The sequence below is a fragment of the Lynx rufus genome, unplaced genomic scaffold (assembly GCF_022079265.1).
Source record: "Lynx rufus isolate CCGP_SWC_20201006 ecotype Redwood Valley unplaced genomic scaffold, mLynRuf1.p SCAF_8, whole genome shotgun sequence".
Classification (NCBI taxonomy): Eukaryota; Metazoa; Chordata; class Mammalia; order Carnivora; family Felidae; genus Lynx; species Lynx rufus.
In genome coordinates this window covers 120768632-120910526 of record NW_025814896.1, presented here as the reverse complement: position 1 = coordinate 120910526, position 141895 = coordinate 120768632, and the positions used below count along the sequence as shown (strand labels likewise).

Here is a 141895-nt window from a genome sequence, read left to right as displayed (position 1 = left end):
GCTGGCAGTGGAGACGGACGGATCGAACCGTTTGGGATCCAGTTGGGAGGTAGCACTGAGAGGTCTTGTTGATGAACTGGGGTCAAGAACGTAGGCAGTGTTGCCCCCAAGTGTGTGGCTTGAACGGTTAGCTGTGTGCCTTATATCAAGACAAAGGAGAGAGAGAGTGTTCACATGATATATTGACTCACTGAGTCTCACAGTCCTCCGGGGCCTCTTGGGGGAACCTCTAAAGCCCCGTGGCTGAAACTCACACATTACCCACGGGAATGGAAAATGGTGCCTCTGCTTTGGGAAGTGATTTAGCAGTTCCTCAAAAAGTGAAACGTAATTCCATTCCTGGGTGTCTCTCCGGGAGAACTGAAAATGTATTCACCCAAAAACGTGTACACAAATATCCATAGCAACACTCTTCATAATCGCCCCCAAATGGAAATAACCCAAGTGTCCATCCATGAATGAATGGATCACCAAAATATGGCGGTATAAAGTGACATTTTATGTGAACACAAAAAGGAATGAAGCGCTGACTCACGCTACAACCCGGATGAGCCTCGGAAACAGGCTCAGTGGAAGACGTCAGACGCAGAAGGCCGTGTATTGTGTGATTCCATTTATAGGAAACGTCAGCACCGGCAAATTCACAGAGACAGAAAGTCAACTCATGGTGGCCTAGAGGCTGGGGAAAGAGGGGAATGGGTAGGGACTGCTTGTGGGCTGGGGTTTCTTTTGGGGGTGATAAAAATGTTCCAGAAGTATCCAGTGGTTATAGTTGCACACCCTTGTAAATATACTAAAACCCACTGAAATACGCACTTCAAAATGGCGAATTTTATGGTATGTGAATTATATATATATAAAAAAAAAAAGACAGTTGGCTGAACGGGACTGGGGCCATTGGGAGGTTGGGACTGAAGACCTAACAGAGGGAGAATCAGCACAGAGAGGACATTTGCAGCCACGGGAACTGAGAGGTGCACCAACAGAGCACATAGTGGGGAGAAGCGGTGGGAGCCTAGTGCCCCGAGAAAGAGCCCCATTTAGAGCGTGCGTGGCAGAGAAGGGGCCCATTAGAGACCCAGAAGGGGAGGCCAGAGAGGGGGCAGATCAGAAGCCCGTGGAGCCACAGGCTGCAGAAGTCATTTTAGACGGTGCTATTTCAAAACACGGTCCACCAAGCAGGGATGCCCAGGTAAGAGTCTCCACCTGTTTCTCTAGGATAAATCCTAGAGGCAGAACTTCTGGGTCAAATGACCTGGGCCCTTGTAATTCCGAGAGTTCTTGTAATTCTTCCTCTCATCAATGTTGAGTGAAACATTAGTAATGGACAAAACCTATTTCTGTTCTGGATCGGGGAGTGAGAGAACCAGGGTGCCCGCCAAGTAGAGAGAGGACCAGAGCCGGCTCAGGGGCCTGGGAGAACAAGGCGAGGTTTGGGTTGTTGGCCATGACCTGGCCCAGAGGGCAAGTACCAGAGTAACTCGCAGACCTTGGGAACCTTGGGGGCGAGGTGATTTGTACTGTGGGAACAGAGCCCATCTGAGAGCCCAGGAGAAGGAACAAAGCAGAAGGGGGCACACAGTACAGGGCAAGAATCCTCATCCCGAAATCCCGGGTGGTCACTAAGCCGCTGTGTGACCGTGGATCAGTCACTTGACCACCCTGGGCTTCAGATAACTGTCAAATCTGAGTTCTGGCCAGGCATTTCTGGCCACAATCCTATGCCCTTCAGAAATCTGTATTTCCTTTTTGAGAAGAAGGACAAATCTTCCTTTTCACCCCAATCACCAAAATCAAGGCCGTTTTTCCTTCGGAGATTTTACTCTTCCAGTGGTTTTTCCGTTCTCTGTAGGGGGTCAGGAGGTCACTGATTTTGAGCAAGCTCTATTCGGAGCAGCGCAGTCCAATTCAGCAAATTCAGTTTACTGCGTGTCCCAGATGCAAAGCCACCACCATCATTCACCGGGATGGCCAGTCTCCCTGCTGCCACCTGGTGCCTGTACAGACTATTCTCAATGCAGCAACTCACGCGGAGCAGAAGGCAGAGTCTACAAGAGCCAGCCCACGGGATCTGGGGGATCTTGCACCCCTACAGGACCCACACCTCACACACACACACTCCCGGCTGAGCAAACACATTCCCACCTGAACAAGCTGCCTCAGGGCCTTTGCTCTGCCTTCTCCCAGAGGGCCACTAGTCTAGCTCCCTCATTTTATTAAGGTCTCTGCTCAAAATCAACCTCCTGGGGTATTTCCCCGATCTCTTTGTACAAAACAGTACCCCAGCCTATCGCCGTCAATCCCCTTCTCTTGCTTGTTTTCCTTCAGAGCACTTAGCACCACCTTCACATGGAGTGCTTGTCTGTGCCCCCAGCCACCACCAGACTTGTGAGTTTCCCGAGCACCTGGTCTGTTGCTTCCCCAGTACCCGGAGCAGTGCCTGTGGAGACGAGGCAGTTGGTGCATGTTGGGGGAGAATGAATGAACCTGCCCACAAGCCCCAGCCACACACAAGTCAGTACCGCCTGCTTTTTTGAATGGACACCCAAATAAAAACACAGGTTTCTAAATAAGCTCTTGACTCTTTTTGCAAGGCTTAGAATCTCTCCAGGCCTGGGTTTTGCTGTGTAAATCTGAAGGTTAGCAAGCCGGGGACAAGCTCCAGGAAGGTAGAGCTTGAGTCCTATTAGCAGAGAAGACACTCGGAGGGGCTCAGCACTCAATAAATGACTGGTTCAGAGGAGGTGCTGGGCCAGTGGAACAGGTTGTGTTCTTCGCACAAAAGCAAAAACAAAAAGAGAAAAAGAGAGAGATACTTTTGCCCCCAATCTGGGGAACTGAGATCTAGGTGGGGGGAAATGGGATTGATTCCTCTCATCAGAAAGGTCCCTAGGCACGTAACTAAACCTGCACGTTAAAGTGTTAGAAGAAACTTGGTCTGATGGGTATTGAGGAGGGCACCTGTTGGGATGAGCACTGGGTGTTGTATGGAAACCAATTTGACAACAAATTTCATATTAAAAAAAAGAAGAAGAAACTTGGTCTGGCGGTTGCAATCCCCAACAGTAGGGCAGCCCTGCCCTCTGGTGGCCACTTAGTGCAGTGCCACCCCGGAAAAGCTTAGACAACCATTGGGGGAATTTTTTTCGTCGCAGAAGTTGCCGGACTCCCTCGTAGACAACCGAGAAGCCCGAAAGTAAGGGAATAAAAAGTAATCACGTACCCTTAACACCTCTGGTGCCACTGGAGTTTCCAGTCCTGCCTGTTTCATACCTAGTTCATTCCTTCAATCAAGTATTTCACGGCACTTAACCTCCCGGCTGTAATCACTCCATTTTTTATCTTGATATGCTCACTTCTATCGTAACCTGTGTTGCCGCACGGCCTTCGTAAAGATCACTGCAGATGGCTAGATGGAAGCCCACTGAGTTAATGTCCTCAACCATCGGTCCAGTGTGTGGGTGGCTTCTTCTTCAAAGCAGGGTGAGGCACATGAGAAGCTTTTAGTGTCTTCGTCACAAGAGTGAGGTCCCACTGGCTGAGTGGCCTCAAATGCCCCCCATTTGAGCACCCTGAATGGGTGCTCTATCTAGACCCAAAGTGAGGGCACACAACTGCTGTCCAAATACCTGCCTTCGCTCAACGACTGCCACCTGCTGGCATTATTCTAAAGGCTGGGGGTGCAGCTCTGGAAAAGGCAGGCAGAACCCTGTGCCTCCTGGAGAACGGTTGTGTGGGAAGGGGGTGGGGAACACATCACACAAGAATAACTCTAACTCCGCTGTCATACATGAAAGTATATAACAAGTGTCCCTACTTAATCTGACTTCATCAGAGGGGTCCACTTCCCTGGGGAGGTCTTCATTAAGCTCAGAACTCATGGATATACAGTAATCAGGCTGGGGCCAGGCAGAGGGAGGAAGTGGGGAGAGGGATGGCCAGGCCAGATCTCCCAGGAGTCTGTAAGCCGGTGAGCAAGTGTGGGGTTTCTCCCGGGGCTACAGGAAGTCACTGCCGAGTTTTGAGTGTTTTGAGCAAAAGACTGGCCTTTTAGAAAGATCCCCTGTAACAAACATAACCAGTTCGAAAGTATAACTGAAGACAAGAATCTATTCATAAGAATAGCACAAAGAAGAAACTATTTAGAAAGCCATTTATCAAGAAAGATGTAATACGGATCTACAGAAAAGCTGCGAACTTTCCTGAGAGACAGAAAAGACTCGAATGAATGGAAAGACACATTTTGTCTGGAATAAAGGACAGTATTGTGAAAACATGATGTTTTCTTAAATCTGCCTATATGGGCGCCACATGCATGTAATAGAACTTGGATCCCAGGGCCCCTGTTTTACACTTTTCCGACTTCCGGTACTTTCCCTCCACAACATGTATGACGGTGCGATTGGATTATTTTTGTAGATATGTGTTTCGGCTGCCTACCCGTTACATTGGTAAAAAGAACACTAAAGTTCATCTGGAAAATGCACGAGTGAAAATAGCCAGTAGATTTCTTTAAAAAAAAATCTTACCAGGTAATAAAATATGTTATAAGGCTGGAGTAAATAAAGCAGCTTGGCACACATAAATACAAAAATTGGCAGAATAGAACAATATTAAAACAACAATAGAACACAATAGAGAGACCAGAAATGGACCCTGACTCTATGTGGAAATTTAGAACATCATAAAGGTGATACTACATCAGTGGGGGAAAGGATTCTTCAGTAAGTAGCACTGGGAAAATGGCTTGCCATTTCGAGAACACTTAAATGTGGATCCATACCTTTCTCTGCACCCAAATAAACTGGGGCTGGATCAAAATTTTAAATGTAAACACTGAACCATGAAAGCATGAGAAGAAAGCATGCATATATTTCTATCGAACCCCGTAGAAAGGACAAGCAAGACGACACATAGCAGAGAAAAGAGATTCGTGTGGATAACATATTAAAAGCTCAGCCTAACTCAGAATTTAAAAAATAGAAATTAAAAAAGGAAGTTACTATTTTTTCTGCGGCGCTTGGGTGGCCCAGTCGGTTAAGCGTCCAACTTCAGCTCAGGTCATGATCTCGAGGTTCGTGAGTTCAAGCCCCGCGTCGGGCTCTGTGCTCACAGCTCAGGGTCCGGAACCTGCTTCGGAGTCTGTGTCTCCCTCTCTCTCTGCCCCTCCCCTGCTTGCGTTCTGTCTCTCTATGTCTCTCAAAAATAAAACGTTAGGGGCGCCTGGGTGGCGCAGTCGGTTAAGCGTCCGACTTCAGCCAGGTCACGATCTCGCGGTCCGGGAGTTCGAGCCCCGCGTCGGGCTCTGGGCTGATGGCTCAGAGCCTGGAGCCTGTTTCCGATTCTGTGTCTCCCTCTCTCTCTGCTCCTCGCCCGTTCATGCTCTGTCTCTCTCTGTCCCAAAAATAAATAAACGTTGAAAAAAAAAATTAAAAATAAAACGTTAAAAACATTTTTTTTTTCAAAAAAAAATGCAAGGTGCAAAAAAACAGCAAAGGTGCAGAAGTCTGAATTGTTTGTTTTTTGAGGTCACACACCCACACATCTAATTATCTATATCATTATGCATACACACGAAGATGAAAGCATGTATATGCTTTGGAAAAATTTGGGGAGATACACATGAAACTGATGGCCTCTGGGAAGTAGGCCTGGAGTTCGGGGGAGGGGAGAGGGGGGGCGTCTATCTTTCACTTTCTACCACCTTATAAACTCCTCCACCAACTGAATTTTCACACTGAGCACGTATTACCTCCGCAATTATACCAACATTGTGGCTGCTGTTGTTTTAAGATCCCCCAGGCTGCCATGCAATGAACTGGCCACGGGGGCCGCGGGGGCCTGTGGAGAGACGTTTGGCCATCCAGAGAGGGCACGCCGGTGGCAGGGGTGGCCGTGGTGCTGAGAGATCGGTGGATTGCAGACTTACCTAAAAGGCAATGCTGACAGGCCGGTGAGAGTGGGGTCGTTCTGAGCCCCCACAGACACTCTGCCACCCCTCAGTTCTGCCCTATGACAAATGTCATTCCCCCTCCCCCCCCCCCCCACAACACCGGACTAAAAGCTCTGTGAGGACAGAGACCATGACTGTTATGTTCTCCACTGCAGGACCCAGGAGGCCAGTGGCCACCAGCACTGGCTTTAAGAGCTCAGGGCCTAATTGGGAGACCCCCCGCACCCCCAGGGAAAGCAAGGAAAGCATTTGAACCGGTTCTGCCCACCAACCCCAATGACTCACACACACACACACACTTTAATGAGTACAAGCCTCACCACCCTGTAGGAGCCTGCTTGGCACCCGCTGGATAAGTATTTGAATGGATACCACCTATTCCCGATCCAGAAGGCTGTGCCAGCAAATATACCCCCTACCCCCTACCCCCCACCATTCGCTGCCCCCATGCCTGAACCCTGCTTCCTGCCCAGCACAGATTCTCCTGGCTGGGTGGACTTGGTCCAGGAGAAGGATGCCCAGACTCCCAGCTGCATTCCTGAGCCCTGGCCCCACACTCCTTGCCCCGCTCAGGCCCCCAATCCACTGAGCAGGGAGCCACAGATCTGTCCCAGAACCCCCAGGAAATTCGGGGTGGTGTCTCTGAGGAGACAACATCTGAGCTGGGCCTTGAAGCGCGAAGAGGAACGTGTTCCCACCAGATTCAAAGGAGAAAAGAGGATGTAGGTGTATATGGGAGCCAGCGAGCCGCTGCAGGGTGGGCTGAGGGCCTGGCCGGGCTGCAGTAGAGGCAGCCAGCTTGGGAAATACTCGAGGGGGTCACACTCATAATGGCCCCTGCACGTGCGGCTTCTCACATAGCTGTGTGTGGGGTGCGTCTTCTCTCCCAGACTCTGAGGTCCTCAAGAGAGGACCTTGGGTTTCATCTCTGTGCCCAGAGTGCCCGGCACAGCCTAGGGCACAACGCTCAACGAATGTTTGTTGACCTGAGAGAAAGGGGGGGATATTTGTAATTGTGGCAATCACCCAACTGTAGACATAGGTCAGAACTCCATGGGTTGTAGATGAGTTGGTGGACGTTATTGCTTGTGAATTACAGCCCAGCGTTGGGTACGAAGCGGAGCAGACGGGGCATCTGTCTTTTATTTATTTATTTCACCAGACACTTTCACTTCACTCATCCTGTGTCGCCCCAGCAGTAGCCCCATTTCACAGATGGAGAAACTGAAGTGTCAGTGGCTTGCCCATGTCCCACAGTGGCCAACCTGGGCCCCACCCTCAGAGCTTGGTGCTCACAGGATATGAGTCTGATGGACATTTTTAGAGGATGTGGTCCAGTAGAGGTTATAGAAATTCAACGTGCAGAGGTTATGGCTCCTTCTGCGGGTGCCAGTGGGCCCCCTTCTAAAATCCGGGGGGCGGGGAGGGGGCGCCTGGGTGGCTCAGTCGGTCAAGCATCTGACTCTTGATTTCGCCTCAGGTCGTGATCTCACAGTTTGTGAATTCGAGCCCTGCGACGGGCTCTGTGCTGACAGCTCAGAGCCTGGAGCCTGTTTCAGATTCTGTGTCTCCCTCTCTCTCTGCCCCTCCCCCGTTCATGCTCTGTCTCTCTCTGTCCTAAAAATAAATAAAAACGTTGAAAAAAAAAATTAAAAAAAAAAAAAAACGTTAAAAAAAATTTTTTTTTAGATAAAAAAAACAAGACAGAATACTTGGGACATATTTGTACAAAACAAGATGTATTAAACAAGAGACACACATGCTAAAAAATTCTCCATTGTTTACCTAAAATTCAAATGAAACCGGGCTTAATGCATCATGTCCTGCATTTTATCTGGCAATCTCGAATGCATAAAAAATTAAGCTAATAAAATGTAAAACTAAAATGAGAAAACAAGGCGATAAAATAAAATATAAAAAATAAAGTAAAATAAGATAAAATTTAAAGCTGATATGAAATAAAATATAAAATTTAGAGAACGAAAATAAAATAAACCAGTTATAATATAAACATTACAAAATAAAGGTAAACAAATAAAACGTAATATAAATTTGTTTAAAATTTTTTTTACGTTTATTTTTGAGAGCGAGAGAAAGAGCATGAGCAGGGGAGGGACAGAGAGAGAGAGGGAGACACAGAATCCCAAGCAGGCTCCAGGCTGTGAGCTGTCAGCACAGAGCTCGACATGGAACTTGAACTCACGGACTGAGAGATCATGACCTGAGCTGAAGTCAGATGCCTAACTGACTGAGCCACCCAGGCGCCCCTAAATCTGTTTGTTTAATAGGCGGGTGGAGGCCTGTGTGATCCCTGGTGCCTTAACTGTCCAGCAGGTTGATGGTGGCCCAATGCCACCCTGCCTGGCCCTTCAAGCCCCCACCTGTGTCTCCACACAGCTCACCCAGCTCTCCTGGGTGCCTCCCAGGAAAATAGGAACCTCTCACTCAGAGTCCTCCCTACCAGGTGGCTGAAGGATGCAGCATTTTCTCCACTGGTTTTTAATTTTTTTTAATGTTTATTTAATTTTGAGACAGAGAAGGAGAAAGACATAGCATCAGCAGGGGAGGGGCAGAGAGAAAGGGAGATACGGAATCCAAAGCAGGCTCCAGGCTCTGAGCCGTCAGCACAGAGCCCAATGCAGGGCTTGAACCCCTGAACCATAAAAGCATGGCCTGAGCCGAAGTCATACACTCAATCGACGGAACAACCCAGGCGCCCCTCTCCACCATTTTTTAACTGAACCCAGGGTGTTCTAGAAAAGGCTGTCTGCAGCTCTGGAAGGAGCCCCCAGAGAGTGAGCAAATACTGCTCTGTTTTCAGGAAGGTTGCTCCCCGCCTCCTCGCCTCTGCTGTTTTGTCTTGCTTGGGAGAAGGTCAGGTCGTGGAGGGCACCTGTGTCTGTAAGTTCCCAGGGCACCTGCCAAGGCCCCCATGGGAGGGTAACGCCAGTGACGGTTCCCCTAGCTGAACTTTGCCGCCCCCATTCTGCGACCCCGATGCCAGGTGCCATTGTGCAGCTGGAAACAGGCTGGGGGTTCCTGGTCTTTTTTTCCAACAAATCTGAACGCTGAAAGGCACAGCAGAGGATTTTTGTTCGCTTGGGAAAAAGCCAATCTGTACCTTAGAAAGGAAGAGCAATAATAAAGTTATCATAATATGAAATTAATCCTACCTAATACAGCCATAAAGCTCCAAAACCTTACACCCAGTGGCCCCACTCCTTGGGCGTTGATCCTATTGAAATAATTATGTGCATAATAATGTTCATTCTGGCATTGTTGACAGTGTTTGAAATTTGGAAACAGTTGAAAACCTAGGAAAGGAGAAGTATTCATTCGGTTAAGATTGACAGCCACGAGATGTAGTGCTGGGCCGTCTTTCCATGATTATTTCCAGTGCTGTAGAAACATGCAGAAACGTTCACAACATCATGTCCATGAAAAGCGGTTGACACGAAATGGTCCCTACTCACGGATCACAGATCCTTCAAAATTCCTTTTTTTTTTTTAATTGACCTTTTACGCAGATAATTGTGGATTCACATGCAGTTGTAAGAGATAATACAGAGGGGCACCTGGGTGGCTCAGTCGGTTAAGCGTCCAGCTTCGGCTCAGGTCACGTTCTCGGGAGTTCGTGAGCTTGAGCCCCGTGTCGGGCTCTGAGCTGTCAGATTAAAAAATTAATTAAAAATTAATTTTAAAAATTAAAAAAAAAAGAATACAGAGAGAGACAGTTTTACACAGTTTCCCTCATGGTAACATCTTGCAAAACGAGCGTGTTGACAGTGATAGAGAATCCACTGACCTCGTTCAGATTTCTCCAGTTTTACAGTCATGTGTGCGTGTGTGTTCAGTTCTATACAATTTTATCACACTGGGATGGTTTTTTATGTTATTTTTATTTTTTTTAATGTTTATTTTTGAGAGAGAGAGAGAGCACGAACGAGGGAGGGGCAGAGAGAGAGACAGACAGAATTCGTTTTTTTTTTAATTTTTCTTAACGTTTATTTATTTTTGAGACAGAGACAGAGCATGAATGGGGGAGGGTCAGAGAGAGAGGGAGACACAGAATCGGAAACAGGCTCCAGGCTCTGAGCTGTCAGCACAGAGCCCGATGCGGGGCTCGAACTCACGGACCGTGAGATCATGACCTGAGCCGAAGTCGGCCGCTTAACCGACTGAGCCACCCAGGCGCCCCAGACAGAATTTGAAGCAGGCTCCAGGCTCCAAGCCGTCAGCACGGAGCCTGATGCAGGGCCCAAACTCCCGAACCGCGGCATCATGACCTGAGTGCAAGTCGGACGCTTAACCAACTGATCCACTCAGGTGCCCCAGGGATGTTCTGTTTTTTTTTTTGTTTTTTTAAAGAACACTTGAATATGTAGAAATGTGTTAAGGTGGTGGGATTTGGAGAGGTTTTCCTTAACGTTTCTCTTTAATGTGACCACGTTATGTTATCCGTGAACAGAGAAGGAGAGGTTGGACAGGACAAGGCAGGTGACGAGCAGAGGGAGGCCTGGCCAGTACTCAGGAGGCTGAGTACTGTGAGGTCATCGGCCAGGCCCTGAACACAGTCAACTCACCATCCTTGCCGGACGAGCCCGGGGTGGGGGGGCCGGGTGTCTCCCACGGCCTCCTTACCACTCACAGCCCACCACTGCCAAAAAGGGAAATGTCCCCACCAAGCGGGAGATGTGACATGAGGCTTCCCAAACGTTTGCAGCCAAAGAGGCCTGGACTCTGGAATTGGACGGGCAGGCCCAAAACCGGCTCCCACGGGGCAGCCGGACGCAAACAGGATCTGATAGCAAAGGGCCAATAAAGCAATGCCCACGGGGCCTCCTCTGGTTGCTCCTGAGAAAGTCGTCTGACTGAGGCTTTCCCTCCAGCGGGATCCCCCAAGGTCAGGGGCAGGGGCAGGGAGGTGCCTCCCCAGACTTCGCAGAGCCTCCTTCCCAGGGGACCCCTTCCAGATGTGCCCCGCGCCGCTGTGCAAAAGGGCTCCGGTTCCCACACTGCCCTCTCCACGGGGAAGAGAAACTGTGAGCTGTTTCTGAAGGGGTTTTCACTTGAGACGCTTTGTAATTTTTTTTTTTAATGCGTATTTATTTTTCAGAGAGGGAGAAAGAGAGAGAGTGAGTGGGTGAGGGGCAGAGAGAGAGGGAGACGGAGGATCCAAAGCAGGGCTTGGACTCACGAACCACAAGATCATGAGCTGAGCTGAAGTCAGACATTTCACCCACGGAGCCACTCAGGTGCCCCGAGACGACGAGTTGTATTTTAACGCTGCCTCGTGAAATGCCTTGTGACAGCTCGGAGATCACAGTTGCCCAGAAGATCCTTGACTTGGTGGTTAGCCTTGCTGTCTGCTTAACCCAGGACGCCCCTTGCCTTCTCCTTGTGAACCCTACCCTGCTCCCTTAAGGCGGGGGATGGCAAATATTTCCTGCGAAGGGCCAGACAGTAAATTAAGGTTTGTGTAGCATCTCTGTCACAGCTAGCATGGCAGTGATCCCACTAAATTTTATTTATCGGGGCACCTGGGTGGCTCAGTTGGTTAAGCGTCCGACCAGATCAGGTCATGATCTCACTGTTCGTGGGTTCAAGCCCTACATGGGGCTCTCTGCTGTCAGCGCAGACCCTGCTTTGGATCTCCTGTCCCCCTCTCTCGCTGCCCCTCCCCTGTGTGCATGCACTCTCTCTCTCAAAAATAAACATTAAAAAAATAAATAGGTTTTAGTTATCAATATTTGTTGTGGATTAAATCTCGTCCCCCAGGAAGATTGTTTGAAGTGCTAACCCTCAGTACCTGTGAGTGTAAGCTGAGTTGGAAATGAGATCTTTGCAGGTGATCAAGGCAAGACGAGGTCCTCAGGGTGTCCCCTAATCCAATATGACTGGTGTCCTTCTGAGAAGTGGGAAGTGTGGACACAGACATACAGAGAGAGAACACCGTATGAAGACACGGACACGGAGGGAAGGCAGCCATGTGGGGACGAAGGCACAAGCCAAGGAAATCCTGGGGACACCAGAAGCAGGAAGAGGCAAGGGAGGATCCTCCCTTGAGGCATCAGGGGGAGCACAGCGCTGCCAGTGCCTTGGCCTTGGCCTTCCAAACGTCCAGAACTGTCAGGCAAGAAACTGTAGTTCTAAGCCACCCAGTTTGTGGCCTCTCTTACGGCAGCCCCAGGAAACTCATGCAACACTGGATTGGAATTTTGTATAGTGTTCACCCGAACCACATAGATCTTGGTATCGTTTGTCAACCACACCAAGCAGCTTCGGGATTCAGCACATACACGTAGGCTGCTGAGAGCCTCTCCTCCAGTGAGCGCACCTCCCCACCACCCGTTCCTCGGAGAGAGCTGGCCGCACCCTTCGCTGAGAAAAGATGGGCTTCAGCCCCCCATGAGCCATTCCCGTCAGAGCTCACTGGCCTGGGGTGACCCCGCCCCATCCAAGTGGGCAGCCAGAACCTACCCGAGAAAGCTGGTGTGGAGGGAGAGACCGGACTCAGCCAGGGCTGGTGCCTGGACTGGGAGGCTGGAAAAGCGGGGCCACGGGGCCTTTAAAAGGGCCTTGAGAGGCACGTATAAATGGGCATCCAGAGGCAAGGGGAGGGACAGACAAGCTAGAAGGCAGCAGGCAGAGTGCACACGGCCCCGGAGAAGAAGAAATGCCTGAGAAAGCTGCTGCCTGGCGTCCTTCCTCGCTGAGACACCGGCTCTGCTCCCTGCGGCTGGGTGCCTGAATGCTCTGACCATTTAGTCCAAGTCCCCCTGATGTAAATAGCTTAGGTGGGCTTCTGGGCCTTGTTGCTGCCCCGGGACAAGTTCGCAGGGAAGGCAGGATGGGCCCAGCCCAAGGCAACTCCTCAAGGCATCTTCCTCCATCCAAAGAGGTCCCTCGTACCTTCCGGGACTTACTTCTGCCCAGGGAAGGCATCTGGGATGCCTTCTGGAAAGCAAGGATCCCCCAGAACAGCGGGACGGAGCTGGGCTGGGATTCCAGCAATTTCACTGATAGCTGCAATGGGTCAAAGACTAACACCATACTGTGGATCTTATGTACTGGGTGCTGGTGTATATACTCTATCGAACACCCGATGTTCGCGTCTTAATCATCACAACAACCCGGGGAAGGAGACTTCCACTGTTCCCGTTTTACAGGCGAGGGAACTGAGTGTTTGAAGGCGTTAGACAGCTAGTAAAAAGCAAGTATTCCTTCTCTGGTCTGTCTGCTTTTCTGGCTTTGCCACACTGTACTGTTACCATAATTAAGACCCATATTTCTAGGTTTGATTCCTCCGGCTGCTGTAGCCTTGAAATGTGAGTCAAGCAATTGCAGAATAGGCGTATCAGTTCTGTATTCTGACTGTTCCAAGAGCTAAGCAGTCTCATCGAGGGCTGAGAGTCAGCCACTAGTAATTTCTAGTGCCCTCTGCTGTGTTCCCGTCATCTCGAACAGACTGTGCTCTTCCATACGGACCCTCTGCCTACTTCGTTGTGAACTTTATCCTGAAAATCACGTGCGACGGCATCTGGTTGCTATTGGTTTTGGTTGACCAGCCCCTGGCAACCCCATTTCCTTCTGGAAGGAGATTCTATTCCATCCCCTTCAACCATATCACTCTGGCGTGGCCACTCAGCGTACCCGGCTTCCTTGGACGCAGCGACCGTCCCTGTAATGAGATGGAAGGCCATCGGGAGAATTCCCCTGGCGCTGTGAGCTACGAGCACGTAAATTCGGAGTGGCCAGTGACCACCTTTACCCTATCTGGAATCAGTCTGTTTACAGAAGGGAGCCAGGCAGAGTCAAACAAAAGATAGAAGTGGAAAGAGTGCGAGAGACAGAAAATCGAGAAGGAGAGAGAAAGCAAATGAGAGAGACAAAAACAGAGAGACACCGGAGGCACCAACCCTGACGCCTGTTCAATTCTGTGACCAATCCCATATCCTTCCTAACTCCGAGCAGGTCTGTTTCCTTTTTGTTAAGTGTGTGGTTCTGTAACATGTCACCATGAAAACTCACTCCAAGGAGCTCAAGGGATGCAGGATGAACTGACCAGAAAGTTTCTCTCATGCTGAGAAGACAGAGGGTCCCGGACTCCTGAGGGAAAGCGAAGTCAGCCCCTGTAGTGCCACCCCAGTGCCTCGTCTGCCTACTCCGCCCTTTGGACGTAGATGATATGTTCTACACAGGCGGACTCTGAGGCTCAGGGCGTCCATCAGACCTTCCCATTATGGGCTGCGGCCATACAGAAATCCCAGCGGCAGTTCTTGGGACCCCCTCTCTCTGGTAAACCCCACATCAACCCAAGCATCATGCCTCAACCCTCCGCACTTATTCCAAGCTCTGCCGAGCCCCCTTCCATCAGCCAGACAGGACTCTGTGTTTCCCCTGACACCTCTGGAGACCTAGCCCATGCCACTGCCGTCCCTCCCCAGGCCCCACCCCAGGTGGGCTTTCCTCCCTACCTACGCCATCGCCAAGGATCTAGATATTCTCGCTTCTAAGTCACTCAATCAACATTGTGTCCTGCCTCAGGCTTGCCCACAGGCCTCGTGCCTCCTCTGCCCAGGGTTCTCAGGGCCTGAGAGAGGCCTTGCCGAGTGCAGGGCAGGCTGGCTTCCCACCCTGAGTGACTCTGGTTTGGACAGCACGTGGTGTGGATGGGGGCCCAGTGCGCACTGTCCGGTCCCATAATGAAGGCGGGGTAAGGCCTCCCGAAGGTGGAGAGTGCCAGCTGGTGGCCACGTCTTCGGAAAAGCCTCTGCTCACAAACAGCATGCACGTCATGGTCCATCTTTATTTAAAAAACAAATAAATATATACACACACACACATACATACATTTAGAGTTTGAGAGTTGCTTAGAGTTGTGTACATATATTTGTATACAGAAAAGCACACATTTACATATGTATATATAATAGAATATATATTACATATAAGTAAAAATCTAGAAGTAAATATACTAAAATGCCAATGACGGTGGGAATCTTAAAAATAAATGTTTTAAAAATAAAAACTTTATTGAGGTATAATTTACATACAATAAACCGTACCTATTTTAAGAGTACAGTTCGATCAGTTTTGACAAAAATATACACCCAGGTAACCGCTGTGATATTTTTATTTTTTCCTTTGTGCCTTTCTTTGATTTCTAATTTTTTTAATTCAGTGGGACAAGTGTGACTTAAGGAATTGGACAACGCATGTACTGAAGGGTGGGGGGGAACCTGTCTCTGACCTTGCACTCTAGCAGAGGCTGGCCCCTTAGACCAGGTTGACCAGGGGTTTCAGTAACCCTCACCTCATGTGGCTTCCTACAGTCACGCTCTGAGGACCTTGCTAAAGCAGAAAGTTAACCCATTTTGCAGGTGAATAAACTGCAGCTCAGAGAGGTCAAGTACCCTGCCCACTAAGTGTGCAGTTAGAACCAACAGGGAATAGCCTTGGACCCCGAGTCCAATGCCTTTTCCATATGCCGTACTCAGCAAAAGACCGCACCACCAGGTGGGGGGAGCCCGACCAAACTTTCCTAGGCCTTTGGGGGTCCCTGGCTCCTCAGAGCTGCAGGGAGAGAGGCCAGCAGCCCGTTCAGGCATAGCTGCCCCCTCCCGCTGGCCACAGGAGGTGAATGGTGAATCCGGCCCAGACCTCCTGGGTCCTGCTCCTTCCAGGATCCTATAAACACCTCACTCAAACTCAAAAGGGGTGAGCACCGGCCAGCAGGACCCACTTCTTGCCCTTGTCCCAAACTCCCCTCCGTGGCAAGCCAGGACAGAGAGAGCAGCACCCCTGGTCCCCCACAACACACACATTTCTTCTCCACTTCCAGAAGGAATCCCTTCATGGCTGAGTCCCTTGGGGCTACAAACCCAGAAGTCCTCAGGGCCCTCCCTCTGGCTCAGTTAACCTAGAAGCCCAGGTATGGAGGATTTACCTGGAGGAAAATGCACATAAACAGGGGGACCTCACAGCCTCAGTCTACCAAGGCAGGAGGCTGTGGGCCCTGGTGACCTTGTACACATCTCAAGCCTGTGTCCATTCCTGGACCTACCAAACACACACACACACACACACACACACACGCACGCACGTATACGCAGCATTTTTTTGTGCTTCTGTATAGCCCAGCCCGGCCCTTGGTGCTGACCATTTACACAACATCCTTGTAATTTCCACAATAATCTCATTATCACCCCCATTTCCCTAAGTGAGGAAACAGAGGCTCAGAGCAGTGAAATCACCTTCCTAGTTTGGGAGATTACAACCCAACCATCCGGGACCCCACCACTGCACCCTAGCATCCAACTGCACCCACCGCCTCACGCGGTGCCACCCAAGAACTCTTCCTCTGAAAACTGCACGGAGACACTCCCAAGCCCCCCCCCCCAGATAGGGGTGAACTCCTAATGCCCCTGCCCTTTCTCAACCTGCTGTTCCACCGGTCAAAGGGGCGGGGGGGGGGGGGTGGCGCTCGGGTGCCCTCACTTGCCACCAACAGAACACAATCCTTCCAGGGCCAATTTACTCATATGGGTCCCGAGCCCTTCCACCTGAAATCACATTTCAAACATTTATGCTAGAAAATGATCACGTACAGACACCAGGTTGAATAAACGATCCACTAGGCTGTGCTCCTTGCCGGGAGGGTGCGTCTCAGTCACAGGGTATCCTGTCATCACAGCAGATGAGGGCGCCAGGCCCTTGAGCAAGGCCCGCACAGGTGAGGGAAGGACCTGCCAGTGCCCCCGGAAATCCCAGGGGGCCCAGGGGAGGAGAAGACAGCTAGGCTGGTCAGGCCAGGGGGATGGGGGCATGTGTGTGGGGGTCAGAGGCCAACCCTTCCTCCAAGCTCCCAGGTGGTAGGGATAGGAGTCCCCTCCCACCACCCCCGCCCCCCCCGCCCCCCTCCCCCGCCCTCCCTACTGCTCAGAGGAAAAACTGAATTAAATAAAATTATGTTACATCTGTGAGACAGAATAATCCGCAGCCATTGAAAATGATGTTTTCAAAATAGTGATGGGGAAAATGCTCACAGTAAAATGTTAACAGAAAAGTAGTATCCAGCATGCAATGAATTCTCAAAAAGTAATTATTATTTCAAAACACTATATTGACGAATAATACAGTCTTAAATGAATCAAGTTGTATATGCGCCTCATGGAAAAGAAAAAGAATTCCAACAACAGTTAAATTTGGGAGGTTGGGATAATGACTGATTTTTCACTTATCCCTTTTTTGATTATTTTGAAGGTGCGAGTAACATAATTTTAGGCTAGGGAGTCAGATCAACTTTTTTAAAGACTCGTGGTCCATTCTCTTCAACGCAGAGAGCACAGACGTCTCCTTCCCCTGGGCGGAGCCCCCCTCTGAGGAAGCCTGGAGAGTGGAAACAGCCTCTGGGCTGGCATGTCAGACACACCTCCATCCAGCTTCTACCTGGCAAGTTGGGTACTCTTGATAAGCCTCAATTTTCCCATCTGTAAAATGGCACAATTATGAGGTCTTTGCATAGGAAGTGAGCTAATGCATGTAAAGAACTTGGCACAAGTCTGGACCCATGGGAAGGTCGGTCACTGTTGGCAGCTGTGGGCTAGGATTTCTTGTATCTGGTGGACACTCAGTAATGAACTTTGCTTCCCTTCTCCTTGCCCTTTGTGCGCTGTGGACATAACCAACATTTATGCAACCGAGTTGGAACTGAGGCCCATACGTTGTGAAAAATTCCAGAAACCCTGCTCAGCCCAGCAAGAGGCTTCTCGAGAGGCGCTATCCTGGAGATCACACAGGTGTGGGGCTGCCTGCGGTTACCCATTCATTCCACAAACATGCAATGTACCATCTGGGGGTATACGGAAGGACAAGACGACTCTATTTCTGCCTTCCTGGATTTCCATTTTAGCAAGAGAGACACAACAAATGAGTAAACAAAGCGATTCTAATTATGATAAGAACTACAAAGGAAATAAAGGGCTGAACCAGAAAATTAGGGGAGAGGAGATCCTAATCTGAGCCAGGGGAGCCTCTCTTAAGGAACTGGTACCAGTAGGAATGTCTGCGCACAGAAGAGCTATGAAATAAGAAATCTACCCAGGTGCCCCCATGCCCCGTCTTCCAACTCCTTTCCCCACACCTTGAAGAGCTAGCTCCCTGGGGGTGTGGCTGGAGGAGGAGCCAGGTCTAAGGAGGGAAGCAGGGGTGGGGGGCTGCACACCCAGACCTCTGGGGAGGGAGCCGGAAACTGCCACAGAGACCCTAATGGACCAGCCCAAGATGTGTGAGAGATAGAGTAGGGGCAGGTAGCTCGGACTGTGACCTGCAGCCTTGCAGCGAGCAGAGAGGGTTTGAAATTTGGGCATTGCCCCTATGTGCAACCACAAGCACAGTATGTATCCCATCTGTAAAATGGGATAATAACACTCAGCACACAGGGTTGAGCAGGTTAAATGAGTAATGCAGAAATGATTTCTGGTACACGCTGAGCACTCAATACATGTCAACTCTAGCAATGATTAGGTTTCCTATGCAATCGTTATGTAAGGACCCGGTCTGGGCCCCGGGCACACTGCAGAAACAAAGGAAAGTTCCCGCCCTTGCAGAGCTTTCATTTGAGTGGAGAAGAAAGACAACAGCCAGGAAAGCAAACTCCTGAGTCAGAAGCGGAGAGGGCGAGGGCTAGGAAGATAATACACGTGACAGAAAGCAGTGGGCACAAAAGTACTTGAGAAACAGCAGGTAGCGTTTCTCTGAGTCGAGGCCTGGATGAGAGCGAACAGGCCGAACAGGCCGAGGAGGGAGGGGAGCAAGGTTTCCAGGTGGAGGGCACCGCGCGTGCAAATGCTCTGCGCTGGGAAAGAGCTTGGAGGCCCAGGCGGAGCGCGCGAGGAGGGCGGGGCTTTGCAGGCCAGGGCGAGAGGGGTTTACGCTCCCTGCAGGTGCACACAACGGATGGGCTTTTTTTTTTTTTTTAAGAGTTTGATTTTCAATAACATCATTTTGCGTGTTGAACGGGCCGAAACCGAAAGGGACGGGAACAGAACAAAGAGATCTATTGTCACGGGATGGGGACAGAGACGGGTTAGGGGCCAGATGATGAAGACTTGGGGAAAGCTGCAAAAGTAAGACAGTGAAAGTGGCCCAATGAGGGTATATGTGGAGAGGGGTCTGTCAGTGTGAGCTGGTGACCGAGAAGTGGGCTGTGACAGAAAGAGGGGAATGGTGGATGAGCCCCAGGGTTTTGACACCAATTAAGCACCAGTTACAAAGATGTAGTGAAGTGTGAGAGCCGGGAGGAGACCAAGAGTTCTGTTTTTGGCAGGTCACATTTGAGGGGCCTGTTTTACACCTAAGCAGAGAGGCCAAGCAGGCAGCTGGATAGGAGAACCTGGGCTTCAGGGAAGTCGGGGTGAAAGCAGACACGGGGTCTCTGGAGCCCTCCAGCATTTAGAGAACAGGAAGGAGTCAAAGAAGTCAGGGGGTGGGGGTAGGAAGACACGGGGTGTGATGTCAGGAGCCCAGGGAACAAGGTGGTTCAGGGAGGAGGAGTCACCCGGGCCCCAGCTCCTGAGAGGTGACAGGGTGATGGGGTGAGGGCCCCGCTGGGATGGATGGAGGAGAATGGGAGGAAGAAAGCCGAGTCGTTAGATCCCAGGAGTGCTTTCGAGTTTTGCTGTAAAGAGGAGCAGAGAAATAGGGCATCTGGAGGGAGGTCAAGGTCAAGTGTGCACGTGTGTTTAAGATCGATGGGTGCCATTTAGGAAATGCTCGGGGAGAAACAGAGACCAATGGTGCCAGACAGAGAGAGCCATGGCCAGACAGAGAGAGCCAAGCAGGAGGACAGAGTGGGATTCAGAGCAGACAAGGGCAGTCCCTGTGGAGGGAGATCCCCAAGACAGGCAGGAGGGGAGGGGCGGGAAGGGACAGGGAGATTGCGGAAGTCCGGAAGTCCTCACGCTGGGCCAGGCAGAACCCAGACCTCGGGTGATCTACAGTGCTCATGTCACTGTCACACGGGCCAAGTCAGGGCCAGGCAAGGGATGGTCATGCAGTGAGAGGTGGGGCCTTGCGCTTCCATCAGAGCGAAAGCTTCTGAGGGGCTTTGGGCTCCCTCCCTCAGCCACCGCACACCCACTTTGGCCAAAGCCCTGGGCTCAGCGAGGGCGGCGGTGGCGGAGGCGAGTGTGTCTCCCCAGGCCCCACAGCTACGGCGGCCACACCTGGGTGGGGGGAGGGGGAGCCAAAAGCCACATGCTTGACGGACAAGAAGACGGAACCCGGGCCTCCAAGCAAGAAGACTGAGCTCAAGACCGGTAGCTAACCTGCCCGAGGTCACACAGGATTCAGATCCGAGGGTCCTACATGCTGTCCTCTTTCTTCTGATACAGTTCAGGGCACCTGGGACTTCAGCGTTGAAAATGAGGGGTCAGCTGGGTTGCTTTCTGAGATTTGAATCCAGCTCTGAAAACTGTTGTTCTAGCCGCCCACCCATCAGAGGACTCTGCCCAGGCACTTCCCTCCCAGCCCAGCAGCCTCCCCCAGAGGCTCCCAGCTGAGGCCAGCGGGCCTCGTTCTGTTACAGGGTACTAGAACCAGAGAGAAAGGGAGCTTTGGGGGGTGATGCCAGGAGCCCATTGCGGGGGAGCCCCGTCCCCCTCGGATGGGACTTCCTTGTGCCCCCATCTTCGACACACACTTTCTGCCCCTCGCTGAAGCCCCTCGCCTAACACCCCCCCACACCGGACACCCACTGCCTGTGCCCACCACCTCTGGCCTTGCTGTGGATGGCAGCCTCCCCACCAGCAAGCTCTGAGACAGCCTCTCGTCTCCCTCTCTCCTCTCTTCCGCTCTGCATTCACCAGGTCAACCTTGCTGAACCCAAGGAAGTTGCTCCTGAACCAGCAAGCCTGGGAGCGTGGCACATCTCCTCCCCAGCCCGGGCAGACCCACCTGGGCATTCGGTCCCTTCACAACGACCTGACTCCTGCCCAGCCCTGGCCCTTCCCTCTCTGTCCCTCGCCGCCACCATCGGATGGTACCTGGTTTAAAGGCAGGAACTTCGCAAGACGGTTTTTACTAATGAAATGGCCCGGGTAGCTCCCTCCCGTAAGCTCTGGCCAGACCGCCCACCTCCAGCTCAGGTGGCACTGGGAGGTCCCAGCGTGGCTTTCAGAGCTAGAGGGTACCCATGACACCCTCCCATTTCTCCTCAGCCTTGGAACCAGCATCTCAAAGATTCAGTGTGAATTCCATCCTCCCGAGGCTGCCTCCAGGTGGGTACTCCCAGGTGAGTTCTTTTTCCAAACTGAGTGACCAATGTTGTTTCCACCTCTTGCTTCTGGCTACAGATTTCCAGCTTCTCAGGAGGAAAAAAAAAAAAACGCTTTGAGCCTTCACTTCCTCACCGGGATTAACACGTTTCTGAGATGGTCAAACTAAGGACTGTGTTTGTTTTTCTGAACTGAGAGCCTCAGAACTGAAGATCCACTATCTGTCTGCTGACCACTGAGAGGCAATCAGGCCAATGTGTCAGGAGCCAACCAAAATCTTCATCGTTCGGCCCCAAGACGTCTCATTTCTGGGAATCTAGCTTATGGAGAAAAAATACAAAATATAGGGGGGAAAAAACCAACACATCAAGATATTTATTGCAGCTCTATTTATAGCTAAAATAAAATGCATATATATAGAAACAGACATCCAACAAGAAAATGCCATGCAGCCATTTAGAAAAAAAGCATTCTACACCAACACTGAAAAATAGAGAAAAAAAGTAGGATAAAAGTTAAGTGTACATTTACAATTTTGTAAAGAAAAGTGCCCATGAAAAAAAGCTTATTGTCTCCCTTTTCTCAAATGTTCCCTTTAGAATGTCTTTCAAAGCAGCCAACAAAATGGTGCAGCCCTAAACCTCTCCCTAGGTCTAATGTAGGAAAGAAACCTTGAATAATCCTCCCTTAGGAAGCCACTGGCCGAACTTGCTTGGCACTTAGGAGATAGAAACGCCACACAGAATGCCAGGGTCTTAGAGCTGAGATCCGTAAGGGGAACATCCTAATTCTCGTATGTGCTTAGATTCTGGTTTTTTCAGATGGCGGGAGACCGGAACTAGTGACTTTTAGGGGAAGAGTGGCAAGGATGAAGGGGACATTGCATATGAATGGGCTCTTCAAGCCACCAGCAAGACAGTTCTGAGGAGGGGCAGTGAGAGGGACCCAGACTCGGGGTTTCAAGGAAGGCCGGTGGTATCCCCAAATGGCTGCCCGGCACCTCTTAACTGCACTGCTGGCCAGGGGCAAACAAAGGATCTTAAGCGGAGCTGAAAGGGGCTGACTTCCTGCCGACTGTCGCCACTTCTGCTGCCTTGTGGAACTACCCCAACAATCCCAGCCCCTCAGGCTTACCATGTCAGTGTTTGCAAACACCTCTCCTCCTTCCTAGGCCAAATGCCTCAGTGTGTCCCGGGGTCCCTTGTGCAGTCCAGATTGTCTACCTCTCAGCTGCCTTCCTCTCAACACCTTTGTGTGCTGGAGAAACCCCCTGGAGAGGGCAACAGAGCCCATAAGCAAAAGGCCCTCCACTCGGCTGACCCGGGCGCTGGCACGAGGCCCTCCTCTCATGGCTCCAGCCTCGAAACTTCTACCCCTCAGCCCAGGACAGAACGTGCTCTTCCAGAGACACCCCCCCCCCCCGCCCCCGTCTCACTACGTAGCTTGTCTGAGCTTCAAGCTGACCAAACCGTCCTTTTTTTCACCCAGTTTACAGCCCCTACTTAATGCTCACACAGGTGATATTTTAAAGGGAGAAACTGCATTGTCTGGACCCAAAGCTAGTCCCCTCCCCACTTGGGTACTTGACCCCTCTGGGAAGGCTGTGAACAGTCATGTCAGGGGGAAGGAGACGCAAGACAAAAGGACATTATTACGGTGCTTTTTCCGTTTTTCTTTTTGCACAAAAACAGTCCATTTATTCAAGTGTTCTCCAGCACAAGTACATTAGAAAGGAGCTTTATTATAGTCTTCTGGGCACAAAAAAAATGTGATGAAGGCGGAACTGACAGACTTTCTACATCTGCTGTACGCATTGACCTCTTTAATTATTTCATAAACAGCTATGTCACGAGCATCACTTACACAGAGATACAACGGAACACCAGGGGGACGGGGATGGGGACCCGCTCGGGGGCCCCTCTCCCGCGCCCCTCCTCGGATGTTCCAGAACCAGACTGTGAAATGTACATTATTATTGTCAATAAATAGAGAAGCAACCCTAAAAAAAAAATACAGTGGTGAAAGGGTGCTGGAACCAGGAAAACAAACAAACAAACAAAACCAAAGGAAAAAAAAAAAAAGAAAAAAAAGGAGAAAAGAGGAAGTGAAGAGAAAAGGGGCAGGGGAGGGGGGGGCTGGGGAGGAAGTCCTGCATTTAGCTGCGTGGAATGTGGAATAAAAGTGCTCTGCCGCCGGGGTCAAAGCGAAATCGTCTGTAACAGTAAAAGGTATCACCCAATCAGCTACGGAGTTTATTCTTCAGTATGAATACATGATTTCCCACAAATAAGTAAGCACCCGCTACTTCAATGCCTCAGCTAAAACACATGAAACCGCCCATTTAGTTTTCAAGTACAAAGTTAAAATGCCTTTTTAATAATAATATATCAGAGTAAAATAATAGTCTCTTTTAAACTCCACTACAAGAAAACAAAACAAACAGTCATTGTCCAGACAGCAGACTTAATTTAACAATATATATTTTTAATAAAATGTTTTAGCACCTTGTTGAGTCACCTCCTCCCTCTGCGTATTCTAAGAAATTTCGGCATTTTGGTTGGTTGGTGAATTCTAGAGCTGTGCAGCCGAATCGGTCTGGGAAGTGAAATGGGACTACGGGGCGAGGCTTTCGATCCCTGCTCAGCTCCTCAGGCGCCGGGCTGGAGGCCGGCCAGACTGGGGTCGGGGAAAGCCGCTCTCCCACGGCCCTCGGGCAGAGCAGAACGGGGGAGTTTTCCAGTTACCAGAGTTCCAGGAGTCCGTGGGCCTCCGTTCGGGCAGAGTCACGACGAGCAAAGGGCCCTTCCGTCCTTGTCCTCACTCCTGGTTTCTCCCACCCCCAAAACTCGACTGCCCAGGGTCTGTGGTGAGCCAGAGGTCACCAAGCAAAGGCCCGTCTCAGCCAGGTCTCTGAGGACACCCAGGGACAAGAGGGGCTGCCCTTGCCTCCCAAAGACCCCCAGGCTTCCTTTACCAAAACGTAAAGATTCGAGAGCTTCTGTGAGAACCGTGCAGTCTATCTTTTCCATTAATCTCTCCTCTTTCCTCCCAGGTCCTGCACACATTTGGAGTTAACCCCTGCCTCGGCAGGGAAAGGCCGGCAGGGCCATGCTAGCTCCAGGCCAGTCCTCGGCAACCCCCCCCCTCCCCTCGCCCCCACCCCCAAGCCTGTGCTGGAGGAAAGCCTTTCCTGCCAAGGACAACTCCAGTGTCACCTCTAATCGCAAGCACTGGGAGCGAGTGGAGAGACAAATTCAGATTCCTCACCTCCTGGGATCAAAATGGGGCTGGCTAGCAATGCTGTTCTCGCCAGAATCTTGGGTCTGCTGTTCCTCTGACCAAAGGAAACTGCCAGCTCTCTCAGATCACAGTGCCAGGCAGATCCCACAGCCCTAACCCCACAGAGGGGGATCCTGCAAGTTTCCTAAAAATGACTCCTCTGAAAGACCCCAGTGCCACAGCAACTCTGGCCAAGCAGAACAGCGACAGGAATTCGAAACCTCCTCCAAGATCTGCTTTACCTACACTTAGATCACCAAACACGGGAAGACTACTGATTGCGGTTTTCCTGGAGAACATTTCTCAGACAGATCCACTGAAACCTTCCTTCCCTTGCTCCTGCTACAGACCTTCCTGAGCCGGACGTGGCGGGTATTCCCATGTAGGCTCTCCCAGAGCTGCCAGCAAAGAGGGACGGAGGGGGAGCCGGGCCTCATTAGCCCAGTTCAAGGTCCAGCAGCCTTCCCTGCTGTCCCAATCCGCACCCTAGCGACTCACCAAGACTCCCAGGGGCATCTCCACCAGCCAACCACTCCCAGGCCTGTCTCAAAAGCTAAGAGGTCCTGGATGCTCTTTGGGGAAGTTTGCTTTCTAGAAGAATGTTCAGTAGCAGGAAAGTTCTGGGGTCTAGAGAGAAAAACAGATAGTAATGCACTCATGTCGTCATGTACTGACCACGAGACCCCTCTCCCCCCTGGTCCTCACCTGCTGCTTCCTCAGCCTACTGTTCTCTAGTCAGCCCACAGGGAAGGGGCTTAGCACCAGCCAGCTTGAGGCCCACAGGGCTCAGCAGCCGCCTGCTGGGAGACTCACCTCCTCCTGAGACAGGCGACCAAGGGCTCTGTGACCCTGGCACAGGCCCCCGACTACCTCCCCCGGACAAAAGCCACCAATCTCTTTGGCACCACCTTCTACTTGGCACCTGCAACAAACGGGGAGGCATCCTCCTCAGTCCCTAGAAGCCCTGGTTTCCAGGGGTACATTTCGTTACAAAGAAGATCCCACTGGGGACATATTCCAGAATTTTCCCTAGGCCCTCCTGGTTTCTCCGCTCCGTGCCTCTACCCTCGGCTTCGCCCACAGCAAGCGTAACGATCCCCACCTTAATCCTCGCACGACCCCGCCTCAGCCAAAGCACAGCCCTCCTTTAGAAAGCGACCAGATACATGTCCCCAGAAGCGCCCCTGCTGGGGCTGGAAGTAGACTGAGAGCATCTGGCATGGCCAAGTTGGCACATCCCCAAGGTCCCCTACACCCTCTCAAATTCTACTGTGGGACCAAGCCCACGGCTTGGGCTGGAAGAAAAGCTGGTGATTGTGAACTGTCATCTGGCCCGTTCCGGGGCCTAGTCAGGTTGCTAGACCAGGAGGAACAAGTGCTCTTAGGTTATCACCCACAAAAGCCAAGGCCTCCTCCGAGCAAGCTGGCTGGCCCACACTAAGCCCTCAGGCTTTGCCACATCCATGGCTGCCAAGTTTCTATCCCCACACCGACCCCCTGGGTGGAGCTTGGGCCATCGGGAAAGGCAAACCCCTTCGCGTAAGCAGTGGACGAAAAGCCTAGGAGGGCCGAGAGAGCCGGTAAGTCTGTTTGCAGAAGAAAGGCCCGGAAGAGACGGTCCTGACGCTGGGGACTGCGAAGACCTTAGTGTTGGCCAGTGGGGGAGGGAGCACCTTGGACTGCCTGAGGCAGCCCTCCTCCCCACAGCCCTCCTGGAGTGGTGCTGGTGAACTCCAGGCCAGGAGGATGGAGCCCGGCTGGAGGAAGGGACGGGCAAGCACCACGATTTAGTACAGGGATTCCAACGAGGGAGGGGCGGACGGATCCCCCCTCCTAGCTGCTCCAGCCCCAGGGGGGCCCACCATCGCCACCTGCCACCGTGTCACAGAGCCGGCAGGAAGCAACTGGCTGTGATTTTAAAAACCAATCTGACAAGGAAATAGTAGCTTGAGGCCCAGGACCAAGCACCTCTAAAAGGAACAGGAGACCACGGCCACCAGCTGTGCGCGGACTCCTGAGCAACGAGCAAGGGATTCAAAGCCTTGGTTTAGTTTTGTCACCAATTATTAATTTGCTTTATTCAAATAATGAGTTTCACTGTCCCATTTTTTTTTTTTTTCCAATGGAAGCCCCCTTGGCCGAGACAGACCTGGATGTCAATTTTATTTTGGTTGGGGGAGAATAGGTAGGGGGAGTCGAGGGCTGACTTTACTGGTGCCTAGAGTTGCAGGTCAGTATCACAGGTTGCTAACAGAAGAATCTTTTGACATCACCAGGGGCAAAAGAGATAGAACGCTACCTGCTAGAGGAGAGCACCTGCGAAAATAAAACCTCCTCCTTTTCCTGCCTTCAGCACCTAGCAACTTCTGGGATTGACAGTCTACCTGCAATCAGGGCAACAGAGGTAAAGAGCTGCAGGGCCGACGCCACGAAGTCCTGAATCCTGGGGAGAAGGGCGCTGGGAGCCCCCTGGCTGTGTGTGTGTGTGTGTGTGTGTGTGTGTGTGTGTGTATGTGTGCGCGCGCGCACGCATGCGCGCGTGCACGCGTCCATTCTGCATCGGTAGAATTCTGTTCCTGTGTATGCGTGTGGGATTGATTGATTGGCGTGGGGCTTGTCTGCAGTGGGACCCGAGGCTCAGCATCCTGAGCGCCCCTGCCCCGCTCCCCACTACATAATATTTCTTATACGTGACCCTATCTATGTATTTATATAGCGCCTATCACCGTAGGCCCTATCTTTCTAGGGATGCGAACTCGGGACCATGTGCTTGACAGCACACCTCCCAGCCCTGCCAGTCCCAGGAGGTGCCATCCCCCCTCCCATTATAAAATATATATCTCTATATGCCACATATCTACACCCCATCTATCCAGGCAAGCATCTGCCCATTGGGCCCTCACCCTGGAGCCACCAATGCTGTCCCTGCCTACCGCCAACGCCAGGCTGCCCGCCTCGGTAGGAGGTGTCAGTGCACTCGGGGGCTCCAGGTGCTGCTGGCTCCAACGAAGAGCACAGCTATCATCAGACCAAGTACTAGAAAAGAAATACACACCACTCCAATCATACACACGAGGAGAGAGATGGCCCGGTCCTCCCTCCAGCCCTGACACCCGGGACTCGAGAGGAGGGGAGTAGAAGAGAAGAGGGACGCGCCCGGAAGGCCGGCCTCGGGGACTCCTCTGGCCGCCTGGCTGTCGCTGCGCCCGGTGGCCCACCTGGCCCGAGGGGTGGGGAGCCAGGGCACCAGGGCCACCACTAACTTAGAAGCACCCTGCTCCCCGCACCTTGGTTTGAAACCGAAAGGGAGGGGGGTTGGGTTTTTGTTTTCTTAAAGAAAATCTGAAAACAAACATAATTATAACCAGAACCATAATAATAATTATAACAAAAGGTGTCATCAGCCTCCCAGTATAAAACTGCAGCCTTTGGAGATGACCAAAAACATCACATTCCAGGGGCCAGAAGCCGCCTTGTGCACAGAGGGTGGATGGTGAGGGCCTCATAAAAGAACACACAAAAGGCGACTTAGACAGGAAAGCACCAGTACGTTTTGTATGTTTTTTTATTTGCTCCAGGTGGGGTTTTGACTGTCACTTTCCCACACTCTGGATTATTTCTGATCCCACCACAAGGAGCCCTCGAATCGGCTAATGTGAGAAATTGGGAATGAAGACCCCTTAACCTGCCATCTTGCCGAGGGAGTCTCCTTTTTGAAAAAAAATCAAAAGGTTATTGCGTGAGCCTGGATGAATCCCACTCTTAGCTTTCCACGGTCCGACCACCTCCTCTCACCCCCTTTTTGGCAGGGAGGAGCGGGAGAACGCGGTTCCCAAATTCTCCTCCTTCACCTTGTGAAAATACCAAGGGGAAAGCCCGCCATGGTTAACGATTCACCTTCAAGCTGCCTCCCTCCTCCATCCTCGGTTAAAACCCTTTGCACATAAGGCAATGTGGAAGCTGATGTTTTTACTCATCTCGCTGTTTTAAAGCACCATTATGAAGTCAGGTTGTACAGTAGTTAACAGTACCTTTTATATATATATCTCATATCTATCATATATATATAAACTGTAAACAAGAGGTAACAGCGGCTTCTAGAAACTGATTTTCTTCAAGGTTTCCTGTGTGGTAGGCACCTGAAATACTGTATAAAAGGGTCTTGTGTGTTCTGTCTCCCTGCTGCTAGTTGGGTTCTGTTTTGCATGACCAGGAATGGTGCTGGCAAGACAGCTCAGTGGCTGGGAGGGAATTCTGCCGCTGAGTGTCACTGTTTTCTGTCCCCTGCTTGTGCTCCTATCTGATCAGGCTAGAGACAACAACAAAAAAAGATATATAGTAAAAAAAAAAAAAAAAAAAAAAAAAAAAAAAAAAAAAAATCCAATATATAGATTTCTATAGAATTTCCTTTCTTCCTTCTCTCCCATCCTTCCTCTGCAAGGTATCGTTACTATGTCTTGTTACTGATTTTTGCTGCAATAAACCTTCTTGTTTCAGTCACAGCAAGAAACAAAAACCCAAACAAACAGAAAACCCCTCTGAAAAGAGTAGAAAACAAAAGGTTTGACCAAAAAAAAAAGGGGGGGGGGAGGGGAGCTTGGTTTTGTTTTTAAATAGGACTGAAGATTAACATTGAAAAATCAGGAGATGATGTCCAACCCTTTTTGCAAAAGGCAAAGCCCTCCGGTATTTCCGCCTCTGTGGTTTTTGTTTTAAATTCCTTTTTCTCTTCTGGGTGCTGATACTTCTCTCCATCCTCATGTTGTTGGTGTTTTGTTGTGTTTTGTTTTTTGTTTGTTTGTTTAACTTTGTGTCACTACCTCGGTTTGCCCTCATGTCCCTTACACACAAGCAAAATATTCCTTCAGCGGAGCGAAGAGGTGGCGGATGACGGGCACACTCCATGACCGGCCCAGCAGTCTCTGCCTCGCCAAGCGGCTCATGTTGGAGACGTCGGTATAGTGGACAGGGAAGCCAAACACCCTAGAGACACAAGGCAGAAAGGGCAGGGGTCAATGTGGGCGTGGGCCAGTCTGCCAAATCTTCTGCCCTTCTTCACCAAGCACGACTCAGGCACCCAGCCACTTTCTGTGGACCTGAAGGAAAGTAAGATAATCGCTGTCCGAGAGGCGCCTCCCAGTACAAACAAAGTTAGCATTTGTGAAAAACACCTCCGCCTGAGAAGATGGAGACACAGGCACGGCGGGTATGGAAGTCTATATACTTAAATGCACATCCCTAGGGCACGCCTGGGCGGCTCAGTCAGTTAAGCGTCCGATTTCGGCTCAGGTCGCGATCTCACAGCCTGTGAGTTCGAGCCCCGCGTCGGGCTCTGTGCTGACAGCTCAGAGCCTGGATCCTGCTTCGGATTCTGTGTCTCCCTCTATCTCTGCCCTTCCCCCATGCACGCGTGCTCTCTCTCTCTCTCTCTCTCAAAAATAATAAAAAATAAACATTTAGATAGAAAAATACACCCCCGCCCCCTCCACCTCTGGTATCTTCTCCACAAGAGCAGACTCAACAAAGGAGTTGGACTCTTGCCTGAGTTCAGAAGCTTCAAGTTTCTGTTTGTTCTGTTCATTTGCGTAAATGGTCTCTTTGGCTAAGCTGCAGTTACACTGACACTGAAGAGGTAATCTAGCCCCAGAGTCTGGTTTGCACCAAATCAGAGTGCTGAGGCCGCGAGGCCTACCTTGGTCCCGCGCTGCCCCGGTGTGCAAAGTACCTACAACGAGCAGCACAAGTGGAGGAAGATCCTGTGGTTTAGCCGCTCGAGCAAGGACCTCTGGGAGCGAGCCAAGGCACCACGAACCGATTCCTAGACCCCTCTTACCCTGTGTGACCAACCTCACGATGCACAGGAGTCCTCCCCAGGAACCTGCCCTGTCAGGAAACACTTGGGAGGACCCACCGCTCACAGGGCACCTGTGGAAGGTACGAGCCTGGCCGGAGGAGGCAGCGATCCCTCCTCCCTCACAGACAGCCACCGCTTCACCCCACACACCCCACGACACCAGCACTCGGCCTCGGTACTACCTTTCCATTTCAGTGCACCATAAGATGTCCTCTTTCTCGTTCATGAAGACGGGGAAATGCTGGTCTTTGCCCTGCTTTATGGAGTTCGACCTAGTAGTAATGGTCCTCACTTTGCTGAACTAGAAACAAGGAGAGGAAAAGAATGAGCACTCATCCGCCGGCTGTGCGTCTAACACATGTGCCAGGCCCTTGCCGGGACAGGCAAGTCCGACACTGACAAGTCGGGCCCGGTCCGTTCCGGTGGCCGGGGTGAGGCTCCGGCGTGAGCCTCTGCAGATCCCACCGCCCTGCTCTTCGTCCCACTTTGAGGTCACCCGGCCATCCTTAGTCCAGTCCCGCTGGCCAAGGACTTGAGAAGTAGCAGCTCGAGCCCAGGACTGAACTTCCTAAGTCTTCTGAGAACTGGTTCTTGCACACGTGAAGTAACTTGCAGGCAAAAGGAAGCCAAACGACTCGGGAGCTCGGACACCTCTGGGGTCCCTGCAGAGTGTTGGCGAATGTCGGTGCCTGCTCTCGTGGGCCCTGACGCCTAGTACACTCACTCCAGGAGATTTCTCCAGAGAGAGATGCGGCTTCCACATCACAGGAGAGATGTGCGGTCCCGAAGGCTCGTGCAACAGGCCCTGGCCAAAAAGCTTAAAAGCCCGAGCAGATCCAGGGACTGTGGCAAAGACGTCTTATCGAGTGTCTGCTTCCCACAGGACCAGCAGGCGATGCTCAACGGATGCGCCGGAGACTAGGAAGGACTTCTGATCTCTCTCCTTGCCCTCCAAGCTGTCCCCCGGGCCCGCCCCTCTGGCCGACTGGCTGCATGACCCCGTGTCACCTCCCAAAGTGCATTCTCCACACTAGCTGTGGACACGGCCCCAGAGGCCACTCCGGCTCACCCCGCCCTCTCTGCCCTTCTCCCTGCCCCTCCCCCCCCAGCAGACGGCTTTGGTGCCAGGGGGCTAACCTTGGCTATTCTGCCGTGCTCCAGACACTCCTGCAGCTCCAGCTTATCATTCACAGTGGATGCCAACGGCCTAGGAGGCAGAAAGAGAAGGTAACGCCAGAGACCAGGAGAGCATCGGGGACGCGCCTGGCGGCCATGATTCACACGGAGAAGGAAAAGAGGGCTGATGTCACCCACACACGTTGTGACCCCCTTCACACGCCCCCCAAACGCAGGCACACACACTGCAGCCATCCAAGGACAGTGCAGCAAGTATTAATCCTTAAAGGGAAGTTCCACAGTGGTCTCAATCCACGAATAAGCAGGTAACACCTGCCCCAAAGAAGGAAAACCCAATCGCTCTTGTTAGTTATCTTTAAATATACTGAGCTTTCAAAGTATCTGTCAGGCTTTGGGGGTGACCAAAGGTTCTGTATCTTGACTATGGTGACGGTTTCCATGGGTGTGTATGCTGCATGAAATTCATCGAAGTGTGCACCTTAAATGTATAGTTAAAAAGGCCTACGTTCTTGCACAGTCCCCAGAAGACTAAAATTCCGTGACATTCAATGTGTCACTTCTCACAGGGCAGAGCAGATCACTGAACATCACCTTCGGCGCTGACCTTTTCTGACCTTTCAGAATACTTAGTGAAGGTTTCCCATGGCAGTCCACCACCTCAGTGTGGGACCCACAGGGACCCACGGCCTGAGTGGGCGCCTCCAGCCTCTGCCCTGTTCACGCACACACTCACTCTACTTGGTCCCTTGTGGTACCTCTGGTCCTCCTCGAAGGTCAGAGTTCTAGAATTTTAGAGTCGGAAGAAGCAAGTGAGAATAATCCCACAGGACCAAGATCCGTGAGGAGACACTGAGTTCGTGGCTCCATGAAACACCGGATTGCGTAATCCAGTCTGCCCTTCCAGTACACATACGTCTTGGGAGCTTAGGAGGACACTGAAACAGTTTTCAGGCCAGCTATCCTCCTGACCATCTCCTTCCCATCAACAGGCCCTCACAAAAGACAGCAAGCAGTTTTGCTACATGGGTAGGAGGCTAGGGATGTTCCTACAACTTCACGCTAATGGCTGAGAGGAAGAGGAGAAGACTGAGGCCAGGTTAGACGATGTTTCTGATTTATAGATATAGCAAGGTATATAATCCACTCTTAGAACATTCTGGAAAAGAAAAAAAGAACATCCTGGAAAATATTTCCCTACATAACAGATATCTAGATTGGGCGGATCTCACTCCGCTCTTAAACAGACTCTCAACCAGAATTCCTTTCCCCTCATAGGCCTTTTTAGAATGCATTTATTCCACTGAAGAAATGAAGTTGCCTGCATGAACATCTGGACATTAAAATCTCTACCTATGTAACCTAAACAAAGAACATCCTTCCAACAAAGGACCTGAAGCTAACAAAGTGTGGGGATGACAAGCGAAGCTGGACCCTCTAAGCTGCCCAGTGTTGCTTCGAGGGTCCCTCTCCTGGAGCAGATGTGGCCCAGGTGTGGGCACCACTCCTTCCCATCCCACATCCACCCTCCGTGGCTTCACCTAGAAGACTAAGGTCAAGCGCAGTCTGGATCCATCACCGACGTGGGAGCGCAAACTATGTCACTCAGCAGCATGGGGATTCTCCTTTTGTGTAAAGGGTGCCCTTTCAGAGGTCCTATTTCGGCCATTAGTTTCTGATTTCTCAGGCAAGTATTTTCTATGCCCTGACTCGCCTTCTCCCTCAAGGAGAAGGAAACAGAGAAAAACACGGCCGAGCGGCAAGCTGGTCAGCAGGGGTGGCTGCCCAAGAGGGCCCCTCAGTGACCTCCTCCTCCTTGGCCTGAGCTGCCTGCAGACACCGACCCGCAGCCACCCCAGACCCGGGCTCTCTCACCAACCTGTTCATACCAGGAAGGTTCCCCCAGAAGTAGCGGGCCCTGTGTGCAGCTGACACTTCTTTGGCATCAATCATCACAGGGTTGGACTACAAAACAGGAGAAAGATTAAAGATGAGCAACAGAGGAAAATCAGAGTGCGCCAGGAAATTTTGCTAGTTTTAGAACCTTACAGCCTCAAAGCCGCTTACTCCTCTCTCAGGAAGCCACACAGTGGAACAGCCTGAAGCCTCTAGGAAAAGCCAGAATGGAACCCAGCCACATTCCACATGCTCTCATTAGAACATTCTAGACCACTGCAGTCCAACTGAACACCCTGTGATGACGGAAATGTTTTCTGTCTGCCCTGTTCAATGGAGTAGCTGCAGGTGGCTAACGAGTACTTGAAATGAGGTTAGAGCGACTGAGGGATTTTTAATGTCAATTTAAATACCACGCGTGGCTGATGGCTACCCTATTGGACTACATACCTCTAGCTCACCCAGAGGCTCTGAGTAAGAAAGTTCCAATGAGTGTGGATGTGTTCACTGTGTGTCCAGATTATGAGCCAAACAGACGCTTGCGCTTAACGTAAGAACACCGAGCGGGAGCATGGGCTCGAGCTCCCAGACTGCCCACCCCAAGAATGCCTCTGGCCACAGAGATCCTGAGTGCACGGCTCCAGCCGGCTCAGAGCTGAGCTGGGACCCACGGTAAGCCATGTTTTTTCCTTCTCAGATGCCCCAGAGCATCTGTCGTGGTGCCAGGGAGTGAGGGCAAGCCATTCTGGTTGGGGAAAATTGATCTGGCCATCTCAAAGGTTCCCCCAGTGAAGCACCACACAGAACCCCAACTCTAGGAGTCTGGCACCCCACCTGACTTAGGAACAGTCCTTCAAGCCCTGAGGCCCACACCCACACACTACCGCTTAGAGTGAGACCACAGGTTCTTTCCAGGGTCGGCTTCTAGCAATGTTTCCTCCCTAAATGGGAAGCCCTGAGCTTCCCAAACAGGCCCCTTGCAAAGCAGAAGTCACCAGTCCCCAGCTCCACAATGCAGATGAGACAGGGATAAAGCAGCAGTCCAAGGTAGAAGCCATTAGTGAGCTGGCCAAACCAAGGTTGCTGGCTATACCTCGAGAAATCGCGAGATGTCCCTCTTGTCACTAACGCCCATGGCCACCACATTCTCAAAGAGCCAGAAGAAGGGGCGATCATCTCCCTCCTTGGGCCGCGCATCATGCAGGAGGCGGTAGAACTCAAAGAAGAGCCGGCCAGTGCCCTCTGAGAGGTCGGAAGAGAAAGCCATCAGCTGGGGCTGTCTGCATGAGACAGTGGTGTGGCTCGGGCACAGGGAGGGCAAGGGAGGACAGGGTCATTGGGAGTAGCTGTCCCAGGGCAGAAATATCCAAGTAGGAAACCTACGTGCGGAAGCACCAGCTCAGAAGGTGGAGGGGTGAGCACGGCACCTACCGTAGAGTCCTTTACGGGCAGGGTTGACGATGGAGAGATCATTGCAAGGACTGCCCCCAATCACCAGATCGAACGGGCCCCATTCCTGGATCTGGGAGGATAAAGGTAATGTGATGGCCTGATGTCCGGGGACAGAGGCAGAAAGGAAGAAATTATCTGTGAATTTGGCAAAAAAGTACTTTGGCATGGGAGAGAGGAGACCCAGCTGCTTGGTATGCTCACTACATACGTTCGTATCTGATACCACATATATGCCCCCCTCCCCCAAACACACACACACACCGCCCCATGGGCACTGAGGCTCTCTGAGCTCAGTTTCCTAAACAAAGGGATTCAGCCGGATAATCTCTGAGGCCAGCAGGGAAACAGCGTGCTCCTGACAGGAAAAGCAGCCACTTAGAGGGAAGGCAGTCCGGGCTGGGCAGCTGCATCTGAGGGTACTTTGTGCTCTGCACATTTTGGACAGGGTATCTGGGCCATCTGAACAGCCTCCAAATGCCCTTGGGGATCCCCGAGGGCCTGCACTTTCAGGGGTAGAGCTAGATAACTGGAAAGACAAAGGGTCACTTGGGCAAGACGCTGCCAGAGCCCCCCAGAAAAGGAGGCTGGTAAAGCTGTTGCCAAAAGTATTAGAAAAACGGGAACCAAGGCGCTCTAGTAAAAAGGCCCTGAAGCTAGCTGGGGGCTGCCCATCTTCCTCTGCAGACAGGAGGAAAACGGAAGAGAAGAGGCTGGGGAAAAGGACAAAGGAAAAGAGCAAATGAACAGAATGCAAGGGGGCGCTGCCGCCCCCCCCAGGAGCAAAGCGCAAGGGACGCAGAGAAGGCGGGACGGGTCCCACTGCGCTGACATACATGCTTCTGTGTGACGCTGCGGACGTCCCCGACGTACATGATCTTCCCCTGGTGCCGCACCATGCCCACTGTGATGGAGTCCTCACACACCTCGGAAGCGATGTAGCGGTCCACCTGAATGCCCAAGTCCTTCAGCACCAGAAGCCCTGTGCCAGCCAGCAAAAGGCACGGTCACTGGGTCTCCTTCCCAGCACCCTGGTCTTCGCAGGGGGCTCTCTGGCTGGCTAGACACATGGGTCAGCAACAGGCCTGAACCCTACCCTGCCCGGTAAGCTGCAGGATCCTTCTGGACCTCTGTCATGCCTGCTTTGGCATGAGCAAAAAGGCAGTCAAGAGCAGACAACAGATGGTTTTCAGGACCAGAGAGAATAGCAGGTGACTTTTGGGGAGGCCTCTTCTTTGCTGTTTCTACATCCTGCATATACTAGCCTTCCTCACCCCTCACCCATGGCCTCCTGCCGCAACTCTACCCAGCCTCCAAGACTCAACATAAATGCCACCTGCTCTACAAGGTTTCGCCAACACCCCCCCTCCCTGCACCCCGCAGCCCCCTGGAAGCACCTCCCTGCCCCTGGAAGCCCCTAGCACTCTGCGTCTCTCCCCAACTCATTATAACGGTGTGTATTTCTAATTCAGCAGTTAGGTTGCAAATGGTCTTCAGGACAGAGAAGGAATCTCATTTGTGTTTCCTCCTGAGCTAGCTACACTCACTTTCTTACCACGATCCCTCCACAAATGCCTGCTAATTGAGGGCAAGGAAACAATTAGAACAGACCCTGAGAGCTTCCGGAGAAACAGCATCATCTCCACTGCTCAACAGGCCTCCCCACCAAGGAGCATTTACAGCCTGTTGGGGTGTGACGTGGTTCCAGAAGGCCTCAAGGTTCTGGCCTGGGAAACCAAGGCTGTAAATTAACTTCTCCACGTTTACATAATATCAACGTGGAGCTGAGAACAGCACATAAGCATCTGGGCCGGGATGCTACCCCACCCTGGCCCTCTGACAGCCCGTCTCCCTCTGGTCACAAGTTCTGAAGAGGGTTGTTCCTTTCTTAAGAACTGAGAAGCCGGGGCACCTGGGTGGCTTCGTCAGTTGGGTGTCTGATTTCGGCTCAGGTCACGATCTCACAGTTTGTGGGTTTGAGCCCCGCGTCGGGCTCTGGGCTGACAGCTCAGAGCCTGGAACCTGTTTCAGATTCATGGTCTTCCTCTCTCACTACCCCTCTCCCACTAGCACTCTGTCTCTCTCTCTCTCTCTCTCTCAAAAATAAACAAACATTTAAAAAAAAAACAAAACAAAACTGAAAAGCCCTCAGGGCACCTGGGTGGTTGAGGTCATGATCTCCTGGTTCCTGGGTTGTAGCCCTGCACTAGCATGGTGGAGCTTGCTTGGGATTCTCTCCCTCTCTGTCTGTCCCTCCCCCTCACATGTGCTCTCCCTTTCTCAAAAGAAATAAATGTTAAAAAAATTAAACCTTTAAAAAAAAAACAAAAACAAAAACGGGAGAAGCCCTCGGCCTATGAGCTTGGCAGATGGACAGAGGTCAGTAGCACCTCTCAGGAGGGCACACTGGCAAGGTCAAGAACCGCATGAAAAAAACTTCCCATACGGTGACCCGGCATTCCCTACAAGAGAACAGTCTATGTGTGTTATGTGTGTATAAAGATATTGTCAAGGACTACTCGTAACAGAGAAAAAACAGTAAACAACCCAACAGAGATCAGTTAAATAAATGATGGTACTTTTACCCAATGGAATCCTATGAAGCATTTTCCAGTAAGGGAGGTCCATGTTAACATGAAAAAGCACTCATAGTATCAAATGAAAAGGCAAGTTACAACACAGTGTGCATTTTACTATCCTTTCGTTTTATTTATCTATCTATGCATGATTATATAAACACACATTCATATACCCGCAGAAAAAAAAATATAAAAGGACAGACACCAAAACACTAATTATGGAATTATGGGTGATTTAAATATTCTTTAGACTCTCTTGTTGATAGTTTTTTTGTTGTTTTTTTTTTTACTGTAAGTTACAGTCATCACACAACAGAACTGCCTGTGTTTTTGTTTTGGTCGCCGAGTCTGTCCTTTGAGGCTTTGTGAAAATCTTCAATGATCTCTGGCTAACGACCACCCTGTCCTCTGCTGCAGTGCCTCCCCCATTGAGAAACATCCTGGTTTACCACTGATTTTGCTTCTCATTGAGCACAGAAGTTTCCTCTCTGAGGTAATATTTTAACAGCTGTCACGTTAACTATCACTCTGTTTTGCCGGAGTTACACACACATGGTCCCTCAGGCACAGCCTCCTCGTCCCGGGACCAGGACGGTGGCACATCTTGGGGTCCGTGCCACACACTCACCTGTAGCAATTCCGTCGAATAGAGACAGCACCCGGATGGGCTTCCTCTTCTCGGCTGGGACAGGTGGGTAAACCTTCGGAGGGTCCTAGGCATGAGCACAACAGGCCAGGTGAATGGCCAGGATTCTGCAGGCCTGCACCCGGGGCTGGCCTCCCCCCAGCCAACTAGGGCTGCCCTGGGTTTCCAAACCCGCACCCCTGCCCAGGCCCCTCGACCACCCAAGCACTCTGGCTCTAGCCGAGCCTGCCCTCTGGTCCGGCAGGGAGGGGGTGGAAAGAGGCGCCCCAGGCCCGGCACTCACAAACTCCTGGTCGTGGTTATTGGCAAAGAACATCTGCAGCCGCGAGGGCCAGTCGTCCCGCCGCCGCAGCAGCCCGTAGGTGCCCTTGTGCCCGCACATGTAGCAGTTCCAGGGGTCCTCCTTGATGGCCGCCTGGGCGGCCCCCGGCCCCACCAACAGATCCACACACTCCACACAAAAGCACCTGGAAGGAAGCCCAGTGGAGCAGGGCTGGAGCGCGGCCGGGGCTGGGGCCGGGGCCGAGGCCGGGCAGGGGGGCCGCTTGGCCCCGGACGGAGCTCGGCTGGGGGGCTGTGGGCCAGGCAGGGACCCTCACCTGCAACAGTTGTTGTTCCCACACATGAGCACCTCGCGTCCCCCACAACAGATGGTGCAGTAGGACTGATAGCCGTCGTCATCGTACTGGTAGGCGCACTCCAGAAAGCAGTTCTAGACAGCAGAGCGGAGGGTCAGAGACCACCAGGCAGCACCCAGGACAGCCACGGCGAAGGTGGGCTTTGAACCCAGGTCTGAGCAGGGGACAGCAGGTCTCCCGACCCACGGCAGTGCGTGGAATCAAGAGGCACGAGAGCAACGCCAGGGAGGGGACCGCATCCCCTTGTCCCTTGCTGCGGTGCTGGACTCTTCTCCTGGGCCCCCAAGGACATCCATCCATCAGCCCGTTCTCCCTCACCCCACACTAGGGACTGTGACATTGTGAGCCCACATCCGGGGAGCAGAATGGGCTTTAGAGGGGGAAGAATCTTTCCGGGGAGGACAAATAAGGGCAAGTAAACGCTCTGAAGGCCCAGGGTCTGTTATCAGGACTCTGCGTCCACAGTGAGCTGTGGGGTCAACGTTGCTGCCACCCCAGGCGACTATAAGCCCAAAGAGTTGAGATGGCAGAGAGCCAGGGCCCCAGAGTCACTCTCAACCACGTCTCTGCTGGGTGTGCTCCTACCTTACAGTTTTGGCACATTCCTCCAACGAAGAGAGGGTGTTCCAGGGTGACATTGAGGCTCCCACAAGAGATGCAAATGTCTAGAAAGCAGGGACAGCAGAGAAAGAGGAGTGAACGTCACCAAAGGGCCCCTTCCCACCTTGGGCCAAAGCCCACTCCAGAAAAGCTACAAAAAAAGGGCGTGTTAGAGCCGCAGCCCCAAAAGGAGGCAGACAGAAGTCTGGGAGAGCACCCATGGAACAGTAAGACACCAGGGCCCCAATCTTAAAGCTCATTAGCTCTCAGAGCAGCAACGCCTACTGCCCAGGAAAGGTGTAATTCAATGACAGAAACCCGCCCAGGAGAAGGCCCTGACCCTGGGTGACTCTGGGGACAGTCCAGTCCCTGGGCTGTCTTTAAGTCTCGTGCTCCTGCCCCATCTTTCCCAGCCCTGAGGGCCCCACGCTAGACAGACTAGGTCAAGGGAAACAGACAGGAGATGCTCCAATGACCACGGGATGAGAGAAGGTGAGGAAAAGTAAAAGGCCCAAAGGTCACAGGTTTAAGCAAATCCAAGAGGCCACCTCGCTCTGACCCACTGGAGTGTCCCAAACCCTAAGGACCAGCCCATGTCACTGACAGGAAAGCGTGTGAAGCAGGCTGGGGGTGGGACATACAGGAGAGAGGCCTTGACTGGGTACTGACATCCTGTGACATTCGAACCTTTCTAAATACCTATGCTACTCTGTGCCGGGCACCACACGAGGAGCCAAGCCCTCCTGCCTGTGCCGGGAGCCACAGACTATGGACTTCCCAGGGAGTCAGTGCCCACGAGGACTCACCCTCGATGTTCCGGCACTTCTGCCGCACCTCGTACACCAGCCGCTCTGCGGAGGGGAGGAGAGCCCAGCATCAGAGGGGGCCGCAAGGGCCACGCCCGCGCCTCTGAATGCCAGCCTCGCCACACCACTCTCTCCAGAGCCAGGCCAACTACCTCTTGTGCGTTCGTCAATGATCTCCTTGACCTTGGGCTTCTCAGTTGTGCTCTTTCGGGGCTTTTTGGCTGGTGGGGGTGGTGCATAGGCAGCTGCCTCAGGCTCGACCCACATGTCTGTGTAAACTTCTTTGTAGGGGTTCTTCTCCTCTGGATAAAGGAAAGCAGGTGACGAGACTGTGGTTACCACGGACAAGCAGTGCCAGCTCCCTCCCCTCCTCTGTTCTGCCTACAAAGGGGTGCAGCCTGGTCCCCAACTTGTTCTAGCTCCCAGCCCCCCAGTGCCAGCAAGCCAACGGGAGCATCTTATTCTGCATCCCAGAGCAGCACCGCCCCTACGCTGACCCCAGGGAAAGGGACACACCCCCCGGGCCTCTCGACAGAGGCACCTGGTGCCTCTAGGCAGAGCCTTCCCAGCCCTGGCATGGAGCTACCTGGCTGGCAGGGGTCCCAGAAGGCTGGGCTGAGCACCTGCATTTACCTTCGGGTGGCTCCAGGCCCTTGGGGCCGGAGGGCTGGAACCCTCCGAGAGCCCATTCGATCATCTGTTTGTTCTGCACCTCCACGGCCTTGGCAGTGTCGCTCTCATCGCTGTCATGGCACGCTGGGAACAGCTTCCCCGCACGGCTACTGGCCACCTGGAGGGCAACACTTGTTGGGGAGAGCGTCAGGACAGGCTGGAGGACAGCAAAGGTGGCCTGAGGCAAGAGCTGGGAGAAGGGGCAGGGCAGGACCGCAGGAGAACACTGGAGGAGGGGAGCGCAGAGAGGATTCCCAAGGGCCTTACAGGTGGACCCCCTGCCTGGGCCTAACGTCTGCCCTCTAGCTTCTAGACCAGCTAGGGGTCCCTGCTGCCTAAGCCCCCTCTGCCTCGGAGGGGCACTCACCTGCAGGACCTCGTAGATGGCTTTGCGGTACATGGGCTGCTTGTTGTAGGTTGCCTGGTGGAAAGCACTGCAGAACGAGCTCAGGGGCATCAGCTTCTCAACACACACCTGGAGGAACAAGCGACGCCCCCTTGCTCCTCCGGCCACACCCGAGCCCCCACCGCGTGCCCGGCAACAGGCAGGTACTGGGGCGTGAGGACTCGGCCTCTGCCCTTGAGAGGACCAGATGCATCGACAAATGATTACACGATGCCCAAAGGAGGAGTCCAACCCAAGCGTGGGGGAGGACCTGAATGCAAGCAGGAAAGGAGTTCTGGAGAAAGGGTCCTGGGAGGCAAGAGCCTGGCAGGCGCACCAGCTCTCCGAGACCGCTTCTTCCGCCCCAGTTCTGGACCTCGCCCCCAGCCAAAAAGCCTAGATAGCCCCTGGGACCCAGACCCGTCCCTCCCCGAGGCTACCACCAAACCCCACAACTTACCACCGAGAACTTGCCGTCTCCGAACCACATGACCCAGCGGGTGCCTTCAGCTGCTCGGCTCCGGCCCGTCATCCACCAAGACACAATGCGGCCTGGCCACCAGGAGAAGCCCCGAAGTTTCCCCCACACCAGCTCCCCAATGCCAAAGCCCCGGCCGTCCTGGAGCCCCAAGGAGCAGAAGTCATTACGTGGTGGTCACGAGGCCCTGCCACCCTGATCCCCCCATGGCAACCCCAGCCCTGGGCATCTGAGGGTCAGGACAGCCAGGAGGGAGCTCCATCTGAACGGACCGAGACAGAGCAAGACTGGGGAGACGAAGAGGCCTGGGGTCAGGTGGAGAGAGGAGAGCAGGACGGGAAGAGCTGGCAGTGGAAGGACCCAGGAAAGAGCTGGACGAGGCAGGTGAAGAAGCGAGCCGCTCACCTCGTACTCTGGCTCATCATCGGCCGCTTTGGTGGCGTTCTTATCCCCGGCGTCGGCTCCCACAGGCTCAGGTGTGGTGGCCACAGTGGGGGACGCAGGGTCAGTGGGCTGCTGCACCGCGGGAGGGCTGGCCTCCTCCACCTTCTGAGACTCGCCAGACCCCTGGTTTTCTTCCACAGCGTTCATTACTGCAATCACCTTGGCTTTCTTCTCAGCCTGGAGAAACAAAGGTAACAGAAGTTACCTTGACCTCTCCAGGAATTAGCAAGGCCGCTTGATACGGGAGGGCTCTTCTCAATCTCTTTGTGGCCTGGAGAGAGTGACAGAAGTATAGCTGAGTTCTTTGCTCATCAACTCAACTGGCTTGCCATGGAAAACGGGAAGATCTGAAGTTGGTTGGTGAACTCAAAACAGTTGGCTGCTTTCCAACCTCCTCTTGTGCCTCTCACACAAATCTTCCTTCATCGGTCAGCATCACCAGTTGCCCACCCTCTGACATGGAAAGATTAATTCTACTCAAACAGTAATTGTGTGCCTCAGCTTAGGCACAGACCTTGGCTCCGCCCTCGATCTTACTTCCCAAGCACGAATTGGATCCTCTTGTCCTTTTCTTTGTAATTTTCCTGGGCAATCAACCCCTTCTATTCCTGGTCTTGGCTTCCAGACCACAAATCCAGTTTTGTCGTGATGTCTACCGAGGATGAAATCACTGTTCCGTGTTCCCTCTCTGCTCAAACCCCACAGAAAGAGCCACAAGAGCTTGTCTGCTCCTCCGTCATTCTGGAGTTCTTAGCATTGTTATCAAATGCATGTTATCGGATTCCCCCCTTCTTTCTACACGCACCTTTCAGATCCAACACCCTACAAGCCACACATCCTCTCTGCCATCCTACTGACCAATTAACAATCCAAACCCAATTATGCTCCCAAGTGGCCAGCCTCCATCCATTCGCCTCATCACGCTCATCCTTCCCAAAACCTGCTCCAAAACTGTCATCACCCTACAGAAAAGAACAAAATCCTTGATCCTTGGCTCTGAGAACCATTTCCCCTAGTGTCACCCCGGCTACTGAATCTGAGGGACACATGAATCTCAAACTTCAAGGCTCTGCACCTGTTTCCACCACATTCGGAGAAAAACATCCCATCTTCAATCTGCCTTTCAACATGAAGCTTTCCCAGAGAGTTTAGAGCTGTAAATGCAAGCCCGTCCTCAAGACTACATAAGAATATCACAAAGCAACTTGGAGTAGAAGAGCTCTAAGCTAGTCGGAGCACCTACATTCCCGCCTTCGCCTGGCAGTAACAGCCGATTCTAAGCAGTCCTTTCTTTCTCTTCCAAGTTGCCCAACCTAAAAAAGCATTTGATCTAAAGGATTTCCACTACCTGTTTCTGACTGGTTTAAGAATCTGATGTACACAAGTATCAAGATTTCCAAGGACTCTCTCTCCAAAACTTGTCAACGGACTCCCAGATGCCAGGGTCCCAGGTGGAAGAACCTTTGTTTTAAGCTCAAAGGCCTACTGTGTCGTCGATTCATTTCCCTTCGGTCTTCCCGTCTGCCTCCAGGCCACCGACCAACCCTGCTTCTGGTGCAGTCCTGAAACACTGAGGATGAAGTCCTGGTTCTTTCCCCCCGACTCCACAAATTCTAAGATGGGACACCGCATCCTTTGCCCCCAGCCCACAAACAGCTGGGAAAAGGAGCTGGATGCCAGCGGTGGAAGAAGGCAGGGCAACTTTTCTTCCCTCCCAAGCCCCTTGCTCACCTGCCGGGACTTTGCCCTCCCCGTCCCACCATCAATTATCTACCACCTCCTCCCCCACAAGAAGGTGCGCCTAGGTGTGTGCTCAACCCCATCCTCTTCCAGGACCAGCTGTGGCAACACTACTGAAGCCCCAGATCCGCTCACGGAGAAACACCATGCCTCCATGAAATTCAGGCATGGATCTACAACAGGGTGCTGCTGTGGGAGACCCAAAGACCCTGCTTCGGGGGTGACGAGGCCCCTCGGCCAGAACAAGGTTGCGGGTGGCAGAGGGCAGGAGGGGCCTTCTTTGGAAAGGTGAAGCCACTGGCACAGAGAACAGCAGCGGGTGGGTGCCGGGCTCCCCAGGTCTAGAAGGGAATCGTGCCTGATGCCACCCTCCTCACTCCCCCACAGCCCCTTTGTCTCTCTTCTCAACCCCTCCACTGTGAGTTCCTGAACATTATTCTTCCCCCACAACTTCCCCCAGCTTGTCAGATGCTGCTGCTGACGGCTGTTAAGCACCCCCAACCCACTAGGTGCAGGAGAACGCGCACCCAGCAGGGTTTTGGCAGGCGGAGGAGGAGGAGGAAGAAGGGGGCCTCCATAGGGACGAGGCCAGCAGGGGTGGGGGAAGGAGGATGGGGGTGGGTTAGCAGCAGGAGGCAAGAGGAAAGGGGAAGAAGTGGCAGAGACGGTGGCTGGGTGGGGGAGGGGCCTCATTAGAATAGTCTGCCTAGGGCAGTGTGGGAATGCCTTTTTTCCACGCTCACTCCCACCCTCCTCCCCAGGCAAACAATAGGAGAAAGAAGGGTTAACTCAGGGCTTTGGCATTTGGGCTAAAGGCTCCTACCCCCAGTTCACAAGAGCCCACGCCAGAGCGGCCCAGAGATTGGGCAGGGCCCGGGAGACACCGCACCAACCCCCCACTACTGTGGCTCAAGGAAGCCACTTCTCTGGAGTTTGTCCAGCCTGGAAAGCCACTGGCAACTCCGCTCTAGTAGAGGCAAGGGCCCCGTGTCCAGGCCCATCTTCCTGGGCAGCTGTCCCGCCTCCACCTTCCTCTGCGACTCAGGCTGCTTTCCGCTCCAAAGGTCAGAGGTCCGGGCGCCCATGTGGACTGCGGGTGCAGTAGATCCCAGGCTGTCCCAGGCACCTCTGCCTTCCCAGGTCGGCGTCAGGCTGCCCTCCACGGCAGCCGCTGACGTGCCACAGCCCCTGTCAGGGCCACACTGCTCCCTCCTACCCAGCACCATTTCTCTCTGCCTGGCCTGCCCCGTGGCTCCCAGTGACACGCAGGAGAAGAAACTGTCCCTCCCAAGAGGCTGCAAGGTTGGCATGGGCCGAGGACAGCATGGTCCGCCAGCCAAGAGCACGGGTCAGCAAGGAAATGCCGACAACCCATCAGCGAGCCACTCCGGCCAAAGGGCTGCTTCCAGCCCAACTCCTGGTGTCCCAGCTCCCGTGGGCCAGGGCCTGCCCCCCAGCTTCACTGACTGCTGCCCCGGACACACACGCTGGGGCTGCTCTTCTGGCCCCTGCACCGCCAGTCCCCACCTGAGCACAGGGAGAAGTGGGGCTGGGGGCTCCTGAAGAGGGAGTGGGTGGGACAGCACTAACTCAGCATCTCCAGAACTCGGGCCAGGCACAGCAGCCAGCTCCTGCGGGCCAGGGAGGCAGACTTTGACTCTTCTCAAATCCAGAGGGCTGCAGCGGCCCAGAGATCCTCCCACCGGCCCCTGCCGCCTCCCCGCCCCCAGTCTCCCCAGGGCTCCGTCCAGGAACCTACCCATAAGGCCAGGTGCAGCCCCTCTGTGGTCCGGCTCAGGTGTGAGCCCCGGCCCTGAAGCTCTGTAAGTAGCTGCCCGTCTGGGGGGAGGGGAAGGGGGCGATGGGGCTGGGGGCGGAGGGGGCCAGGGAGAGGGGGAGGGGGGAGGTGGGGGGGAGGGCTTGAACATTTTCTTTGTCTAGAACTCCAGGTCACGTGGGCCCCGCTGGAGTGCCTGGTTGGCTGCGAGCGGGCCGGGGGAGGGGGCCGGCTCTCAGACGCTGGCAATGGGCCAGCCCCTCTCCTCCCGTCCGAGGGGCGCGGGCCGCCGCTGGGGCCTGGGGGCGCGGCTGGGCCTCCGCCCGTTCCCAGGACCCCGCCCAGGCCGGGGCTGGAGGCGGCACCGCCCCCTCCTCCGGGCTGGCCCTCCCGCCCCCTTCACCCCCAACTCTGCGTGAGCTCCGAGGGACGCCTCGGGGCGAGGCGGGGAGCCCGCGGAGGCTGGGAAGGGGACCCGGGAGGGAAGGGGCTGCACTGCAGCGGCGGAGGTAAGCTGGGAGCGTGGAGAGTACCAGGAGCGCCGGCAAAAGAAGAGAGGAGGTTGCGGACAGCCTGGGAGAGCCAGGAGAAAGTTGGTAAAAGTCAGTCTCTCGGAAGCACAACCAAAAAAAAAAAAAAAAAAAGAAGAAGAAGAAAAAGCTTACAGATGAGCGTAGAGGCCCAGGAAGCTGTAGGGAAAACTCAAAGCACACAGAGATGGACAGAAGGCGCCTGCAGAAATTGGGAGCGCTCCAGACAAGAACTGTTGGGGAGAAGGCTCTCCTCTTCATACTACAGGTGGATAGACAGGGGTCCCTTAAACGCGTGGCTTGAGTTCAGGCTTTGAAAACCTCTTCCTGGCCAAGTCCCTGGGTCCCCTACGTCACTCAGGATCTGCCTTGGATGTCCCATTTTCCCGTTTGTGGGGGGGCGGGGGGGGCACACTCTAAAAGTGTAGCAATTCCTCTTTCCCAGGCACAATCATCTGGTGCTCAGGAAGACTGCATTCCTCTTCTGGAGCCTCCAGGTGCGGACTCAACCATTTCAACCTCCATCCTCCAGAGCAGAGGCCCCTATCCCAGGGAGGAGGGACACACATACACACACACTCTCTCTCTACCCACATCTGATAAAGAAGCAGACCCTCTTGGCCCTACCTTCAAGGAGCTGACAGATTCAACTAGACTTGGAGAGATAGGAAAAGGTCATTGAAAAAACATCTGTGAAGATAACTATACCACAAATACCAAGCCCCGTGGACTTGGATGACTTGAAAGCCCAACAAAAAAAAATGGCTAGTATGAATGATAAATGAGGTTAAGAGGTCAGTGTGGAGCAGAGATGAATCAGATTTGGAATGAAGTAAGATAGAAAGGAAATAAGAGATGTAGGGCTGAGGTGGGGGGAAATCCTTGCCCATCTCCACCTCCCAAGACAACTAAGGCTAAAGGGTGCAGAGAAAGATGTCAATGGATATATCCCACAGCAGTGAAGAATAACACAGGTGTTTCTGACAAGACCAGATGAATGGTTATTTTGGAAAGAGCCTGGTTTCCGTTTGCAAGATGAATTAGAAGGAGGAGCAGAGGAACTGAAGGTAAACGCTGTCAGCAGCAGAGAGCTGTTTAGCCAGCAGCACTTGTCAGAAGATCTGGACTTGGGTTCTGGTTCCGTCACCATGACCTTGAACAAGTCACTTAACCCCAAGAAGTCTGGTTTTCTCATTTGCAAAATAGAAGTGATAACATCTGCCGTCCCAGGCCCTGGAATACCAGCATCTCTTAAAGAGATACTGCCCCAGGTGCCTGGCTTCCAGCCACAGTCAGCTGGGAACATACCAGCTGGAACAGGTGCTGGTATAAGGAGGTTAAGAGAGGTGCTGTGAAGGACGGCCCACCATCCCTCCTGGGGCTCGGCACCCTTCTGAGGGCCATCAGAGCAAGCCAGCCCTGAAGAGGGAGGAAGACTCCAAATCAGAGAGCTTTCTCCCAATAATACTTGGGGAGTTCACACTTCACTCTCCCAACCCTGACTGAGACTCAGAATCCATCCATACAGCAAGGAGAAGGAGTCAGGCTGTTCTGTTCCAACCCATCTTTCAACCCAGTCGAGGGGTCTGGAACAGTTTTTCAGGCGATCCCCAAGCAGAGACCAGAAGCCCTGAATTTGTGCTTCTTGCCTGCTGGAATCCTTTCTGGATGAGCTTCTTCTCTGATGCCTCCTGGGCATCCAGGGCCTGTAAACAGGCCACTTTAGACCTCCCCTCCCAGGCCTCCTCTCAAAATGAAATTTCTGATCTGGTTTGGCCAGCTCTTTTTTAAAAAACTCTAGATCTTGGGGCGCCTGGGAGGCTCAGTCGGTTAAGCGTCCGACTTCGGTTCAGGTCGTGATCTCGCGGTCTGTGAGTTCGAGCCCCGCGTCGGGCTCTGTGCTGACAGCTCAGAGCCTGGAGCCTGCTTCGGATTCTGTGTCTCCCTCTCTCTCTCTCTGTTCCTCCCCCGTTCATGCTCTGTCTCTCTCTGTCTCAAAAATAAATAAACATTTAAAAAAAAATAAAAAATAGGGGCGCCTGGGTGGCGCAGTCGGTTAAGCGTCCGACTTCAGCCAGGTCACGATCTCGCGGTCCGGGAGTTCGAGCCCCGCGTCAGGCTCTGGGCTGATGGCTCAGAGCCTGGAGCCTGTTTCCGATTCTGTGTCTCCCTCTCTCTCTGCCCCTCCCCCGTTCGTGCCCTGTGTCTCTCTGTCCCAAAAATAAATGTTGAAAAAAAAAATAAAAATAAAAATAAAAATAAAAAATAAAAAATAAAAAATAAATAAAAATAAATAAAAAACTCTAGATCTCATCCATGGCATCTCCTTTTCCACTAATACGAGGTTAAACACTTTAGACTCTACACTCTGTGGCCTTGGGACTTCTTCAGACAGTAAGTAACGATCCCTGGTGCATGCAGCCAGGATTCAAAGTGTCACCTCGGACAAGGACCATCAGTTTCACTTTCTCTTGGCCCACTTAATCAAGTAGCCTTTCCCTCCAACTGCCAAACTTCCTTGTTCTCATCCTTTAAAATTAAGCCCAACTCTTAACCTCTTCCACCCAGCTCCCAACTTAAGCATAAGAAAGACCCAACTCAAAGTTGTCCCCTCACCAACCTAGAGCACCGTCCCCCTCTTGTAGCTATGCGGACAGGAAAGTTTCCCCCCTTCTGTATGTATGAGTCACTCAGAGATTCATGTGTTCTTGGTGCTCAGTGAGCAGAGACGGGCCCCAAAACAGAAAAGGCCTCAAATCTAGGACACGAGGTGACTTTAGCAGGATAAAAACAGGGCAGCCTTCAAGGATCCTCAGGTCATGTATGTCCTTGACCTTCCAAAGGAACCTTCCCAGGCTGGTTACTGAGATAGGTCTTTTTTTTTTTTTTTTTTAAGTTTATTTACTTAAGTAATCTCTATACCCAATGTGGGGCTCGAACTCATGACCCTGAGATCAGTAGTCCCAATGTGGGGCTCGAACTCATGACCCTGAGATCAACAGTCGCAGGCTCTTCCAACCGAGCCCTGAGATAGGTCTTTTGATTGCAATAAAGATCATAAACCTGAAATAGGAGTGTCACATAAAACAAGCCAGGTTTTTGGAAACGTTAGAAAGTATGTTGAAAGGGGGAACTGCTGGATGAAAAGATCTAGTGGATGTCAAGAGCCTAAAAGAAGTGTTGGAGAGGAAGTATCCAGGATGGCCCAAAAGAGAGGGTAACTTGAAAGAGAGGGCCGTTTCCTGTTTGACAGGCAGAAAGCAGTGATTCAACAGGCCTGATGAAACACCTCTTAAGGACACCTGACTCTTCGCCCTGATCCTGCACTCATCGAGCAAACTTCTCATTTTAATTATATTTTCCAGCGACTCCGATGCCAGTAAGTTGCCAGAAAACAGCCGGACAAGTGAGTGCTAGGATCTGTGTGGCAAGGACACGTCCTGTTATAAATCTCAGCATTCTGCTATGTGTCACTCTCCCGTGTTTCTGAAGAACATGATCACAAGACGCGCCATTAACCTGACTCTCCGGCTCACAGACCTGAGATGAGGCACGAGGGCCACGATCCACCAGTAAAGAGCAGTCATTCCCACGGGTCAAGGTGGGGACGCCGGGCCTGCTGGGCTGGTTTTAACTCAAAGTTCAGTGTTCTGAGGTATGCTCGGACATGAAATCCGGTGCCGGCAGGACAGGGGGAGGTCATGTTGCTGCCATCAAACAGGACATTTAACCACAAGTCCGTTTACTCAAAGCCAGAGAAGCCATGATCCCTATGAAGCCATCTGCAAAGCCACATATTGAGGAAGCACTGTATATACTCTGCCACAAAAGCACTCGCAGCCATCCCAAGGAGACCTGGTCCGCACAAAAGGCCGTGAGATCAAAATGGATGTCTGCTCCGATCCTGCCCTTCTCCTACCTGTAGCTCAAAAGCCTCAGTGCTACGCACTAGACTCTGACTACCTGCTGATTACAGTCAACCCTCTGCATGGCATTCAAGGCCCCCACAAGCTGTATAGCGCTTATGTCACGCAGCCCACTCAGCCCACCCACTTGCTATTCCCGAAATATGCCCTTTCCTGCCTCTGTGCCTTTGCTCATGCTGTTCCTTGCTCCTCCCCTTCAACTCCCACCAGCCCAAATCCTATCTATCCTTCCAGTTCATCAGTTATCTCCACCATCAAAGTTTCTCTAGACCTGAACTGTCCAATAGGGTAGCCACTCACTGCATGTGCTATTTAAATTAATTAAAATTAGGGGCACCTCGGTGGCTCAGGCGGTTGAGCGTCTGACTTCAGCTCATGATCTCACGGTTCATGGGTTTGAGCCCTGTGTCGGGCTCTATGCTGACAGCTCAGAGCCTGGAACCTGCTTTGGATTCTGTGTCTCTCTCTGCCCCTCCCCTGCTCGCCCTCTGTCTGTCTCTGTCTCTCTCTCTCAAAAATAAACAAAAACAATGTTTTTAATAAATTAAAAATTAAATAAAAATAAAAGTTCTTTTCCTCAGTTGCATTGGTCACATTCCAAGTGTCCAAGAGCCACCTGTGGCTGGGGCTATTATATTGGACAGCACAGATCTTAGAACATTTTTATCATTGCATAAAGTTCTGTTGGACAGTGGTACTCTGGCCCCTCCCCCTTACCTTTCCCTACTGAAAAACTGCCCTGCCCCCACTCCGAGGTACTCCCATAGCACCTTGTAATCCTCTTAGCACCTGCCAATATTTGCCCATACTAAGGCGATCGTGCACTCACTCATCTTTCTCCTCCACAAATTAAAAATTCCTGGAGGGCAGAGACTGGACGTTATTCAGCTTCATATGGAAGCAGTGTGGACTCGAGCTTCTTGCACACTGAAGAGGATTTAGATAGTGTTTGCTGAACTGAATTCAACATTGTCTCAGGAGCCTCATCCAGAATCCACTGCCGAAGTTCCCAGTTAGGGACAGATTCTGTCCATAGCAAAATTCTAATAGGTGCTAAGAGGTCCAGGTCTGCCCCCCCCACCCCCCACCAGAGGCCGGGAATCTTTGTTTGTTGTTCCCCTGCAATCCATATGGAGGTTGCAAGCAAATGACCAGGACTGGGCTGCTGGCAGTGAAGCTAAAAATAGCCACGGAGCCAACAGCAAGGAGTTAGCAGGACTTGTTGCTAGGGAGACCAGTCACAGAGAGAGCAACTAAGCAGGGAGAGTGTCAGACCAGCACCTGGAGAGCAGAGGCCATAGTTGCGGGAGGTGGGGGGGGGGGGCTTGAAGTTGACAGGGGTCCAAGGCTCCCACCTAGAGATGTTCAGCCTCCTGGCAGCTCCCGACTAATGCTCTAAGTGGGGCAAATGCTCCCCCTGTCCCTCAGTAACCCATCTCCATGGAAACCACCATTACTGGGGTGAAGTACCAGCCCCTGGAAGGGAGGCCTCTGCCTAGAGCTGGTTGTTATGGCAACACCCCCCCCCTTTCCTGTCATTCTCTCTCCCCGGGCTTCTCCTGTGGGGGAAAGGTGGGGGCCTGGTCTTGGCTTAGCCAGCATGACCAGGAAACACCCGCTTCCTGACAAGAGTAACCTGCAAGGGGCTCTTCAGAAGCTCCTGGGAACCCAGAAAGGCCAGTCAGTCCTCAGCACAGGGCAGGCCTTCCTTTTCTTCCCACAAGAGCCCCACAGATCATCTTGCTAGGAGAATCCCCAAATCGGTTGGGTTTAATTGTATTAGGATCACCCAAGGTTTTTCAAAATACAGATTCTTGGGCCCTCTTGTGGAGATCAGCAGGCTTGGGGCAGGGCCCAGGAATCTGCTAAAACCTCCCTAGGTAATTCTGATTCTCGCCAGGTGTGGAAACCACTAAAGGCCCTGGCTGTCCTTGTTACAAACGAGGAGGAAACCGAAACCTGCAGGAACTGAGCCCACCCAAAGGGTCAGAGCCGGTAACGGGAGAGGAAGCGGTCTGGAGCAGGAGGGGTAGGTGGAAGGAGATACGGAGGGAAGCTCCCTCAGTGCAAGCGTCGGAGGGGAGGCCTCAGGGAGGCCGTGTGTCCTGGGCCTTTCTCTCCTCCCCTTCAAGCCAGAACATGCAATTGTCCGATACTGGATTGTGATTTAGGACCGAGCCTCTCTCGACAAGCTATCCCCTGTGGCACAAGGCAGAGGTAGTGGGGTTGGGCCGTCTGGTTCCCAGAGTGTACAGAAGGGTGGCGGCCCAGGCAGATGATCTGCGCTGAAAGAAACTATCCTCCTTCGGAAGGAAACCAAAAGGGTCGCCATGGCAACCTGCAGTGCGCTGGCCTGGTTGGGCTCTGTGCCATCCTCCCAAACTTGGGCCCAGGAGAGGTGCAGCAGTATTCAGGCAAATGCCGGAGGGGCAGGGGCGCCCCATCCCCCTCGCCGGTCCCAGAACCCACAGGGAGGCCGGGCTGTACTCCGGAGCCGACCTCGGAGCCCGCCTGGAACACACCCAGACACCGGAATCCGGGAGCACGGGAGTTCTGAGCACCTGCAGTAGCTGGGCTGGGGGAGGACACTGCGGAGGTGGGGGAGACGGGCCTCCGCCCTTCTGTTACTCAGCCTAATTGTGTGCCCAAGACCCACCGCACATGGAACCACAGCCCTCATGCAAGACAGCATGCAATTAGCTGGTAAATTATGTGGTAGGGATGCTGTCTCCATGTGCTGAGGGAAGTCAGAGGAGACGGAAATCAGTAAAGGCAGCAACGGGAGGATGACAGAGGGTATGCCAGGAGTGGGCACAGCCTCCCAGCTTTCTCAGACAGGAGCGGCCAGATCTTTAGGGGTGTCTGCAGTTGTATCGACTCCCCGGCAGATAGAGGGGCAGGGGTGTGAGGCACCAGCATGGCGCCTGCCTATCTATGAGGGAGAAGGAGTCCCAGCTCCCCCCCCCCCCCACCTCCCCTGCGTGCCATCCATGCACTCAGATGCATTCTTCTGAGCCTGGGAGGCACCTCCTGGCTGACCCCTCACCTCATCTCTTCCTGCCACATTCCCAGGCAGCCTCCCCTCCTCCCCAGCCCCCTCAATCTCTGCAGTCACTGCTACACCCCCCCTAATGCTGTGTGCCTGGGAGCCCCAACTCGCCAGAGCAGCCCTGAGGCTTCTGGAGCTTCAGCTGCTACCTCCTTCCTCACTGCACCCATCTGCCTTCTCCTTCCCTACCACTCCAGGTCTGCTCCGTAAGGGGAAGGCTTCCCCCACAAAGCCAGCTCCCCGCTGCGAATCAGTTCCCCAGCCCCTAGCCCGGAGCTGTTGGGTGTGCAGGGCTCCACCTGTGAGTGAGTGGAGTGCGGGTCCGGGCAGGGAGCAGGGGTGCAGGTGGCAGTGCTGCTGGTCCCCATACCTTACCACGGCAACATCAAGGAGCGGGATGTGAGGTCTCAGACTGAGCAGGGGATCATAGCTGATGCCAAGACCTTTAATAAGTGCCTAGCCTCTTTGGACCCTGATTTCCGAATCAGTCTGACAGGACCACAAATATCTGCTGACTAGTACAGGTAAGATCGAAGGAAGTCAGGAGGGGGGCGCCTGGGTGGCTCAGTCGGTTAAGTGTCCGCTCTTGGTTTCGGCTCAGGTCATGATCTCATGGTTCATGAGTTCAAGCCCCGCATCTGGCACTGTGCTGACACTGTAGGGCCTGCCTGGGATTTTCTCTTTCTCTCACTGCCCCTTCCCTGCTCATGCTCTCGCGCACACCCTCTCTCTCAAAATAAACTTAAAAAAAAAAATAAAAAAAGGAAGTCATGAGGGTGCAACATTTTGAGAGGTGGAAAGAACCCTATGACAGGTTTGCTTGAGGACTTGTCGATGTTCACTTTACTTTAGAAACCCGACCCTAGAGAGAAGTGTTAATTTTATACCTGGGACAGATGGGTCAAAAGGAACCTGGTAAACCCTAACAGCCAAGGCTGCTCTCCCCTCCCCTCCCCTCCCCCACCCCTTCTCCAGGCTCTGGGGGTCAAAGGGAGGGGCTCAGGGACCACCATTCAGATTCAGGCATGCAGACCCTCTCAAGTTTCAGAGCCCAAAGAGAAGACCCAGGAGGAGCCCGGCAGACAGGCATTGCAGTAAACTACAGCTGGAAACAGCAGGAACGCCTACCATCTCCATCCCAAAGGGAAAATTTGAATTCCTGTACCAAGTCCTTTCCGGTCTTCTCCCCCCGCCCCACCCATGTTTGGAAACGGTTCCCTAGCACTGCCTGCCTTAGAGCCCGAACTTCTTTCCTAGTTCAGTATTCCAAGATCAGAGAGTCTCACGCAACAGCTGTACATTAGAATCACCTGGGAGAGCGTTAGCAGCAATGTGGGCCAGGGCCCATCGCTAAATTCCAAATGTAATAAATCCAGAGGAGGGGCCCAGGCGGTGGTGGTTAAAACAAAATGAGACTCCCAGGTGATCCTAACGTGCACAGAGCGCCCCCCACCCCATGCGGTTGATAGGGCGGTAGGTGAAATGACAAATGCACCTTTTGGGGATCTCTTCTGTGCCAGATTTGCTTTGCTTGGAATCATCCAAAGCTTGGTGGTTCTCAAGCTTTCATAAGCCACAGAATCGTCTGGGGAGCTGGCTAGAAAACCAGCTTTCTCAGGAACCGCCCTAGAGATTGTGCCTCCTTGGGTTCTGAATGGGGCCTGGGAACATGCCTTTTTTGAATGCACAGCCCACATGATTCTGACGTAGTATCACAGCAACCCGCCCTCTAAGACACACTGAATGCTGACGGCATCTTTGTTATGTATAAAGCAAGCCCAACGCAGTTTTCGGTTTTTGTTTGCCCCATAGAGTTGCCCTTGAAACAGCATCTAGATTCAAATATACAGGAGACTAAGCTCTTTCATCCCCATTGGTGTTTAATTCCTCCGAGTTGGAAATGAAAAATTAAATATGTATACTGCTCACCATTTACAGACTAAAGAGGAATAGGGGAAGAGTCATAAGGCATCTATAAGGAGTTGTAATTAAAAAATGGCAGATCTGAAAACTGGTAAAATCACACACACACACACACACACACACACACACACACACACACGACATGTTTGTCATGGGAGAGGATAAACTGAGAGGTGGAGGACCAGGATGGCCAGATGCTTCACAGAGATTAGAAAGGGCTCCACAGCCTGGTGAAAGAGGGGGCTTTCTTGGTTCTCTAATGGGCTCCAGAACTCCTTCGGATTCCGAAGCCCTCGTAGTAGTCCTGGGCACCAGCTGTTCCCAGAAGCTCCAAGTCCCCGCCCCTCCTTATCCTGGTCTCCAACAGGCTGCTCTCCCTGCTTCCGGCTCTTCCCTCCCAGCTCTGCAGCACGTGCCCTCCACGGCAGTGATTCCCGAGTCTGGTTCCGGACCCACCTTCAGGGCTGCCTGCTACACCTCTCCCAGCGCACAGCCACCCTGCCGGCTTCTCAAAACCAGCTTGTCCAACACCGAACTCACCCTCTCCTAAGGGAACATATTTTCATGACCTTGGGGTGGGAAGAGAATTCTTAGAGATACACACACATGCTAACCAATAAAATGGGGGGAAGAAAAGGATAAATTGGACTTTATTAAAATTAAAAGCTCCTGCTCATCACAATACATCCTTAAGAAAATCAAAAGCCCAGACCACCTTCCAGTCCCAAACCTGCTCTTCCTCCAGGATTCTCTAGCTCAGATAATGACCACCACCCCCAGCCCCTAAATACGCGGCCAATTTCTCCCTGTCCTCCGACTGGAGACAATTCTATCAAGTCTCTCGTGTCCGCCTCTTGTTACCTGGACCCTCGGTCAAAGCCCAGCCGAACGCCCTCCTAACTCGTCCTGCTTCTCGACTCCTCTGCTCTGGACTCCCTTGCCATGCTGCCAGGGTTACCTTCCTAAAAGCCACGGCCACCTCTCTCACACTCCTGCTCTCTGCTGCACAATGAAGCAGTTCCTGACCGTGACAGGAAGGCCTTTGCGGATCTGACCATCTTCCTTTGTAGTCTTCTCTCTCCTAACGCTTCCTCCCCGACTCTCACACCCTAGTTACCAGATCTCTTGCTGTTCCCTGAACAACCCAGAAGCTTCACGGCTCCTTCTCTTTGCCCCCTCGGTGGTTCTCTCCTCGTTTATCCCTACTAGAATTCCCAAAGGAGGCCTCCACCAGGAAGCTTCCTGGAAATTCCCTGGAAAAGTGCTCTTGCCCTCCACTGTGCTCACCAGACTCTTGGTACCGGGAGCACAGAACAAGCCCCACGCTCTACCCGACACCGAGGTTCACAGTGAACGCTCCAGCCTTCTCCACTAGCCACATGTCCCTGGGACGGGAGCTGTGCCCATGTGTCTCCTCCAGCACCAGTACAGTGCTGTGTGTGTTTGGTAAGAACTGAATTCAAGTCCATTAACTCTTTCATCTAGAGTTATTGGCTCCTTAATGGGGTCACACAGTCCAGCCGGCCACCCCGTGCTTCAACATCCCTGGGGCCTCCAGGACAAATGGTCTGGTATTTAAAGCAAAGCAGAGAGAACATCCCTGTTATACCTTCTCCTTTGTCTGCCTCATAGAAGGTGCTATAAGAACGCTTCTCAAAGTTGGGACTAAATATGCAAGCCATCTGGAGGTGCTCCAGACCCCAAACTCCCGGAGGATTTCTCGGCACCTACCTTAAGATCCCACTCAACGCCCTTCCCCCGCCATCCCTGTCAGGCAGACTGCTGGTTCCAGGGGGAGGGCTGCGTGCTGTCCCTTCTTTGGCAAGTCTTCCCCGAGGTCCTCAGGCTAGTTAGTGCTCCCATGGCCTGTTTGCTCCTAGTCCTAAAATGGCCGTACTGGGTTGCACAAGGTACTCACCTACCTGCCTACGTCTCCCAGGGGAAGGAGGCATCCCAGGCCGGGATTCTGACTTTCCTTCCAATTTGTTTCCGTAATGTCTAGAAAATGTCGGAATGCAGTAGCTCCACAGACACATGTGGTGTTATCTTAAAGCTCAGTTAAGGTTTGACGGTTCTTTGAATGAATGAATGAATGAATGAATCAGTGATTAACAAAAAGAAGACTAGCAATCCTGGGCAGATCTAGGTAGAGGGCCACCAAAGCCAGAGCTGGAATGTGAATTCCCAAGCTAAGGAAATGCCCTAGGAAGATGTGTCACCTGGCGGGGGTGGAGGGGTGTACTTTGCAACATGGCTTTTTTGTATGAACTCAAGCCTCTCCCTAGCCTGGGCCTAGTGTCTGAAGATGAGCACCAAGTCAAGAGTAGTGAAGAGGAAAGGAAAACTAGGTTCTAGCACCAAACACGTAAATATTACGAAAGTCTTCATTAAGAATCCTTGTCGGGATACTTTATATATGTGTTTCTAGAAGAGGCATGTATGTAAGGTCTGAGAACGCGCTCAGATATTTAATTTAGAATTCACGTACAAGGTAGTGCAGGAGACAAAGGTGCTACAGGTCATGACTCGAGCCCTCCTCCCCACAAATTATAAACTTTTAGAATCTCTGGGGTCAGCTGAGTCTATTTCTGTCACATTACAAGTGAGGAAACTGAAGTGCAGAGAGGAGAAAGATCTTCTCAAATAGATCAGGGGCAGAGGCTGAGCCCGGAAACCAAGCCTCCTGAATCCCAAGCCTCGTGAATCTCATTCCAACATTGTTTTAATCCAATCTCACAATGTCAAAGGTACCTTCAAGAGAAAACAGCGATTCAAGGAGGGGCTCAGGACCAAGTGAGTGGAGCGGGGGCGGGGCGGGGGCAGTCCCGAGGGCCTAAAGGACCCAAACCTGGCTCAGGCAGCCCAGGAGGTGGGGAGTGGAGGCGGCAGCTGGGGCAGGGGGTGGGGGGTAGGGCTGGGCCAACTCTATCCTATCTCTCTCTCTTTTTTTTTTTTTTAAACACCTTTTCATTGATTAACCTGGCCACTCTTCAACGTTTATTTATTTTTGGGACAGAGAGAGACAGAGCATGAACGCGGGAGGGGCAGAGAGAGAGGGAGACACAGAATCGGAAACAGGCTCCAGGCTCCGAGCCATCAGCCCAGAGCCCGACGCGGGGCTCAAACTCACGGACCGCGAGATCGTGACCTGGCTGAAGTCGGACGCTTAACCGACTGCGCCACCCAGGCGCCCCATCTCTCTCTTTTTTTTATTTTTTATTTTTAAAAAATTTTTTTTTCAACGTTTTTATTTATTTTTGGGACAGAGAGAGACAGAGCATGAACGGGGAGGGGCAGAGAGAGAGGGAGACACAGAATCGGAAACAGGCTCCAGGCTCTGAGCCATCAGCCCAGAGCCTGACGCGGGGCTCGAACTCCGGGACCGCGAGATCGTGACCTGGCTGAAGTCGGACGCTTAACCGACTGCGCCACCCAGGCGCCCCTCTCTCTTTTTTTTAAATGTGGTATGATTCTTTTCCTTTTTTCTTTTTTTTAAAGCTTATTGTTTTGAGAGAGGGAGAGAGAGACAGAACAAGTGGGAGAGGGGCAGAGAGAGAGGGAGAGAGAGAGTATCCCAAGCAGGCTCCGCCCTGTCAGCACAGAGCCCAACGCAGGGCTGGAACTCACAAACTTTGAGATCATGGCCTGAGCAGAAGTCAGACTTTTAACCAACTGAGCCACTAAGGCGCCCCCACTATCCCTCTCTTTTAACCCCATACTTTAGTCTAAGGAGAAGCCATCAGCAAACCAGGAAGATTCTGTTCTAGGTGAGTCATTTGGGCGCAAAACAGAAGCAGCATGGGATGGGTTTTGCCCCGGGGAACACTCTACAGGCATATCCATGTGGTTCTCACCTCCTTATCTAGGGGAATCTTAGTTTCCTAGGAGTAAGATAGGGATAAAGATAGTTCTTATAGTAACTGCAGATAATATATCTGTCAAATGACAAAAACAATACAATTCAGTAATGCGTTTGATGTCCTTTATTCCAGGGAGAAGAATCCAAGGATCGGAGAGTACAGTGCCTAACAAGCAATGGAGTACTCTTCCCGAGGGATTCTGGCAGGAAGCGACTTTGATAGACTCTTACTAGAGGTAACACGGCAACAAGGCATGATTGGCTAGGAAGTGGGGAATTTCCTTATAAGGCTAGCAGGTCCTATTTTCTAGGGTAAGGTGAGCCAACGAAAGCTGAGCTGGACGATTGTGATTGGTGTATGTTAAGTTTGACCTGTGGTTCCCGTAAGTGCATAAACTTAGGCTTGGATTTGTGACGTAAGCTGGGCCACTGGAACATACCACATCTTAGTTCTATGGTGAAAGTGAATGCTCCTGGCACAGTGCCTGGTACAAAGTACGTGCTCAGTAAAGTCCAACCCCTCTTGCCTAGTTCCGCGGCCTCGGCCAGCCACTAGACCCCGCCCACAACCACCACCACCACGCCCACCCCCCCACCCGCCGCCATTTGTTTTCTCATCACTAAAAAGTGAGGGTTGTTCTAAGAGCTATTCTCTGTGCCCCCTGATAAAGTGAACACTCCGGTGTGCAAACAGCCCATCCCCTCAGGAGACAGTGGGAGCCTCTATGATGACAATTTCACAGCCAGCCCTGGAAGTCACTCTGATTATAGGCTGTCACAGGAATACCTTTAAAAACCTGTTCAGCCTTTTGGTAAAGTACATACTTGTCATGCTTGCCCCAAATGGCATCACCTCCTTGAAGGAGATGTTATTTTTGAGGCCATCCTGCAAAAGTTCAGGTTGTCATGAATTTACGAATGGTGGATAAGAGAGGGATGCCTGCCGGTCAGAATACCCTAAAACTGCTATCCACGTAGTTGGCTAATAATTTGATTTTAGTCCTTAATGGTCTACTAGGGTAGCCATTTCTCAAGTCTCCAGCACTAGAGCCCAGGGGAATCACACCTAATTCATCTCCTTATTCCTAAAGCCCCAAGCACAATGGCCCCCTACTTAGTAGGCGCTTAGTGATTGCTTATTAAATGGAATATAGCACAGCAGGAGATGACCCTCTCGACATTCACAGGCTGTTTCTTCCCAGGACGGACAGGAAGCACAGTCTGTTGAGACTGCAGGGTTATAAAGCAAGAGGAAGCAACATTTGCTCAGCTCACAGAAGCAGCAGCACAAATGGCCAATAACCATATGAAAAGAAGTCCAGCCTGACTTATTATCTGGGAAATGCCAATTAAAATCATAACAAGATACCGTTTTTTTCCCCACCCATTAGATTAGCAAAATATTGATGTTGGCAAAGGTGGAAGTCTTCTCATACCCTGTTTATGGGCACACAAATGGCACTGCCCTTTTTGGAAGGCAGTTTGGCAGGTTCGATAAAATGCAAAACACACATTCCCTTTGACCTAGCATTCCTCTTTCTAGGTGTCTTAGAGGAACACAGATGCACAAAGAGGTATGACCAAGGATGTTCGCTGCTGCAACGCGTACGTAGTAAGATACCATAAGCAACACAAATGCCCGCCACTCAGAGAACGGCTGAGTAAAATCGTGGCAATCCATATGCTGGGATAGAACAGTGATTACGTGGCGAGATTGTTGAGACTTATTGTAAGTGAAAAACCAAGCTGTAAAACAAAACTACAACGTGGTTCCATTTATGTAAAAAAGGAAGAGAAACAAAAGCAACTGTGAAGTAAAATTATATATTTATACACACAGAGATGGATAGAAAAAATCATGTCGTAGATACACCAAACTCACAACACCAAGCACCTCTGCTGGAGGAATTAGAATCACGGGGGAGGGATGAGTTTTTCACGACAAGAATGCATTTGTGTAATACTTATGTCATTTAAAATCATTTAGGAAAGTATCAAGCTCCTGTTATACGCTAGCCCTGCCCTAGGAGCTTTAAATGTTAAGGATTATTTTATTAACCCACCCCAGTTCTGAGATTAGAATTATTGACTCATTCAGCAAACCTTTCCCCAGTCTCCCCTGAGTGCCACCCCTGGGGACAGAGGTGCCCAGAGTGCCTGCATCTACCCAGCTCGGGTTGGGGAGAGGCGGAAAGCAAGCCGGGCAAGAGCCGCTCTTGCGCATACACCCGGGAGCTCGGGGCACATCCAAGGCCAGCTACAACCAAGGGCTCTCAGCCTGGTGAGGTTAAAAGTGACGCCTAAGGTCCCACATCCCGTAAGTGGCCAGGTGGCATTCGAACTCCCCTCCAAAGGCACCCTTCCCTTCAGGAACATAAAAGCTTTGCCACCTGTTGGGGGGCCCAGGGGGAGGGGATGGGGAACTGCCTGATATAGGCGGGAGAGGGGAGGTCTCTATGTGAACCACAGATTATTTGTTATCATCACTATTGAATATGTATTAAGCATCTAATAAGTGTAAAGGTGCATGAGTCCCTCCCTCCAGGATGGGAGCCAGGAAAGAGACCAGATCCTAGATCAGCAGGACATGGTGTCCTTGCCTTGACATAATTTAGAATCGGGCCGGGGTGAAGAGATTACTCTTCATCACGCAGCTACAAGGGAGCCCTGAAACCACACAAACTGGAACCGTGGGAGTCCTCGGCCCCTCTGGCCAGACGACCATCCCCGCTGCTTGAGCAGCCCTCTGCACCTCTTCTGCCTCACCACGGTGGTGACATCCGATGAAGTGACACATGTGGGAAGACCTTCCTAAACCCACCATACTCCCCTGGGTCACTGCGTTCTGTTAATCATTAGAAAGAGGAGCTAGGACTTGCCCTCCTCTGGGAGGAGGAATGCCTCACCTCTGCCCTCCCTGCTGCCAGGGCCTGGGCCAGCTCCACCAGGGCAGGGAAGGTTCTCATCGGCTCCAGCACAGCGGAGGCCCGGCAGAAATAGCGGGAGCACGGAGTGCAGAAGAATCAGGGCACCACCTTACCCGTGGGAGCCTAATCACACGGGTCCTCCTGCCCCATGCTGTTCTCCAGGTACACCTGTCAGCACCTCCGAGAAACCATATGGAAACCAAGGGCTTGGGGCCTCAAGGCAGAAATCCAAGGGCCTGAGCTCCCTGAGGTGTCCCACATTCACCAATGTCTCAACTGCTTGGCCAACCAGCAGGTATATATTGAGCCTATTCTTATCCAATATCAGGCTGGGCATGATGGGGGAAGACAGGATTAACACACGAGAAATGGTGAAAAGTACCCTACAAAATATAACTGAGTGCTTCATCCAAAAACATTAGCAGTAAGGGCAATGGGGTGCAGAGAAGGGAGGAGGTCAGTGTGAACTGGAGAAATCCTAGAGAGCCTTGTGGACTCAGTCCTGCAGAGCATATAAAGGAAAGCACAGCGGGGACACAGGGAAGAAAGAAGGGGCACAGCAAAATCTAAAGGGGGACTGGTCCTTCTTAGAGGGCCTTCCTCTTAGAGAGTGGCAGTGAAACGGGGTGGGGTGATTGTGAGGTCCCAGTGAGAGATGATGCCTTGAGAAACAGCCAGGGCATCTCTAGCACAGATGAGGGAGACAATGGGGAGCCATTGTAGGTTGTATAGCAGGGCCGGGTCAGGATTCAAGCGGAGCTTAACCCTTGAAAGGATTAGTAAGGAAGTGACTATGTGATAGGACAGACAGAAAATGACAGACAGCTTCCCACCTTCAGCCAGAATTCCCACCTCAGTCTCAGGGAAGGAGCACATGTCTCATTTTCCTCACCCGCTTATTTTAAATTTCTTTCATTTTGTGATATTCTAAGCCTTCTTTAAAAAAAAAAAAAAATTGGAGGTAGAGGAAAGCCTGGGGAGGTAGGTAATCTCAGATGGAAAAGGAAAGAGTAAACCTCAGTCAGTAACGGGATTGATAGAGGAGTATTTTGAGGGAAGCAGGCCCCACAGGTTGGGGCATGTGGACCAGCGAAGGGGCAGGTGCAGACTGGGGTCTGGTGGAAGCCCCAAAACAAGACACACAGTCCTCAAGCCCTACATCCTGTGTTTCTTCACCAACTTCCATTCCTGATCCTGAAAAGGCCATGTTGCCTGGTGCCTCAGAACCTCTGCATATGCCATATCCCTCCTTCTGCAATGCCCTTTTGCCCCTTCCCTAAATTCTAGTCCATTCTTTAGAAGCCAAAAGCCACCTCTTGCTGATGCATGGATGATCCAGGCAGAACCGCTCTAAGCCCTTTGGGTGATGCTCTTCCCGAGGTGCCCTAAACCCTTGTCCTATGTTGGGGTAACTAGGAATCTTCTAGGCTTCTGGTACCCCCAATATCTCATACAGTGCTGAGACATGGAGGGTTCTGGTAGCTCAAAAATGGTGCCCTGCGGGAAGTTTTAAAGAGCAGGTGTCACCTCCTGAGGTTAGGAAGAGCCGGCTGGGCCTTCAAGTGACACTGCCTGGGAAACAGCTGGAACTGTGGTTTTAGGAGGGCACCTAGTAGAATCTAGGAGAGCACATAAGGGGTAAGTGGATCAAAACTGGCAGGAGGCGGGGGCGGGCAGAGATCTGGGGATGCCATAGTTAAGGGACAGAGGAGAATGCCAAGCAGATGCCGTTGGAGGAAACGGGGAAGGATCCCAGGGCCAAGGTCAGGAAGGCCTAGCGAGGCAGTGTCGGAAGAAAGGGTCGGACGCCAGAGAACAAGGATGAGGCCGCAAGAGGAGGAAGGGTTTCTTTACCCCTGGGAAGCCACTCGGAAGACAGGCCTGCTGGTGACAGTTACTACCCTTTAGTCTGAAGGGAACCTGGCACTCTTGAGAGCTACCTGTGTTTCCCCAACATTCTTATTGCCCGCAGCTAGCTCTCTCCTAGCTCCCTGGCCGAGCCCAAGGGGGGCAGGGGTGGTGCTGTGGCCAGGCCTCAGCGGGCAGTAGGAAGCCCGAAGGGGGCCTGAGCTTGTAGCCAGCGCTTAAGTGCGGCCCCAGCCCCCTAGTTTGAGAATGAGGAGATCAGCAGTTCTAACACCTGTACTGGAAATCACGGAAGGCTTTATGACATCTTTAGTTATAGAATATGAATGAGGAACAGTTCTACTGGCAGAAGAAATACATTTTTTTTAACTTCTTTTTTTTTTTTTTTTTTTAACTAAGCTCTATGCCCAATGTAGAGCTTGAACTCAAGACCCCAAGATCAAGAGTCAGGTACACTATTAACTGAGCCAGCCAGGAGCCCAACGGATATACTTGTGAGGCACATACCTCAAACATTTTAAATTCATTCAACTTTGTACGTGTTTCTGTAAATGCTCATTGATTGCCTTTGTTGGCTGGGGGTGGGGAAGCAGAGGCCAAAGGTTTAAGATTTACTAGAAAAGCTTTTGATGATGGTTGAAGCTGGGCGATAGGTACATGGGGGTTCGGCACATCACTCTCTCCGCTTCTGCGTATGCTACAAGACGTCCATGATAAAGTCTTGAAATTTTAGTGGAACACTTAAAATTAGGAGAAAATACACCTATTATCTTAATGTTTCCTGCAAGTTGAGAAAAGATCCCCTTTTCTATTGCAACTGAGGGCAGGCCCCCATACTGCTTCTTCAGGGAGCACAGTTTGAGGACCACAGAGTTTATAGATTTACCAGGCCTAAAAGTCATCGTGTCCAAGCTTCTGGCCCCAGGGCTAAGGGAAAGCAGAAAAAAGCAAAGCCCCCCTCTGCCGGCCCCTGGGAACTGATTGGTGGGCACCTGACCAGATGGCAAAAACAGCCCAAGTTCCTGAAATTGCCAGTCCAAAGACCACACTGCGTGCTCAGGGTCAAGTGCTTCTCTCCTCTCCCAGACCTCAGACAGGCTGCCCCTTTTCCAGGCTCTTCCCGGAGAGAAATTTCTGCCTTCCTGGATCCCGAAGGAACCGGAAACAATCAAGTAGCCAAACCCCTACCTGTTCTGAACCTCTTCTAGAGCAAGCTCTCACACAATGTAAACGGGATAAGGCCTTTCTTTGTAGGCCATGTCCCAGATGGTGGCAATTCAAGGCATTTCTGCTCCAAACCTGGTGCCAGAGGTCAACCGCCTTCTCTCTACTAATCAGACAGGAAGGAGAGCAGCCCCACAAATCAGCCTTCATAGACTGGGGCCTCCCTGGTCTTGCAGTCTCCTCACCTCCTCTCTCGGCTGCAGCCTTCCATGGGCTGGCTTCCACCCCCCACGGAAGCTGCTCTTAGAAAAGTCGCTGGCCAACTCCAGGGCGTCAGATGCAATGAGCATGTCTCAGTGAATTCACCTTCCACAGGGCTAGGCAAACACTCTCGGGAAAGCCTTCTCCTTTCTGAGTCATGGCTCTTCTCCCCTCGGCTGCCCCCCAAACCCCTCGTCAGTCCCTGCAGCCTGCCAGTCCTGCTCTCTACACGGCCCATAAATAGTGGGGTTTTGTGGCTGCGATCCTGGGACTTTGTCTCTTCTCTCTCCCTGTCCCTGGGTGAGCTCATCAGCTTCCCTGGATTTAAACATTAGCTTCTGCTCTTAACGCCCTCTCACCTTTGCATCTGGAGCCCAGACCTCCCTGCCCCCCAGGCTCCAGGCACCTCCACATCTCAGACTGAAGTCAGAATTCCCGCCGGTCTCAAACCTGCCCCTCCGCTAGCCATCCCCATGTGAGGACATGGCCCAACCATCACTGGTATTCAGGTGAGACCCCTGGGAGTTGTCCCGGAGTGCCCCCATGTCTTCCCCTCCCCCGCCTCTCCCCTCCGTCAGCAAGCCCTACTGATTCTATCTCCAAAATACATCCCGATGTGTCCACTGCTGCCCCTTTAATCCACATCAGATCATTCCTCTGCATAGAAACCTTCAGTGTCCTCAGAACTATACCAGCTTCTGGCCAGGAGCTGCAAAGCTCCATGTGGTTGGACCCCTGCCGACCTCCCAGCCTCGTCCAGCCCCACTTCCTCCCTTGCTTGTTCCACACTGGGCATACTGGTCTCTCACTTTGCCAAACAAAGTGCCTTGCTTGTGTGTTTCCTCTTCTTAGAACACGACCCCACTCCGCTCCTCACCAGACACCTTCCGCGGGGGTCGTGGGGTGAGGGGTGGAAGCTAGCTAGTAGAGGGATTTAGCACCAAGAGGCGTTGAGGCAGTGGAGACTGAGAGACCAAGGAGCGACCCGATGAGAGCCAGCTCTCCTCTTCCTTTAGGTCTCAACTTAAATGCCACCTCCTCCAAGAAGCCTCCCGTGACCACCCCCACCTAAAGCAGGCCTCTGTTATCCTCTACTTCAGCCCCTTCTTTACGTTTCTGTCTTTATTTGTTCTATCTCCTCCATCAGAATGTCAGCTGCACGAGGCCAAGAATTATATAGGCACGGAGCCTAGAACGCTACCTGGTACACAGTAAGCGATCAAGAAACATGTGTTGAACGGACAAAGAAACCAGTCACTGCCTACTAATTGAGCGGTTCCCTGTAAGTGCAAGAGGTTAACCTGAAGGGGAAACTGAGGCTCAGCCAGGGGCCGACAACAGCTCCGGAAGGCAGCTGAAGCTAACTTCTGGTTTTCCAATGCTGGGGGACGGGCTGGGGCCCAGGCCAGAAGGCGCCTCACCTCCCTTTTCCAGCGTGCCAGCCACTCGTCCCGCTTGCGCTTGCTGATGTAGTAGGGGTCCCCCGCCTGGAAGGTGAGCCGCGGCATGGGCCGCTGGCGGAGGCTGGACTCCCAGCCCAAGCCACCCCGCAGCCGGCCCCGGGAGCCCTAGGACAGAGAGACGACAGAGACAGACTGGCATTAAGATGGGCACCGACAGTCCCACTGCAAGGTTTCTTCCTCCTAAGGGGAAACTGAGGAGGCACTCACCTCGAACACAACACAGGAGCTCTGACTCCTGGCCAGAGATGCCGACCCTGCAAGTGCTGGGCAAGCCCCTGTTTGGGCTGGAGGAGTGAGCCGTGGGGTAACGGGGCACGTGGACGTGAACCACGAGGGGAGGTGCTTGGTCTCAGAGCGGGACCAGCTGGCTGCCTCGTTGGGGGACTGCTAACCTCCGCACCCATTTCCTTTCCTCCTAACATGGGGGACAGGTAAAGAAGGGGGCAGGGCCACCTCAGGATTCCCCTCACACACACTGGCCACAGTTGGTCAGAGAGGTGGCTTTCTTCTCCTAGAACCAGGATCCACAGAGCCCCTGGGGGTTGAGGAAAACACTTGCCTCCATTTTCATGGATTCGATGTTGGTCTCCTTCTGTTCTTTGCCTGTGGAGAGGGAAGAACAAAGGGACTGTCGCAGAGTTACAGGAGTGGCTCAGAGGCCCCACCTTGTGCCTGGGGTCCCTGCCACAGAGACGGGGTCCTCCAGCCGTTCAGTTGTTCGTGTGTCAAACCTGCTGGCCCACCGCGTGCTAGGCACGGTGTTGGCCCCAAGGACTCAGAGCAGGGCCTAGAGCAGAGAAGGGACTGGTGCGGGGTTGGAGGCCCAAATCCGAAGGAACAATGGAAAAGCCAGGGCCACTGTTTCTGGCCCACAGACACTGTCTCGGGCACACAAAAGGGGTCGTCTAGAAACAGCTCTCTCCCCCAGAGGAGGGGCCAGACAGCCTCCCCCTACCCTGGAAGGGAGCTGTTCTCTTCCCTGTATGGAGTCAGGCAAGGATACCCTGGGGGGCAGTGGGTACAGAGCCACTGGAGCAAGACTCTGGTGAAGCAACTTTGTCTCTGAGACTCGGTTTCCTCATCTGGAAAATAATGATGCTGGAGATGATTTCTAAGGTCCTTCTGCAATTCTCAATATTGTGGTTCTGTTATCGCTATCTGCCTCTGTACTCCATTCTCCCCCCCACCCCCCTTCTCAGGTCCCTGAGCTAAGCCTTTATTCTAGTAGACTTGGATTCCAGCTGTTTCTGTGTGACCTCTGTAACCTCTCCTAGCCTGTTTCCTCACTGCATTAAGATAGAGAACTGTTCTAATATCTTTAGGTGATTGGCAACATTGAGTGCCTGGGGCAGGGCTTGGCATATAGTAGGTGTTCAATGAACGTTCATTTGGATCTCTGTCCCCAAGGCATTTCCCTGCTCCTCTACCCTGTGGCTCCTTCACTGGGCCCAGATGCCATTTCCTGGAAGCCCCCCACCCCCCTAGCAGAAGCCCCAGAAGTTTTGTCTGTAGGGGAGTCTCACCCTCTCCCTGTCCCTCTCTGGGCCCCAAGCAGGAGGACAGCCACACTCCTCCAGAATATCCTGTGCTCCTATCCCGGGCCTCTCGGGGTCCTCACCCAGATGCCCTTCCCGGGCCCCGCACACACCTGGCAGTCTGGCGGCGGGGTTGGGTTAATTACGCCTTCCAGAGCTTCCTGCAGGTGGGGGTGGGCAAGTGAGCCCCTTCTCACCTGGGCCCCTGAACTCGGTTCTCTGAAGCCAAGAGTACTGAGCTTGGGCCCAAAGCAGGAAGGTCACTAAGGCTGGTTCACGGTAGTTGGGGTGGGGGAGCCCAAAACGGAAAAAACAGCCCCTACTTCATCTCCTGGCTCTGAAGCGGAAACCAGACACAGCATTGAAGGCCTCTTCGGCCCCCGGAGAGGAAGTTTCTTTCCCTCTCTCTCTCGCTAGAGAAGACCTGGGGCTCTTTGTGTGTGCCCCTGGGGCAGGGGCAGTCCGGGGTTACAGCGCCCCCAGAGCCCAGGGGAGGGGAGGCAGGGGCAGCGCCCACAAGGGCCCTGGCTGCGGGCACCGCACCACGTGCCGGCATGCGACAGGGACGACAGGGACGGTGCTGAGCTGGCTGCCTGGGTGGGGGAGGGGGCGTGGGAGGAAGCAGGAGCGTCTGTCGTGGGTGTGCGCAGTGGGAACGGGGGTGCTAGCTAACGCTTTACACGACAGGCTTTTTAAGTGTGTCTCACCCGGGGCTTTCTGTCTCTTCCTCTGAGCTTCTGCTCAGCACGGCCAGCTCGCGGACTTTTCTCCCTGGAGCAGGGTGCCCCTCCCGCCCCCGGGGGTCCCCCTCCTCTCAGACCTGCACGTTCTCCCAGCAAGGCTTTGGGCTGCCAGAAGGGGGAGCCTGCCCTCGGACCAGGCTACGACCCAGGGTCCCTTGGACCTTTCAAGCTTTTCCTATGGGGGGTCCCTCCGTGGCATCTCATTATGGGGAATCATACATTTATTAGAATGAAAGAAAATCAGGGCTGAAGGGGACTGTAGAGATGCTGGAGCACCTGTCCAGTCCCTAGATTTTGCCAATGAGGAAACTGAGGCTGGGGGGTGGGTGGCTGGGTGGGTGTGGAGTGACTTACTGCCAGGGCCGAAATCAGATATCGGGGCTCCTGAACCCCAAGCCAGCTCACTTTACCCTGTACCACCTTCAGGTTCTCCCCTTCCCCATTCCCTGGCCCCCACGCTCCCCCAAACAGAATTCCTTTTCCTCGTGCAGTTTCCAACTGGCTTCTTTCTGGAATTTTCTCCCTGACAGATTCTGCACATGCCCACTGAGTGATATCACACACACACTTTCCAGCCTGGCCCAGCAAAACAACAAACTGGGCTGTCTCAGAATGCCGCACTTGTCCTGAGTCAAGGAGGGTCAGCTGCTCTCTCAACACTCCCTCTGCGGTCCATCTGCTCCTGGCCCAGACCCAGGGTCACAGGCGGGCCAGGTGGCTGCATGCCTCCCGGGGTGGCCCTGGCAGACTCAGACATGACCCTAGAGTATCTTAGGTCCTGGGGGCAGGAGAGGCCGGGATGTTTCCAACACTTACCTGTCGGTCTAAGCCTATACCCAGCTGGGGGCCACCCCAAATTCCCTTGAAAAGGAACCCAAATCTCAACGACAAGGCTAAGGCCAGGCTTGCCTCAGAGGGCAGTCACTAGCCCAATAGTGAGTGTCCAGAGAGGGGCTTTGTGCTGACCCTGATCTGGTCCTGTACTAGTTGTACAATCTCGGGTAAGTAACTTAACCTTTCCGAACTCTCAGTCTCCCCAGCTGAAAAATGGGGGACAATAAGAGTCTTCCTCACGTGATCACAAAGATGAAACAAGAGAATACATAAAAAGCAGGGCTTCTTAAACTTGAATATGCATCGAAATCAGGATCTCTTTGACATGTAGATTTTGATCCCACAGGTCTAGGGTGGGGCCTAGGATTCTGCATTTCTAACTTCCGAGGTGACAGAGCTGGTCCATGGGCCACTTTGAGTAGTGAGGATATAGGACACTCAACGCATAGTCAATACTCAGTAAAAGAAAGCCATATTACCGTCGTTTCTATTATAATCATGGCGGCATTAATGCTAGGAATGCAGGTGCGGTCCCAAGGCCACCACCTGCCTATCCAGGTGGCTCTTGTCCTGATTACTCATCATCTCCCCTGTTCTTCCTTCTTTCTCCTGGCTGTACTATCAGGATCTGGGGCACCTACGTGCACAAGAACGCTGCCCTAAAGTCTTCTGTCTTTCCTGTATAAGAGCTAACGGAAGGGGTTCCAGAGGGGATGGATGCCCCTCCCCCCCCCAAGAGATCTGGAATGAGGGAAATAGAAGGGAGACCATGGCTAACTCACTTCCTCCCCTGGGGCCTTAGTCTCCTTCCTCTTTGGAACTAAGCAGCTGAGTACGTGTTCTGTGTGGCTGACTGCTGGCCTGGCAGACCGCTGCCCATGCCTCCAGGTAGCACCTCACAGGTCTCAGCATCCGGGCAATGCACAGTGGCCTTCAGGGGTCCTACCAGCTCTGAGCGCGGCCAGTATCTCCCCCTCCTGGACAGCTGCAGCACACAGGAGCGCTCTGAGGCCGTAGCTGGGCGGTCGGGGAGGCCCGGAGTGTTTGCCTGCCACACTCAGCACTAAGACCCTGAGGAAGGTCCGCCTGATGTGTGAAGATCCCAAACCCAGGAGTCACCTCGACACCCTCTCTCCCCTTTCCCCTGGTGTTCTGGGGCTTGTCTGTTTCTCTCCATCTCTGCTGCCATCTCACTCGTCACAGCCACCTTCCCCCGCTCTCAACGCCAGCAGCAGCGTCCTAACCCTGCTTCCCAACCCCTCTGTTCCATTCCAGGATCCAGAGCGCAAAGTGATTTTTTTTTCAAAACACAAAGCAGACCGTGTCACACCCTCCCCCCCAGCCCCGAAGGTGTCCTCAAAGACCTGCCCCGGCCCCGTCTGCTCTGCTCTCATCTCACACCCTTCTCCCTTGCTCTCTCCGCTGCAGCCCTGCTGGTTTCTATCAGGTCTCTGGGTGCCCTGCTCCCTCCTACCTGGGAGCCTGTGTACCTTTTTTCCCTCATCCTGCACCACCCCTCACGTGGTGAGCCCCCATTCATCCTTCAGCTTCTGTGTAACAGGCCAGACCGGCTGAGGTTCCTTGGTCACCGTTCCTTACAGAACCGTGCTTATTTTCTCTTAGAGAACACATCTCCCTGTATAATCACAAGCTTTTCTCTTTTTTAAACTTTAAAAAAACTTTTATTTTAAGTAGGCTCCATGCCCAACGTGGGGCTTGAACTCCAGCATGCTCTACTGACTGAGCCAGCCAGGCGCCCCTAATCACAAGCTTTTAAGTGTGAATTTCTCTTTCATGTCTGTCTCTCCAGCTGACTGTGAGGTCCTTGAAGGCAAGAACCAGGTTTTTGTTCGTGATGGTTTCCCCAGATCCTGACACACACACACACACACACCAAATAGGTGTTTAACAAACGCCTATTGACCCACTCAAGAAGGAACTCCTGAGAACAAACAGAAATGGAGACAGGGAAATCCCAAACTGAAAGCAAACCCTTAAGGGTTAAGAGCGGCTTTAGAGCTCTGGCTCCACCCCACTGGGCAGGAAGGACCTGCCCTGACCTTGCACAGCAGCTTGGTGCCAGTCGTGGTGAGATCCCAGGAATCTGGGAGTCAGCCAAGACGTACCCACGGGAAGTGGCACATTTGGTGGGCAGGGCTGATGGGCTCCCAGGTTCTGCTCTGGAACACCTGGTCTCTTTAACGGGAGGGATGGTGTCTTCTCCCTTTCCTCCTCAGTTCCCCCCCACTCAGGCCCCTTGAACAATCCTGCCAAGTGTCGGGACATATCCTATGAGGCACTTGGGTGAGGGCAGGAGCCCTGGACAGTTCTGGGCCAGCCCACCCCGAGCCCCATTGCAGAATAAAAGGGGACAGTGGAAGGGCACACAGACTTTGAAGCCAGAGACCAAGACGGAATGAATCCTGGATTTACCACTTACAGGCTCAGGGTCCCTGAGCAAGTCACTTCCTCTCACTAAGTGGCAAGTTTTTCCTGCTTTAAAACGGGGATAATCATACCTCCGGAAGACTGTTTGGAGGACTAAAACAACGAATACAGAGTGCCCTAGAAAGCGCTCTGCACATAATGGGAACATCAAAGTATTAGTTGAATAATAAATGAATGAAAGATATTTTTTAATAAATTTGGAACTCTCTTTTCTGGAAATGCGCTCAATCTTGCATGAATATTGGGTTTGGATCCATGCAAAATAAGCGATGCCAATTAATCAATTTACTCATTCCATCATACACACTTGGAAAGAAGACGTTTTGAATTTAAAATGCACATATGCAAACCAACCTGGCAGGGCCCTGGGAGGATCAAATGTGATAATATATGAGAAAGCGCTCTGTAAACTGTGAACCCTGTACAAATGCTAGTTGTCCTCATTACCAACATGTTTACAGCTCGCTTGGCCCTGAAATCACTGGCTTAACCTGAAAGAGAAAAGTAGGCAACTTTCCAGGACTCCAGGGAGAGGCCAAAAAGTCCAGGGAGAAAGGGGCCTGGGCCGGGCAGCGCCCTGGCCACCCCATCCGCCCCTCCCCCACCCCGCTCAGTCACAACCACATTTTAGCGGGGTCAGCTGAACTGTGGTGGGTTCAGGACATCTGTGCTGGGGAAGACTAACTGGGCTTTTAACACCTACAAGGGCATCCACTGCTCTGAAGAGCCCAGAGGCTACAGACACAACCATCCCTGAGAGCTGCGCGCCAGGTGAGGGCTGAGGGAAACTGAGGTGCACACCCAGCCTACGAAGGGGTAGGGGGCGGGGTGGGGGGACAGCCATCACCCCAGTCCCGCAACTGTTAGCATTCTGCAAACCCACTGCTTCCAGATCTGGCTTTTTTTTTTTTTCTTCACGAGAAGCCAAAACTCCAGATTTTTATGTGAAATTTCTTGATTTCTAAATACTGGCAACTAATTTTTTTTAGATGTTTAAAACACTACATGGGCCAAATAAAACACGTATGCAGGCTGCATGCAGCCAGCCGCCTCCAGGGCACAGCCTTGGCAAGCCCACCGACCTTCAGCTCCCATGCCTCCCCGGACCGGACCTGCTGGCCCCAAGTCTCTAACCCTCGGGGGAATCCTGTGGAGCCCAGAGAGGCTGCCCCTTGTGCCCAAGACTCACTCTCTTCTGCGGGGGCTCCTCGGCCATCCTTGGGGGTGCAGCAGCCATTCTCCACAGCTCTGGAGGCTTCGGGCGGGGTCTCAGCCGCACCCTCTCCCTCTGCTGGGGCTCCGCCCTTCTGCCCTCCAGCGGGGCTCCCCTCCTCAGGCTGGGGATCACTCCGCTTCTCCAAGTCCCCATTGGGTAACAGCTCTGAGGGGCCTGAGTCCTGGGCCATGGACGGGGACTTGGAGGTCACTGCGGAGTCCTTCGGCGTGTCACTGCTTTCCACCTGGAAGATGAAGAAACAGGAGGAGAGGATTAGACCAGCGGTCTTGTCTCTCTTAGATCACTAACCCCTCTGGAAATTCTGGTGAGTGATGTCCCCTTTGTCCAGAAAACTGTGTTCACGTAAGCATCCGTACCAGCAGAGACACTCACGATTTTGCTCTCAGTGTCAAGGGATTCGTGGGCCTGACTCCCTGAGGTCAAGGGGTTTGTGCACTCCAGCTTCAGAAGCAGGAGAAGAATCCCGGTAGGTGTGCCAGGCTGGTTTCACTGCCCAAGCCACCCTGGCCACCACCCCCGCTCCCTGAGGTGACATAGGGCTTCCAAGCCGATGCTGAGGCCCGCTGTTAGAAACAAATGTTCTGGGGCGCCTGGCTGCCTCAGTCAGCAGAGCCCGCGACTCTTGATCTCAGGGTTGTGAGTTCAAGCTTTGCATTGGACCTAGAGCCTCATTAAAATAAATACATAAGGGGTGCCTGGGTGCCTCAGTCGGTTAAGCGTCCGACTTCGGCTCAGGTCATGATCTCATGGTCCATGAGTTCGGGCCCCACGTCTGGCTCTGTGCTGACAGCTCGGAGCCTGGAGCCTGTTTCAGATTCTGTGTCTCCCTCTCTCTCTGACCCTCCCGCGTTCATGCTCTGTCTCTCTCTGTCTCAAAAATAAATAAACGTTAAAAAAAAATTAAAATAAATACATAAACGTGAGAATGCAAGCTGGTGCTGCCACTCTGGAAAACAGGATGGAGGTTCCTCAAAAAACTGAAAATAGAACTACCCTACGACCCAGCAATTGCACTAGGCATTTATCCACGGGATACAGGTGTGCTGTTTTGAAGGGACACATGCACCCCCATGTTTATAGCAGCACTATTAACAATAGCCACAGTATGGAAAGATGGGAAGAGCCCAAATGTCCATCGATGGTGAATGGATAAAGAAGATGTAGTATGTATGTATGTATATATATATATATATATATATATATATATGTACACACACACACACACACACACACACACATATACAATGGACTATTACTCGGCAATCAAAAAGAATGAAATCTTGCCATTTGCAACTATGTGGATGGAACTGGAGGGTATTACACTAAGTGAAATTAGTCAGAGAAAGACAAAAGCCATAGGACTTCACTCATATGAGGACTTTAAGAGACAAAACAGATGAACATAAGGGAAGGGAAACAAAAATAATATAAAAACAGGGAGGGGGACAAAACAGAAGAGACTCATAAATATGGAGAACAAACGGAGGGTTATGGGAGGGGTTGTGGGGGGGGGGATGGGCTAAATAGGTAACAGGCACTAAGGAATCTACTCCTGAAATCATTGTTGCACTATATGCCAACTAATTTGGATGTAAATTTTTAAAAATAAAAAATAAAACAAAATAAATAAATAAATAAATAAATAAATACATAAAAGAAAAGAAAAAGAAAACATCAAGGATTTTTTAAAAAACAAAAACACAAACAACAACAAACATCCCTTGCACTATCCCTACTGCAAATTAGGACCCCTCCTCAGAAGATTCTAGTGTCACCAAATCAATTCTGTTAACCTTGGGCTGATCTGACTTTTTTGTTGTTGTTGTTAATGTTTATTTATTTATTTTGAGAGAGAGGGAGGGAGGAGGGAGGGGCAGAGAGAAAGGGAGAGAGAGAATCCCAAGCAGGCTCCTTGCCGTCAGCGCTGTGGGCTGATCTGACTTCCGTCCGATGTCTCTGGCTTTCGTTCTGGCCTCCTAAGGCCCAGACCCAAATAGTGACCAGTTGCCCCCTGGAGTGGAAGAGTCAAAGGGGGAGCCTCTCAAATATACATTCTGCTGGGCCCCAAAGCCCGGCACAGTACTTTCCCTCAGCTCTGGACCCCACGTGTTCTCCCAGCACCCAGGCCCCCGGAGAAACCGCCCCCCGACCCCAACAGAGCAGTTTGCAGCCTCTGCGGTAAGCCCTCCCTGGCGCGTGTTCTCATATTCCCCTCTGAAAGGTAATGTATCGCTCCATCCCAAGAGTCTAAGATCCGAGCCCGCTACAGTTCCAGGTAATAAGAATCCCATCAAGGGTAATCGTGACTGTCCTTTGTAAGTGTCACTGCATGGTGGGCAAGACTCCTTGTCACCATTACCCCTTTAGAGCCACTCAAGGGGCGCCTGGGTGGCGCAGTCGGTTAAGCGTCCGACTTCAGCCAGGTCACGATCTTGCGGTCCGTGAGTTCGAGCCCCGCGTCAGGCTCTGGGCTGATGGCTCAGAGCCTGGAGCCTGTTTCCGATTCTGTGTCTCCCTCTCTCTCTGCCCCTCCCCCGTTCATGCTCTGTCTCTCTCTGTCCCAAAAATAAATAAACGTTGAAAAAAAAAAATCTTTAAAAAAAAAAAAATAGAGCCACTCAACCTCCCTGAGGAGGCTCTCAGAGAATTCTGTGACTTGCTTAAGGCCACACACTTTGTAAGGACAGAGTGAGGGGAGGAGAGCCTGAGGAGCACTTTGTGCTTGGCCCCTCAGGGGCAAGTAGGCCCGGACATCTCAGAAGGAAGGGAGGTGTCCTCTTGGGGCAGAAAAAGCTAGCTTCCCCTGTGATCAGTGCTCTGCCATGCCCACGGGCACAAGGCCACCCTCGGCACCCGCCAGCCGCATCCGCGGAATGCCTAGGAGAAGGGAGACCGGGCTGCTGGCCTGCCAGTTAGGCGATGCTCAGGAGGGGGCCTCGGGTGCCCCACCTAGAAGGTGAGATGCTTAGGCTAGTCCCCTGAGGTTTTTCCCATCTTTTTAAGTCTTTTTTTTTTTTCCTTTCTGTTTCTAAAAGTCAGACACATATATTATAAAAATTCAAGCCACACAAAAATGAGTCTTCTTAAAAGGCTAAAGCTCCTTTCTCTTTTCCTTTTTTTTTTTTTTTATAATTTTTTTAATGTTTATTTATTTTTGAGAGTGAGAGACAGAGTGTGAGAGGGGGAGGGGCAGAGAGAGAGGGAGACACAGAATCTGAAGCGGGCTGTCAGCACAGAGCCTGACACAGACCCCGAACCCATGAACCTCGAGATCATGATCTGAGCCAAAGTCAGACGCTTAACCGACAGCCACCCAGGCGCCCCTAAATCTCATTTTTCAATTCCCTACTTCCAAAATCACAGGTAAACCCTGATCAACAGTTTGGTGAGTATATTTTGTAGACTTTTTTTTTTTCTATGCATCTACAATCATGTGTGAGTTACATGTTTATACATACGTATTCGCACACACATCCAGATCCAGATTTTTTTTTTTTCTAATAGGGTATCATACTACTCTGTGTTCTATAACTTGCTTTTTCACATAACAAGCAGAGTGGGCATCTCTCCATACCCGTACATATGGATCTGTCTCCTATTTCACAGCTGCTCAACATTCTATTGAATGGAGGCTCCATAATTTATTCAAGCAGTTCCCTAATAGTGAGCCTTTGGGGGGATTTACTTTACCTACAGTGAACCCCGAGCACTTCACAGTTGTGTGCACCTGTGTATTTCTGTAGCTTGGAGTCCCACAAGTGGGCTGGCTGGTAGAGGGCCCGCCTAAGTGTGAGTAAACAGGCCAAATCCCCTCCAGAGAGTTGTACCACTCAAGTGCACCCCGACGGCCCGAGAGAGCGCGCTGGTCTCCCACCCCAGCAATCTCCAAGGCCGCTTCTGCTCTAAGGGTCTGTATCCTCAACTCTGAGCCCGCTGCTGCCATCTGTTGAGGAACCTCCAGGGTGGCAAATAGGGACAAAGGTCTTGGGGACAAAAAAAATCAATCAATCAAAATAAAAACTAGAGTCTTCCCTGGACAAGGCTCCAGGCCAGGCCTACAGAGCAGCCTGAGGCAAAGGGACCGGGTAGCTTGGGGCAGGCCTGCTTCCAGGAAGGGAAGCTCCCATGGAAAGCTGCAAGTGTATGCAGTCCTCAGAGGCTGGGGTGGGATGGGGGCTGTAGCAAGAAAAAGAGGAGGCCGCTGGCAGGAACAAGAAGTCCTCCTGTTAACCTAGCCTTGGGCACAGAAGGCCTCCCAAGCCACAGCCAGGAGGCCAAACACAGGAACGCAAGTGAGCAAGGAGGCCCTGTCTTTCTCCTTAGCCTCCATCTCTGAGTGTTGGGACTTACACACTCTGTCCAGGACTCAGACGGCCCTTCCCACCTCCCTGCTCAAGCCAACAGGGTTCCCTGGCCTAGCACGCCCCTCCCTGGTACAAATCCTCTCACCTCTAGACAGCCCAGGTAGAGTAGGGCATACCCGGACCCTCAGGGCGCCCCCAACGCCCAGCTGTGTCGGGCACCACAGAGCCCTAAACATGGCACTCCCAGGAAGACGGGGTGGGGGTCCCGCTGGCCAACTCAGGCTGGGAAATTCAGGTCAGAGCCAAGCTCTTACCGTGGCCGCGTCCTTTTCCCCTCTGGCCACTTGCTGCCCACAGACACCTCAAGTTGGGGCAGGCTCCCAGCCCCCCAAAGCTGCTCGAGACAACCCTGCTGTCACTAACTTCCTGCCTGGGAACCACATGGCCTGCTCTCACCCTGGGACTCACTTCCTGTTGATCGCCAGCTCCAGCAGAGAGAGCCAGGAGGACCCGTTCTAACACCCACGCTGCTCACACACCCCTCCCAGGCCCGCTCCGGGAGGACCCCAGTCTGCAGCAGACCCCACACCCTCTCCAGAGGTGGGTGAATCAGGCGAAGGGAAGCACTCTGCACAGCTCCAGCCCCAGGGTTAGTTCGGTGGGCTGAAATCCCCCCCTGGATCCCACACAGTCCTCACCTCCTCTCTTCCCAACCGCGCCACCCTCCACTGCCCATTCTCTCTGGTTCTAGATGAGTCAGATGAGTCTGCATTAGCCAAAGCTCTGGAATCGGGGGAGCTGCTGACTCCAACCCAGGCCAGCCCCTGAGCCAACTCAAGACCCCCCCACCCCAACCCCCCAACGCTGGGATGCCTGGCTGGCTCTATTGGTAGAGCATGTGACTCTTGATCTCCAGGTTACAGGTTCAAGTCCCATGCTGGATATAGAGAGTACTTAAAAATAAAATCTTGAAAAAAAAAAAAGAACCCTCCCCTCCCCAAGCCAGCAGTACGTCCTCACTGGCTTCCTCTCTGGGGCCCAGGCAACTGAGCAGGTTGAATCCACCTATAAGAAACCTCTGAGAGGAAGGAAGGAGGTCCACAGGCAAATGAGCTGAAGTGACTGTCCAAATCTCTTGGAGGGGCTGCGTACACCCTGAAAGGGGCATCTCGGGTGAGGAGCACAGCCTGATCCACACCTGGAAGCCACCGGGAGAGCCAGAACAGCACCCTTCTGGCCCCACCTCCATACCTTCCTCCCAGCTCCTTCCTCTCCTGTCCCCTGTCGCCCTCGGGCTTGTCCACTCCTGGAGGCAAGGAGTCTGCTTTATCCAGCTCGACTCAGCAGGAGCAGGGCACCTGCTGGGCACTCAGTATTCATAACCCATTCTTGCATGCCAAGCTTAGGTTACAACTCAGAACACCCTGCTCATCTGCTTAGAGGCAGTTTCAACTTAGTTGCAGGTCAGATGCTAACTTTAAAATTCGGTTTTTGTTTGCTTTTATTTCACAGTTGCCTTGAAAGGAGACACAGCGGCACACCCTGAGACACTTATTTTTTCCCATGGAGGTGAGGGGGAGGGGTAGCAGCAGAAGCCCCTGGTCCTTTCAGAAGCCACCAGCAGCAGCTGAAGGTGACAATTTCAGCTTCCTCTGCTTCTCACCTGTGGGGCTGGGGGAGGGGCGGCAGAGTTGGCAGAATGGGAATGGCGGCAGCTAGCGCCCCGTCACATCTCCCCCCTGGGGGCAGGGGGCAACAGATATGGGTAAAGCCTGATCCTACTGCCCACGATGTACCTACTCTTGCCTGTATGCCCCATTATGGGTCTTCAAACCCTGCCCACCGCCTCCTGGGGTCCCTCAGAATTTGCTGACCTTTGCCTTCCTTCCAGGCAAGACCCCTCCACTCTGGGACAATGGTTCCTCCACTACCGCTACCCCCCTGCCTACCACCCCCACCTCGGGCTCTCCTGTGAGCAGCTTATTTCAAGCTGGCAAATGCAGCGGTTCACAACCGGGGGCAGTTTTGCCCTCCAGAGGACACTTGGTAATGTGTCTGAGACACTTTTGATTGTCACACTGGGCTGGGGCTACTGCTGGCTTCTAGTGGGTAGGGGTCAAGGATGCTGCTGAACACCATAGAAGAACAGGGCAGCGACCACAACGAAGAATTATTCGGCCCCAAATATCAACAGTGCTGCTGTTGAAAACCCCTGGGCTGAATGGGGGGCACTGAGCAGACTGCCTTTTTCTAAGAACCCTTTTTTAAAACATCTTAAAAAAAGTGTATTGTGGCAAAATATACCTAACATAAAATTTTACCATTTTAACCATTTTCAACTGTACAATTTAGTGGCGTTAAAGCGCATTCGTACTGAACAACCATCACCACCATCCGTCTTCAGAACTTTGTCATCATCCCAAACGGAAACTGCACCCACTACATACTAACTCCCCACTCCCCGTGCCCCCAGTCCCTGGTAACCACTATTCTACTTTGTGTCTTCTAAGGAACATTTTAAAGTCTGCCTGTCTCTTACACACACACACACACACACACACACACACACACACACACACTCCCAGCCAGGCAGGTATTTGTGCTAGGCCCTGTCCCCAGGTCACAGTCAGCCCCTCCAGCCCCCCCACCCCAGCCTGGCAGTAAAGGTGTTGGGGGGGGTGTAAAATCCAGTCCAGAGGTCACCGAACCCCCAGCCCACTGCAGGCACATTTGTTTACCAAGCCTTCCACACCCTAGCTCGTTACAGCACGCCTCTGCTACACTTCATTATTCACCATGTGTCTCCCTCGTAGACTCAAGAGTTTTGCCTTACGTATCTTTTCATTCCCCTCCCTTCCAACGACTCCACCTACAGCTCCCTAGCACTGAGCATGCGGCATAAATATGCACGTGCAATTAATAAATGTAATTATCACAATCGTCCTGGTGGGTAGCGTTACCCTCACTTTTCCGAGGAAAAAGGCACCAAGGCCTCTGGTCACACACCTTCTAAGTGGTAAAGCTTCCAGAATGACCCAGGTACGAGAGAGGCATTTGAAAGCCAGCTCCCTCTTTGGGTTGAGTCTCTGGAAAAACCCAACCTCAAATCCCAAGGGTTCCAAGGAGGAAAAGGAGGCTTTGATGTGCCTAAGCAGGGCCAGGGAAAGGCTGCCGGCTGTTTCCTTGGCAGCAGCCACAGCAGGGAAAAGCCGGAGGCAAAGCAAGAAGCAACCTTCGGCAGTGAACCTGTCCAGGCCCCCGCCCCTGTCCGCCTCCTCCTCTGCTGGAAGTCTGGACCAGACCCCAGAACACCCCCCCCCCAGATGAGGCCTCGTCTCCCAAGGTGGGGCAGTGTGCTGAGGTTCCAAATAAGGAAATGACTTTCGAGAGGCCCTTTATTATAATAATAATATTTACACACAAAAAATTAAAACCTGGCAAATAAGAGATGAGGAAAACAATACAAAGGAGGCGAGGCCCAGACATCTGAGGGCACAGGAGCCCATTCACTGAGGGTGCCAGGGCACAGGGACCAGCTGTCCAGGGCAGCCCCGCGTGCAGGCTCACCTGGGCCCAGGTGTGGAGGGGGCAGGCCCAGGGCCCGGCCTCTCTTACAGGAAGCCCCTGGAGGCCTGAGTCAGGTTCCCGGGCTGGCTCTGGGCCCCTAACTGGCTCTCCCTTGCAGCCCTGGAGGCCAGGGCTGCAGCTAAAAGGGGCCTTCTCTCCTGCACCCCAGCGCAGCGCTGGGGCGGGAAGCCCAGAGGCCGGCAGATGTGGGGCGGCCCCTCCCACCCCGTGTTACCGCCGTTGTGCCTTTAAGGCCCTTGGCAGCACTCAGCTCTGTGCCAGCCGGGAACCCTGGCATCCCGCCAGCCTTGGCCTCTTGATTGAAGACACACAGTCACACGCACAGACACACAAGGGGTGCGCCACCTTCCGGAGGCACAGCCGGGGAGATGCGCGGGGGAGGCGGCAGAGCGGTGTCCACAAAAACACACAAACAGTCCCCCTCTCCTTGTACCCGCGGGCCCGTCAGCCCCCCACCAAGCCCTGGATTCTCCCAGGCTGACTCCAGCTACAGGTTGACTTGAGCTTGCAGGGCGGCCTGTCCCACAGCACTGGCGCTGGGCCCCACACTTCCCCCCTTCGCCTCTGCCCCAGGCCTTCCTGCAGCCCCTTCTCCTGGCGGCCCTCGATCTGATTGGCCGGACGTGGCCTTGAGGCAGGGAGAGCCAGAGAGGTCCACGCATTGCCAACTCCCAAAAGAGGTCCCCAAAGCCTCCCTGCTCTGCCTTCCTGAGGTGAATGGAGGCAGACTCTAAGCAGATCTCTCTACCGTGTGTGTGTGTGTGTGTGTGTGTGTGTGTGTGTGTGTGTGTGTGAAAGAGACACAGACGGACAGACACTGATTCTAGGAGACAAATTCAGGGCTCAGCAGAGCCTCAGAGGTCACACAGTTTGTGCCCCTGCTGGCCATGGCAAGTGCGTGCAAGAACGAACACGCCTGGTGGTGGCCAAGCCACTCGGGGTTCTGCCTCCAGCAGGGACACCTGTCCACCTGGAAGAGGGCCTGGCTGTGCTCTTTGAAGTCAACCTCAAAGGATTTCAGGATGAGCTGGAGGCTCCCGTTAAAAAGCCATCAGGTATAGAAGATCCACATATTTAGGTAAATCTCTTCTGAAGTTATTTCTATTTTCAACCCCTACCATCCAGGCCTGGGGTTTGGTAAGAAGGAAATCCACCATGGAAAATGGGGCTTTCTTTTTCTGTGCTTCCTGTACCTTTCTAAAGTTTCAAAGGGGTACCTCCCCACCCCGCCCCACTGGGGTGCACCACAACCCCCCCTCCCCCGCCCCACCCCTCAACATGATTTCACAACTTCAATCGCATCCCCTCTAGCCTTTGTCTCTCCGGACTGGGGAGCCACAGTCTCGTCTGTCCTCACTTGGCAGCCCTGCCTTCCCCTTGATCAAGCTAGCTGCCCTGCTCTGGAACTTTTCCAGTTCGGTTATATCTTCCTCGAGGTGGCGGGACCAAAACGCACACAATTCTCTAGGTGATGATGATGAAAGAAAACCAGCGTCAACAACTCTGTCCGGGTGCATGTGCTGGCGAGCACCCACAGGAGCACATGAGTGGTGCAGGTGCAGGGCGGGTTCCAGAGAGGCCCACGGGGTCCTAGGAAGCCCCCTGGAGGCCACCCCTGGAGGGAAGCAGGGCTTTCTCTGGAGGTGGCCCTGGAATGTGTGACTCTGGGGAAGGGACCAAGGCGGGATGAAAAGAAACAGGGAATTTTGGAAAAACAAAACAGAGATTCTGGGATTTCACTCAGATGCTCGCTGAGACCAGCTATCTAGAGTGACTCTGCGAGGGCCCCTGCCAAATCTGCTCTCTTCCAGACGTCTCCATCTCTGACAACAACACTGATGCCATCCATGGGGCCTGCAGCATCTCCTCTCTCCCCTCCTTCTCCCCGGTCCGCAGCGGTCAGCAGTGTGGGCCCCGCCAATTCTGTCCCACGCTGCCTCCCCTGGCAGGCTCTGGGGGTGTTTTCTGGCACCGCCCCACCTCACCCTCCTATCTCCCTGCAGTCTCTCGTGCTCAACCCCCCCATGCTCATGGATGCCAGAGCCGGCTGCCCAAAACATGACCCCCATTGCTTCACGCCCCCCACCCCCTCAAAAATCTCCTAGATAAACACACTTTTGAGAGGATAAAGCGTAAACCCCTCGGGCCGCCTGCCAACTACCTCTCCAACCGCTATCTAATGTGTTCATAAATGAAACCCTCAGCCACTCAGCCACACCAGTCAGCTCTCAGTGCCTCCTTCAGTGCGCCTTCCTCCCTCCACACCTTTGTTCAGGAAGGTCCTAGGTAGGAAAGTCTCCCACTTTTCCCTGGACTTCTAAACATTACCTCCCTTCCCAGGCCCAAGTCCAGCCCCTTCCCCCCCAGCATGTCTTTGGCACTTGAAGACCAGACTACCAGCCAGGCTCTCGGTCCTGGATGCCCCTGGCAAGTGCCGCTTTGACCCATCAGGTGCAGGAATGGGCAGATGAATCTGCAGGGCATAGTTACGAGAGGTCTCTAACCTCCTAAGATGAGCGACAGAACTGTTCTCCCCACACTTCGAAAACCACGGACAGACGGGTGCTAGCACTGCATCGAGGCACCCTCACAGGCAGCGAAGCCCTCCGAGGGGCTGGCAGCCAGGACTGGGAGATACTTTCTGGAAGTTTTGTGCATAAAACCCAGGGGGCACCAAGTCACTGAATCAAGGTTCCAAAGATCGGTGAAGGAACCATTCTGACCTGGACACAAAGAGGGGATTTGAGCTCTGTCTGAACTTGGAGACGAATCAAAAGTTCGTATTAGGTTGGAAAATGAGCCAATACTGCAAACGCCCAACAGCTGAGTTAAACTGTCCCCAGCTGGCTTGAGCTGCAGTGAAATGGCTCCCTAACTTCCCAGTTTATACCCCAAGTCTTCTGCTGCGAAGAGGGGAAGCTTTGCCCTCTTGAACTCATTTGGGCGTTGTGTCAGAGGCTCAGCCTCCAACGTGGAGTGAGTAATGTTGGCTTTGGGCTGGCCTGGCTGAGCTGGGCCCCTGCTCCCAACCCCCTCCTCCTCCCCCTCCCCCTCCCTTTCTGGGTTATTCTTAGCAAGAGGTGACCTCAGAATGCTCCCACTGAGCAAAAAATAACCCTGGAGGAAGTCGGTGAGTATAAATCTTCAATGAATAAATACATATAGCCAGTACACAAGGTATGGAGCCCTAAAGGGCTGGTCACTCCCCGGGGTCTGGTGGGCAAGGGCAGAAACTGTCCCTCCTAGTCCCCCAGTTGTAACCAGCATGAACGACAAAGGTGCCTGCAGGGCTGCTGGGGCTTGTGACCGGGCAGGACCCGGCTTCAGACACCTCCACTTGTTATGTCCTCAGGAGTTGGTGAACAGGAAGATGCCTCTTCCTCCCACCCTGAGGCTCGCACCCACGCACAGGCTCACACTCTCCGGCCGGCAGAAATCAGCCCTGCACACTGCTCTCCCTCCTCCCCGTCACGGGCACCGGCCAGCCCGCAGGCCCTGAGCCCAGGTGCCAGCTCCCTTCCTAAGCCACGCCCAGCCCCGCACGGGCTTCCTGTTTCCTGTTGCCTGCTCGGCTCAAGCATCCTGGCTCTGAGGCCAGCGCTGCAGACCAGCCCCGCTGCCCGGTTTCAATGGGCCCCCCTCTCGCTCTGAAGGCCGCTGCAGCCTTGCCCATTTACCCCCAGGCTCCCTGGTACTTGGGTTGGTCGCCCTCCTCCTATTATATCTGACTTGCATTTCTCTGTATGCTTTTTAGACCAGGTCTCCACTTCTTTCAAACAGCCCTGCATTCACATTTTAACTTCAGGCGGCTTTGGGAACACCCAGGCTTCCAGAGCATGTGGCTGGCGTGGTAAGGAGGATTGAGTGCTGTGGGCTTTGCAGGCAGGAGGTGTGGAGTCCAAGTCCCAAACATCCTCTCTGAACCTCAGTCTCCTCATCTGAACGTGGGCATTGTAATGACAGAGGCCCCACCTATCTCACACAGGTAAGTCAGTCACCCTTGCACAAGGCCTTTCCTTGTAGGCAATAAAGTGCTACACGACCCTAACTACGCCTTTGCTCCTGGTCTGTGTCCTCAGTGAGGTGGGTAGACAGTGCAGTGTGGCTCAGCGCAGTGCGATGTGGGGTGGCAGTCAACGTTAAGTCTAGTGGAAGGTGCGAGCTCTCCCCGTGTGCTCTTCCAACTACGCGGGGTGGAAAGGCCAGGTTTTTGGTTTTGTTTTCTCAGTTCTCAATCCAGCAAGAAATAATACTTTTGTAAAATACAAACTCATGTGTGTGGCTGTGCTGACAGTATCGAATCGGCAAAAATTCAAAATACTTATTCTCAAGTTCCCTAAAGACGTGTAATAGTTTGAAGACCAGTGCCATCCAAGCACATGATCAGTGGGCTTATTATCTTTTTTTTAATATCTTTTTTTTTTAACGTTTATTTATTTTTGAGACAGAGAGAGACAGAGCATGAACGGGGGAGGGTCAGAGAGAGGGAGACACAGAATCTGGAACAGGCTCCAGGCTCTGAGCAGTCAGCACAGAGCCCGACACGGGGCTTGAACCCACGGACTGCGAGATCGTGACCTGAGCCGAAGTCGGACGCTTAACTGACTGAGCCACCCAGGCGCCTCTTTTTTAATATTTTTTAAAATGTTTTTTTTTTTTTTGAGAGGGAGAGAGAGAGCAGGGGAGGGACAGGGGTGGGGGGACAGAAGATCGGAAACAGGCTCTGCACTGACAGCACAGAGCCCGATGTGGGGCTCAAAATTTCCAACCGTGAGATCATAACCTGAGCCGAAGTCGGATGCTTAACCAGCTGAACCACCCAGGCGCCCCAGTGGGCTTAATATCTTGTCTTTTATTCCTTTGTGTTCATTGGGATTAATTTTACAAACAGCTCAGAAGAGAGGGTCATGATGGCTGAAGCGGGCTTCCCTTGCAGGACAGGCTTTGATGGGCTATGACGGTGGGGCCGGGAGAGAGAAGGACAGGCTGTGGACCAAGCCCCCAAGGTAGTGAGAGAAATGTGGCCGGTGTGCTCAGGGAGCAGCTGGGAGACAGGGTTTCTATGACAAAAGCAGTGGACGCTGAGCACGAGAGCAGGTTCAGGAGAGGGGCCAGGTGGAGCATTCCAGACCTTGTCCCATAAGAAGTGAAGATTCTTGAACACAAAAGTACCGTGGACAGTATTTAGTGTAACTGCACGGGGCCCCCTCTCTCTAACACACTAGCCTGAAAGGTATGTCCTTCTTTATCAGTGTGGCCTCCTCACCCTGGTAGGTGCTCAGTGGGTGTAAAGCATCTGTCACTGAGGGGTTACAAAGTATACTGGGGGCAGCTGGGGTCTGGTCTGGGTGAGGGTGCAGCCAGGAGGCTGATGCCAGAGCAGGAATGAATGGAAGAGATCCAGGCCTTGTGGACAACACGGGAAGGCAGACAATGATTTCTTAGCCTTGGGGCCAGGCGAGAGCGGGGACAGTAGTGGCCGTACCTCACCCCTCCCTGTTCAGCACGGGACATGCACAAATTAAGACCCCGGCTGCAGCTGGCTCTCACGCTCAGCTTCCCCGCACTTCCCCCTCCGTGCCACCTGTCGGGATCTGAGCCAGGCTCCCTCCTGTTTCCAGGCTTAGCTGGATGACACAGGCTCGGCTGCTTCAAAGCTCCCTGGTCAGTCTGTCCCCAGGGCTGCCGCTGTACCGGGTCCCCACGAAGCCCTCCGGCTCTGCTCCTCTGCTGGGAGGCGAGGAGGGCAAGCACCTGCTCCGTCCTGGGAGCCGACCTCTAGTGGCAGCACAAACTTCCCCGATTTCCCCCCCACAGGCTCCCTCCGGGGGCCAGGGGCCTGCTGCCTGGGAAGGCCTGTGAGCTCTTATTCTGGGGTCAGTTCTTCTCTGTTGCCCCAGAGTACAAGGGGTCCCTTTCACAACAGCTGCCTCAGCCCTCTGTCCCCCTGTCAGCATTGCCGTCCCCATGGTCTCTCTCCCATCCGGGGGCCTCTCTTGAGAGTCCGGGGGCTGCACATGTCCACTAGGGCATGGGCTGGGCCACATGCAGACTGTGACCCGCACAATATTGCACCGCCTCTCACCAGGGCTGCCGAGAGGCCAATGCTTGGCTCCCACCCGAAAGATCTGGTAGACCCCGGCCCCACGGACCGCCGCACAGGAGCAGTTTTATTACACTGCCTGCCCTGCCCTTTTGGATCCACTTGGCTGTTTGCAAAGCATCCCTGGAGGTGGACAGGACAAGTGTTCCTGGCGGTTAAGTTTTCCCGATGGAGCAGCAGAAGTTCAGAGAAGTTCAGTAACTTGCTCAAGGTCACACAGCTGGTAGGCAGTAAATCTGTTTCTTCTATCAAACTGAGGTTGCTGTAGCCTCCTAAAGAGGAAAGGTTTGGCCGGGCAAGGGAAGACCGACCTTTGCTAAGTCCTGGCTCTCCAGTGCTTGTACCAATTTAACTCCCACAGGCATCTAGGAGGAGTGCATCCTTATCTCTATTTTTCCAAGGGGGAAGCCGAGGTTCAGGCGGTGACTTCTTCAAGGTCACACGGGTGGTCAGTGGTGGAGCCAGGATTTAAACCCGGGTCTGTTATAGTCTAAAGACAGTGCCTTTCCTTCCACACTGGCCCCTGTTCCAGGCAGGGGTGGGGAGGGCATACGACCCACTGACCCTTCACCCACTTGGCCCTGCCCCTCCTCCCTCGCATTTGTCCACCTCTGGACACATTTCCACAAACCTGCCCCTGACTGCCTTGCACTTTCTCTCCCGGGGCCTCACCTCCCCTCTCAGTGATATGCCCTCCCTCTGGTCCCGGGGACTCACAAGGATGAGCAAAGGGCTGCCAGGTCTTTATTTGCTATAGGTGGTAATTCTTGTCCCAGGTGTGCCTGAATGGGGGGGGGGGGCGAGTTCTCGGCCACAGATCATGGCCACATGTGCAGGTGAGGAATAACTGGTGGGCTCTAACTCAGCCTGGCTCCCCGCCCCCTCCCTCCAGCCTGCACTGGGGCCTTCCACCTTCTCCCAGATGCCCATGGGGAAGGAGAGTGGAGGGGCACCCTGGGAATCTGGGAGTACAGCCTGGAGTCTGCTGCAAGCTGGAAATTCCTTTGAAGTCCCCTGTTTTATCTTTCAACTTCATGTGAATTTTTCATCACAGGCCATAAAATATCCATGTTTGCTTTAATATTAAAATACTTAAAATTACTTACCAATTAAACGACTTAACTTCTGCCCCCCCCCCCATCTCCAAACAGAATTGGCAGTGTGCGCTTTGGTACCCACAGGTGCCCAAACCTCCTGGCTCTAAGAACCTCCCCTCCCCTCCCCCTGGTGCAGGCCTCCCTCCCTCTGCTGTCCTTTTCACCACGGCCACCATTCACCCCGACTCTCTCCCCCAAGGGAGAAAACCCTGCCCTGCTGAGAACACTTCCTTGATGGGCTGAGTTACAAATCTGAGCTCCCAGCCCTCCCTTGCCTACTTGCTCTGACTCTCCCATTCTCAGCTGGAAGGAACTGAAAGAAAGGAACCAGCTGTCTTCGGTGCTGGCAAATAATTATTGCTCTGCCTCTGAGTCTAAGGCATAGGCAGGCCAGCTCTTAGAGCCCCCCGGGCATGCCCTCTGGAGCATTCTTCATCCTGGGCAACCCCGGGACTCTCCCTAGACTCAGAGGTTATGGCCCCCAGAAGCCTGGGCTTGGGACTGGCCCTGTAGCCCACACTTAAACAGCGTCAGGTTCTCCTTCTTCCTTTTTTTTTTTTAAATGTTTATTTTATTTTTGAGAGACAGAGAGAGACAGCATGAGCAGGGGAGGGGCAGAGAGAGAGGGAGACACAGAATCTGAAACAGGCTCCAGGCTCTGAGCTGTCAGCACAGAGCCCGATGCAGGGCTCGAACCCACAAACCGCGAGATCATGACCTGAGCCGAAGTCGGACACTTAACCAACTGAGCCACCCAGGAGCCCCTCTACTTATTTCTTCTGAAGGGACCCATCAGCCTGCAGCTCTCCTACTCACTTGGATCAGACGTCCAGACCTGGGTTCCCTTCCTCCGGGTCCTCAGGTGGGGCTGAAGCCCAGGGTGGGGGGTGGATGGGGAGGGAGGGGCCTGTGCAGGCTGGCCAGGGAACAGCAAGTCCTGCTGTCAAAGCCACAGGCCTGGCCTGGGGAACCTTTCAGGCTCCCTTACTGCCACTGCCCTTCCAGAAAAGTCCCAGCTCTGCCACGACTCGCAGCGCAAATCCTCTGGTCTCTAGGGGTTTCCAGTTCAGTGTAGAAAACAGGAAAGCGTGAGGGTGGCGGTAGGGTTCAAAGGACAGGGAATGTCAGTGAGCTCTGCACCCGCAGGGGTGCACCGCATTGCCGAGTCTTAACGCCCCCTGGTCCCCGCAGGACACACGTCACTGCTGTTTAGTGCGTGCGTGCGCGTGCGTGTGTGCGCGCGCGCTGGGGGGGAGGGGATGCCATGACACTCACCAGGGGGTGCTTGCGCTTCCGCCCAGGCCGCCCCACCTTCCGTGCGGTTGTGCTGGGCTCCTGCCGCTCCTCCTTGCCACGAGCCTCCTCCGGCTCCTCTCCCTCCTGCGGGTACAGACACAGCCTGTGAAGCCAGGGCTGGATCCAAGAGGCCTCCTCCCCTGTCCCACCCACACCCGTGACAGCCACATTCCCGGGGTCGTGCCAGGCTGTTCTTCCCCGGTGGGGATGATCTTCATCCATTTCTTGCCTGGCAAAGCTCAAGCTGCCCCTCAGAGTCCCATTTAAGCAAAACCTTGGGGAAGACTTGAGGGCAGACGCTGTTGCCCCAAGCGCTGTGCCGCTCTCCTTCCTGGCGGTCACGTTTTTCTCTAGCACAGGGTCACAACACATGCTCTGACAAAAAGTGTATTTCTGGATAGGAATTTATTTATATGAAACCAACCTTACACAAGTACAAAAGTTAAATTAGCTATGTATTTCATGAATCACCTGTCCTGTAAAGCATAAAATCACATGACACGAAATAGTAAATTTGGCGACTGGAAATCCGGGCAGCACTTGGCATGGGGACTGTGGCAAACAATGGAGGACTTTCACAGTCACTGTGATGTATCTGCCCTGAAGCATTCGCCATGCATGCCTGTCACCCCACAGGAGCGTCTCAGGGACACCGTCTTGGTTCATCTCGATGCCCTGCGTTCATGGAGCTCTGGACCAGAAGTTTGGTCTTGTGAGCCACCTCCCCCAGCACCTGACAGAGCCGGGCCCTGCACTGTCGTCTCATGGAGCACAGAGACACAAACCTAGAAAGTCCTCCTGCCTCACTGCTCCAGCCTGGCCACAAACCACCCACGGGTTTCTTCTGACTCAGCCGGCTCCAGCATGACTAATCACAAACAGAAACAATGATGGGGAAGGAGAAAGGGACCCTGACCCCGCAGAGGGATCTCAGGCAGCTCTTCAAACCTTCCATGATGTCAGGAGCCAAAGATGGCTTCCCAGTCCACCCTGGGGAAGGTGCCAACCCAGAGCCGCGCTGGTGCCACAGAAGAGAAAGGGAAGGTGCACAGGTTCCCTGTGGATTTAATCAAGATGTCCCTCAACATCCCACTCAACTTTCATTTTCTGTGATTTCAAAATAGCTTGTGGTTTGCCTGTCTGTGGGCGGGAGGGGAGGGTCCAGGGTGGAAAGAGAGAGTTTGCACCAGGACCAGAGACCCTTGACAGGCTCTTTTTAGGAAGACACGGCAGAGAAGCTGTGAGAGCAGAAAGGCCACAGAGGTGGCCTGCCAGATGGTGGGGAGGGTTCCACGAGGGCTCTGGGAGGCCTGAGTGCGGGGGCCGGGGCACGTGCCCCATGGGAGGCCAGCCCCCCGGCTCTGAGCTGTCCTTGGTGAGACCTCGCAGATACCCCGTATAAGAAATGATCACTTGGATCCCAGAGGAAATATTACCAATGCGGCTTAGTCTCTGTGAAGGTTGCAGTCGAATCTACAGAATGGCAGTGAATTTCAGGCGGAGGCAGTGCTTTTGTTCTGACTCCACCGCTGCTAACCGGGCAACATCTTAATCATTCTGACCAGGTAACCCGGCGTTTACAAAACACAGCCAACGTGAAGTCATGCAAAGGCGCAGGACTTAGAACAAACCAAAATGGGGCTGAGCCCGGCTTATCCATTAGCTATAGTACCATCTTCTCTGAGCCTCACTTTGCTCATCCATAAAAGGGGAATCTGAAGGTGTCCATTCTGCCTGCTTCTCAAGTTTTTCAGAGGACCGAACCAATGTTTTGTCCCCTTGTCTGTTTTGTCCGCTGCTGAGTTCCCAGAGCCTAGAACAGGCCCAGCGCTTAGTGAGTGTTCCGCATGCCCCCCACAGGAGGGGCTTACATAATGCCTGGCAGCAGGAGGCCTACTCAGCCCCTGCAGTTGCCTGGAAAGCACTGGGCCAGACCTAGCCAAGCCTCTGACCACTCCTCACGGCCAGGCCCATGGGACTGGAATGCACAAGGCAACAGGCAAGAACGAGGCACCGATGTGGATCAGGGTCAGGCTGGGTGGCCACGGGGTCTGGAAAGACTCCTACCGCCCAGAAATTCTGGCCTACGAATGATTTCTTTAACAAACTGCATTTCTTACAGAGGGATTCATCTGGTTTTCTAACTTTTACTCTGAACTAACCTGAGAAGTGAAAGTCATTCAGAGCCCCTGAACGGCACTAAGGAACCACAATCACCACACTGCAATGACCTAAAAACAATGACACTTGACATTTCAGGACCCGTGAGTCCGGTGCAGCCCGTGCAGAAGCCTTCAGGGGCCCCTGAGAGGCAACTGCTGTGCTACCCGAAGACTGCTGTAAGTTGGCCCCTTAGTGACACTGGCTATGCCTGACACAGAGGAGATGTTCCACATATCTTCCCCCCATTGAATTCAGCTCAGTGCAATACACCCCCAGAGGAAGGGGTGGGATGCCTGAATGCCATGCCACCTGACCAGGTCCTGACATGTTGAGAGTGTGGACATCACCGGGGCAGGCTGCCACATGCTGAGCCCGTACCTTGGCCCAGGTGCAGGGCAAAGTGCGATATGCCCGGTCCGGCATTCAGGCCTCACCCCTGGGTTGTGCATGAAGAAACCCAATCTCCCCAAGAGCCCGGGTCGGGACTCGAACTCAGGTCCGCGTAACAACTGGCCCATGCCCTTTCCATCAGACCCTTAAGTACGGCTTTGTAAAAAGCATGTTATTTGGGGGCAACACATCATTCTTCCGTGACGTAGTGATGTCACGGGGCAAGGAGAAGGGCGGTAAGGCCTCCGGCTCGGGACCTGCCTGAGTCCACACACACAGTCAGGGGGATGACACACAGAGAAGGAGAACAGATGGCTCAGGGCTGTGCCCCTCAAGGAGGCGTATCAAGAGGTCCATTCTCGCATCTGTCACGGAGCTGGCTTCATTCAATATCTTTGCTGATGGGTTGAGCAAAGGAATGTAAAATATGCTTATCAAATCTGTAAGCAGCCCTGATTAGGCAGCATCACTAATACTCTGAAAGGGAAGAATCTGATCCCCAGTGACTTGGAGCAGCTGGAAAACAGTAACAAATTTAGCAGGAACAGACATGAGCCCAGGTTGGTTTCCTCATCTGTCAACTCGACTAAGGGGACTGAATTAGTCAATCCCTACCGTGGGGGTTGGCAGGAAGGGGACAGAAATTCTAGTTGGGTGGGATTTGGAGAGGGCAGGGATGAGCTGGCCTTTCCGTCCTGCTCTTGAGTCACTAGTAACTTCAAGCCATCTAACCTGAGTCTCTCTTTGCTCACCTATGAAACGAGGCTGATAATATCTACCTTACAGCGATGCCGTGACAATTGAATGAGGTAATATATCAAGAGCTGACACATGAGAGTCACTGAAGAACTACTAACTCCCGCTCTACACGTCCTGACCAGAGCTATTCACAAAAGTGCACCCCTCCCTCTTCCCCTTCCCCCCTCCCTCCCCACCCCCAGGCAGAACCCAGTGCCCTGCATTTGCAGCCATCACTCACTGCTACAGACCAAGCCCAGCATCTGGCTGGTACCACTGCAGTGGGATACTCAGGAACACCGGCTCTCTGATCTTTCCAAAATGCAAAGCTGATTATGTCACTCTGCAGAGCTTAAGCCCTTGCTGAGGGGGCTCCCAGGGGCCTGCAGGATCCAACCAAGCTCCTTAGCCCGTGTGAAGGAAGTCCCCCAGGATCTGGCCAGCCGCCTTGGTCCCCCCTCCCCACCGCCTTCCTCCCACTCACCGTAAACAGACTGCACCAGCTGCAAAAGTGGGCTGCTTCCTTCCCCAGCACCGTGGCACAGACCATTCCTTCTGCCCCTCAGGTTGACCAGCAAATCCTTACTTTTCCAACCTAATTTCCTGGATTTCCTTCCTCTTGGTCCCTTCCTCTGACGGAGTCCATAGGTCCTTTCTCCCCATGGCACCAAATACCCAGCACTGCAATGGCCAGCAATTGTCCTGGATGGGCTGTGAGGGCCTTGGGGGAAGGGATTATGTCTTATCCACCTTGGCATCCCCAAAGCCTAGACCGATGCGCCTAGCATGAGGCAGGCACTCAAAAGACTTGATGAGTGACTGTCACATAGTAGGTACTCTCAGTAGGTGACTCCATACACACCGAGAGAGGCACACATGCAAATCTACAAACCTACAGTTACGTGAAGATAACTGTGCATGAGGCTCCGGTGCTGCCCTGAGCTTTATGATTTCAAATCAGGAAACAGGATGACTAACGTGTACTTTCTAGGCTTACACAGAGTCATGTCACTTTACATTTATGTAACTCTTTACAGCTCTCAAAGCACCTTCACATTTGGTGGCCTGTTAGGTTAGGTAGTTACCATCAGCCTTTCTAAACTTCTGAGGCTATGATTTGACCTAGATTTTTAACCCAGCTCACTGGATGGATTATTTTAAGCCACATACAACTTCTCATTCTGATGAGCTGGGCTATGACGATAATAATCTCTTGCAGTCGTACAGTAGGTGGTAATTAACAGAGCATTTTCACATACATTATTTCATTTTATTCTTCTGCTTTACAGAAAGCAGAGCTGGCATTATTTTTTTTTTTTTTTTTTCCATTACACAGGCGGGAAATCTGAAGCTCAGAGAGGTTATCTAACTTATAGAGATCAGGGAGCCAGGAAAAAAGGTCTTTAGAACCAAAATTTCAATCTTTCGACGCCCAGCTCATGGGTCTTTCCACTGCCACGTGCCATTACACCCTATGACGCCACGTGCTGCTGACGTGTGTCACCGTGTGCATCACAGGGAAACCGTGAGCGTGCAGGCGATCCAAGGTAAAGGCACACACCGGCATTCACATGTGCGTATCCACACAGCTGTCTCAGGAGGCTCACGCCTAGACACGGGACCCCTCCCCTAAAGAGATCTACGTCCCACCCAGAGACCGCTGGCAAGATGTACGTGCTCCCTCCAGAGCGTACAGAGGATGCTACCGACCCAGCATCCGTTGAGCAGATGTCTCAAGTTGGTGTTTGAGTTGAGGGGATGAACTTGACAGATCTAGCCAGCCACTTGCCCAGACCCTTTGGGACAAGAGGCACGTACAGCCTTGGCCAGCTAGCCGGCTGGCTTCCAGGGGCCGTCTGTGATCGTGGAATTCAATGGAACCGATTGGCCTCTCCGCCAGGCCCAGCCCCGTTCTGGGCAGCCCGAGTCCCAGCTCTGCAGAGTGACAGCCACAGGACCCTGCACACCACACTGAGCACATGTGCTCACAGGTGCCACACGCCCAGGCTGGGCCCACAGACAGGTGGGTGGCAGGGCACGCTGCCGGAGGACGGGCAGGGAGGACGAGGCTGCAGCGTGAGTGGCCACGCGGTGGCACCAGGAATGGCTGCACATACCCCCCAAAGTCCCTTGCTTTTAACGATCTCAGTCACCTCCCAAACTATCAGTCTTCTGTTCCAATTATTCATCAGTATTCAACAAGTATTCACTGTCCCCTTGGTCTGCTTCATATTATACATACTGAGGAAGGCCCCATCCCTCCCAAAAGGCCATGCCCCCGAGGGGTTCCCACAGCTCCAGTGCCCCATAAATGCCATTTGGAAACCCCAAATGTTCAAAATGGTGGTGCCTGGGGTTTCCCAGGCCCTCCTGCCAGGGTGCAGCCCTCCTCGACAAGCTGTGTGCCATGATGGGGCCTCACTGCCTTCTGGAATGGAGACTCCACTAAGCACATACCCAACACACTGCAGCCCGGCAGGTTAACCTCCGTGGCCTATGCAAGGCCAGGCTAATGGGTGTGCTCAAAAAATATTTATCCAGCACCTATTGTGTGTTGGATACAAAGATAAGCAAACAGAGCACTCAGTTTAGAGAGAGACAACACATAAATAAAAAAGCACCTCAGTAGAGTGTCCCTTCCGTGGACCCCAAGCCCACCCAAGCTCTACATAGCGCTCCATCTCATCCCCACCCCACCAGGCACCCCCTTTCCGGAGGCATTAGAACGCTACGTGAGGCATGATTTTTCTCGATTTATAGAGGGAGAGAATCCGGCTAAAACTACTTCATAACCGTGTGACCCTTTGCCAAGTTTCTTAGCCTCCCTATGCCTCCATTCCATCTCTCTAAAACGGGGGTGACGAGAGGAGATGCCCCCTGGGTTGTTGTGGGATTGAGTGAGTTAATTGCCAAGCCAAGGAAGCTCCTTTACATGCCCTACCACAGCGTGCAGACATTAAGTGGGATGATCACAAGCAATATCCCTCATTGCCCCGCAGCTCTCTGCAGGGCACGACCAGGCCCAGGTGCCAGAAAGGAAGGGCATCGTCCCCATTTCCCGAACGTCCTGGAATACCCACTCCAGTCTGCCCTTCTCCTCTGCAAAGCCGAGCTCGGCTGTTCCCACCCAGGCCCTGTGGGATGTGCTTCTTGGCAGGGAGGGGCTCCATCCCCAGCCTGACCATTTAAGCCATGAGGGACCTGGGGAACCTCACCTGAGCTTCTGAAGGGAGCCACAGCCCTTCCCGTCAGGAGTTGGGGCTCCCTGTCTCTTGCCTCAGTGTCGCTTCTATTCAATGCATGAAGGGAAGAGGGACCTCAGGCCTGTTTTTGAGGACCCAGGAATAACCTTCCTTCCACATGCCAGGTTCTCAGTGGACTTTCAACCCACACCACACCCCGCGTGCGTTTTCCACCCTGTCACCCCAAGCTCCTGAGATCCTGGGGGCTACATTGCACCTACCCCACCAGTGTGCGGATAGGCAGGTAGATAAATACATGGGTGGGTAGGTAGGTAGGTAGAGAGCAAGCTAGCTAGTTATCCAAAATAAGTCATAAGACTAACTTAACACATCAGGTCCCTGTGTTAAAAACACACCATGTAAACCTCTCTTTTCCCCACTCAGAGGCCATGCCGCTGAGTCACACGGCGCATTCCAGACGCAAACACAGGTCTGTCTCCAGAGTCCGAGTGACACCTTCTCAAGACTGTAGTGACTGCAGGTTACCTAAACTTGACCTGCCTACCTCCTTTTACGGTGCCTCAGAGATAGCACGTGTTGTATGAATTGAAGGTTTGTGGCAACCCCGTGTCAAGCATGTCTACCGGCACCATTTTTCTGACAGCATTTGCTCACTTCGTGCCACGTTTTAGTAACTCTTGCAATTTTTCAAAAATTTTCATTCTATTTGTTATGGTGATCAGTGATTACGACTTGCTGAAAGCTCAGATGATGGTTAGCATTTTTAGCAATGTTTCAAAATTAAGATCTGTACGTTTTTTAGACACGTTATTGCACTCTTGATAGACTACGGTATAGCCCAAGCGTAACTTTTAGGCACTGGGAAATCAAAAAGTTCATTTGACTTGCTTTATTGCAGTATTCACTTTGCCCTGCGGATCTGGAAAGGAACGTGCAGTATCTCCAAGGTACGCCTGTCATATCTAACGTAAAGAATTTTAGAGGACCTAAAACATGGGTCCCCGTCAGCTCAGGGGTGGACTGTTTACGTCACACGTCCACTCTACGTGACCAAGCATCTAATCGACTCCACTGAACTACAAACGGATGTGCCCTTAGTCGTAGCTGTGTTCTTGAAGAGGTAAGGGTAAAGCTACCTTTTCTGTTACCGTCTGCATGAACTAAGAGGGATGCTATTTAAACAACCCCTATAGTGACTATTATAAAGCAAAGAGCCGGCCCTAAGTATTGCTGTATGGGCATCTGAGTGTGATAAAGGCAGAGCGTGCCCAGAGTGGGCAACAGACCTGTGGACCAGCAAGAACAACGGAGAGGGGAGCTAGGGGAAGCCTACCCAGGGTGCCCTTGAGTTTGTGTACCAGAATGCAGGAAGTAGTCAGTGCCCAAGAGAAGTCGGCACTTGCCAGGCCTTTGGGCCAGGCCTTTGGGTTGGAGGAGGGAGCCCCGGCCACAGCGGTGGACACACACGCACACGGGCACACTCACTGTGCTCCCCCAGCACAAATATGCATCCACTGCTGTTGCTTCTTCCACTCAGCTTCTCCCCGCCGGATGGTAGGCACGGCTCGTACCTTCCTATCCCCATTCCTTTACAGGAATGTTTATTTAGTTCATCTGACAGACTTATGGAGCCCTACTATGTGCTAGGTGCCTGGAGAGGTACCTGGAAAGAAAGAGAGGAAGAGAAGGAAAGAGAATGGGTGCAGAAGGGAGGCAGACAGGCAGGGAAGGAGGCATGGTAAGAAGGAGGGTGTCCACAGCCCTGTCTTCATTGACCAGCGTGTGTCTGGAGTGTCTGTGTGTGTGCGCACGCACATACCCACAATCGTGCCCACTAGACTTGTGTGTGAATTCTTACTGGAGATGAAGTGCCCCCAACACCCACCCTGGGGCAAGAGCGCTGTCGCGAGGAGTAAGGCATTCCCTGGCCGTCCCGACTTCCAGTCTAGATAAATATCCTGGCCCCTGCAGCAGAAGCAATATGGGCAGGACCCTGGAGGCACCACTCATTCTACCTCTTCATGCAGGAGGCAGCCTGGTGGTCAGCAGCCAAGAGCACAGTCTGCCTGGGTTCCAAGCCCACTTGCTAGCCACTGACGAGCTGTGTAACCTTAGGCAAGTGACCGCACCTCTCCAAGCACCCATTTAGTCGTTAATAAGATGGAGGGTGAAAAGAATACAGCCTATTTTATGGAGCAATGGTCAGAATGAAATAAGATAATGCAAAGCACAGAGCTTAAAGTAGCACCTGGCAGATAGCACTCAGTGCATCTTGGCTGTTGTGTTTCTGAGGCCAGAGGAAAGAAAGAGGGGAGCGGCGTGATCGGGGGCCCAGCCTGGGGCTTGGACTCGTGGCCAGGCGCTGATTCATATTTGGGGAACTGAGGAGGCCTTTCCAGCCCCTTCCTGCTCCCTCTGCCCCTCCCCTCCCCTCCATGCAGGGCCTGACACCCCACCTCCATGCTCCTCCGCAAGCCAGGACCCTGGCTCCGGGCCTCCCTGCTGTTGGACGCGCCCCCCGCCCCACACACATCTCCCATAAGGCCAGCTCCCCCTCCCTCCATGTGGCTACATCTACCCACCCTGGAGAGAACCCCAGAGCTCTACCCCCCCCCGAATCTGCATTGTCCCAGACTCCCCACTTAACATACGGATGGCAAGGTAGGGGAGGCCACAGGGAGAAGAGGTGCTGGGCAGACCCCTCTATGCACTCCCAGCCATACGCACTCTGCCTCAGCCACCACTGCACCCAGCCTGCTTGACCCAGGCCCCAGGCTGCTGTTCTGTGGGAGGGTCTTACCCCTCTCATTTCCCTTTCTCTGCTATCCGCTATGTATTTCCTGAGCATCTACTCTAGGCTAGTCAGGCCCTGCCCTCCCCTCCCCCTGGATATCATCCACACCAGTACTTCCTAGATGCCCTAGAGAGCTAGTTAAAACAGATTGCTGGGCCCCTGCCCCAGTGTTTCTGATTTGCATTTCTAACCTTTCCAGGGGCCACTGGGGCTGCCGGTTTAGGGGGTCACGTTTTGAGAACTGCATGTCCACTACAAACTGTAATTCAAGGCCGACAGAAGGAAGCAAGGGCTTTGATCAGAGAGGAGCAGTGAAGATTAGGGAGCAGGCACACCGGGCAGAGGAAACCACAGAAACAGAGGCCTGGCAGCTCCAGGAAGTACCCAAGTGGAAGGTGCGTGGGGCGTGGCCGGGAAGGAGGCTGGAAGGGGCGTGGGGCCCAGTGGAGCAGGGGCCAGTGCGTGGCCACACCCCTTCCCTCTGGCTCACCAAACAGTTCCTTTGTGCCAGGTGCCCCAGGCAACTCTGCCAGGCTCCTTGGGCCGCAGCCCAAGCCCATCTTCCCCCTCTGCAGACAAGGCACCTCTGCCCCAGGCCTGGCTTTCTCGGGCCAGCGTGGGCGGCTGTGTCTCTACCCGCCCTCCCCGGTGGCTCCCTGGAGCTGTGGGAGCCAGCCCAGAGGTGCCAGGGAGGTGTGCCAGGTGAGCCGGCATGCGCGCTGTGGGCGTGGGCGGCTGGGGAGGAGCGCCCGCCATGCCCCAGCCCCCGTCTATCGGCCGCTCTATCAGCACCAGGATCTGGGGCTTGGGTGTGTGTTTGTTGCCGAGTGAGCCAGAACAGTTACTATGGGTAGATAATAATAGCAATCGTAATCCCTCATAATTGGACCAGACTTTGCTGTTTGCAGGGCATTTCCATGCCCGTGACCTCATCTGACTTCCACAACCACCCTGTAAAACAGGCACAGCCAGAGTCATGATCCCCACTTCACAGCTGAGCAAATGCAAGCCCGGATGGCCTGAAGTCACATCTCCAGGAAGTGGCATACTCAGGCCCGGGCCCGGGGACTTCTGACTCTGTCCAGTGCTCTTTCTCGATCTTGAACTGTCATCACAGGGAGCCTGATCCGCTACTTTCCATGCGAGGGAGCCAGGGCCTCTGCTATCCAGGGTGGCACAGTTCAGTAACAAGAGGAGTCCGGCCTGACTGTCCCCCCCCCCCCCTTTCCCCACCTGCCAGTGTATGGACTGGAGCTGTGTCAGCACCAGTCAGGGCATCAGGCCACGTCGGGAGGTCAGGGTCACCTAATCCAACAGAGGAGCAAAGCAGAGCTGGTGGAGGGAAGGGAATTACCCATAGCCTCCACTCAAGAGCACAGGTGGCCAGCTGCAGGTGGCCCTGACTCCGTGGTGGCAGGGTGTAGGTCTACTGCCACCCGAGATAGGAGTGGCCCAGAAGGCCCACGGGATAACCTGGACTACCTGTTATTTTCTGTGGGGGTCAGAGAGAAGGGGACTGGTAGCGCCTAGAAAGCCTGGCTCAGTGGGCCACGGCAAGCACTTTCTCCCCAGTTTGCTGCGTATACGCCCCCAACCGGGGCATTCTGTGGATTCCAGGCTGGGAAGGCAGGTGCCTGCGCTTTGTGCGCACACCTGTGCGTGTGTCCGCACGAGGACTGACGCAGGCGGGGCAGCGGGAAAGGTTCTGACCCACCAGGCTCTCATCTGGACCCACCACTGAGTATCTGGGCTCAGCGTCCTCACCTGTAAACTAGGGCCATCTGCCCTTGCCCCACCTGTTTCAAGGGCTGCTTCCAAGAACCACATGGATGGAAACCACTCAGAAAACCGAAACAGGCTCTAAGAATGAGCAAACCCAGGAAGGAGCTGAGCACGCATGGGGGAGGATAAGCAGTGAGCGGGTCTCAGGGCCACCCCTGACGGTGGCCAAGCAGAGGGGACACTCCTCAGAGTGCCAGGCGTCCACTGTAGTTCCAGAAGGGCAAACTATAACCCCCAACCAAGCATCACCACCCCTCGCTCCTTGCTCAGGAAAAGGGGAGCAGGCAGAGGAAACTGTGGGGACCAGGGCATGGCAGATAGGACACCCCAGAAAGGCCCGTGGCTGGCACAGCTTCCCCAGAAAGGTGGTGGTGGGGTTTACCATTTCACTGACAGAGGGGGAACACAGAATCCCAACGTTGGGGGTTCAGGGTGGCTTTGCCTACAGGTGGACACGGCTTGGTGAGGTTCCAAGGCAGCCTGTGGGGACCCAGCAGGGATCCCTACTGGTCTGCTGGGATCTCCTCTGATTTAGGCTCATCCTGGAGTTCAGCAGAGGGTGATGAAGTCACCTCTCATGGGGCTCTGAAAACAAGGAGGTCATTAGCTCCATGGTCAGAAGTGACACTCAGAGCCCGGGGTGGGGGTGAGGGGCAGGAAATCACCATCTCCAGGATGACTGGTGTCACCCTGTGTGGGAGGGGGAGCCCTCACGCGGCCTCACATCTACCAACCTCCCTGAATTTGTCTTTGGCCTCCCAGAAGCTACCGAATACCCTGGGGAAGCAGAGGCAGCTAAGACAGGTAAAGTGACCAACCCGAGGACACAGGGCCGGTAGGAGGCCAATCCAGAAAGGAATCTGGGTTTGGGGACACGCTGCAAGGCCGACTGCCAACACTGTACAGACCCAGGGCTTGAGCCTCTGCTCAGACACCAGGAAGGTGAAAAGCCTGGGTCCTGGAGCCTGATCACGTGGTTCAAGTTCCCACCGTACCACCAGGACTGAACCTCTACCAGCCATCACCCGAAGGGGGACATCACCCCCCTCCACCGCCCAGCGCGAAGGCTGAGCTGCGCGGTCCAGCGCTCAGCACACCAGAGCTGTCACTGCTCGGGGACGGGCCCTCCCCTCCCCTGGGCTTGGGGTCCCAGGGGGTCCCGGGCAGAGCCAGCCGCTCACCTTGCGGTCCTCCTCCCGCTCCGGAGCGGAGCTGCTGGTGTCCCCGGGGCCGCTGGAGGGCATTGCGGGCAGCTGGGCGGTGGGAGGCAGGCTGGGGCTGCGCGGGGCTGGGGGGCTGCTGGGCTTTGGGGAAGGAATTATCGTGGTCTTTGTAAGCAAGAGTTAGAACTTAGACATAGATCCCGGCGCTGAGGGAGACTCCTGCTGCCTGCGGTGTGGGCTTCCAGTGGCTCCACCTGTGGGGGAAAGACAAGAGGGGTCAGCAGGGCAGGGCACCCCCAACCCAGGCCCCACCTGACCCCCCACCCACACACCTCAGCCCCGGGGGCCTGTGAGGCCTGTTCCTCCGACCTCACTCCTCTTCCCAGGCTCACCAGCAGCTCCGGCCAAACTAGCACCCCAGAGAGTAGGGGAAGCCGAGGCCGACTCAGCTGGCAGGGTACTGCCTGGCTTCCCCCAGGGCCACCTCCTGCCTGCGAGGCGGCAACAGTCTCCCCGGGGCCTCCGCGTTGCTGGGGCGCAGTGGGCGCCACTTCTGGGACTTCTAACTGCCTCCTGCCTCCTCCCTTTTCTTCATTCACGTCTGTTCTCTCCTTTGAAAGCTTCCCGCACCCTCCCTCCCACCCAGCCACCCCCTGGGAAATCCCAGAGGTCCCCAGCCCCGCTACATTTTCCTTCTAATCTGTCCTCCCCTCACGCCCCCGCCCCCATACCGCTCCCACCACGTGGAGGAAGTGAGCTGCAGTCACAGGATGTGAAATGAATGTCAGCTCACTTTAGGACCAGCGCCTGGGCCCAGAGAGAGCTGAGGTTGAACTCGGGCTGCGGCCAGGCTGAAGGCCTAGGTTTGCAGTGCAGTCTGGAGGGCGCCCCGGTGGGGAGAGGCCGAAGCCAAGGCCACGGCGACGGCTGACAGGAGGCTGCTTCCCCCCCACCCCCACTCGGGCCCCACCAATCGGCACCATTTGCCTGGGGAACCTGGTGGGCTTGAGGGGGCCCTCTGCACCCACCCTGCTTGATTTTAGGGGCTTTTTCATCTTCCCTGCTTCAGGTGCGGGCCTCAAGCCAGTGAAATCACAAAGCCCCCGCCGCAGGCCTCTGCTCGGGGTGGGGGTGTTGCGGATTCAACCCCCTTTGCTCGGAGACACTGAGTTCTGGGCTCCCCACCCCCCAGGAGGAAACCCGGGCCAAGCCCCTGCCTCCAGTGCACCCGCCCGCGGGGAGGGGATTGGCAGGAGAAGGAAAGTGGGAGGCAGCTGGATCTGGGCCCACCCACACCCTTCCCCTTCCAGTTCCCGTTCTGCTTCCCGGGCTTCCCCTCCCTCTCGGGCTCCTTCTCCCATCCCCCTCCAGCCAAGGCTCCCTGGAAAACCAGGCACTGGAGAAAGCACAGGCTTGGGTCTCCCACGGGCGCGGCCCCTCCCCCAGGGACGGCGGCGGCTGGAAGGTGGGTTCTGCCCAGGGTGTGTTGGGACAGGCTGGGGCTGGGAGGAGCCTCCTTAGGGCCAGCACAGGAGGGGCTGTAAGTTCAGACCCCAGTGGGCTGTAGGTGCTCCAAGCCCCCACAGGTGAACCCGAAGGAAACCCCAGGTGCTATGCAGACACGTAAGCTCGGCACAGTACTGAGCCCCATGAATGTTTGCTGCCCAAATGCACGAGTGCACAGACAGCAGGAGGAGTATTGCTTTAAGTTTCAGACACGGTGCTAAGCACGTGACACGCTGGCCTGCCTTCCTTCCTTCCTTCCTTCCTTCCTTCCTTCCTTCCTTCCTTCGGGGAGCTTCTAGTACTATTACTATCCCACGTTTACAGTGGAACCTAATGTTCAAAAAGGTTAGGATTTGTCCATATTCTAGAGTCAAAGCAGAAACTTGAATCCAGATCTCTCTCACTAAAGCTCTGGGGGGGGGGGCTGTCTGTGAAGCTTTGTCCCCCAGCTTATACCACCCCACAGAAACAACTCTTGAGAGCCCATTAGAGAACTGGTCCAACCCAGAGCTCCATAAAGCTTCCCTCCATTATCAGCCAGTCATTCCCCCTCAAACCCACACCCCGTTTGTTAGCACAAACATGCCCAATGGCCTTCCCACCCCCCCCCCAACCACATCAAAACCTTCAAAAGGATAAGGGAGTTATCTGGTTGGAAAGAATATTGAACCCAGAGTCAGCAGATGTGGGTTCTAGTCCTGACTCGGGCTTCCCACCCTTAGTTTCCTCAACCGTGAAATGGTCGTTATCTACAAGGGGTCTTCTAGCCCCTCCCGGCCAAGCTACTGGAGGCTCCAAGGGCAAAGGGGAGACGCAGACAAGGCTGGGACAACTTCAGGAGCCCCAGAGCCCCAGAATGGAGTCGGTGAAGACCCAGGCACAAAGTAAGAGGCAGATAACCCTCCACCAGATGTTTGTCTCAACACTGCCCTGAGGCCCAGAAACACCCAGGGAGCGTCTGCAAGAAAAAAAAAAAAAAACAAAAAAAAAAACACTTTCAGAGAACCTCTGGTTGCCATTGAAAAGAGTAGGAAGTAGGAGGGAAAAGCGGAACATCACAAGGCATTGACCCTGAGGGCAGACACCCCGGAAAGGAAAGGAAACCTCTTTCCTCCTCCCCTTCCTCCCCATATCCCCCTGGTATCTGAGCTGCGCGCACAAACTCACCGCAAACTCAGCTGACCTGGGTCAGTCTGTAGGTTCCTTTGTGTTACTCAAGGGAACAGATCTGTCAGAAAGTGCTCCTCAGAATCACCCAGCATCATCTAAAACCATCCGGCATATGGTCAGGCAGGCCACGCACCGCACAGCCCAGGGGGCCCACGGCGGTGGCCAAGCTCCAGGACTCGACACGGCGCTTCCCACCTGCCCTTGGAAGCTTCCTTCTCTCAAGCAGCCCTGCTGAGAGGAGCGGCCAGCTCCTGGGCCCCCGGTCCCAACCCAGCGGCATGTGTCCACCACGACGACGGTCCTTCGCCAAGCACGGCTCTCTGCTGCTCCTGGCGCCGAAGCCTCCTTCTCACCGGTGCCAAGGGCTGTGCCACAAAAACCACCACCAAAGAAAAATCCATGCCAGGAACCCTACCACCAAGGACAAGCAGCTTTTATTTCCTTCTTTACGCTTCTAAATGTCCACAGTGGCCGTAAATAATGTGTATAGCAACATCTTTAAAAAATGCTTAAGGAGGGGCGCCTGGGTGGCTCAGTCGGTTAAGCGTCCAATTTCCGTTCGGGTCATGATCTCACGGTCCGTGAGTTTGAGCCCCGCGTCGGGCCCTGTGCTGACAGCTCAGAGCCTGGAGCCTGCTTCCAATTCTGTGTCTCCCTCTCTCTCTGCCCCTCCCCTGTTCATGCTCTGTCTCTCTCTGTCTCAAAAATAAATAAACATTAAAAAAAAAATTAAAAAAAAATGCTTAAGGAATCCCATCAGAAAAATGTCTGGGTATCACAACCTACACAGTCACCATTATCACTCTTCAATTCCAAACCCGCTGTGGATAAAGGACAGGGATTTTGAATATACACACCAAATTTCACCACCGTCTAAATCCAAGTTGGTAAAAAGTTTTTTTTGTTTTGTTTCTCAAAACGTACAGTCACGGGCTGGGGCCGAACAGAGAGGAGACACCCCACCCCCCCACGACATTTTGGGGTCTGGAAAGCAGCTTCGTGATTGCCAAATTTCAGACAAAACTGATTTCAAATCAACCTCAAATCAATCAGATCAGACCTGCTTTATGACAAGAATCCTCAAAAGACACTTGAGACAATAGCACCAGATATCTCCCAGACCAGGGGTGAGGGGCATGGACAAGGGAAAATGAAGAAGACTGAAGGAAAGAAGTAAAAGCCCTAGGTCCTGTCCCCGTGGAGTCCGAAGGTTTACTCTCTGGAGAGTACAGAACAGAGGGGTCTCTGCACAGAGAGTTGACTGGTGCAGCTGAGAGCAAAGGTAATATATCAAAATCCGGGAGACGAAGATTATTTTAAACGCTGACGTCGAGTGCCCCCAGCTTTTCCCCACTGGGCTCCCAGAACCCTGGCAGCCCGACCCTCGCCTTCTCTGGAGAATCTCATTAGTCCGAGGGGATAGGCCTGCGGACATAGATGCTGCCACCAGAAGCCAAACGGTGTCCAAATGGCTTGTTTAGGTCAACCAGGTGGGTCTGCCGCACAACAAGCCCCAGCATCATGCACAGGTCTTCTAATCCGCTTGTTCGTCCCCCGTGCTTAATCCTGTAAAGGACCATCATGGACCAGTAGACGTCAGAGGGAAGCCTCTGACTTGGAAGACAGAGACGAGAACGCAGAAACCCAAACCAAACCACAACTTGGAAAACCTAGACTTCAGGCCCAGATCAGACGCCGCGTTCATGAGACAAGAACGTGGCGCGATTTGAAGAGAACACTCAGAGAACAAAACAGATTTGCCGAAGGTACAAGTCATGCTAGCAAGATGCAGAACACAACACAAAGGTACTCCAAAGAGAAAAATGGAAATAGGAGAGGACAGGAAAGAGAGCTTGAGAACTGGTCTGGAAGTTTCATCTGAAAAGCAGGCATTACAGAAAAAAACAAAACAAAAAAAAAAAAACGGGAGAAAATTACCAATGAAATAATTCAAGGGAATTTCCCAGAGCCGAGACATGAGTGACCTGGTTGAAAAGACCCACCACAAGGCACGTCACTGTGAAATCTCAGAACACTGACATCAAGAGAGGATCTTGCAGACCAGGAGAAAAAGTGACACATAAAGGTCCAGGAAGCAGAATGGCTTCGGATCGCTCAACGGCAATGTGGAAAGCAAGAAGACCAAGGACCAATACCTTTGGAATTCTTAAAATAATTCTCCCGTTAGAATTCTTTACGCAGCCTCGTCATCATTTACGTGTGATAGGAGAATATATTTTCCAGACACTCCTTTCTCAGGAACACAGGAAGATGTCCTCTAAGACACACGAGACAAGGGAAGGGGATCTCTGGGATTGAGGTGGAAACAGGACAGGTGAAGCCATCGAGGGTCACTGTTCGGATCAAAGCAGCGTCACCTAAGCCTCAGGCCTGTTGACTGCTGTCATTGCCATGCCCTTGACCATCGAACGGTCTTTTTAATCCGACAAGACTACAGGTGTCACTCCCTGTTCCCACTCTGCCATCTGAACTCAGGAACTGAACGGATTTGGATATTGACAGGTATCTGTCCTGGACGATGTGCTCCAAAAAGGGGGAGTAAACCAGACAAGAGGAAGAAGGCGAGATCCAGGAAACAGGAACTTCGACCCGAAAGAAGGCAGAGGGAATGCCACGGAGGACCACAAAAGGAAGCCACAGAATGGCAGCCACAACGTGCCACACAGCTAGAACTGGAAAGAACTTTCCAGCAAGAACTGGAAAACTGGGTCTGGAGCATGTAATATTTGATGTGACTGCCCTATGGAAAGCCACACCAACAGCTATTAGAAGGTGAGGCAGCAACTAGCAAAAGGTACAAAGAAAATAAGGCAGATGCAGAAACCAGATCATTGTTAACTTCAGTGGAAAAAAAAAAAAAAAGGAAACGATTGCAGTATACTATAAGGCTTAGCTGTGAATACAGACGTGTTAGTTGATTTAACAAATATGTGTGTGTGTATACACACCTATGTAATGCATGTGGGTATATATACATATGTGTGTATATATATACACACACGTATATATATATATACACACACACGCATATATATATACATATATATACGTATACGTATATATATATATATGCGTGTGTGTGTATATATATATGTGTGTGTGTGTATATATATGCGTTTCCTGTTGCTGCTGTTACAAGTCACCACAAAATTAATGACTTAAAACAACACAAATGTTGCAGTTCTGGGAGACAAAAGTTCAAAATGGTTCTTGTCACTGGACTGAAAATCAAGATGTTGGTAGGGCTGCACTCCCCTCTCTGGAGGCTCTAGGGAGAATCCATTCCCTCGACTTTTTCGACTCCTGCAGGCTACTCACATTCCTTGGCTCATGGTCCCTTCCATCGTCAGAGCCAGCAACGGCCAGGCTCTCTCTTATCGCATTACTCTGACTCCACTTCCAGAATCACATCTCCTCTGCCTCTCCCACCTCTGTCTTTCATTTCTAGGGACCCTGGACCCACCCAGAGAATGTAGGATGATCTCCCCATCTCGAGATCTTTAACTTAATCAGACCTGCCGGCAAAGTCCCTTTTGTTACATAAGGTAACATATCCACAGGTTCAGGGGATTAGGATGCGTCCCTCTTGGCGGGGATGGGGACGTGGCAATATCCTGCCTATGACACGTATACACACGCATACATTCATATGTGCATAAAACATTTTTGAAAGAGCACTGTTAATAGTATGCCCTACCACGAGAACTATTTAGGAGCAGAAAGGCTGGCCGTGTAAGGGAGCTGCATGCCTACTTACTAAATAGGAAATCAATGGGAAATGTCTAAAATGGAAGAATCAAAAATATGCACATGCCTCAGAAACGTGAGATGCAAAATTGCTAGAAGAAACAGCTAAAAGTGGTCGCCTCTGAGAAGGAGAGGGTGGGAGGGTCTCTTTGGTGAAGTGATGTTGGTCTTGACTTCTTACGTGATGCGTATGTACTGCTGTGAGGAAATAAGACAGGAATGTTATGGGGCGCCTGGGTTAACCAGGCGGTTAAGCGTCAGCTTCAGCTCAGGTCATGATCTCACGGTTCGGGGGTTCAAGCCCCGCGTCGGGCTCTGCGCTGCCAGCTCGGAGCCTGGAGCCTGCTTCGGATTCTGTCTCCCTCTCTCTCTGCCCCTCCCCCGCTTGCATTCTGTCTGTCTCTGTCTCTCTCTCTCTCTCAAAAATACATAAACATTAACACAATTATTTTAAAGAGGGAATAGGGAAGGGCAAGAGGGCTTACCTCCCAACTTCAACCACTGGTTGGCGTTGGCTTCTATCCTCCTCTACGAGTGCGTCTAAGCCCTTCTACCTTGCTGCTCTGTGAAACCATCACTTCCCACAGCATGACCATGACCAGTGCCTCACGCCCACACACAGTTCCATCACCAGCTATAAAAGGGGTGCCTCCCTCCCTGCTCCCCCACCCCACCCCTCACCGAACGTGTCTAATCCCTCCCCGTACATCACTTCCACCAAGCACAGCCCCTGCCCAGGGTGCTGCACGTCCCTTCCATTCCTCCCAAAGTGCATCTGTGCTCGCCATGGCTGCCCACGTCCCTAACCGCAACACCGGCTCATTCAACAGCCCACCTCAGCCGAACACCCACAGTTGAGCCATCCCTGCCACGTCACCTGCCCCCCCCCCCGCCTCCAGCCTGCCACCACACCGTCCCCGGCGCCGTCCCCACCTTCCTCACCAACCCCAACCCCATCAGCACCTCCCCAGCTCATCACCCCAAGTCTCCCCTCCAGGTTTGCGCCCACCGGCACTGAGACCGTCACCCCGCTATGTCACCTCAACAAGAGCCTGCGCAGAACGATTCTCTTCCAGGAACAAAACCAGAATTGCCCCAAACCTAAATCCTTTCTCCATCAAAAACAATCCCGGGGCGCCTGGGTGGCTCAGTCGGTTGAACTTCTGACTTCGGCTCAGGTCACGATCTCACGGTTGGTGGGTTCAAGCCCCCTGTCGGGCTCTGTGCTGACAGCTCAGAGCCTGGAGCTGCTCTGGATTCTGTGTCTCCTTCTCTCTCTGCCCCTCCCCTGCTCACGCTCTCTCTCTCAAAGATAAACAAAGATTTTTTTTAAATTAAAAAAACAACACAGTCTTGATGTCATCATCGTAAGAGCCCCTTCCACTCCATCTCAAGTGCTCGATCTGCATCGCTGAAAAACATAGACCATCTCTGGAGCAGGCCCTCCCTCCCCCTCCGTCTAAAGTCTACTTTTCCCCTTGTGGACTTTGCTTGTTTCCAGCTATCTACCCCTCCCCACCAGGGGGCTTGGGGCCTATTTGTCCTAACCCCACAACTCACCCCAGGCAGAGTGAGCACGTGACCAGGCGGGGACCGTGGTGGTGCAATGGAAAGGCTACAGGGTAGGATGTGAGTCAGGAGCGGCTGCCTGCGGGGGAGGGCTTGCCTGAGAACAAAGAGCTGAAGACAGAGGGATGGCACACTGAGGTCATTGTCTAGGCCCCCGAGAATCTAGCTGTACCTGGAGGCAGGGCATCTCTGAAACTCGCAGTAATGGAAGCCTTTCCCTGCTTGGGTGTGAGTGAGTCTGTGCCGTGGGGCTGACAGTCCTGACTCATATGCTAATCTCAGCCTCCTAAAGGGCTTCTTCCTGCATGGGTTCAAATCCTGACCTGCTTACTCTATCAGCTGTGTGACCTGGGGCAAAACCATGGCCCGCGGCCTCAGTTTTCTCAGCTGTAAAATGGGGTAATAATAGGAGCCACTTCACAGGGTTGTTGTGAGAATTCAAACGAAATTCATTGAACATGCTTACAAGGGTGCCTGGCACAAAGAAAATCCTCAGTACATTTAAACAACTGTTAGTCCCTGACTAATCCAGCCCACGGTTTTCTCTCCTTTCTTGAAATCCCCCGAGTGCCCGTGAGCGGACGTCACTCAAACAGGAGCTTGTACTCACGAAGCTCCCACGACGTGCCAGCCCCTGTGAATAGAGCTTTACAACCGCAACATCTTGTTCATCGTCACGCCTCACTCCGACCTTTTGAAGTGGGGACTCTCCCCTCCCCCCTCCCCGTTTTCCAGAGGAGAAACGTGCGGTATCGAAAGGTTAAGAAAGCTGCCCAAGGTCATTATTAAGTGGTGGAGCTGGATTCACATCCACGTCTGTCCCACCCTGAAGTCCAGAGTTTTCCACTTCATCATGTCCTCTTACAATTAACATGTGGCTGTTGCAGACATATTAACTTTGGGCACAGATTGGTCTGAAAGCAAAGTTTCCAGTTAGCCTCCCTTTCCTGGTGAGGCCTGTCTGCGGGGAGGGCAGGAGTTGGCGTGGTGGTAAACAACTTTCTAATCATAGTAGCCCGGGCTCTGCCCAACGCGTCAATCATTCATTCAGCTATTTACTGGGTACCTACCATGTGCTCGGCACTTGCTAAGAGACTCGTATGGTCCCATTTCATCCTTGCAACGATCCTGTGAAATGTATGAAATGGTTCTCTTGTTATTCCCGTCTTATAGAAGGAAAACCTGAGGCTGAGAGGTTTAGTACCTCTCCAAGGGAGCACAGGTAGAAAGTTCCAGGGCAGGATTATGAAGCCAGGTCCATCTAACTCCAGAGTCCTTACAAACATGGCAGCACTTGGTCACGGATGAACGTGCTGAGCCTACACTGCACATCATCTGTCTACGCCCCTGGTGTGGCACCAGCCCAGAGATAACAGCGTCATAGCTGAATTTCCTACTGGAGCTTGGGCGGAGCTACAAATGCACCTTGTGGATGACCGAAGGCAGGAGAGTAATCGTGTGCCCCTCGCCACCTAATCATCTGCCAGGGTGGCGATAAGCTCCGGGCCTAGTAAACTGGGGGCCGGTAGGAGGCTGAGGGGAGCGATCAGGGCCTCCGAGACAGAGATGTCTATCTGCCAAGTCTTTCCCCCTACCACAGCCTCTCTCGGTCACAAGACTGGGCTGGATGGGGGGCGGGGCGGGGGGGGGGTCTCCTTTGGACTGCTCATTCCCTCTCAGCGTGAGTGAGATGCACATCATCATACCATTCCTCTGGCTTCCAGAAACATCCCTCCCATCCAAACCACCAGCTGCACAGAGAATACCAAAAGCCATTGGCAACAGGCCAACAGTCCTGCCATCCTGTTGCCACTTCAAAGCCCATCTGTCTGGCTCTGGAGTCACAACAAGATGACCTGTGGTTGTCACACTACCCTCGAGGCCAGGGCACCACCAGTGTGAGCATTTATGATCACACCAAACCTGCTGCCACGATGGTGGCAACACCGGCAGAGATGAGTTGAATCAGACTCCTGTGCTCATACTAATGGTTACCATGACACAGACCCGAAAGCAAGGAGGGAAAAAAAAGATTTATACCCAAAATAGATGCTGGTAAGGAGCCGAAGTTGTCCTTGGGCATTAAAAAGAACCAGTACAGACTTCCGTTAAGGAGCATGCAATTCTGAGTGTGACAGGTCAGGAGATGCCTGACTTGTGGGGAGCCATGGGTGCTGGAGCAGTCAGATGGGCGTCCCGGGCCTTGGATCAGAGAGCCAGGGTGGCCAGGCTGCGGGTCCACATGAGAATCAGCCACGTGGGCCCTGGCAGGGCCTGCTGTCTGAGCAGCCGTGAGCGTGGGTCCGGTCCTGTCCTCCCCCGGAGGTAGCCCATGGTCCACACCTGCCAGCTCCGGGACCTCTTCACTTACTCCCTGTTGACCCCTGCCTGCGGCCCCTGCCTCCTGTCTCTGAAACCGTCTAGGAGTGCGAAACGTCATAATCCCCGAAGGGGACACCACCATGGTTCCACTGGAAAGTAAGTCCACAGCCTGGCTTTTTTTGGACCCCTGCGCCACTGAACCAAGAGCCCCCAAAAAGGAGTTACTCCACTGGCTTGCGTGATCGATCCTAGTTACCACACCACTGAGTTGCTGGTTCGTAACAGAGACAAGGAAGACCACATCCGGAATCCAGAGGATTCTCTCAGTCACCTCTTAGAACTTCCAAGCCCCAAAGTTAGGGTTAATGGAAAACCTAGAGTAACAATAACAACAACATAAAAGACAGACCAACGAGGGATTCGGATCCTTCGAGAATCAAGGTTCGGGCCACTGCACCAGGTAAAAGAAGCCTGGCCTGCTGACATTCCAGTAGCGCACAGAGGAAATCTAGGGTGGATAACGGGAGAAAGGAGCCAGACATCAAACGTGGCCTTGGGAACAAACACAGAAATGAAAACAGTAGTAGTTTTGTGTACTTTCTATTTACTCGATACATATACGTGTTTATTTGTACATGGTAACCGTTTTTCTTCTTTTTCCTCCTTCTTCCCATTATTTCATATACAAGCTGTTGGAAGTTAAATTTATACTTTAGTCTTTTTAAAAAAAAAAAGATTTTCTTTTTAAGTAATCGCTACACCCAACGTGGGGCTCGAACTCACAACCCTGTGATCAAGAGTCACATGCTCCACCGACTGAGCCAGCCAGCCTCCCCTATACTTTAGTCTTTAGGTAACAGAATAGTCAGTGGCACTGTGACTGAACTTGAGAAGCTATTCACGTAGACAGTGGCTGATCCAGTGCTTAGTGGGACTCTTCGGGGAAAAGGGTGAGAAGAATTGCTTGCCGTGTCTTGCGAGGTAGAAACACGGCTTCGATTGTAGTTGCAGGGGAGCCCCAATAGGTGTGAAAGGTGCAAATGCAGTTGTGCGGCCAAAGGGGTAGATAGACTGCCAGTTAGCGATTTGTTCATCCTTCACTTCCTGCTCGGTGAAAATGGAACCAGGCCCTTGAAGTGTTTCTCCTCTGCCAGCAGGCACAGCGTTAGACTCTGCCACCAGAGGGTACTGGAGGGACACTGAAGAAAAGGGAGTCTTCTTTCCTAGACCTGGGGAGCTCTCCCGGAGCTCTGTACACAACTTCCCAGGCCCGGGCTCCTGCAGCGAGGGGGCTCTGAAGCGCCTGGTCTGGGGAGTCCCTAACAGCCGGCAGCAGCCAACAGCTCCACCCGACATTCCCCTTGGGTAGTTTAGTGGCAGTGTGACCCATGCGTAGCTTTCCTTGGGACCCAAAGGATGGCTTCCGGTGAGTTCCAGGGGCAAGTCTCCAGCAAGGTCTTCCAACGTGTCTCCACAGTCAGCTCCCTGTCATCCAGGGAGCCACAGCCGTGCCCTCTCCATCCAGGTCGGGATATCGGCCCCGGCGTGGGCCTCTTCCCCGGACGCTCCATGGTGACCCCCGGGGAAGCGGCTGGTCTCACACGTGCTATTTCTAGATTCTCTGTAGTTCGGTTTACGTCTCACCGGCCGGTCTCTCACTACTCCCAACCCCAGTTGTAGTTAACACGTCTTGATGGTAAAACTTTTCCTGTTCGGATCACGATGTGCGTTTTGTCTTCTGAATGGACTCTGATACGGTCACCCACAGCCTCAAAGGACCATTTTCCATCCTCGTGGTCCTTGAGTTCAATTAGGCCTCCTCGCCAGCTAACCGTTACCCTGCTTCAAGCACTCGATCGGCCACCGTTTGCTGAGTGCCACTGCTGAGCCACAAGACGCACTACTTCTGGAAGCTTCCAAGCCAGTCGATTCTCTGGCTCTCAGTCCTGCCCATGCCTTCCCCTGGCTCCATGCCCTTGACTCTCCCACCCCTCGGGCCCCTCTGCTCTGTCTCGGGGGGCAGCTACTACTGCACAGCGGGCACCCCCGTGGGGCACGCGGTCCCCTCTGCGGAGACGCTCAGGCACCGGGGTCAGTACAGACCCCCACTTTCTGGACATCTCCACCTGGCTGGTTTGCAACCACCTAAAATCCCACTCTTCTAGACCCAGATGCCTCATGTTGCCTCTGGCTTCTCTCCCTACGCAGTAGTGGCACCACCCTCCCCTCGGCCGCCGAAGCCCCAAACCCTGAAGAGAACCGAGGTCCCCCTTCCTCCTCAGTCCACCCGGCACCTGATCCTGTCCTCGGGCCTCTATCCTCCACCTCCGCCCTCCGGGCCCTTTGTGCCACAGGTCTCGACCTTGGTGGATGTTCTACGACGGGGCTCCCTGCCTCTTGCATATCTACCGCCCACCCCGGCCTCTCAGCAAAGAGTTTCCACGGCACGTGGCCTCCTCCATCAAAACCTATGATGCCTGATGAAAACGTTCTGAGATTGCCTGTGGTGATGGTCGCACAACTCTGTGAATGTACTAAAAACCATCGCATTGCACACGTTAAACGGGTGGATTGTATGGTATGTGAATCATATCTCAGTACAGCCGTCATTTTTTTTAAAACCCCATCGGGCCTATGATTTTCACGCACAGTAAAATCTGAACTCTGGTCCAGACCTACACGGATGGCTCACCACAGCGTGGCCTCACCCCCCCACCTTCCCAGCCGACCCCATCATTCCAGGGCCGGTCACTGTCCCCCAGCTCACACCCTCCGTTCCCACACCTGTGACTACACCCACCCCGTCCTCTCTTCTGAGGGAGTCCCCTCCCCTCCCCGTCCCTCAGCACCCCCTATGCCCACTGCTTCTCCTCGACCACCCATCCAGTGGTCTTTAATCAGTGTCTGTCACGTGGTCATTTCGCTTTTCATGTGTATATGCGTGTGTCTGCTTTCCCAAACAGAGGAGGTCAGAGTTCATGTCTTGCACCTTGCTGTCCCCCCAGACAGCTCACAGCTGCCTCCCCCCTCCTCCCTGTTCCGGGTGACCCTTGAGGCAAAGAGGACTGTGTGAAATCACTCCCAGGCAGCTGCAACATCCCCAGCACAGTGCTGCGGTGCCCCGAGTGACCCCCCACAAGCCCCATTCCAGGGGTCGCTTAGCAGAGCCCCCCAAGGGACTCTGCCCACAGTAAGGCCCTCTGCGGGAGCTCCTGGCTTCCTGCACCACCTTTCCCAGGCCAGAACATACACCTGCTGTGGGGTTTGCAGGCCCCACTGGCCCCCAGATGCACAGGGTGAAGGGGGTCATGAGGGTCCTAGGTCAGGGTGTCAGTGAACCACAGGAAGCAAGGGGGGATGGCCTCCCACACCCCTCCGGGCCCTTGGAGGCTGAGTCCCCACATGGCCTGTTGCCACTCTCTCCCCACCATCTACGCACATGCTTCTTCCACTCACGCTTTCTCACCCTTCTCCGAAATCAAGTGACCACCCAGCTGACCCCCTTCCAGGCCACAATTAAGATGTCCCTGAAAAGGTCTTCAGGGCCTGGGAGCTGCTATCGGGGCACAGCTCCTCTCCACCCATTGCTACATGAACTACTCACTTGTCCCTGATTTGCTTTCTCCTCACCCTCTGCCCCAACCAAACCAAACGTTTTGTGAACGGGGTCGAGGGGAGGAAGTAGAGCTCCAGATTCTGGGCAGTGCTTCTCGGAGTCACTAGCCCCTGGCAGCAGCCCTGGGGCCTCTCACTGCCCCCCCCCCCAACTTCAGCCCTAGGGAGGGTCAGCCAGACTCCACCTCAAACCCTGGCCCTGCCAGTCAGGGACACAGGCTTCGGTGTCTGGTCTGTGCAGTGGAGTGAATAGGGGCCCCTATTTTAAGATATGAGAGAATCCAGGGCGCCTGGGTGGCTCAGTCGGTCAAGCATCTGACTTTGGCTCAGGTCACGATCTCACAGTTTGTGAGTTCAAGCCCTGGTTCGGGCTCTGTGCTGACAGCTCAGAGCCTGGAGCCTGCTTCAGTTTCTGTGTCTCCTTCTCTCTCTGCCCCTGCCCTGCTCACACTCTCTGTCTCAAAAATAAACAAACAAACAAAAAAGGATATGAGAGAATCCAAGTCAAGCTTTTAGCACAATGCCTGGGACACAGTAGGCACTAAATAAATGTTAAGTCTTTTAAAAAGTATTATGTGATTAATCAGGGCAAAAGGCCAGTGAAGTGTCCTTAGAAAACCTAGACTCTGGCTTAAGATCACATCTACAAGTGCCTGTCGCTCAAGGTGGCCTGACCCAGAGTCATCTCTCCCAGCTAAAGCCCTCGTCTGCCCCTAATCCCCCAGTCCAAGGCCCCTGGCTACAAGTATGGGCAACCTCTTCACCAGAGCCCCGAATCCATCATCATGGCCACACACACACACACACACACACACACACACACGTGTGTGCACACAGATACACACAGACAGGTGCATGTGTGCACACACGGGCATGTATACAAGGACAGATGCATGCACACACATACACAGATATACATGCGTGTGCGCACAGACACGGGTACACAGATACACATGCATGTGCACACACAGATACAGACAGATGCGTGTGTGCACAGACACACACAGACACTCACCCTTCCACACACACACAGACGGATACAGACACACACTGACACGCAGAGACACACATATATAGACAGACACGTATGTACACACACACACACACACACTCGCTCTCTCTCTCTCTCTCTCTCTCTCTCCTCACGCTCCAGGCGCCCCCTGCACATGCATCACACATTTCACCTACTGTATGGGCCAAAGAGGCATTTGGAAACCAGCTTGGGAACCTCATAACCATTCATAACATTGTTCTGATAGAAAACACAAAACATTGCCCGATAAACAAACATTTGCAATAGAATTCCTCCAAGAGCTAGGAATTGCCTGTGCTAGAAAACTAACCGAGCAAGAAGAGAAAACCGCATACACTTAGTTTGCCTCTGCAAAATTAATACCAATTACAAAAACATTTATGTGAACTGCTTACCATTTACACCTAATTACCATGCAGCACAATTATGCATACCATTAAGGGCATGCCAGATGAATTATGCTGTATGTTTCATTTGATTACACCACCACACCCTCCGTCCATATACGCCCGGCTTCCAGAGGGCCATCCCTCTGACAGGGTGCAAGCACAGGTCTGTACAAACCAGAGAAACATTGCTTTCCACTCTGAAGTCGATCGTGGTCCCCACCCCAACCTCTTGCCCCAGTCAGAGCCAGCCTGACTCTGGCCCAGGCCTTCCCGCCAACATCACCACCACGGGAGCCCAGGCCGAGACGCCATCTTCCCGCCAGAGCCTCCACCAGAAGGCTGACCTTCCGAGGTCTCCCCGTGGCCGTGGCTACATGTCACAGGGGCCACGATACAGCCAATGGTCACCATCGCGTGGCCACTCACGAGGCAGCTGGCCTCGCTGTCCAGACAAGGCCACCCCAAGCTCACCTTGCAGACCCCGACAGGGCCCTACACCCCTCCTCCTGGCACACTGAGCCAGCCACTGCCCAGGCCCCGCACGGTGCAGAGCTTCTCCCTCTCTTGTCCACACGGCCGTGGACAGTCCTGCCCCCTCTTTATTAAAGAGAAAAGGAACCGACTCCCCTGATTCCCACTTAGCCCACTAGACGTTCTTCAAATACAGTGGGGTGACCCAGACTCGAGAAACAGGAGAGTCAATGGAACGTGATACGTGGACCTTCCCAGGACAGGGAACTCCTCAAAACTGACTGCGGGCAGGTGACACGGGCCTCCCGGAGGCAAAGCGCAAGAAGTAACTCAGCCGCTGAGAGAGGGAAGGAAGGGGTGCGCACGTGTGTGCCTCCACAGCACCAGAAGGGAACACGCGCAGCTGAATGTTAATTCTCGAACACCTGTGAGGGCAACTGCATAAGGATTCTTTTAAAAGACGAGTGACATAAAATGTGTGACGAGTGACATCAAATATCCAGGGTTAGCGCAAGAAGCAGCGTTTCAAACAAGCAAACACAAGCCTGTGAGGTTGTCTCCACTTTGCAGACGGCAAACCTGAGACTGAGAAGCATGGAGTGGCCTGCCCAAGCACGCGGCTAGGAGGTGGCAGGGCCAAGCTGAGACCCCTGTCTGTCCAGCACCGGGTCTGCTGGCCCTGGCACGATGCCACGCTGCCTCTCGTCTCAGTGGTGCTAACTCAGCTCACGTCATTTTGCTGGAAGGTCTTTGGAAATGGCCCTTCCTGCGACAGGCAGGTTCATTTCTATCTTAGAGAAATGGTTTTTGTTTGTTTCTTGTTTGCTTCTCCAAACTGCTGTCCTCGGCTTATCCCCACCTATCTCGGCAGCCTCTAAAGGGAAGGGTGGACGCCAACTCTGCAATTCGCGTACCATCTTCCAGGGTGAAGGGACTCACCCCGGGGCCCTGCAGCCAGGGAGCCCGGGGACAGAGCCTAGGCGTTAAGGCTCATCTTCTGAAGGGGCTCCTGAGAAGAGCAAGGTCCGGCTCAGGCCCTCAAACATCAGTAGCCCCCAGTTACTTCCCTCCGAAAAGTCTACAGAAGTTGCTACCAGCTATGGAAGAAAATGTGCCGGCCCTTCTAATCCATCATGCTGGGCCCTGTCCCTCCCTCCAGCTCCAGTCCTGTCCCCCATGGGAAGCCTCCGCAGGGCTCCCCCAGGCTCCCCCCACCGGTGCCCTCTCAGTGGCTGTCGCCTCCCCCCACACAGCTGGCCAGGTGACACTGCCCAGCCTCTAGCCCCCCCTCCATGCCCGCACTGCCACTCCCCTTCTGACTAGGCTCCCCGCCCCCCTCCTTCTGTCCAGTCTCTCTGCCTCGAGGCCCCTGGACCCCCCCGCTCGGGTATAAACGTGGACATGTTACTCCAAGCCCGACATCTGCCAGAGAATAACACCCCAGCCTTCCGGGGTCGAGCTCCACCCCGCATCCCACCATTCCTCACATCCCGTGACGTCCGAAAATGCCCTTGACCCCCTGGCTGACTGCTCCCTGCCCTTTGACACTCAGCTCAAGCATCACGTCCTTTAGAACAGTATCCTGATGAGCACTTCATAATGTCTGTAATTGTCGAATCGCTATGTTGTACACCTGAAACTAATCTAATGTAATAGGTCAACTAAATTTCAATTAAAAAATTAAAAAAAAAAAGCGTTTGCTGTTTTTCTCTCCCCTTCTAATGAGACGTCTGAGCCCCTGTGGTATCCGGAGCTCTCTCCACTCCTCCACTCCCCTGCCAGATAATAATGATCATCCTGGTCAGATTCACCTACTGTGGGCTCAGCCCACAGGGACCGGCTCAGCCTCTCTCATCTGGCACGTAGTAGGTCTTTAATAAATGAATAGATGAACGCGACTTGAGGATCTGAAGCAAAGGACCTCTGGACAGAAAACTCGAGGGCTGCCAGACCTGCCAAGGCGGGGCCCTGGCATCTCACTCTGCTGAACCCCGGCTCTCTCGGAGTCCAGGCTGTGTGGAGGGTGTTGACAGAAAAAACACAGAAGCAACGGCCCGGCCCCACTGGGCTTCCCAGCTGAGCCTCCAGTACTAGGCAGGCCCTCAGGCCACCAGCAGATGGGCGGGGCGGGGGGGAACCAGGCCCGGACAGAGGATGGCAATAGGCACCACCATTGTTGCTGGACATGAAACCATTAGGAACCAGCGCTGGGTCCCAGCTGCCAGCCCGCTGTGGTCTAGAGCCTCCCACGCCTCCAGGCCAGGGGGCAGGGCCAGAACCCGGCAGAGAGGGCACTGCCTGCTCTGGGCCCAAAGACACTAGAGGGCAGGGAGAGAGAGAGGCCCAGGGCTTAGGGGCCCTTCGAGGTCCCCAGCGGGCACGGACTCCGACAAGACTGAAGTTAGCGCATCCAGACGAAAGGCCCAGAGATCAGGCGGCCAGGGCCAGAGGGCTCACAGATCAACCACCCAGCTGAATCCCGGCTTCCCACAGGAGGCCCTGAAACCCCGACAGCGAGAACGACAGACATCTGTAGGGTCGTACAGAGCAACAAGGCCTTCACGGGGGTCATCTCACCCGGTGCCCACCGTCACCCTCATGCAGCCCTGCCATGACCCCACTTAAAACAAAGGAACGCACATCCCCTCACCACCTACGGCGTGTCGGGGACAGCGCCGGCTGGTTTTCATACAGTATCTCATTCGACGCGGGCAACCCCGGGAAGGTGGGCAGGCTATTCTCCCTGCGTCTCACAGATGCAGGGCCCGCGGCACAGAGACATTAGGGCCCGCGGTGAGTGAGTGGTAGCGGGGCTGAGATGCTGAAGGTGTGCCCGCCCCCTGCCTGCCAGGGCTCTGCTTTGCCCGGCACATCGGTCCCCCTACCAGCCTGGGGCCGAGGGGCGGGGGGTGCGGCAGAGGGACACATTCCGTGCCTGCTTGCAGCACTCGTTACCCTATTTATCTTCCTGCCTTAATCGGGGGGGGGGGGCGGGCAGAGACAAACAAGGCCGCATACCCTTTCCCAAGTCACGTTAAACAGGGGCAGCCTCAGAGTGGAAAGCAAACTCCAAGAGGGCACCCATGGGTGCGGGGGTAGGGCCGGAGGAGGAGGCTGTGGAAGGGGAAGGTGGGTGCTGTTGCCAAGCAACAGGCCGAGGAATTTGTACCTGCCGTTCCTCACCTCTCCACCCCATCACCGGGGTCACTGCCACCCACTCGTGGGCCTCCAGATCACAGAGCTGGGCACATGCTGGATGAGTTCTCCAGAACCCCCTCCATCCCTCTTGGGGGTCTCCTGAAGCCCTATTTTGTCCTCCCTGTGTGCGGCTCCCCACGCTGTCCATGCTATGCCAGGGCTGGATCCCCTGAGCTCCGTACTGGGACCAGGGCCTGGTTATACCTCCGGTTTCCAGAGGACCATTTGGGCCACAACAGCCACCAGATCGAAGCCTTCTGTGAAGATCTTCGATGACTTGTGTGCCATCCTGGGTGAACTGAGAGTTCTAGTCACCGCCCTAGAAAACTCAGTCCACTGGCCCTGGCATGGACCAAGAGTTCAGCCAGCTGCCTATTTTCCACTCTCACCCAATCCCTATTAGCCCAGGCCTTTGCCTAGAGTGTCTGCAATATTTCTTCCTGCAACCTTTCCGGAAAAGACAGGTACCTGAGTGGCTCTACCCTTTGCTGTCAGTCTCCAAGCCCGTATCTTATCCATTACCAAAAAAAAAAAAAAAAAAAGCCATTCTTCCAGCCCTGGCACGACTCAATTTTTTTCATATTCTTCCAGAAGCTTTCAAAAGTGTGCTTTTATTTATTTTTGTTGTTGTCATTAAGAAAGCAACACACGTGTGTTTACATTTTTCCAAAGATTACAAAAAACGTATAAAGCATATAAAGTAAAAAAGGCAAAGTCTCTCTTGACAGGTCTGCTGTGTGTCCTTCCAGAGCAACTTTTTCTGTCCACGTATATTTGTATTTCTTTTAAAGGATTTTACAAAAACAAGATCACACTCTGCGCCCTGCTTTTGCGGGTAACCCAGCACCGTATCATGGACATTTAACACATCAGAGTAGACATGCTACGACCTCATTTCAAAGACTTAGGTCTATTTAGATTCCCCTTTATCCACAGATGTATTTACCTTTCCAGGATTTCTAAAATTAATCACACAGGACCGTTCCCTCAAGAAGTCCCTGCCCGACAGGTACCGTTGCTGGAGTGTTAGAGGATCTCACCCGCCAGGCACAGGCCTGGGTGCCCTCCCCGGCCCCTCTCAGGGTCCTCTGGGGAACCTCTGAGGGGGGGGGGGCACACTTCCAGAGCCCCAGCATTCCCAAACAGTCACCGTGACATGGCCCACGTCCAGTCCAGGGCTCAGTAAACCACAGATCTGACCCCATTGTCCCATAATGTCCCCTCTGAGCATCTTTCACCTGTTCAAGTAAGCACCACTGAAACACAGGGATCTAGACGATCTGTTAGGTCCAGAACATCTGCACCAAAGCCCAGATCCATCCACACAGCCCAGCAGGCAGAGTACTAGACTGGGAGTCAGGACACCCAAGTTCCGACCTTCCGCTTACTAGCTGAGAGAGACAGTCCTCCGTCCCCTCGGTGCACCCAGACAGGGCAGCTAACAACTGGCTCAGAATAAAAATGACCTTGACATTTGAAACGGAAACAGAGAGGAAAGATCAATAGGGATGACAGTGAGCAGGGCCATGACCGCAGGAAAGAGAAAATAGGAAACTGGTTATAGAAGTAAATAAGGCTGGGAAGCCTTAGGGGTCAGAGGGGACCACAGCAGGATGGGAGTGGACAATGCCGAGCTACGGTTGAAAAAAATTCCACTCCCTACTGGGATTCAGTTAGGAAAGCCCCAGACGTCTGCACCTCCTCCCCCTGTCGCTGTCCTCCAGACAGGCCTGGCTTGATGTGATCAGCAAGGGAGATGTGGCCTGGAGGGCCCTGAGCACTGGCTGTCCTTGCTGGGGGCTGCCAGGCACCTGCAGCCACACCTCGGTCATATCCCACTCACGCCCACCCTCACCCCCAGCTGGGGGCTTTGGGCTCTCAGTTCTGCTGCGTGTGGGGGAGGGAGACTGGAGGGAAGGGCAGAGTCAGCCTCTCCTGCCCCCATCCCCTTCCTACTCACAGCCCCTTGCAGGAATGTTCTGGATGCTAGGGCACCTCAGCTTGGGTTAGGGGAAGCCATGGGAGGCCAAGCAAGGGACCCCCCCCTCCTCCCCATTCATACCATGGTTGCTGTCACTGGCATGTAATCCTTACCCCAACTGGTGTTTCCCTTAATGGCCGCAGCCCCCCTGGGGTTAGTGTGATTTAAATATGCTGTTTCCCTCCAAGTCTGAGCTCTTAAGTGCTAGTCCCTGGAATATAAAGAAATCATTAAGAGCCTATACCAAATGAAATCAGCTGGCCCCTTCCCTGCCCTCCCTTCCGTCCCTGTCTTCTCCCCACCCCACCCTGCAAAGCCACTACAAGCAGGGTAGTTCAAAGCCATTGTCCACAGGCCACGCAGGCGTTAGAGCACAGGGGCCGCTCTCCTCAAATCGATATGGGGTCTCCGCCTGGCTCCCAGCACAGCCAAGGCCCATCCCACATCCCAGCGGCTCTTCTACACTCCAGCCACCCCAACCGCCGCCCCCCCCCCAGCAGCCTGGCTTCCTCCCCTCAGCCTGGAAACCCCACCTCAGTGCTTTGAGGCCCCTCTCAGGCGCCACCCCCAGGAAGCCTTCCCGGACGACCTCAGATGGTTGTGACTTCACCGTCCTTTGAGCACTTTATTTCTCCCTCTCCCGTGACCTCGGTCTGTGGTCATTAATTAGTTGGGCTCATCGTAAACTCACTCTGTGTCTCCTCAAATCCTAGCCCAGGGCCTTGCCCACGGGAAATGCTCAGCAAACACACATGGGCCACTGAAGACAGGCTGAGAATAAAGCCTGGAACTGCAGCGTGAGGGATCGAAGGTGGGTACAAAGACAACCTGTTGACAATGGGATCCATTACACTCAGGAACAGACAGCTAAGTGGCACAGAGGGGCCTCCACCTCGGAAGATTATCCAATCAGAATCAGCACGTTCCTCCTTTGTCCGAGATTTTGCAAAAGAGGCAAAAGAGGAGGGTGGACAAGGCTTCCCAGAGCGCTTTGCAGTGCCGGTCCAACCCAAGCTGCCCACGTGATGAAGACAGTCACAGCTGCCTAACACTGAGCCCCGGCTCTCTGCTAAGGCAGTGCACTCTCTCCTGGAATCCTCACCACCACCTTGACGAGAGCCCCGTCTCATTGCCGCGTTACAGGTGAGGAAACTGAGGCCCAGAGAAATTAAGTTAGCTGCCCCAGATCTCACAGCAGGGAAGTGGCTGTCTCCGGGGGGCCTCACTTCGGCTGCCTCGAAACAGGCTCATGTCTAAGCAAGTCATATCCCTCCCCGCGCGGCTGCACACCGTGTACACAGAAGTACACACAGACACACGTGCACCACACCCTGTCTTGCCCAGAACACTCAGCCAAGTGGAGGCAGGCTTGAACACACACGCGCGCACACACACACACACACACACATCTGTGACACTTCATGAGCCTCAGATTTGTTATTTTGTTTTGTTTTGTTTTGTTTTAGGGAAAAACAGTCAAGGAGAGAAAGGACTAAAAACAAGCCCTCAAGATTTGCAGGGAGCGGAATCTGGCACCTTAGTTTATCACGAAAGCCCCCAGGAGCGGCCAAGCGCAGGCCCATAGAGATGCCCAGCCTCAAAGGGCAGGTGGAGGCAGACTCCTGACTGACTCCACCGTTAGATACCAAAATGGAAGTGGAAACAATCCCCAAGGGCGCCGGGCACCCGAGTCAGGGTCCCCAGGCCCGTACAGGCAGCAGGAAGTGACGAAGGAAAGGAGCAGGAGCACGTGACAGGCCATTATTGGCTCTTCTGGCCTCAGGCTCCGGGTAGCACTTCCAAGCCCAGCCAGGCCCCACACGCAGACAGCCCCCAACCCAGCTCTAAGTGTTCTCAGAGCTTCAAGTTCTCTTTCGACCCTAAATTGTAAGGCTCGTATTCTAATGGTAGCATTTCAGGCCCAAGGATGGGGCGTGGGTGGTCTATTCTTAACTGACCCGTCCGTTCCGGAGCCAGTGAGACTGATCTGAGGAAGCTCTTCTGTGCTTCCAACAAACGCAGCCTTGCCTGGCCACAGCTAGGGAGAGGACAGGGACCAAAAACACCGATGTGTAGCAAACTCCCCGCCATTCAGCAGACACCCATGGAGGCCCCACTAAATGTCTGATGGGGGACCCAGAGGCAGCCGAGTCAAGGTCCTTGTCCTGTGGAGACCACAGGCTTACGGGAGAGACGGTCACCCAGAGCAGCAGCCCCGGAGAGCTGGAGCGGGGGACGGTGCAAGTTCCCCAGGGGCCAGGTCACCCTGGGCAAGTATTTTGTAAGTCCTGTCTCCCTTGTGGCCTTTTTCAGAGGAACATCAGCAGTGATGTGTGTGACTGTGATAGGAAAATACCCACAAGGGAGTCGGCATACTGTGAATTGGACTCAGAGCAAAACAAAACCCTCAGAAATTATGTACACACACAGATTTACATGTGAATCTCACACGTGTGAAGGTTTAACTGGAGGCTGCATTTTTACAGCCTCTGTGGAGTCACCTGTGACAAACCTGTCTCCCTGCAGGGCCCCCACCCCTCACACCACCTTCTCCTTTCAAAGGCCCATCCCCCAGGAGGCCTTGCTCTCTCAGACCTCCTCTCCTTGGAAGCCTTTCCGGATTACCGCCATGTGGTGAAAACAGACCACCCCGCCCCCATTCCTGGGTCTGAAATTCCACCACTAGAATCAGAGCCATAGAATTTCAAAGTTGGAATGGACCTCCAAGCTCCAGTCCAACCCCCACCCCACAGAGGAATCCTGTCCGCAGACACCCTGACAGATGGCCACAGTCCGGTCGTCTTCTCCAGTGCTGGGGTTGGGGGGGTGGGGGTGGGCAGTCCTTGCACTGTGCACCCGGCACTCAGGGAATCTAGAAGGAATTAGGAATTCACCTTCCTAAGGCCGACCTCTCATTGCAGACCCCACGCCAGGGATGGAAAACGAGGAGAGCCTCGGTCAGCCCGAGCTTTGAGGAGTAGCTGAAGACCAGCACCAAGCAGCTGGACAAGAGTGCAGAGAGGGAGCCAGGGCCCAAAGAAGTGGGGCCCGGGAAGGGAGGCAGTCGGGCAGGTGCCAGACTCGCCGCACAAGTCTGTGGGCCCCTGCCTGGGTGCAGCGCATGCACTCACATGCACACACACACATGCAGACTCACACTTTCACACAGTTGCCTGTCAAACAGTCAACCGGGGGCTCAACGGGACGCGGAGGCAGAGCAGGACCACCTTACCCCAGAAACCTAGCAGGGACTCCCTCCTGACAACCCGAGTCTCCAAACCCCGGGGGTTTACTCAACCACCAGAAGATAGCCCCTGCCAGCAGAGAAGACAGCCCAAAGAGGGTCCCTCCGCCTGACAGCTGGGCTCCCCAAATCCCACAGGCCAGTCCTAACACTCCAGCAACGCCTAAGGAGAAAAGCTTCCCTGGCTGCAGCTGTCACATCTGCCTGGAAGGGAGGAGGCACAGCAGAGCAGCACCTGATCCCAGGATCCCTTCGCAGCCCGCCCGCCCAGGAGGCCGGAGGCCGGTTCAGCCGCTGGCAAGCCCAGGGTGAAACATGAAGACTGAACAGTCCCGCGGGGATGCTGATGGCAGTCTCTGGGCAAGGCTGCGAGGGGGGCAAGCTGGGTCACAGGGCAGAGGGCGCTTCTCGCCCAGGCTCCTGTCCCTGCTGGTTTGGGAGGGGGCGCGCGGCGTGGCTCTGGGGCCCGGCCCTTCCTCCCCCCGCCCTCAGGCCGGGGCTGCCCAGCTGGGTGCTGGACGCCATCTTGGGTCAAGGTGCAGCCACAGGGGGCTCCCCTCAGGAGCGGGGGGGAAGAAAGCCGCTGAGACTGAGCGAGCCCCCCCCCCCCGGCCCCCTTCCAGGGCAGCAACACCTACTCAACTGGCTTTGCAGTAGAGAGAGGTGGAAGGACGTTGGGGATGGAGAGAAAAGTGGGAAATCACAGAGGGGGGAGTGAGGGAAGTGGGTGCCCCCAAGAAGGGAGGTTCCAGGAAAGCGAAATGCAGTTTGGCAGCCCGAGGGCCGCGGGCCCCAGCGATGGGGGGCTGGGGGAGGCCGGGGGCGGGCCCTGGACCCACGCCAGCTCGGTCCGCGCCGAGGGGGAGGGAGGGCAGGGCGGCCTGGGGGAGGGGAGCCGGGGTGAGGGCGGGACACGGACCGCGGCCGCCTGCGGCTCCGAAGCTCGGGGTCTCCCGGGGCGCGGGGCCGAAGACCCCGCTCGGCAGCCTCTGCGAGGCCTCGTCCTTCACTGTGCAGATGCGAAGCTTTCAAGGACACGTCTGCACCGGCCCAGCGGGGGTGCGTGTGCGTGAGTGTGCCCGCGTGCGTGTGAGTGTGTGCGACTGGGGGTGCTGCTGCAGGGGGCGACCCTGGGCGCCCCCACCCGCGCCGCTCCCGGCCCCGGCCCGCAGCTCCCATCCCCGCGTTTTCCGGCCCCAGCGGCCCGGGCCCGGGATCTTCGCCCGCCCCCGCCCCGCCCCCACACTGCGGCGCCGCCGCCACCGCCGCCGCCGCCGCCGCCGCCGCCGCCGCCGCCCCGGCTCCCACGGCCCGCGGCGGGGGCAGGGAGGAGCCAGGCACGACGTCCCCCCCGCGCGCCGCCTGGCCCTCCGCGGGGAGGTGTGCCCCCCGAGTGGCACTCTCCCCACCCCCGCCGCCCCTCCCAGATCCGCTGGCACCCCGCACCCCCAGCCACAGGTGGCCGGAGGAGGATCGCAGCGCAGCGCTCCTCGGCCCGGCCCCCGGATCACCCCTCGGCCCGCCCCCGGGGGCCTCCCGGGTCCCCCGCCCCGCCGGGCCGAGGAGGGCCGGGAGCCGGGGGGAGGGGCGGGGGGCCGGGTCGTGCCAGGCTGCCATTTTCTGCCGCCGCCGCGGAGCCTGCGCGGGGCCCGGCCCCCGCCCCCTCCCCCGCTCCCTGCGGGCCGCGGCGGGAGCCGATCATTCCGGGTCGGGGTCCGCGCCCTCCAGCGCCCCGGCCGCAGGCCCCAGGCGGGGCCCCGGGGCGGGGGCAGGGCCCGGAAGGCGGGGGCGGCCAGGCCGGGGCCCCTGCGGCAGCGCCGAACCGGGCACCGCGGCTGAGGCCGGCGGTGGAGGGGGCCCCCCGCGGCATTGTATAGACTTGAACTTGAGCCCGGAGCCGGGCGGGGGCGGGGAGGGGGCTCCGCGCCGGGAGCGGGCGGGACGGGAGGGGGCGCCTGCCGAGCCCGCGGGGACATAAACAAACCCTCAAATCCCCCGCGCCGCCCTGGCCAGCCCGGCCCGCCGTCCCCGCCCGCAGCCCTGGCCCCGCGAGCGCCCGGCGCCGAGTTGCAGGGGTCCGGGAGCGTGCCCCAAGCCGGGCACTGCCCGCCGCCGTGCCCCCCGCCCGGCCTCCCCTCCTCTCCGCCCGCCTCCGGGCCGGCCTCCCGGGCCGCCAGCAGCGGCGCTCATTACCGTGTGGCCGGTGGGGTCGGGCCGGCCCGGCTGCGCGCCCTGGTGCCGCGGCGCCGCGTCCCGGCTCGTCCTCTGCTCTCGCCGCCGCCGCCGCCGCCCGCGCGCCCTCCCTCCCTCCCGGCCCGCCTGCCTCGCTCGCTCCCTCCCTCCGCTCTCGCTGTCGCGCTCCCTCTCTCCGCCTCCTCTGCCGGGTCCCCCCCCTCCCACCCCTTCTCTCCGCCTTCCTCCTTCCCTCCCTCCGGCCGCCCGCGGGCCCAGGCCTCCGCCCGCTGCTCGCCCCCCGCGGCCGCGCTGGCCCCGGCCCCGGCGCTGCGGAGCCGGCCCGGGAGGCAGCGCCGACTGGGGGGCCCCGGGGCGCCGCGGCGGTAGCGGCCTGGGCGCGCGGCCGGTCCTAGCGCCCTCGGCCCGACTTCCCGGCCTCTGCGGCCCCGCCGGGAGTCCCCGCACGCTGCAAGACGGAGGGCCAGACCCCGCAGCGCCCCGACCCCGCGCTGGGCCTGGGCACCTAGCCTCCGCCGCTCTCCGGGCCACTCCGCCGGGGGCCTTGCTGCAGCCCTCCCCCCGCGGGGTGCCCCGCTACCTGGCGCTGCCTCTGCGCTGGGTCCCCGCATCCAGCACTGGCCGCAGGGACAGCGGCCCCTCCTCTCCCTGGGCCGGTGTCAGTGCCTCCCCCCCAGCAGCCCGTGGAGCCCCCGGCGGCCTTCACCCTGCAGTTCTCCCGACCTCCACCAGAGCCCACTGCACTCTGCCTGCCTCAGCACTGGGGCTGGGGACAGCAGCGCCGGCCCATCCGCACAGCAATCCCCACCCGACCCGCCACCCCCGCCAGGTGCCGCCGCCGAGTGGAGGCCAGCCCACTCAACAGGGCCAAGGTCGGGGCGCCAGGTCCATCCAGGCCGTCCTAGAGGCTCGGGCACCTCTATAGGATGAGTCCCCTTAAAGGGAGTGAGCTCCCCGTACCTTGACGCGTCCAAGTAGAGTTGAGTGCCCTCAATTGGACAGTGGAAGACTGAAAGACTTCGTGGGGTGGGAGGTTGAACTAAATGACATTGAAGATCCCTTCCAGCTCTAAGATTCTGTGCACACCTACACTCCACCCTCACGCTTACTCACCCCTTCCCTGCGGGGGTTGTTCTCATTTCCCAGAGAGTTCTCCCGCTCCAGGTTTCTGACTTGGGGCATCTCTGTCTACTTCCATCAGCACAGCCACCCTCTGTTCATCGCTACCTCTAAGGCTTGGTGCTGGGCCCCCAATCCCCCCAGACTGGCTCTCCACTTCTGCCCGTACCTCCATCAGCCCCTTCCACTGTGCACCCCCATTCCACCTAGCACTTCAGCTACATGGCAGTGCCCTGAGTTCCCTCACCCGGGACATGGAGTGCTCCCTTCCCGAGGCGCCCACCCTCCCACTTGTGGGTGGGGGCTACTGAAAATGGGCACTCAGGCCCTCGCTGCTGAAACCAGTCCTACTTTTCCCTTCTCCCCCACCAGCTTCACCCCGCAGAGGGCACAGGAACAGATAGATAGTTACCTCACTCTTTGAGACACAGAGCTGAACTTTCATCCAAGAGGTTTTCCTTCTGGAAGCTCTGTAATGCTTCCAGATCCTGTACACTTCCCCCACTCCCCAGCCTCAAGGTCAGAGGCCACTCTCCACACAGTTGTCCTGGCCTCACTCAAGTGTCCCCCCGCCCCCATGCCACCGATGGCAGGCCCTGTATGCATGGACTCCACCTGGCCAGTTCTAGAAACTTGTACTGTTTCTTCCATGAGGATAGGAACCACATATGTAGCCCAGCACTTGGCACCCAGTAGGTTCTCAATAAACATCGGTTGAATGAAGGTGCACATTGCAAGCTCCTTGCTACTTTGCTTTCCACGTCAAGGCGGGCATCCACAAATAGTCTAAAGCTTGGCGAAGGGGAAAACCGTGTTTAGAAAGATGGCACCATACCTCTCCCCTCCTCAAAGGCTTACAGAATAGTGCCCCCAAATAGCGACTGTTTACTGGGCGTGTCCTGTACACCAGGCACCAGACTTGGCACATTTCCCTTAGCCCTTGCCAACTCTGTGTGGTAGTTTCTATTATCCTCACTCTACGAATGAAGAAACTGAGGCTTAGTCAAAGCCATGCAGTCGGGAAGCCGCAGAATCAGGATTCAAAGCCTGGTTCATCTGACTCTGAGATCACCACACCATACTTTTAACACATCATAGTTACTCTTAACAAGCTGAAATCCTCAGGATCAAGAAGGGCAAATGTAAGTTTCTGCTGATTAGAACTATTTATGATGGAATCATCGGGAGCCCATGATGTGCGTGACCTTGGATATCTGTGTTGCTGGGGTCAAGAGGCCCAAGCTGACTATGTTAGAAGGGGTTTGTTCCAGTGAGAAGCAACCATGTGGCTACAGGGTTGGTTGCAGAGCGTGGCCCTGATGTCTTTGGCATGAGAAGGACCCTCCAGGTGGTCCCAAGAAGAGGCATATCAGTTGTGGCAAACCCTACTGGTCCTCACCACATGTCACACTGGGTCTGGCTCAGATCGAGTTAGCCTTTGGGCTCCTATACCCCCTCACTTCTGTCTGTTCCACTGTGGCCTGCAGAACCCTGGTTGATCCTAGATTATCCGGGGCGAGGGGCAGTGTCGGTCAGGATATGCTAGGTTATCCTGCGATAACAAACAACCCCAAGTTTTGGTGATTTAAAATCACAAAAGTTCTATGGAAAACAGCGTGATGGTTCCTCACACGAATTAAACCTAGAATTACCGTATGACCCAGCAATTCTCCTTCTGTGAAAGAGACTCTTCTAGACATTTGTACACCAGCATTCATAGCAGCCTTGTTTACAATAGCCCAAAGGTGAAGATGTTCACGAATAGATAAGTAAATGTACCACCTACATACAGTGGAATATTAGGCAGCCTTAAGAAGGAAGGAAATTCTGACACCTGTTCAACACGGATAAGCCACGAAGACATTATGCTAAGTGAAATAAGTCAGACACCAAAGGACAAAAAATTGTGCGATTCTACTTACATGAGGTACATAGAGTGGTCAAAGTCACAGAGACAAAGCAGAATGGTAGTTGCCAGGAAGTTGGGGCTGCGGGGCGGGGTGGCTGGGTGAGGAGAAGTGGGGAGTTAGTGTTCGTGGGTCCAGAGCTTCAGTTTGGGAAGATGGGGAGAGTCCTGGAGATGGAGAGGGGTGATGGTGGCACAATATGCGAATGTACTTAATGCCTCTGAACTGTGCACTTAAAGATCGTTCAAATGGCAATTTTATGTTATCCATACTTTACCACAATACAAAAGTTGAGCATGGTACAACTATAAATTAAATCTATTAGATCTATTACTTAAAAAAAAAAAATCACGTAAGTTTCTTTTCTCGTTCCTGTTATGTGTCTGTGGCAAGTCTGCAGAAGGGTAGAGTCCGTGGAATATTCTGGGACCCCGGCTGACGGAAGAGTCACCATCTCAAGGAGAGCACTGGAGAGTATCACACTGACAAGAGCCATTTGTCACTCATTGGCTGGAACCAGTCATACGGCTCCATTCAGCTCTCAGGATCCAGGAAGTAATCACTACCACAGACCTTAAAGCAGCGAGAATCAGACGTATTTAGCAACCAGCACCAATGACTACCGCAGGGGCCCTTCCAACTCCTTCACTGACAACATGTTCCTCTAACGTCTTCCACCCAGGGATTCTAGAGGGTGAGACTCGGTTCCCACACGTCTGACTCAGATGAGAGTCTACCCTGGGCCCCGCACCCCGGTAGACCTCATGTCCTCCACGTCAGTTGGCTGCTGAAACCATTCCACCTGCCTTTGCAGCACCTCGTCCTAATGTCCAGACCCGGCTCACCTTCCATCCCGCTCGGTGGTTTCAACCCCACAGTGACTCATCACTCGGGCCATCTTAATACTCACCGCTTGTCACACCCACCAGGAGAGCTGCATCATGGACCGCTATCCACGTAGGTTCTTCATCTATAGCAAATGGTGACACTTCCACCTACCTTCCATGTGGGTTGTTATATTAGTCAAGACTCTCAAGTCACACGGGACAGAATCCCAGCCTAAACTGGTTTAAACAAACAAAGGGATTCAGTAGTTTAGAGTTTAGACGGTTAGGAAGCCCAGGGTTGGAGATTCAGGACTAGGTAAATCCAGGGTCTCGAATGTTAACTCCGGGCCTCACTGTCTCCATCACTCTTGTCTGCTCCCCCACTGCCTTGGCACTTCCTCTCCTCCTCGAAACAGACGCCAAGATGGCAGCCAACAGCCTCAGGTATACATCCTCCCAGCTTAGAATCCCGGTGGAAGAACATCGTTTTCCCTCAGGAAGCCCCCGAATGCTTCCAGGACATAAAGCTCCCCGTCCTTTAGCAACGACCCCTCCCCCACCTCGAGCCTCAAGGTCTGAGACACATAATTGTCCCATTTTGGTTTTCATCGCCACCCTCACTAAAGGTGGCCTGCCTAGCAGACAAGTTCCAAGGGTTACTCCGGTTGTTCCAGCTTTGGTCACAAGCCCACCCCGAACCCGGCTCTACAGCCAATAGGATAGCATGAATCACATGCCCACCCCCCTAGGTGAGGACAGGCGGTGGCTGGGGCCGACGGATCCAGCCAGCACCCCATGGAGTAGGAGCAGAGCTGTTCCCCCAAAGGAAGGGGGCCGGACAAACACTTTACGCATCCTTCTTTCCCCGTGTAAGCACTTTCCAAATGCTCTGCCTACCTGATTGAGGCGGTGGTTGTACAACATCTCATGTTGTATATACATATATACATGATACAACATCAACGTGCCACTGAATTGTGCATTTTTAAATGATTGATGGTATGTGAATCTCACCTCAATAAAAAAGACATTTTTAAAATGTTCCTCCTAAAATGAAGAACCCACGCCATCTACAACTAAAAATGCACTTGATCTCCTTCCCAAAAGAAGATAGTCCAAGTCATGACCAGCTCTAAAATCGGGATCTCTGAGTAATGTGCATTTCTCTCAATGAGGTTTGGATGTGGCTCCTTTTCTATAACGGTGGCTAAATTACAAATTTAACCACTCAAAACACTGAAATTATGATGGCGGACAGAAAACAGATTATCCCCAGTAAGGACTGACTTTGCAAGAGGAGAAGGGAAAGAGCCTTCAGGGGGTTGCCTCCACCACACCCACTTCTCCACAGGTTGCGGGTCCTGGGAGAATCTCCCTGGTTCATGGTCCTCCATGGCTGGGCCGGAGGGCCTACAGGGAGGAAGTCTCTTTGGGGGAGGTCCAGCTTTCCTCTTGGCGCGATCATGGCTTCCTGGGGATTCCTTCAGACCTTGAGCAATCCCTGGCTCTGGGAATTTGAGATCACTTCCGTAAGGCCTCAGCCAGTGGCCAGTCAGCTCATTTTCTGGGCATTCCATGGACCAGCCACTAGCCACCCCCTCCCAAAGACCCAAAGCACTGGGTGGACCACTTTGCTAGCCCCCCACAGGAGTCGTAAGCACGAATACAAAGAGCGGCTAGGAAAATGCTTTGTAACCCTTAAAATGTCATCCTTCTCACTCACAGAGAAAATCAGAAAGACACAAATTCATTTGGTGTGGTTTTGTGTGTGCCAATACACGGTCCTTTTATTCAGGTCTTCTATCCTCTTATTGGATTTCCCACAGCAACAGTCATAAACCTCCCCCGTTTCAAGATGCTGGCTCAGCCCCTTCCCCCAGGAGACTCCTCAGCCTCTACCTCTCACCCCAGCATGAGCCTCACACTGTGTGTTGACAGACCTAGAAATTAATATGGATGTACAATGTATGCATATATACATATATATATATATATATACACATGCGTGTATGTGTATCTACCTATATTTTCCATTTTTCTGTTCACTGAGAGCACCTACAAGTAATAAAACCTCCATAGCAGTGAGCACACCTCATGCCCAGATCTTAGTTTCTAAATGCCATTCTTTACTAAAAGGAACTGAATTTTTTTTGGAGAAATGGCAGATTCCCGAGATGGGTAAGCAAGGAGCGAGATGAGGCCAGAACATGTCACACTTAAAAGTAAGGAAGCACAAAAAAAATTAAAAAAAAAAAAAAAAAAGTAAGGGAGTGCTCACAGAATCATGGGATACAGGGGAGGGACTCCCGCTGGCAAGATGTGGGAAAATTTGAGCGTCAGAATCAATGATGGCAACACCGAATAAAATAGGAATCTATGAGTCCACACTGCTAGAAATAAATGAATACACTGCAAGTTTAATGAGGAAGGGGATATTTACATAGTCTCAAAGTACTTCCCAACAAAATACTGCCTAATTACAAAGGGAAAAAGAGTGACTTTACAGTGGAAAAACCTGAAACGCATCCCTTGAATCAAGTGATTAAAGTTAACATCATCAGTAATGAGCCAAGCTGAAATGGTATCCCACCTAACAGGATGCAGTGAGAACAACAGGGCACCATTTCCCTTGATATTCCAACCCAAGATGCATCACCTGAATTTAATCTTGAGGAAACATCAGACAAACCTTATCTTAATCCATTGGGCTGCGGTGACAAAGTACCATGGGTTGGGTGGCCGATAAACAGCAAACATTCACTTCTTACAGCTCTGGGGTCTGAAAAATCCAAGATTGTCACACCAGCAGATTCAATGTTTGGTGAGGGCTTCCTGGTGCTTAAACAGCCATCTTTTCTCTGGGTCCGCACATGGTGGAAGGGACAAGCTAGCACTCTGGGGGCTCTTTTACATGGGTACTAATCCCAGTCATGAGGGCACCGCCTCCTAATTCCATCACCTTGGGGGGTAGGTTTCAACGTATGGCTTTTGAGAGGACACAGCCATCAGACCCTAGCAAATCCAAAACAAGGGATATTCTACAAAATAACTGACTTGTGTTTTTCCAGAATATCAAGGTCACGAAAGTCAATGAAAGATTGAGTTGTTCCAGATCAAAGGAAACTAAAGACATAACAAGCGTGTGTGTGCATTTCGGATGGAATCTTTTTGCTATAAAGGACATTATTGGAACAATAAGAGAAAGTTGAATGGGGTCTGAGGATAGCTGGTAGTAATGGGTCAATGTTACGTCCCTGATTTTGATGTTTATGCTGTAGTTAATTGTGAAAGAGAATGTCCTTATTTGAAAGAAATATATACTACAGTTTTTTGGAGGCTATTGGGCAATGTGTTGACACATTCATGAAAAGTTTAGAAAAAATTAAGTTTTTTTACTGTGTTTGCATCTTTTCTGTAAGTTTAAGATGTTCTTCTTATTTATTTTTAATGCATTTTTAGAAAAGATTTTATTTTTAAATCTTTCCACCCAATGTGGGGCTCAAACTTACGACCCCGAGATCAAGAGTCGCATGCTCTACCGTCTGAGCCAGCCAGGAGCCCCAGTTTGATTGTTTTTAAACAAAAAGTTTAAAAAAAATCACCCCCAGGGGTTGTAGCATTTTGCCTTCCCGCCATGACCATGTATGAGAAAGCATGTTGCCAGTTGAGAATGCCGTCCCCCTGGTGGGTGAGCAGTGGTCTCACCACACATTGTGCCTTTTATGTCTCTCATTTTGGGGAGGTAGATCGTCTTTTCATATGTTTAAGGGCCCTTTGCGTTTAAGAACTATCAGTTTATTTTTGACCATTTTTCTTTCAGGCTGTGGGTCTCTTTCTTCGTGTGTGTGTGTGTGTGTGTGTGTGTGTGTGTGTGTTACCTCTCCATAAATCAGAGGTCATCCCTTTGAGACACAAGCCAAGCTGAAGGCCAGTTGGGATTAGGTAGGTGAGGGCATCAGGGACGAGAGGGCAATATCTGGGGAGGTATGTGGAGGTTAAGAACATGATGCCTGGGGCCACTCCCCCTCAATCCCTCTCCCTCTGCTGCTGGCCTGCACCCTCAGACTGGGTGACCCTGCCTTACAGAACTTTCCTGCCTCTCCTGCAGCCTCCCCTCACCCAAGTCGTTCCCCCCTTTCGCTGCTCCTCCAGAGGGAAGGGGAAAGAAAGGAACTGCCTGCTGAATAGGGTCTCCTGGGCTCCGGGGAGCGGCTGAGCCACCCCACAGCCCACCTGGCTCTCTGTGGGGCGTGTAATTCAATGTCAAGATAAAAGACTGGAAACCTGTGTTTGTGTCAGTACTTTGCCGGTACAGATGTTTTCGTGAGTAAAATGTTTTTTTCATTCATTTCATTTCATTAGTAACATACCTTCCAGGTTTTAAGATGAGTTCCATGCAACTCAATAAAAGGGTATCTTTTTTTAATTAAACTTTTTGGAGATTTTTTTTAATGTTTATTTTTTTTGAGAGAGAGAGAGAGAGAGAATTCGAGCAGGGGAGGGGCTTGGCGGGGGTGGAACAGAGGATCCAAAGCGGGCTCTGTGTTGATGGGATAGAACCCAATGCAGGGCTCGAACTCATGAACTGCAAGGCAAAGTCAGATCCCTAATTGACTAAGCCACCCAAGTTCCCTGAAGATATATATATATATTTTTTAGTAAGCTCTGTGCCCAATGTGGGGCTGGAACTCACAACCCTGATATTCAAAGTCACTCCCTCTACCTACTGAGCAGCCAGCCGCCCCTTTCTGGAGATAATTCTAGATTCACATGCAGTTGTAAGAACTACTACAGAGAAATCCTCCATACCCTTTGCCCAATTCCCCCCTGAAAACTTCTCTCAACACTCAAGTGTCCTATTCACAACCAGGATATTGACACTGACATGGTCAGTGGGCAGAACATTTCCATCCCCTCACGTTGGCTTCCTCAAGCCACACCCACCTCCCCTGTGCCTCTCCCCAACCCTGGACAATACGAATCCATTCTCCATTTCTCTAGTTTTCTCGTTTCGATGATGTTATATAAATGGAGTCATGCCTTTTAGGATTGGCTTTTTTCACCCAACATAAGTCTCTGGAGATTCATCCAGGTTGTTGCATGTGTCAATAGCTCTTTTGTTTTTTTTTCTTTTTTTTCTGGGTAGAATTCCATGGTACAGATGTGTCACAGTTTAACCATTCACCTGTTGAAGGTTATCTGGGGCCTGTCCAGTTTTTAGGTGCAGGTTAGAAACCTGAGGCCAGGGAGGAGAACCAACCTGCACACAGGCCGAATACGGTAGAACCAGCCTGCAGACCCTGGCCTGGCTGCTGGAGTCGTGGGGGGACATTGGTGGGAAACATCAGGCAAGTTCAATGGGAACGAATATGGAGACGCGAGAGTGATCAATAATCTGACATCTTGAGGTTCGTGTTTAAGGAAGGTGTGTCTGCTTTGGAGTGAGGCAGCTCAGAGGCGAGGAGACTGGCAGGGGGTCTGGGCCAGCTATCAGCTGCCTTCCAGAAGGAACATCTACTGCTGACTGGAAACAGAGATGACGAGAAGGGACATATTCACTGGTTTGGGTTGTTATAGTAACATCCAGATAAAATATATATTCAGGGGCCAGAGGAGAAATGGAGCTGAATGCAGATGAGCTGCTGGAAGGGGAGAGACGACTGGAAGAACATCGCGATAGATGCGGTACTTACACATTGCTGGAGCCGGAAATAGGTGGGCTCTCCCTGAGGAGTGTGTAGACCAGAGACACCGGAGTGGACCTCCACCTGGGGGCGGAAGCCATGATGGCAAAGGAGAGAGAAGGAGGCTCAGGAAGGCCAGGGGAGAACCAGATGAGTACACAAAGGCCAAGGACAAAGGGATGATGGGGTGACAGGGTCAAGGAGAAAGGGCGGTATCTGTTATCTGTCGCCACATAACAAATTAACCCAAATCTTGGTGGCTTACACAGCAACATTCGTTGTCTCACAGACACAGGCACATTGTCTCCTGCGTGTCAGGAATCTGTAGGTGGCTCAGTGGGGTCATCTGGGCCAGGGTCTCCCACAGGTAGCTGGCTCCAGCCGTCTCCAGGTTCCATGGAGAAAGATTCATTTCTGAGTGTACTCATGTGGGAGTTCTTAACAAGATTCAGTTCCTTGGGGGTTGTCGGACTGAGGCCTTGTATTCCGTGTTGGCTGAAGGCTGAAAGCAGCCCTCAGTTCCCTGCCATGTGGGCCTCTCCACGGGACAGCTCACAAGATGGCGGCTGCCTTCATCAGAGTGACAAGACCGAGAGAGCGAGAGACAGTGTTCAGGAAAGGGAGAGGGCAGAGACACAGACTCTTGTATCAGGATCTTAGAAGTTTCATCCCATTGTCTTTGTAAACAGCAAGTTACCAGGACCAGCCCACACTCATGGGGAAGGGATTCCACGAGGGTGTGCGTACCAGGAAACCATTTTAGAAGCTGCCTACTACAGGGAGCAAAGACAAGGTGTCTGCACTTGACCTAAGACTGCCCCAGGTGGCCCCTGAGAGGATGGTGTCAGGAGAGTGCGAGGGGTAGGGGACAGAACGGAGGGAGACAAGCGGTGATGCCGAATTCCCAGCTGGCCCAGCACTTCGGGGGACATGAACAAACTCACGGCCTCCACCCCAGTCCCAAGATGATTCCAGCTCAATTGTCTGCCCAGGTCTGCTTCCTCCACCCCCCACCTTCACCCCCAAGCAGAGCAGAGCACACAAGCAGGCAGCGCCCGGCCCCTCATCTCCATTTCGCCAACCGAAACCAACTCCATTTCGCCAGGGGGGCACAGGACCCTCCTCAGGGGATAGGAGGGCAGGAACCGATTCCATAGCCCTTTGCACACTCCTGGACTGGCGGCCTGTTGACTGATGCACCAGCAGTGACCGTCTCCCCGTCCCATCTGCAGAGGCATCCGCCTTCCCCTGCTGAGACTGGCCAGCAATCTGGACCTGTCTCCCTGTCCCTCCTCCAGCCCAGAGGCCGTGGGTCCACTTGTTGGAGGGACACACAGAAAGGGAAGAGCTGAGAAGATGGGAACCAGGGCCTTCTCATCAGCAGCGGGCACCTCCTGGGCACACTTCCAGGGGGCACACAGGAGGCAAGAAATGGAATGGAGGGGAAATCCTCAAAGGAAGAGGCTGGGGCTGGACACGGACTTTTCCGAGAGGTGCATAGGAGACAGCCGCAGGTGCACATCGCAGCCCACCCGACGGATGTGCAGGACGTGTGACCATCTGGGGATGCCGCCTTTGGGACAAGGGGCATATGATAGCCGGAATAATGGCCTCCAACGATGTCCACATCTTAATCCCCGGGACCTGTGAAAATGTTAGATCACAGGACAAGAGGAATTGAGGTTGCTAATCAGCCTACCTAGAGGTGGGGGTGTCACCTGGATTATCCCAGGGGAGGGGGTCCAGTGTAATCACAGGGGCCTTAGAAGCAGGAGACAGAAGAGTCGCATCAGAATTACAAGGTATGAGAAGGACTCGACCCACCATTGCTGGCTTTGAAGGAGGAGGAAGGGGCCACGAGCCAAGAGCTGTAGGCAGGCTCTGGACGCTGGCAAAGGCCAGGATTCTCCCTTAGGGTCTCAGAAAGTTCCACTTGCCTTGTTCTCCCTCCTCTGCTCCGAGCTGGGGCCTGGGCCCAGGGAGCCGAGAACAGCCTGGGGGTTGAGAGATCTGGCTTCCAAACCTAGCTCTGCCGCTAACTCGCTTTTCCACCTGGGAAGTCAGTTTTTTTTCCTTATTGGACACTCGCTTTCTGAAACATGGGCTTGGTAATAGCCTCCATTGCCCACCCCCCGGCCCCCACCCCTGGGGCGATGCCACAGGTGGCGATGCTCAAAGGCTGCGGGAATCCCAAGGTCCACATTAGGGCTCAGCCCCCCCCACCCCACCCCAGGTCTGCCTCCCTTCTACACATCTATTCCTTTTCTAACCACACAGAGGACGAGGGCAGGGATGACATACATGCCCCCCGAGGACCTGCCAGGGGACTTGGAGAGCAAACTCCTTATAAACGAAGGAGACGATGGACGCCCAGAGAAGTTCATGTTGCCCAGGCCCCCACGGTGAGCTGCAGAGAGCACGGGACCCAGGTCAGACTCCCAGGAGGGTGCGTCCCCAGGCCAGGAGCTCCCTGGATGGTGTTGGGGCAAAGGGGAGGGGCTTCACTTCGGGCAGATATGGATGCGCGTGCTGGCCTGGCCATGCTTGGGAGTAACATGGGGGGGGGGGGTGACGGTCCTGCCAGATTCCTGCACTTGTTGGGAGAATTTAACGGCATGCTGAGTGCCCCGGGCGGAGCCGGGCACACAGCGAGCGCTCCACAAACATCAGCGGACGGTACTTTCATTTGTTTGTTAATTTTTAATGCAAGCCTCATGTTTTCAATTGATGTATGATTAACATGCAGTGTTATGTTAGTTTCAGGTGTGCTGACAGTGCCTTTATGAATTGCTTTCCCACTTCTCTCTGTCCCTCGTCTCAGAAGGGGAGAGAGGAATAACGAAAATTCCCTCGATGGGACACAATGTTTACGGTGGGCTTTCCGGCTGGGCTCTCATTAGATCCTAACCACAAACCTGAAGGCCCTCGGGCCAGAGACCATTATCCCAGTTTGAAGGATGAGGCCGCGGTGGCGCGGAGAGGTCTCTTGGCAAGTCAGTGGCCAGCAGGACCGTCCTGGACTCCCAGCCACATTCGGTGCCCACGTGGAGTTTCCAGGGGCCCCGGGCTCCTCTGGGCACGGGAGGATGGCCAAGCTGATGCACCCGGCTCGCCGGCTCACCTGTTGCCATGCCACATGTGGGGCTTTGGGCTCACAGCTCCGTCCCGGGGCCGGCTGCACTCTCGCCCTGCCCCTGCAGTACCTTCCCCCCAAATGTGCCAGGTTCCCAGCATCCAAGGAGCATTCAGAAAACCTGCCTATCCCCAGACATCCTGAAATTTCTTTACTTGGAGACCAACCATGTCTTTTATCCCACAATTAGTGAGTTCCCAGGAGCTGAATGTCACCTGTAGCCGTGGTGATATGGGAGGCCATGAGCAAGGCAAGAGAGCAGCAGAGAGGGAAAAAGAGGCTTGGGAGAGGGGAAGGAGAAGGTGGGCCTTGGGAGCTTTTTCTGACCCAAACTGGGGGTTCGTGTGTTCCTGGGAACAAAGTAGCCAGGAGGAAATTGGAACGAGGAAAAGAAATAGAGATCAGGGCTTAGGCTGCACCAAAGAGGGAAAAGCTAAGCTTTGGGACTTCTCAGGTATCCCCCTCCCCCCGCCTCCACAGCTGTGCCTGCCTCAGTTTACCCCCAGCACAGTCTACTTTACTTTGATACCCAGGGATTCCAGGGTGTGAGGCCTCTCACTCCGGGAGTGGCAGGAATGGCCTTAGTCCTGGGGTGACTGTTGGCTCTGCCAGAGCAAACTCGGGCACCCAAGAAGCAAGTCCTCTCTCACCACTGTGGTGGTCTTAGACCAAGTGGCTCCCCCACCAACCCCAGTGGACCCCGGGCTCAGAAGATCTCCCAGATTTGGTGGCTGACACAGACCATCCCTTCCCAGAAGCCAGCGGTGAGCGG

The 141895-nt window shown here is 53.5% G+C and overlaps 1 protein-coding gene and 1 long non-coding RNA gene across 5 annotated transcripts; one reads left to right on the top strand and one right to left on the bottom strand.

Annotated features, from left to right (window-relative positions):
• Positions 1-29231: 29231 nt before the first annotated feature.
• On the bottom strand, positions 29232-129160 carry DNMT3A (DNA methyltransferase 3 alpha). 4 transcript variants are annotated; one of them, XM_047067819.1, is made up of 23 exons: positions 129034-129160; positions 102013-102248; positions 89741-89845; positions 73326-73596; positions 67136-67179; positions 66535-66681; positions 42053-42268; positions 41630-41788; positions 41152-41259; positions 40746-40902; positions 40265-40414; positions 40113-40157; positions 39292-39371; positions 38668-38780; positions 38352-38535; positions 38051-38135; positions 35680-35825; positions 34826-34916; positions 34488-34636; positions 33378-33463; positions 31502-31571; positions 30547-30665; positions 29232-29493 (listed from the first exon to the last, which is right to left on the bottom strand). In XM_047067819.1, exons 2-23 carry the CDS (start codon positions 102073-102075, stop codon positions 29352-29354), a joined length of 2730 nt encoding a protein of 909 aa, XP_046923775.1. In that variant the 5' UTR covers positions 102076-102248; positions 129034-129160; the 3' UTR covers positions 29232-29351. The 4 variants fall into 4 exon arrangements, with proteins under 4 accessions (XP_046923775.1, XP_046923774.1, XP_046923773.1 ...); XM_047067818.1 differs by lacking the exon at positions 129034-129160 and adding an exon at positions 128454-128521; XM_047067817.1 differs by lacking the exon at positions 129034-129160 and adding an exon at positions 102387-102604.
• Positions 78181-80314, top strand: LOC124503064 (uncharacterized). The gene is made up of 3 exons (XR_006960104.1): positions 78181-78277; positions 79190-79310; positions 79569-80314. It is a non-coding gene; the product is annotated as an uncharacterized LOC124503064 (long non-coding RNA).
• Positions 129161-141895: the final 12735 nt, after the last annotated feature.

What these genes read in the sequence shown, in the direction of transcription:
- DNMT3A (XM_047067819.1), bottom strand. Translation starts at nt 102,075, where the DNA reads ATGCCCTCCAGCGGCCCCGGGGACACCAGCAGCTCCGCTCCGGAGCGG. An exon ending in AGCGGGAGGAGGACCGCAAG is followed by an intron (nt 89,846 to 102,012) that starts GTGAGCGGCTGG and finishes CTGTACCCGCAG; the next exon opens with GAGGGAGAGGAGCCGGAGGA. An exon ending in CATTGACGAACGCACAAGAG is followed by an intron (nt 40,158 to 40,264) that starts GTAGTTGGCCTG and finishes TCCCCTCCGCAG; the next exon opens with AGCGGCTGGTGTACGAGGTG.